We start from the raw sequence: 144,179 nt of genomic DNA, 5'->3' as shown, positions 1-144,179 counted from the left end.
AGGCGAAAGGATTTTAAACTTTAAATTTAAGATTATAAAATGTAAAATTATTCATAAATTTTACATTTAAACAACCTTTATAGACTGTACTTTACTTCAAGTTCTTAAACTAAAAAGATACATTCATACACGGCTATTTGCGATATCTGGTTACCTGGATACCTGGATACATGGATACCTGGATACCTGAATACCTGCATAACTGGATACCTGGATACATGGACACCTGGAGACCTTGAGACCTGAAGACCTGGAGACCTGAATACCTGCATACCATGATACGTTGGTACCTGGTTACTCAGGTTCACAATTATATACCTGAATATCTGGCAACCAAAGGGATTTTACAAAGTTTGTAGATCCCATAAAACTTCCATCCTATAATATCATTTTCTTAAAATCATGTTTCTTGAGTTTTAAAGTTATTCTACAGTATCAATACGAGGAGGGGTGAGTTTTCTCAAATATTCGTAAATATTTATACGACGGGTGTATAAGGGGGGGATTAACCCAAACATATCTAGTATTTACTTGATTAACCCAAACATATATCTAGTATTTACTTAATTATATAAAAAACCCACCTTCCCCCATTTATCAGAGGTTTGGTTTATCACAAATCTTGATTCCTCCCACATCAAGTCAAAGTACAGCTCGAAGGTCATCGTTAACGCGATATCGTTTATTTTTGAAACCTGAAAATACAATATTTTTGAAATCTTCTTTTTTAATCAATCTACTAAGAGCAAAATCTGTATTGTACTATTTTTCGTAATTTTAAGCGATCCTGGCAGTTTAAAAAAAGGGGCATGCTCGATTCACACGACGGTACCTTAAAACATTTTCTTCATTGTTTCAAAAGAAATACGCAAGTCACTTATGCAGAGAAAACTCAAATGAAAATCAACAGTTTACAAAACAGAAAACATGGATATCTAATTCAAGCTTTCGAGGGTTATACCGTTGTGAACTAGAGATCATTTCTAAATAAAGTTTAGTCCCTTTCACATGCTTCTTACAAGTATTGATATTTAAAGATAAAATTAATCCATTTTTATTGGGACCTTCCCTTGTAATCTTGAACTTTAGGAATATTTGTTAAAATCAATAAATAATAAACTAGCTTGGGAACCCAGGTTTGCCTAGAAACTATCTTGTTCTAAAATATAAAGTCAACCCACTCAACTTAGACACTTTAAACCGTGCTAAGAACATTCCCTTGGTTCTAACCATAGATAAATAAATAAACATAGATAGCTTATGTACGCAAAATCACCAAGAATTGTACAGTCCGCGAACTCATACTTCTAAGGGTCAAAGTGTACTTTAAATATAAGCGGGGTGGTTTGGTGTTTTAATGGATTTCATAATAGAGTGTAAAATAACTCCGGGAATCGAACTATTTGAACAACAATATTTCACTGTGCAATATATCATATTGACGAGAACTGAAGAAGGACATGAGAAGAACTAATCTAACATAAATTTCTCTCTACAGAACTCATGTACACCACAAGTACTCAATAACATAAGAACAGCCAATGTTCACAACCGACCTAGGTAATCTATAAAATAGGAATATCTTTAAAACATCTCTGTACACTTATATCTTTCAAGATGTAAAATGTCGTCTTATGCGCAATCTATCTTTATCTATGGTTCTAACGAGTTCCTCGGTCCAAATGTTGTAAGGCAAATCAGACCAGGGGTTCGTTGAACAAACAGAGTTTCCTACTTTATATTATAGATAATATTATAATAAGAAATATTTAATACATAATAGTCATAAAATACATTGAAAAAGCATAATTTAATATACTCACTTGACAGGTAAAACACATTACAAAACAATAATTATTTAAAATTATTAATGGTTGAAATAATAGGTGAAAATCAACCATGTTTACATTCCTCCCAGAAACTACAGTACACATTATTTACATTACTCCCAGAAACTACAGTACACATTATTTACATTCCTCCAGAAACTGCAGCACACATTATATAATATATATCTTATGGTAATTTCCTTTTATTAATATGTCTAGAGCTAAATATTTTAATTGTAGAAGCATATACAGAATTTTTTTTTTTACTTTTCAGGGATGGGCTTATTTCCCGCACCCCCCCCCCCTTGCTAGAATTTCATATCATTGTACAATGTACATTAAGGATGCCCCATTTTTTAAATCGCAATTGATTTTTAAGGCGCATTAAATATCTTAACAATTAAGGTGAAACTAAGTTTTATAAAAAAAATCTCAAAATGTTAGATTTCTCTCGAAAACTGAAACATTAAGGTGAAACTAAGTTTTATAAAAAAAATCTCAAAATGTTAGATTTCTCTCTAAAACTGAAACATTAAGGTGAAACTAAGTTTTATAAAAAAAATCTCAAAATGTTAGATTTCTCTCGAAAACTGAAACATTAAGGTGAAACTAAGTTTTATAAAAAAAATCTGAAAATGTTAGATTTCTCTCGAAAACTGAAACATTAAGTTGGGAAAATAATAACAAAATTGAAAAAACTGCCACTGTAACATATTTAAAGATTAAAATATACCTATGAGAATTCTTTAAAAAATTACTTTTTGAAAACATTAAAATTTACATAATTTACCTCAAAAATGAAGATATCAACAAAGACTTCAAGTGGTCCATCTGGAGTCGGGGGAATAACATCCTAAGAGAAAAAAAAGAAGATTTTTTACCAAGCTAGGATTAGAACACTTTGAACATTTAGATATAGTTTCAGTTTGAATACTTGTGCATAAATAAATCCCTCTAAACCCAGGGAATGTATAATTAACTCTCATATCTACAGGGTTATCCGCAAAGGATGAGACTTTAGAGAAGACTGCACGAACAGTATTCGGTTTTTTTTAACATTCATTTATAGTTCCCTGCAGATGTAAAACTGTTGCTTCCTCAGGCCAAATTAAATTAGTTTTTATTTACAATAGATTGTTAAGTGCAATCTTTTCTGTATTATAAATTATTATTAGGCAAATAAATGAAATTCACCTTAAAAGGGTCTGTCCTAGAGAACGCTTTTTGACCCCACCCCCCTTTTTATATAGGACGGCTAGGACAGGATATGGGGCGGGCCGGGTGCGGCGGTTAGATGTCTTACTTTGCTCATGTGATTCATAACAGATACATGTACAGCAAAAGCCTTGTTGTACATGACAGTGTACTGTAAAATTATGTTTACAGTGTATGGAAAAAACAATAGGGTTGTATTTTACAGAAAATTACTGAAAAAGAATGTGGTACAGTGTACTGAAAAAGGATGCTGTACAGTGTACTGAAAAAGGATTTGGTACAGTTTGTTTTTAATCTTTGTAAAGAAACAATCTCAAGAACTGACGAGGGTCAACCCAGACCGAAATATATTTTCAATAAATGTGGAACTAACATCTACTTTTTTAATCTACAGAGGTTTGGTCCATCACCATCACTGAATTTTAGATTTAGTACAGTGTACTGAAAAAGGATATGGTACAGTGAACTGAAAAAGGATGTGGTACAGTGTACTGAAAAAGGATGTGGTACAGTGTACTGAAAAAGGATGTTGTACAGTGTACTGAAAAAGGATGTTGTACAGTGTATTGAAAAGGATGTTGTACAGTGTACTGAAAAATAATGTTGTACAGTGTACTGAAAATGATGCTATATAGTGTACTGAAAAAGGATGTCGTACAGTTTACTGTAAAAGGATGGTGTACAGTGTACTGAAAAATTGATGTTGCATATTGAATTGTTAAATGATGTTGTATAGTGTGTTGTAAAATGATGTTGTATAGTGTGTTGTAAAATGATGTTGTATACTAGTGTACTGCAAAATTAAAAATGTAGTGTGCACTTCAGATTTAGTATTTTACAGTGTACTTCTAAATTTTTCTAAACCAATGTTGAACAGTGTATGTACATTGTGATCTTACAACAGGTTTTAAACACTTACTTACACAGTTACTAAGCTTAATTTATTTCCCCGTTAACAACTCTGTTAAAAACTCATTATTTCTATTTATTTAATTACAGTAAAACAATTATACAAAGTGTTTCTGTTTGGCTAAACTACAAAAGAATACAATTTGCAGATGTTTTACTGCATTTCAAAATGATTTACAGTGTAATCTTTAAATTAGGAGTAATTTATAAGATTTTAGTTTACTTAAAAAATCCAAATGTCAATTAAAACAAAAATTACAAAAATTGCATTTTTATCTTTACTTAAAAAATCCAACTGTCAAATGAAACAAAAATTTAAAAAATCGCATTATTATCTTTATTAGCTTTCAGGCTTTTGTATTGTCAAACAATCGAAAGGTTTCAAATTGGAAGTATTTTTCAGTTTTGTTCTATCTGTTCTATATGTTCAATCTGTTCTATCTTTTCTGCCTGTTCTATCTGTATTATCTGTTCTATATGTTCTATCTGTTCAATCTGTTCATTCTGTTCTATCTGTTTTGTCTGTTCTATCTTTTCTATCTTTCTATCTGTTTTGTCTGTTCTATCTGTTCTGTCTGTTCTATCTGTATTATCTGTTCTATCAATTCTATCTTTCTATCTGTTTTTTCTGTTCTATCTGTTCTATCTGTTTTGTCTGTTCTATCTGTATTATCTGTTCTATCTGTTCTATCTGTTTTGTCTATTCTATCTGTTTTGTCTGTTCTATCTGTTCTATTCTGTCTGTTTTTCTGTTTTGATCTGTTTATGTATAGATTACCTTATTATATTCTGATGGTATACAGAAAGGATGGTCTCCCATATTGTTGTGATTGCATTTTGGAATATCACATAGTACTGCACCAGGTTAACAAATACATGATAAAATGTTAACTCTAACCTCAAAGGTAAAATACTTTACACATATGTTTTCCTAAATTAGGCGAATTGTTCTTTTTTACATATTTCATATTTTGAAAAAATCCGCAAAATAAACTAAAACCCGATTTTCTGATTGATTATTTGACAGCTACTAGTATTAAACATTCTGACTTTCATAGAACATCATAAAGGTTTAGTTGTGATTTTAAATTAAAAATTAGGTTGTTTTGTGTAGGTTTAGAGATAAAATATAAAATTTGGCCAACTTTGCTTGAAATCATTTTTGGAGACTTATGGTCAATATTTGCTTTTTTATATCCTTCAGTTATCGATGGATTGTCAATGTTTTAAAATTTGTTTAAAGAGTTAAAGGAATTGTTAAGATATATGGTTAAAGTCGGAGCTATATTATTATTATTCTTGACTCTTACAGAACCCCCCCACCCCCCTTGTAATACGTTCTTCAATGTTGTAGCCACAGTGGGGGGGGGGGGGCACTGTGGGCTATCACGGGCCTGTAATAGTGAGTTTACACCATAAACCTCTTATTTAAGTTAAATAAGGCTCGGTCGCTTAAGATTTTTTTTTTCAGAGATGTTGTCGTAGTTATGTTGTAATGTTGCGGTAAAGTTCTAGAATTTCACGGGAAAACTGGTCATTTCCGTGAAAACTCTTTAATTAGGTATTTTACGAATGAATCAAAGACAATTATACAATAAGGCGCGCTTGCGACGCCCCCAAATCTTTGATTAATAATATCTAGGTCATAAAGGTCTGTTTGTATAAAGGAAAAATTTTATAATTTAGTTTGTATCATGGAAAATTCGAAAATCAACTAATCAGAGTGGTGCATGCGGAATCCCAAACAGCCAATCAAAAGCCGGGAAATTTAAAATTTTGCCCGCCATATAATGAGAGAACTCTCATTGGTCGGAATCCGACAGGTTTATCCAAAAATTAAGCGATGTGCATTAAGGGTATCCAATTCTAAAGTTTTCAGCTCAGGATACTTTTCAGATTTGTGATCAATCCCTTGAAAGATAAAGTGCAGTTGCGCTTCTATAAATTAAATTCTTACTCTTGTACAAAATCATAATTTTAGAATTTAATATTTTCTTTAAGAAATTCTATATTTTCTGAAACAAAATTGAAAATTTAAGATTTAAAACAATTTAATTTCTTTTAGAATTATTTTCCAAAGCTTATTGAAATGTTGAATAGTTTTCGATTCAATGGAATGTTTGAGTGGAATATTTTCGATTAAAAGTTTCCACAAATTATTTTAAAATTTATTTAATTAGTTAGCATTTTTCTATGTTTATTCATTACTATAATCCGATTTAATAATTTCAAACTGTTTATCTAAAGAAATGTTTCCAAAATACCATATTGACTTATTAAAACATCCCTTAAAGGGAGTGTTCTGGATAAATGAAAGAGGGGTCATGCTTCATTTAAATGGAATTCAAAATTGATCAGAATCAATCTTTTTTTCCTCTGATTCTTCGGTAATTAGAAAATTGTAAAAATCAAGTTCAGTAGAAATCCATATTTGAATAATTTAAACTGAGTCAGAATTTAATGAATTTGAGCCGCTTCACAAATCCGCCACAACCGGTTTCAATTGAAACTTGAAACATTGAATACAATTTTAAGTGGAACCAACCATATTTGAGCCGCGTCTCAAATTTCAGCCTCGGCTCAAATTCTTAAATTCTTTAAATTCTGCCTCTGGTCTATTAATTTTTGCAGGTAAGAAATTCCCAGTTAAAGTAGCTTAAAAATATAAAAATAGAGTGAAAAAATTTGATTTGATGATCAAATCAGATATAATCTCATAAATATAGATGAGCAGATATACTGACAATCTATAATCAATGAGAAAAGCTGTCATCAAATAAAAATGTTTAACATAAATGTTTTTTTTGAGTAAAAATCTTATATTTTTGATAAAAGAAAAAAGTAAAACATATTGTATTAGATCAGAAGAAAATATTTCTGAATCAAAAGTTGAATTTTCTCTAAAGTTATTGAGTATTCTACTCAACACCTTTACTAGCAAACAATCTTGTTTTCAACTTTTAAAGAAGAGATAAATCTAATTTCAAAATTATATCATTCTCGTTTGTATAAAAAAAAGGGTGGGACCATTTGGCACTTTTTGATAAAATTGATCAGTTTTTTTTGAAAATAAAAAAAAGAATTTTTTTAAGGTTTAAATGAGCAGTTGTGGAAGACGATGCCTGGCCGCGTTAAACTAGTTCCACAAGATTCAACAGAATGAGATAGAACGGATACGGGGCATAGTACTGATAAATCATCTACAGTCTACACGTGTGATATCGATATGGACTCTAGTTCTGAACCCTCTAGTAATAAGTTATAAGAAATATATATACTGGAAGTTATTTATGCGTTTTTATTAGAGTCTGACTCACGTCCTCTATACAGTTGTTATTGTCCCAGGGTTAGTTTATCTTTAAATCTTACCCTTGATTTTGAAAATAAAAACAGGATTCATATGTTCGTGATTTAGTTTTTTTCCCAAGATTTACTAAAAATATTTATCAAAGTTGTTGCCAATTTCAACCATAGCTTTCCTTATGTTCAATCAAAGTTTTTGGGCTTGGCAAAATATTGTTCATAACAAAGGAATTGAGTCTTTGTCACAAACTATGATTTTCTAATCTCTATATATTTGTAATCCAATGCCGTATACCTTAGATATTTCAAACTATGAATTCTGTTAGATGAAAAAATCTAAGTTTGAAATATCAAAGGTTTACACCATCAGGTGGAAAAAATATAGGTATTATGAAAATCAGAGTTTGTTACAAAGACTATATTCCTTTCTAGAAATTTTTTTTAACGAATCCCCTTCCAATTATCCCTAAAAAAATGTGAAATCCTATTCCTTTAAGAAAATTATGACATTTTATTATGTATTTCCTGAATGTAAACTAAGAAGAAAAATAATTATTTGAACCCTGTACATTACAGGTTCAGGTCAGATCTTCTCTATTTCCGGGTTTAGGTCAAAAATGCTCTACTTTCGAATCCAGGTCAGATCTCCCCTCCTTCCGGGTTCAGGTGAGATCTTCTCTACTTCCGGGTTCAGGTCAGATCTTCTCCACTTCCGAATTACGGTCAGATCTTCTCCACATCCGGGTACACGTCAGATCTTCTCCACTTCTGGGTTTAGGTCAGAAATTCTCCACTTCCGGGTTCCGGTCAGATCTGCTCTACTTCCAGGTTCAGGTAAGATCTCTTCTTCTCCTGGATTCAGGTCAGTTCTTCTCTACTTCCGGGTTTAGATCAAATCTCCTCTACTTTCGGGTTCAGATTAGATCCCCTCTACATCCGGTTTCAGGTTAGATCTCCGCTATACTTCGGAGAAGAATCAATCATAGGTCGACTACTCTAGTTTGTCAGACAATGAACTTCTAGGGTTTTCATCTTTTCTGCATTTTCTTGTTTTCAGTTTAGAACTATTAGAACCTCCTGGAGTACTGGGCTCCAACCAGAGGTGCCCTGAACAAAATATATTTTGTTTATTGTTAAATTAAGAAGAAAAAAACAAAATTAAAAGAATAAGAATCATTGAAAGACGAATTGAGTTTTACAACAATCTCTTATTTTTTTAATTCTGATATCTTTGCAATCTGATTTATTTTGATATTTCAAACAATAAATTCTTTCAGATCAAATAGTCCAAGTTTGAAATATCAAAGGTTTACACCATCAGGTTGCTAAGGTATAGGGATTAAAAAATGAGTTTAAGTTGAGAATTATACCATCTTATTTTATGTTATTTAACTAATTTTTGCTATTTAGTTAAGTTGGACCTAGGAGTAAAGATGGGCATTGTTTTTCAAAAGAACGAAATTTTTTCAAACGGAACAAATTTTTCATGAAAATAACGATGGACGAACAAAATGAATCGTTCAGAGAAAGGAAAAAATTATCATTTTTTAAACACAAAAAAAATACTTGAAACAACAATCATTTTTTTTAACGAATGCGAGTGTTTCTAAAGATTTGGGAAAAAATTATCGCTTTATTACTGAACGAACGATTTTTTAACAAACTTTTTAATAAACAGTAGTTTTTTACGATTTTTTCGACCAAAAGATTTGGAAAAAACGATCGGTTATTTTACTGATTGAAAGATTTTATTGAACGAATGATTTTACTGAACGAATTATTCTACTAAGATCACGAACGATTATACTGAACAATCGTTTACTGAGAAAACGAACGAAAAAAACGGAAAATGAACGATAATTTTAAGATCGAACAAAATTTTTCTTTTTTAAACGATTGCGAAATACTAACAAAATGCAGAGTCTTTCACGAACGATAAATTCGAAGGAAAAGAATTTTTCGCTTATAAAATCTAAAGTTCAGTGTTTTTATTATTAATCTTTCTTATTTACTTATATATAAATAAATAAATACCTAATTTTTATCATAAGATTAACTAATTAACTAATCAATTAATTAGTATAAGCTAGAAAGAGCAAATTACATACAATTTATAAATAATATGATATAAAGGATCTACTAGTATCAGAACACTTGCAGTACACATTACCATATATATATATATATATATATATATGTAATTTGAGAATCTGTTTTGTTTTTTGTAGAAAACAGTGATATATTTTTGGTATCCAATATTCATATGTTCAACAATGGTTAATTTAGAAGAAAAAAATAACGCCTTTGTTCGGTAGATGAAAAAAACTAAATTTAGCTAATCTAAATTTCCATAACAAAATCATATTTCTATATTTTTTCCTAGATAATTGAATTGAACTTCTTTCCTATAAAGTAGCATTGAAATGTTCTCGTCTGATTGCATTGTATAGAAATTGTTGATATTTTTTGAGTCAAATTTCCGATATTTAAGAATGAAATATATGTAAATGTATGTGAATATATATTTTATTCAAAACATGGTCAAACACTTTTCGTTTTGCAAGAAGTCAATTTATCATATTCAACAACTCGGGCAATCTTCAGACCAAAGATTCTAGGTTTTAAATATATGTATACATGGCTTTATTAATAACAGAAAATGACGATCAGGGCCTTAACGATGATATCAGGCAATAATACAGGAGATGTACAATATATATATTTTATACCATGACATCCAGCAGGGATATATAGTATATACTTTATACCCCGGCTTCCATCAGGGATATACAATATATACTTTATACCCCGGCTTACATCAGGGATATACAATATATACTTTATACCCCGGCTTACATCAGGGATATACAATATATACTTTATACCCCGGCTTCCATCAGGGATATACAATATATACTTTATACCCCGGCTTACATCAGGGATATACAATATATACTTTATACCCCGGCTTACATCAGGGATATACAATATATACTTTATACCCCGGCTTCCATCAGGGATATACAATATATACTTTATACCCCGGCTTCTATCATTCAAATCTAGAGAAATATAAATATAATTCAACAATACAGATAAAATTGAGTTTCAAGTTTTAAACAAACATAAACTCCTATGTAGAATTAGAAATATTTTTGTATATACTCTAATGGTTGAAAGAGTTTAAACATACATTTTGTATCAAAATAATTTAGTTGAATTTTCCATGAAAATTTTTTGATGACCATGTGACAATAATGACTATGTGGAATTTTAAATATCAATCTCAATGGTTTTAGGATTTAACTTTAACCCCTAATTGGAGATTAAAACCTTCAAATATTCTTTAAATTTGAAACCAATATTAATGGTTTTAGGATTTAACTTTAACCCCTAATCGGAGATTAAAACCTTCAAACCTTCTTTAAATTTGAAACCAATATTAATGGTTTTAGGATTTAACTTTAACCCCTAATTGGAGATTAAAACCTTCAAACCTTCTTTAAATTTGAAACCAATCTCAATGGTTTTAGGATTTAACTTTAACCCCTAATTGAAGATTAAAACCTTCAAACCTTCTTTAAATTTGAAACCAATCTCAATGGTTTTAGGATTTAACTTTAACCCCTAATTGAAGATTAAAACCTTCAAACCTTCTTTAAATTTGAAACCAATCTCAATGGTTNGGGGGGTGGGATAACATCTATTTAAAGTTCCAATTTTAGATAATAAAGCAGGTTATCATTCCATATTTAATTTAGCTTGAATTGCATTGTAAGCATTGTACACTGCATTGTGCACTGCATTGTACACTGCATTGTACACTGCATTGTACACTGCATTGTACACTGCATTGTAAACTGCATTGTACACTGTATTGTACACTGCATTGTACACTGTATTGTACACTGTATTTTTTTTGATTTAGGTGGATAATAATTATTTTCATGAAGGATTGTTGGCTAGGAATATAAAAATATATTTCTATATGTTGGTAAAGGAAGGAACTAACACTGTCGATATATTTATCTGATTGTATTGGGAATGTATATCCCTGGATTCATGAAGGGAAGTTTGTAATGTATATTGTCTACTGTACACTACAGACATAAGTGTATATAGTTCTAATATCTATCAAACATTAGTTCCATTATTTTGTATTATTGGAGTTTATTATTCATTGGCATTATTCCAGCATATATTTCTTACCCTTTTCAACCAATTTTAGTCATTGTAAAATATTTTAAGAAAACACAGAAGTACATTTTTTATCTCAAAAATGATATTCTTTACTGCATCTCACATCCATAACAGATATATATATGGTAGTAAAAAAATAGATAAATGGTTTTAAATGTCTACATCATCAGATTGCAAAGATATTGGGTTAAGAAAAGTAGAGTTTGAGGCAAGTGTTCAGAACCTTTTTGTCATTAATGAATGTTTTTAAAGCAAACTCTAAGGATTAATTTGAATAATTTAGGTTCTTTATGATAATCCACCCCGGGGTAATTAAAGTGTGTATATTTATTTAAAACCTATTTAAAAACCTAATTTTTATTAATCTAAAATTTGATTAATCTTGAATAGTAATTTTGGAAAGCATATCGAAGGTTTATAGATGGTCAGAATCTAAAAAGTTGCCTTACAAAATGTTGAGTTTTCCAAATTCATGAGAAAAAAAAATGTTTTTGTTATTGTTTGATAATATAAGAAGAGAAAATGCCGCAGATAGAGCAACTTAACAATTTAAAGTTAAAATCGAAGATGGGTGCGAGCACCCTGGAAGCCTAATACTACAAAAATTACACATTTTTCGATAAATATAAATTTCCTATTTGAAATGTCGTAGAAAATTACAAGTATATTGTGTTGAAATAGCTACCATACTTCTATAAAGCGTGAACGGTTTAACTCCTATGGCTGAAGTTCATGGTATAAATTTAAATGCTATAAATGTCCAACAATATATTGTTTCATCTTGGGTTAGGGGTTCAAATGTTAGCAATCTGTAAAACTACAAGTTGACTGGTTCAGTTAACCCGGGGTATATATTTGTCTAGAATTGGACATTACTTGTTGATTTACAGTCGGCTAAACCTATAAATTATCTTAGCCCTGTCAAGTCAACGGATAGACAAGAAATAATTTTTACATTTACATTTTTCCTCGGAAAAAGAAAGAAATTAAGTTTTGATAACTTATGTAGCATTTTAGAACCTTTGACTGTTTTTTAATATAAATTTTACTGTTTAACAGTTGTTTTGGTAACTTTTTTGGCAGGTGATAGCCAACTTTGTTTTTACTATGATTAAATATCCACATAGTAATTATAAAATCAATACAAAAGTTTTTTGTTAAATACTTTATTGCCTAATTAGTGTGGTATATAGTTAATAAATCACCCTCTCAAATATTAATTTATACACCTTAAATTAAGTTATAGATTTATTAGCAAAGAGAGAAATAAAAGTATCATTTAAAAGATTTTTTATGAATATAAACGCATTCGATGTTATCTAAATTCTTAAATTTTGAATCGATTACTACTGATTTTATTTCTATTTATAAGGTCTTAAAGGAGAAAATGAATGCATATGGTTGAAAACGCTTAATACTAAGAGAGAAGAGTCCATATAAATTCACTACAAGTTGCATTATATCATGCATACCGTAAAAAACCTTAACAACTTATCTTTTAGACAAAAAAAATCAAGTGGTTAATTTAAATTTTCTGTTCAATTTAAAACTTAAAACCGCAAGAAATCTAGTGAAAAGAAATGGTTTCTTAAAAGAAATGGAAATATGACCCCTCAAGCGATTTCAATACGAATTCTTAATTGATATCTAGACAAGGAATTTAATTGAATATCAAATATATGAAACTCCACTGCACTGGAAGAATATATTTTTTAATCGAATTTAATAAAAGAGACTTTTTCCAAAATTATAGGTAGGAATCTCATGTATCAGTATTTTAACAAACGGAAGTTTTAAAAAATTACCGAAAAATTCCGTAAACCAACGGAAAGAACCGCTAATTTTCAATTCGTTAAGAAACCGAACCCGATTGATAAAAACAAACATTTTTAAAGAACGAACTGATATTTCAAGAACGGACAATATTTTTAATCTTGAACTTTTAGACCTTATGATGATTTGAAGTTTTGATTGTTTCCAAGTTGTAATCGTAAACATTTTTAGATATCAATTTCAGATTTAGCGAATTTTTCTGTTTTTAAAGGACCAGATTTCCAAAACCTTGAAAAAGGAAGTGAGTGTTTACCAAAAAACAAAAATTCTAAAATTTGATCTAATGAATTCAGTGTTTGAAATATCAAAGGTCTATGATATTGGGTTGCAAAGATATAAGGAACCAAAAATTTAAATGTGTGACAAAAACTTGCAGTTTAAATTGTTAAATAACAAAACAAAATTAGAGCCCAATCGGTTCAGCTATCGGTTCAGCTGTTATGCATGAACAAATCAACACCAAATACATAAATATAGATAAGATTTCAAGAAGGTTTCAAGATACACCTTTCTGTAGCTGTTTTCTTATCCCAGACAAGGATGCACTGTTCATTGTTCAAAAGCACATTATCGACACATTTTTGGCTGGAGCTTGTATAATTAGAGATATCTTGTGGTCCGTATACAAATAGACCAGCCAATACCATCAGGACACCATGATATTTACTGTTCTCTTTCTTTTCTTTATCAAAGTTTTTATTATATTCATAATGTCTAATGAAACGTTAAACATGCTAAATGTATACAGTATACACCGTTTAAAATAAACTTATTCCTCGTTGCACCAGTCAGATTAGGGCGTGCACATTATCACCAGTACTTTGCAGGGTAGCGCAAAAGCCTTTCAGCTCCGGATTGAGAAGGCCTGGTGGGAATGTGAATGCTTCAACGAGGAGTAAGTATGTTTAAAACAGTGTATCGTATATTTACTATTGTTCACACTTTCAAAACACCACCAGAAAATTTATAAATGTAATGAACCATATACATATACATATAATATTTTTGCTTTAAATTTCTTTAAAATGCCATACAATTTTGATTTATAATTTTGCTTTGAGCTGTTTATGATAGATACCAACATACATGACATATTTATAGAGCCTGAAACTTAAGTATTGTAATGAAACCCAGTTTAGGAAACCTGGTTTCATGAACGGGGTCAGGAAGTTTTGTAGATAAGAATATTAGTGTTTAGAAATATTATTTCATGTGGTTTCTTCACATTCTACTTTTGTTTTCTGATTTATTAAATTAAAACTAACGCAAATGTATTGACTCCAAAAAGGAATCTCGGGATTTTCGTAGAACGATACTCTCTTTTTCCGACTCTCAGCTTTTAAATTTTTTTAAAACTTGAATTGACTTTTCAATTTCTATGTACCTTTCGAGTTTTTATTAAAATTGGTAATAGATTTAAGTTCAAAGCTTCGATATGTGCCTATAAGGTCTTAAATCTCTAGACTAAATATTATTTATTTAGTAATATGAAAAAAAATCGATATTTAAGAGAAAATTACTTTTTTGTTTTGCACCTTTAATAATAAATTTTAGAATTTTCAATGATTTAGTATTTTCTTATTTTGTCTAACATTGTTTTGAAAATGATTATAAAGTTTTGCGGGGATAGACTGTCGCATGGAGATGGACTGATGCAGGACATCGGGCAAAGAAATTGAGTCTTTGCCACAAACTCAAATTTTCTAATCCCCATAACTTTGCAAAATATTGGCGTAAGCCTTTGGTATTTCAAACTTTGATAATTTAATTTTAGAGAATTCATAGTTTGAAATATCTAAGATCTACGAAATTGGGTCTAAAAAAAATGGAATTTAAAAATCAGAGTTTCTGAATTTTACACTTTAGGGTAGAGTTTCTCGTTATAAATGTATTTATGATTTATTTAAATTAACAGTTTTAATTTTTTTTGAGAAATGACTTTCATTTTAGTAGAATTCAGAGAAAGAAAATATTTTTCAATGCGTTTAATTTAGTTCCTCTACAGCTGACTGAAAATATATGATGAACAGATGAATCAAAAAGTGCAGTAATTATAAGTAGTCAACACGAAGTACTACCTGAACACACTCTGCACCCCTCCATTATCTACATGAAGTACTACCTGAACCTACTCTGTAACCCTATGATTACATGAAGTACTACCTGAGCCTACCCTGTAACCCTATGATCTACATGAAGTACTGCCTGAACCTACACTATAACCCTATGATCTACATGAAGTACTACCTGAACCTACCCTGTAACCCAATGACCTTCATGAGGTACTACCTGAACCTACTCTGCATCCCTCCATGATCTTCATGAAGTACTACCTGAACCTACTCTGTAACTCATATTAAATATTATGATATTTTACATGTATACTTAAAGAGACTTTAAGCGTTATTTCAAGTGACCCTTCATATGGCAAAGATGGCAATGCCTTATTCACAACAGTGCTCTTTAAAGCTTTGTCTGATCAAGTATGATCGAATCTATTTCTACTGCAGGGAAACAAATAAGAAATATCGAAGTATCCTCTACGTTATTAGTAAAGATTTTAGGATCTACCTCTGTAAATCGAGCATTGCCATCTTTGTATTGAGGCTCACTTTAAATTATGCTTACAGTCCCTTTAAATGTTTAATGTAGAATATTCTTTCAAGGGGTCCCACAGTTGCCTGTTTTTTTTACAATGTAAATACTCTGAAGGCTTTTTGCAAGGAACAGGATGACTATACATCCAAAGAGGCTTGCTCATTTTGGGACAACAGTGTTATCAATGCTTTTATTTTAAGCGGTCCAAGAAAACTAAATTATCGAAGATTGGAAGAAGGGTGGATATTTTTTTTTTTTTTCAAAATTCCTTTTTTACAGCCTTCTTATGGTATTCTTTCATTTTTAACTTTAAAAAGGAACATAGAAACTACCTGCAGTCTCCTGCAAGACAAATTAGCATAATTTAAGATCATTACTTACTAAAAGATCAATAATAATTACAGGAAATAAAAAATAATTCTCCCTTTATTAAAATAATATGATATGTATACGTATAATGTTAATGTATAAAGTTCAATCAATAACTTTTTTTATATCGTTATTAGATACATAAATGGATTATTAAGACATTTGCCTACCAAGTATACTGTATGTAACTGTAATTTTATTACGTTTAGCTGTGGGTAAATAGAACTTTTAGCAATAAAGGGGAGGCGAGGGGGGTTAGTTTTTTTATAAGATTACAGGGGGGGTCAAATTATTATAGGGAGGGAAAGGACTTGGAGGGGGAAGCGCAAAAGTACCCCTTCTGAATACGCGCGAATTTTTGGCTGGTATTAATGTAAGACATTTTTCCTTTGAGATATTCAAAATGAATGTTTGCAGAGTTTCTGCTTTACATATTTCTATTAGATTGTATTAAGGTCTAGTTTATATGGTTATATAGAAATAGAAGAAGGATTATGGCTTAAAGGGTAGAAGTAGCCATATGTTGCCTTGTATGAATATTATCAAATAGTTTAAATTTATCCAGCAGAAAGATTATTGTACAATCTAGGATTTCCTGCATATTCAAAATTAAAATCTTTAATAAAATTTTTCCGTTTTGATCAAACTAAAGTCTTGACCAAATTACGTAGATTTTGACGAAATAAAATTTACTTTTAAAGGGTTTGTTAACGTAATTTCAAGTGTAATACTGATTTGATAGAGGTGCATGTATGATTCACAACGGATAAGAATTAGGATTCAAGGGTACCTTTGTGAATCAGTTATGCCACTCTTTATATAAAGGGTCACTTAAAACTATGAGGTCAGTCCCTTTTATTTTAAATCTGTTTAATTGAAGTTTAACAAATAATACAATTTAATTCTTCGCCTCGAGGCAGATTTCCTTTAAAAAAGAAAACCAATAAAACAAATTAAAAACCTTTTGTACCCCACAAAAAACTTCTTAAAAGGAAAAAGAGTTGATGCATATAAAAAAGTCAATATCTAAAATTATCACATTCTATTTATTTTAAATGAAAACTTGTAAACCCTGAAAAAATGATACCTGTAAAGTGTATTGTGTAAAGTGAAGGGATTTACTAGGGAAGAGTGGGGTCTGAACCGGAGTCTGGAGCCACGACCAATGGTTTACATTGACTGAAGAAGGAGGTTTATACTCTGACTACCGAGGTTCAGTGATTACACGATAAACAAGCACTCCAGTATCATCATACAGTAGATAGCTAGGTTGGTGATACATGTACTCCAGTATCATCATACAGTATATAGCTAGGTTGGTGATACATGTACTCCAGTATCATCATACAGTAGATTGCTAGGTTGGTGATACATGTTCTCCAGTAACATCATACAGTATATAGCTAGGTTGGTGATACATGTACTCAAGTACCATAATACGGTGGATAGCTAGGTTGGTGATACATGTTCTTCAGTACCATAATACGGGTGATAGCTAGGTTGGTGATAAATGTTTTCCCGTACCATAATACGGTAGATAGCTAGGTTGGTGATACATGTACTCCAGTACCATAATACGGTAGATAGCAAGGTTGGTGATACATTTACTCCAAAACCATAATACGGTTGATAGCTAGGTTGGTGATACATGTTCTCCAGTACCATCATACAGTAGATTGCTAGGTTGGTGATACATGTTCTCCAGTACCATCATACAGTAGATAGCTAGGTTGGTGATACATGTACTCCAGTATCATCATACAGTAGATAGCTAGGTTGGTGATACATGTACTCCAGTATCATCATACAGTAGATAGCTAGGTTGGTGATACATGTTCTCCAGTATCATCATACAGTAGATAGCTAGGTTGGTGATACATGTTCTTCAGTACCATCATACAGTAGATAGCTAGGTTGGTGATACATGTTCTCCAGTACCATCATACAGTAGATAGCTAGGTTGGTGATACATGTTCTCCAGTACCATCATACAGTAGATAGTTAGGTTGGTGATACATGTTCTCCAGTACCATCATACAGTAACAATATATTTATATAAAACAATTTAGGTCAATCTGATTCAGAGGAAGACAACAAAATCAAACACTTTAAAAAGGATTGTTTACTTAATTGAAAATGCAAATATTACCCCAATTTTTTATCTAAAAAATTAAGACTAATTGACATTCTTGTCCTCATGAATAATAGACCTTTACTATTTGGAAACATAAGTTTAAAAATCAGGTTTGTATATATGTTTATTTGCATTCAATTTTCATAAAGGTGAACATAGTACAATCCGTTTAGCATTATCTGATTTCATGAAGATACAATTCTGGAAATAAAAGAGAAAAATAACAATGTGACCAGAGTCTCATCTTAATAAGATCACGATAGTTTAAACTTAAAGTCTTAAGTAAATGTATTATAAATATTAAATGAAAACTTAAAAGGAAATTAATATTTGTGCGCTAGAGGGAGCTGTACGCTAGAGGTACAGAGCTCTGGTTTAAAAGTGATTTAATAGGTGATATTGAACAATTTATGCATATATTTTTAATACAAAAGTGTTGTGAACATACGGGCTTTGGCCTGGTGTTAAAGAGTTAGTGACTGCCTGTGATTTTAGACCTATTGACCTCTGTTTTAAAAAACATCCCAGCGGGAATAGGGTTAACAAAGGTATATCATTCATGGGTCGGCGATATTTATAAAAAAAGATTAGTTCGTTTTTTTTGAAAAGATTGTTTCGTTTTTAGGTTTTTTAGTCGTTATTGACACCATAACTTAGTTATTTAGAAAAGTAAAATCTGCCCATCCCTAGGTTATACAAAGATAGTACAATTGACCAAAAATTATTTATCAATATCTTCCGGACTATGTTTCTTGTTCAATACATTTGAAGGGGGGGGGGGGCTATTGAGACTGATCCCCCTTCCCCTGGACAGATTCTGGGGAGGGGCCTTTGAGACTGATACCCCTTCCCCTGGAGAGATTCCTGGATACGCCCCTGATTTTAGGATAGGCCATATCATAAAAGTCGGAATTTACATTTTTTTCTGAAAGAATCATATTAGTGCAGATCTTTTTAAAACTAATTCTCTCCGTTTTTTAAACCAGAATTTGGAAGATCTATGAAAATATACAATCTAAGAAATGTCAAATTTATCTAATAAAATTTGTTGGAGCACTCAACTTATCATTCATCAAAATTTGAAGAATTGATCAACTAATGAGTTGAATTTGTCTCCAGTGCAGTGATCCAAAAAATATTTAGATGAAAATGTTGCATTTCTTAGAGTGTATATCTTAATAATCATTGATAATAGAGCCGGGTAAGGAATGATATTTTCTGAGAAAAATTCTAAATTCTTGGATTTTATTCTCAAAACACTACTGCATGCTTTTTTAATACAAGGTTTATAAAGACAAATATTTGATCTTAGTTACGCCTCTAGATTGTATCAGAGAGGGTAGTATTTGAAGGGAAGAAAGAATTAGTCTTCAGGGATAAGGTTTCTCCTCTCAGATTAAAATAGCAGAAAACTGGTTTCATTGATGCTCTAGAAAATAACCTAGAGGAAACTGGTCTAAAGGGTATCCAACTTATTTATCGAATATTATTTTCACTCTGCTCACGGTTTTACCGATTTAAATGACACCATCTTTTAACTATGTCTAACCCCCATGAAACTTCACCTAATCCAACCAATTTTAAGAACGATCCAAATTAAGGTCAGAAAACGCTTAGGTCAGTTTTGACTCTAGGACGGATGAGAAGTCACCGTTTCTTTTATTCCATCAAACCCACAGTCACGGTCCAGTAAACACCCCAGTCTTTCTTTAGGTATTGATAGGAATTTGTAAAGACTTTTTAGAAATAAAAACTACTGTAAAAGATTCTTTTCTAATTAATTTCTTCTTTTGTAAAACCCTGACTTGATTCATTAAAGTTTAGTAGGCAAATAATATTGTGATAAAACTAGAAGAAAACACGTCTTTTGTAATTTTAAGGAACAGCAGAAAATAATGCCTTTATATTTATTCAATCCCATATGTATTCCACACAGTAGTATGGGTAGAGATGGGCTACGTTTTTGTAAAAGAACGATGTTTATTGTGAACGAAACGATCGACGAACGATGAACGAACGACTTGGAGCATTTTGAAAAAACGATCGTTTTCTACTAAAAGAACATCTGTTTGATTTTATAATTATTGCTTTCACGGAATTAGGAATTAATACAATTAACATATTTTATCAAAATATTAAATACATTAACTGAGCATAAACCTTGCGTGATGCAGGCTGAACATTGTACAGTTGCACATCTGAGAATTGTATTTAATATAATTATGATTTTATTGGCTACAAAGGGTGCAAACATAATGAATGAGGGTTAGAGGGATTAATTTGAAGATTTAACAAAAAGTTTATAAATTGAATTTTCTCCCTGCTTTAAATATGAGATAATTTCAAAGTTTTTGAAATTAAGATTACAAGCTATCGTTTCCTATCAAGCATGTCACTGAGGGCTAGAATGATCTGATACTTCACTTAAACGTGTCACTGAGGACCAGAATGATCTGATACTTCGCTCAAGCATGTCACTGATGGCTAGAATGATCTGATACTTCACTCAAGCATGTCACTAAGGGCTAAATTGATCTGATACTTCACTCAAGCATGTCACTGAGGGCTAGATTGATCTGATACTTCACTCAAGTATGTCACTGAGGGCTAGATTGATCTGATACTTCACTCAAACATGTCACTGAGGGCTAGAATGATCTGATACTTCACTCAAGCATGTCACTGAGGGCTAGAATGATCTGATACTTCACTTAAACATGTCACTGAGGGCTAGAATGATCTGATACTTAAAATCAAGCATGTCACTGAGGGCTAGAATGATCTGATACTTCACTCAAGCATGTCACTGAGGGCTAGAATGGTCTGATACTTCACTCAAGCATGTCACTGAGGGCCAGAATGATCTGATACTTTACTCAAACGTGTCACTGAGGGCTAGAATGATCTAATACTTCACTCAAACATGTCACTGATGGCTAGATTGATAAGATACTTCACTCAAACATGTCACTGAGGGCTAGAATGATCTGATACTTTACTAAAACATGTCATTTAAGCTAGAATTATATGATACTTTACCAAAAAATGTCATTAAGGGTTAGAATGATCTGACACTTCACTTAAACATGTCACTAAGACCATAATTATCTGATACTTACTGAATCATGTCACTGAGTGCCATAAAAAATGTAAATACGTTTCATTCATGTTTCTGTAATCCACATACACATTTTCCTTGCGTCGGTATAAAAAAAAAATATAATTTAAATAGCAAAATACCAGCAAGAATGAACATACACCGCAGTTTCACGCTATCCTTACTCATAATATTGTTTAAAGGATGCTTTTGAATAAAACATCATTAGTTGGATGGATCATTTAAAAACTTTTCTCATACCTTCCAGATTTCTAGGATGTAAATCCATCTGTTTTTGTTTTAATCATTGATCAATGCAGTTTTAATTGTTTAGAATCTAATATGTAGGTAATTCAAGATAATTTTTTTGCTGAAGATTTTTGCATATTTAATAATTTTATCATTATATTTGAAAAAAAGAGTAACATATGTTAATTGAATACTCAGGAATTAAAGACCCAGTATTTGTATGATGGATGGTTTGTATGTAGGTGCTTGACAGAAAAAATAATTTCATGCACATTGAAAATTTTTAAATAGAATTATTTTTTTTCATTTTTTGCCAAAAATGTTCCTGTCCCTGGAAAATACTAATTTATCTAATTTATTAACCATAACTATGCTTGTGGTATTCTGGTCAGATATGCTAGTGTAAACTGAGGAGGGAACCGAAATTATTCAAGAGAATTATTATTTCAACACCGATTAATTTCAAAACATCTAATTATTGCTAAACAAAATCTGAAAATAAAGCAATGAATTGCTTTAAAATTCTAATATGTACTCTTCATGTATTCTTCATGGTGGGCCGAAATCCCGGTTTCGTAGTTCTTTCTTTTTAAATTTCCTACCCTGGAGTACTGGAGTACCTTGGTCTCCGCATCATCAATGCAATCCAAGCAGAAATATCTATTAAAGGGTTTGTATCCTCAGTCTGTTGTAAACCATGACATGGATAAAATTAAAGAAAGTGAATTCCTTTGCTCCCAAGTAAATACAGTCAGCTCCGTAATAAAGTGAACGAATGTTACGATTCCAAATATAGCACAGTAGACATACAATTTTCATGAAATTTTCAAGTTTGATAAAGTGATAACCAGAAAACTCTGGAATAGGTATACAACATTAATGCAATACTAAAGCACATTTGATGCTGTTACAAAGAAAATAGTATTACTAGTTATTAAATCACTTATTAAGTGAAATGGGCCTGTTTACACTGCACAATTGTTGTGTCTCATGTTCATTGGACTATTTAAAGTCATAACTTGAATCTAAAAGTCATCTTCCTTTCCAGAGTTTTCTGGTTCTCACAGTAGCATCTCAAAGCAGTTGTTTACCCATGCTTACCCAGTTCACTGAATTTATTTAATTTAATCTTTGGTAGAAAAATCGTAGTTCTAGTCCTCATTCCTTTGGAAACCACTGTAGAATAGCTTTTTCAAAAATTCAACGGAACTAAGTCTTTGCCTCAAACTCTGATTTTCTAATCTCTAACTATTTGCAATCCAATGTCGTAAACCTTTGATATTTCAAACTTTGAATTTCGTTATATCAAATCTACAGGTTGCAAAGATATAGGGATGAAAAAGTTTGAGTTTGTGACAAAGACTCAATTCCTTTGACTGAAGAGTTTAATCGAAAAAATATGGCCTTGGTAAACGTCATTTATTAAGCAAAACGTAAAATGTAAATATATTTATTTCACCGATCTGCTTAATCATTAGATAAATGCTAGTACTGCTGAGTTTGCTGCTGATTGACCTTGTATCAGCTGTGAAGGTCAACACAGAGCAGAATGAGTCAGCTATGACAATCAAAGAATTCAGGTTCAAATTAAGAATTGTTAAACTTTTTCAATATAACTATAAAGCACAAAAATATTTCTAGACAAAACTAATACGAAACATTTGAGATTTTCCACCACTGACTCTATTCTATCTCATTGTATTAAAATACTCTAGGTAAAGGTCTCTACTGATTGTATCTACTATAGGTGTAGGTCTCTACTGGCTGTATATACTCTAGGTATAGGTCTTTACTGACTTTAACTACTCTAGGTATAGGTCTCTACTGACTGTATCTACTATAGGTGTAGGTCTCTACTGGCTGTAACTACTTTAGGTATAGGTTTCTACTGACTGTATCTACTCTGGGTATAGGTCTCTACTGACTGTATCTACTCTAGGTTTAGGAATCTACTGACTGTAACTACTCTAGTTATAGGTTTCTACTGACTGTAACTTCTCTAGGTATAGGTCTCTACTGACTGTATCTACTCTAGGTATAGGAATCTACTGACTGTATCTACTCTAGGTATAGGTTTCTACTGACTGTATCTACTCTAGATATAGGTCTCTACTGACTGTATCTACTCTAGGTATAGGTCTCTACAGACTGTATCTACCCTAGGTTTAGGTCTCTACTGACTGTATCTACTCTAGGTTTAGGTCTCTACTGACTCTATCTACTCTAGGTATGGGTTTCTACTGACTGTAACTATTCTAGGTTTAGGTCTCTACTGACTCTATCTACTCTAGGTATAGGTCTCTACTGACTGTATCTACTCTAGGTATAGGTCTCTACTGACTGTATCTATTCTAGATATAGGTTTCTACTGACTGTACCTACTCTAGGTATAGGTCTCTACTGACTGTATCTACTCTAGGTATAGGTCTCTACTGACTGTATATACTCTAGATATAGGTCTCTACTGACTGTATCTACTCTAGATATAGGTCTCTACTGACTGTATCTACTCTAGGTATAGATCTCTACTGACTGTATCTACTCTAGATATAGGTCTCGACTGACTGTATCTACTCTAGGTATAGGTCTCTACTGACTGGAAAGGATCTGTTGGTTAAATCTTCTGTAGAAAGAGTTCTTGATTCTTCGTGCTTTGGTAAAATTGTGGAATAAAATTAGATAAGTAACCAATGCATCCACCATCCCTTGGTTTTCTTTATATTTATTTGAATATATGTATATCGTGTGTTTCTTTACGAAAAAGTTTTAAGTGAATTAGGCCTTCATTCCCTACATAACATAAGTATATCTACACTTCAAACTTCACAGAGTTAACTCTGTAATGATAAATCAAATTAAAAATTTTCATATTCTCAGGCTAAAAAGAATTTTGTCTTTATTTTTCTGACATGATATGCATAACATTAACATGCAGTAATGTTTAATGTTTATCGTACTCCCAGAACTCTAATATTATATTTGCTTTTTAAACTCTATTCAGGCTGATTTCTGGTTTTCCCAAAATAGTCGGGGGGGGGGGGGGCCCAGGGAACCTAATTGTGATATAAATCTATGACATTAGACACATTTTTGGAAAGCCCTTGGGCTCAACTTTAATAATCTATTATTGCTTAACTTAACTTAAATATTTGCAAAATTAAAAAAAAATTGTTTTCAAAGAATACTGAAAATATGCAAATCTGTGCAAAAATCCATGCAAAATTTCCTCCCAAAAATTGTGCAATCTGCTATCTAATGTACAGAGAACTCTGAAATAGGAAGACGACTTTTAGAACCAAGTTATACCTTTAAAAAGCAAAATTAGCATGATTTAAAACAATTTTACAGTTAAAACAGGCCCATTTCACTAAATTAATACAGTCTTTCCATTCCATTGTTTTCTGGTTATCAGTGTACACTGTGTACTTAAGGAAAATAATATTATATATGGAAATTAATATTATATATGATATACACTGTATACTAGAAAACAATAATATATAGATGCTTTCTTTAGTAAATGATATACACTGTGTACTAGAGAACAATAATATAATAGATGCTTTCTTTTCTGTTTATTCAGCTCAAGATTGTCAGGTAAAATTTATTATCATATTGCTTACTTACATCTACTGTACAGTCTACCTGTGATTATATATCTACTGTATAGTCTACCTGTGGTGATATATCTACTGAATAGTCTACCTGTGATTATATAACTACTGTCTACTCTACCTGTGATAACATAGCTAATGTATGGTCGACCTGTGATTATATATCTACTGTCTAGTCTACCTGTGATTATATATCAACTGTCTACTCTACCTGTGATTATATATCTACTGTCTAGTCTACCTGTGATTATTATATCTACTTCTAGTCTACCTCTGATTATATATCTACTGTATAGTCTACCTGTGATTATATAACTACTGTCTACTCTACCTGTGCTAACATAGCTGATGTATGGTCGACCTGTGATTATATATCTACTGTCTAGTCTACCTGTGATGGTATATCTACTGTCTAGTCTACCTGTGATTATATATCTACTGTCTACTCTACCTCTGATTATATATCCACTGTATAGTCTACCTGTGATTATATATCTACTGTCTAGTCTATCTGTGATGATATATCTACTGTCTAGTCTACCTGTGATTATATATTTACTGTCTACTCTACCTGTGATTATATATCTACTGTCTACTCTACCTCTGATTATATATCCACTGTATAGTCTACCTGTGATTATATATCTACTGTCTAGTCTACCTGTGATTATATATCTACTGTCTAGTCTACCTGTGATTATATATCTACTGTCTAGTCTACCTGTGATTATATATCTACTGTATAGTCTACCTGTGATTATATATCTACTGTCTAGTCTACCTGTGATTATATATCTACTGTCTACTCTACCTGTGATTATATATCTACTGTCTAGTCTACCTATGATTATATATCTAATTTCTAGTCTACCTTTGATTATATAAATACTGTATAGTCTACCTGTGATTATATATCTACTGTATAGTCAACCTGTGATTATATATCTACTGTCTAGTCTATCTGTGATTATATATTTACTGCATAGTCTACCTGTGATTATATATTTACTGTCTAGTCTACCTGTGATTGTATATCTACTGTCTGACTATCTGTGATTATATATCTACTGTCTAGTCTACCACTGATTATATATCTACTCTCTAGTCTACCTCTGATTCAATATCTACTGTAAGGTCTACCTGTGATTATATATTTACTGTCTAGTCTACCTGTGACTATATATCTACTGTCTAGTCTACCTGTGACTATATATCTACTGTCTAGTCTATCTGTGATTATATATCTACTGTATAGTCTACCTGTGATTATATATCTACTGTATAGTCTACCTCTGATTATATTTCTACTGTCTACTCTACCTGTGATTATATATCTACTGTCTAGTCTACCTGTGATTATATATCTACTGTATAGTCTACCTGTAATGATATATCTACTCTCTAATCTACCTGTGATCATATATTTACTGTCTAGTCTACCTGTGATTATATATCTACAGTCTAGTCTACCTGTGATTATATATCTACTGTATAGTCTACCTGTGATTATATATCTACTGTCTAGTCTACCTCTGATTATATATCTACTGTCTAGTCTACCTCTGATTATACATCTACTCTCTGGTCTACCTCTGATTATATATTTACAGTCTAGTCTACCTGTGATTATATATCTACTGTATAGTCTACCTGTGATTATATATCTACTGTCGAGTTTACCTGTGATTATATATCTACTGTCTACTCTACCTGTGATTATATATCTACTGTCTAGTCTACCTCTGATTATATATCTACTGTCTACTTTACCTCTGATTATATATTTACTGTCTAGTCTACATGTGATTATATATATACTCTGTAGTCTACCTGTGATTATATATCTACTGTATAGTCTACCTGCGATCATATATCTACTCTCTAGACTAACTGTGATTATATATCTACTGTCTAGTCTACCTGTGATTATATATCTACTGTATAGTCTACTTGTGATGATAAATCTACTCTCTAGTCTACCTGTGATCATATATTTACTGTCTAGTCTACCCGTGATTATATACCTACTGTCTAGTCTACCTGTGATTATATATCTACTGTATAGCCTACCTGTGATTATATATCTACTGTCTAGTCTACCTGTGATTATATATCTACTGTATAGTCTACCTGTACTGATATATCTACTGTCTAGTCTACCTGTGATGATATATCTACTGTCTAGTGTACCTGTGATTATATATCTACTGTATAGTCTACCTGTGATTATAAATCTACTGTCTAGTCTACCTTTGATTATATATCTACTGTCTACTCTACCTCTGATTATATATATCTACTGTATAGTCTACCTGTGATGATATATTTACAGTCTAGTATACCTGTGATTATTTATTTACTGTATAGTCTACCTGTGATTATATATCAACTGTATAGTCTAACTGTGATTATATATCTACTGTCTAGTCTACCTGTGATTATATATCTACTGTATAGTCTACCTGTGATGATATATTTACTGTCTACTCTACCTGTGATTATATATCTACTGTCTACTCTACCTGTGATTATATATCTACTGTCTAGTCTATCTGTGATTATATATTTACGGTCTACTCTACCTGTGATTATATATCTACTGTCTAGTCTACCTATGATTATATATCTACTGTCTAGTCTACCTGTGATTATATATCTACTGTCTAGTCTACCTGTGATTATATATCTACTGTCTAGTCTACATGTGATGATATATCTATTGTCTAGTCTTCCTTTGATTATATATCTACTGTCGTCTACTCTACCTGTGATTATATATCTTTTGTCTACTCTACATGTGATGATATATCTATTGTCTAGTCTACCTTTGATTATATATCTACTGTCGTCTACTCTACCTGTGATTATATATCTATTGCCTAGTCTACCTGTGATTATATATTTACAGTCTTGCCTACCTGTGATTATATATCTACTGTATAGTCTACCTTTGATTATATATCTACTGTCTAGTCTACCTCTGAGTATATATCTACTCTCTAGTCTACCTCTGATTATATATCTACTGTATAGTCTACCTGTGATTATATATCTACTGTCTACTCTGCCTGTGATTATATATTTACTGTCTTGTCTACATGTGATTATAAATCTACTCTGTAGTCTACCTGTGATTATATATCTACTGTTTACTCTACCTGTGATTATATATCTACTGTCTAGTCTACCTCTGATTATATATCTACTGTCTACTTTACCTGTGATTATATCTACTGTCTAGTCTACCTGTGATTATAAATCTACTGTATGGTCTACCTGTTATTATATATCTACTGTCTAGTCTACCTGTGATTATATATCTACTGTCTAGTCTACCTGTGATTATATATCTACTGTATAGTCTACTTGTGATTATATATCTACTGTCTATTATACCTCTGATTATATATCTACTGTCTACTCTACCTGTGATTATTTATCTACTGTCTAGTCTACCTTTGATTATATGTCTACTGTCTAGTCTACCTGTGATTATATATCTACTGTCTACTATACCTGTGATTATATATCTACTGTCTAGTCTACCTGTGATTATATATCTGTCTACTGTCTAGTCTACCTGTGATTATATATCTACTGTCTAGTCTACCTGTGATTATATATCTACTGTCTAGTCTACTTGTGATTATATATCTACTTTATAGTCTACCTGTGCCTATAGTGGGTTGACCTGCGCAGCGTTTACGTGGTTTGGAAAGGATCATCCAATATTTCCAAACTCATGTTTTATATTCTCCTCCTGCTCTACTGTTAGGTTAGTTTATAATGTATTATATCAACCAATTAACGAGGTAAATAGATATATCAATGAACTTAACAGAGCAACTAACAAAGAGAACAAACTCAGTTTTGCATCTAGGGAAACATGTTCCAGAGGGAACAAAAGAAGATGAAAATCTACATAATATTATGCATAATTTTTCTGTAGGAAACATAAAAATTAAAAATGTCTTCTTCTAACTGATAATTGGAGATCCATTACTCTTCAAAGCACTGATACATTAAAAACCAACTATAAACACACAAGCAGTTCCCACTTCTACTGTCGTCTCCCCTAGTTCTGGAATGAAGGTTTTCACAAGTATAATTACTGATGCGGAGTATTTTGAAACCCTAGAACCTGAGAAATCTTTGCAATCCTGCTCCTCCTGCAACGATCATGAACTGTGAATACTGTATCCTCTGTTTTACATGCGTGCAATAACCAAAATCTGATACACCAGCTTGCTTGCCATCTTCAGCTTACATTGCTGATCAATGCATTTTATTTCATTATGCTAAACATTAATGATAAATCGTTTCTATAATGAAATATTGTTTAAATTCTGAGTTGTGTTTCTCATTCTAAATCTTGGGGGAATTTGTTCTTTTTTAAATTGGGTGAATAATTCCTTTATTTTTTTCTACTGTAGAAGATCTGAGAAAGCAACTTCCGGTCCCTCTTCCTGTTCCTGTGGCGCAGCATATGCTTGTCAAGGAGTCAAAGGAAACTTTGTTAAACTTCAGGTTGTCTTATTTAGTTTCAAATCAATTTTTCAAATATTAACTCCTCATTAAAACAAGAATATATATAATTCCTGTTACAAAGGTTTAAAAAGGCTGGTTTAAATGAGGCATACAACTTTTTTAATTAAAATCAACTTAAAATTCGTCGGTACTCGACAGTTCCTTTAAATCAATTTTGTATAATCCCTGCAAAATCGACAAGCTCCGATTGAATGTTTGAAATGGTACTTTTATATATATATATATATATATATATATATATATATATATATATGTTTTTAGTTGAATATTAGAGAGGAAAAAACCTGTCATTCATTATGCAGTGAAAACTCAAGGTTAGTTAATAATATCAAAACTGTTGGAAAAGAAATCTTTAAGAAACAAATAAATAGAAATAAAAACCATTTTGATTTTAGAACACAATTTTGTATTCGAAAACTATATTATCAATATTTTAATTCTTTAAAGGAATTGAGTTTTTGCCACAAACTCTGATATTCTAAATTCAATATCGTTGCAACCCAATGCCTTTAATATATTAAACTTTGAATTTTGTTAGATCAAATAATGTAAGTTTGAAATATCAAAGGTTTACATCATAAAGTTGCAAAGATATAGATTTTACAAAACTGAATGTGTGGCAAAGACTCAAATCCTTTGAACAGAGATACATGAACTTGTTCCAAATGGTCAACTTCGCATATCTGCATGAAATTTAAATGTGTACAAGACGCAAAAAATAAGTATGATGGGTAAGGGGACTGGTTCTATACTGGTCTAATTTGTCCAGACTCCGGTTAAAAATACTAAATAGAAGAAGGTATTTAATAACGGGAAGGTATTTTATTTACTTTCAGAAATTTCCCAATAGTTTTCACGAGAAAAAAAGGAATGTCAAAAACTTTAAATTTTCTCCAGTTTATTCAGAACACATGAGAATGCATCCCCACTTTAATCATGTTTAATCTCTTTAAATTCTACTCCCCCCCCAATGCATATTTATATCTCCAGACCCCCGTCCCCAGTCTTATTAGGGTTAAATATTAAATTTTTGCTTTAAACCTAATCTTTTTAAAGTTTGATTGAGAGTTTAATCAATTGATATGTTTGAATTGATATGTTTGAATTCTCAGAAAATGAATAAGAAACTGTTTGAGAAAGGGGAAATAATCTAAATTAAAAATTCATAAATATACAAAAAAGAATCAAATGCATAAAATAAACATACAATTTTATGGAATGGTATTTTAGTTTTGATGTCAAGAGAGCTCTAGATCTTTAAAAAAAAAAAAATCAAATTTAAGGCACTTTAGTGGATTTTATAAGGAGATATCAATGACCAAAAAACACAATATTTTCTTATTTTGCGAATACTACTTTTTTCCATGTAATAAAGAAATTGAAAATTATGAAATTAATTGATAATTAATTCTTGAGCTAATCTAATCACTGGACTTATTGATATTTGATATTTTAAAGTTTGACTTTTTAATTATTTTGGATACATAATTTGGATACATAATTTGGATAGATAATTTGGATACATAATTTGGATACATAATTTGGATACATAATTTGGATACATAATTTGACAAAAGGACACAACATCAGGTTGCAGAGATATTGTTTAAGAAGTTAAAGTTTGAGAAGACCTTGCATTTATATTTTAACGGAAGGTTGATTGATACTAATCTACAAATATTCATATGTATTGCAGATGTAAGTTTTATACTTGGTTTGGTTTGGATAATGCTGTATTCACGAACTACTGTTTCCTCTTCTCATCATGCGACCAGGTTCAACACAATTTAAAATAAACTTTTAAACCAAAGTTTTACTTCCAAAAGATAAACATTATGTTAGCTTTTAAAAGTTGTGTGGGTGGGGGAGAGAGGGGGAGTGTCACAATAAAAGATTCACAAGGAGTTTGATTTATTAAGAAAATATGTCAAATAAACTGAAGACTCGCCTCAAACTGCAATTTTCTAGCCCTTTATCATTGCAATCTAATGTTGTAAATCTTTAATATTTTAAACTTTGTTACTACATCTTGCACAGTCATAGTTTCATTAAAAGGTTTTACACAATCAGGTTGCAAAAATATAAGACGGAAGGTTTGATGGCTCCTCTACTCCACAAACACAAATTTGCAAAAAATGAATTTATTTTAAACCTACAAAATACAGTTTTAGTAAAAATAAAATATTGGTAAAATTGTTTTTAATGATTAATTGGGTTCGATTGGATTGGATAGGATTTGGAATGGATTGGATTGGATTAGGTTGGATTGTATTAGGTTGGATTGGATTGGTTTGCATATGATTTGGATTGGATTGCATTGGATAGGATTGGATTGGATAGGATTGGATAGAATTGGATTGGATTGGATTGGATTGAATTAGATTGGATTGGATGAGGTTGGGTTGTATTTGGTTGGATTGGATTGGATTGGGTTGGATTTGATTTGATTTGATTTGATTTTGGTTTGATTGGATTGGGTTTGATTGGATTGGATTGGATTGGATTGGGTTGGATTGGATTGGGTTTGATTGGATTGGGTTGGATTGGATTGGATTGGGTTGGATTTGATTTGATTTGATTTGAATGATTTGATTTTGATTGGATTGGATTGGGTTTGATTGGATTGGATAGGATTGGATAGGATTGGATTGGATTGGATTGGATTTGATTGGATGAGGTTGGGTTGTATTTGTTTGGATTGGATTGGATTGGGTTGGATAGGATTGGATTGGATAGGATTGGATAGGATTGGATTGGATTGGATTGGATTGGATTAGATTGGATTGGATGAGGTTGGTTTGTATTTGGTTGGATTGGATTGGATTGGGTTGGATTTGATTTGATTTGATTTGATTTTGGTTTGATTGGATTGGGTTTGATTGGATTGGATTGGATTGGATTGGGTTGGATTGGATTGGGTTTGATTGGATTGGGTTGGATTGGATTGGATTGGGTTGGATTTGATTTGATTTGATTTGAATGATTTGATTTTGATTGGATTGGATTGGGTTTGATTGGATTGGATTGGATTGGGTTGGATTTGATTTGATTTGATTTGATTGATTTGATTTTGATTGGATTGGATTGGGTTGGATTGGATTGGGTTTGATTGGATTGGATTGGATTGGGTTGGGTTGGATTGAATTGGGTTGGGTTGGATTGGATTGGATTGGATTTTGATTTAAATCCTGGGATTAAAACATGAGTTGAGTAATAAATCTATAAGGAATTTGAAGAAAATTGATATTGCTTGTGAAATTAGGAAATGTAAAATTCTGAATGTATTGAAGACCCTGTCACCGGAATTCGAGGTGTGGTTGATAGATCTGGTTTGGTTGATAGATCTGGTTTGGTTGATAGATCTGGTTTGGATGATAGATCTGGTTTGGTTAAAGGATCTGGTTTGGTTGAAGGATCTGGTTTGGTTGAGGGATCTGGTTTGGTTGATGGATCTGGTTTGGTTAAAGGGTCTGGTTTTGTTGAAGGATCTGGTTTGGTTGATGGATCTGGTTTGGTTGATGGATCTGGTTTGGTTGATGGATCTGGTTTGGTCAAAGGGTCTGGTTTGGTTGAAGGATCTAGTTTGGTTGAAGGATCTGGTTTGTTTGATGGATTTGGTTTGGTTGATGGATCTGGTTTGGTTGATGGTTCTGGTTTGGTTAAAGGGTTCTGGTTTGGTTAAAGGGTCTGGTTTGGTTGAAGGATCTGGTTTAGTTGAAGGATCTGGTTTAGTTGATGGATCTGGTTTTGTTGAAGGATATGGTTTGGTTAAAGGGGTCTGGTTTGGTTGAAATCGTTCAAAATCGTACTTTTGAGTGGATACGTTTTAGAATTGTTTTTTTTTTAATTATTAAATGACGACGACAAAAAAATGTAAACAAAATTCTAACTAACTAATTAGTTGTTCAGGAACAGGTTGAGAAAATAGAAATTAATCTTATCATCGAAGATAAGTAATCTTGTTCAATTAATAGTTTCTATTTTCTCAATATTCTAGTTTCTCATTATTCACAAAGGTTTTCTGCAGATTTTCTGGAATTAATATCTAAAAGACGACATTTGAAGAATTTGTAGAAATCTGCGATCAAATTCATAGAAAATAAGAAATTCAATATAATAAAGAAAACGAAGTAATTGATTCTTGCATTGATTTATTGGCCTTTTGAGAAATGTGTTCCTAACCATCTAATTAGTTTACTGTATAATTTTTACTTTATTTTTCGTCATCGTTATTTAATAATTACAAAAAACGATTCTGAAAACGTACCCAGCCAAATTCGTGATTTTAGACATCGACTATGCACTCAAACTCATTAATCATACCTCGTGGAAAAGTTTTATACGTCTCACATCAATCCTAAATGATTTATTATTATTAGTCATAAACTCTATTTTTTCATCCCTTTCTCTTTAATATTTGTTAACTTTAATGTCATAGTAATTTGTTTGTACATTCAGGCTGCAAAGAAAAAAAGAATTAGAAAATTTGAGTTTGAGGCGAGAGTAACCAATTCCTTTCTATATATATTATAATTTTGATTTCTAGAAATCTTGCAGCTGCAAATCTTGCTTTAGGTAAATATTAGAATGAATATAAATAAAAACAAGTAATAATAATTTGCATTCTCTTCTTCGTCAAATTAGGTTTTTTAATTTTAAGATTTTTATGAAGAGGAGAAAAAATGTAATTAGTAATTGTCTTCAAGATTGAGATTTTAAAGGAACTTATTTCCTAAAATCATTTTCTATAATTATAAATTTATAATATCTTGAAGTTATAATTCTTAAATATTATTTATCAATATTTCTACAGTGGACCCTCTTCATGCTTTCAATACACACTTACACCTGATATATCAAGCATTCCTTTATCCTCATCATTCTCATCATCATCATCATCATCATCGTCATCTTCATCTTCATTCCTTAGTTCCTCCCTCTCTACATTATCTACAGGTAAGATACTAGGGACACCAGGGATACCGAGGATACCAGAGATACCAGGGATACCAGGGATACAAGGATTAATATGGATACCAAGGATACCAGGGATACCAGGGATACCAGAGATACCAGGGATACCAGGGATATCAGGGATACCAGGGATACCAGGGATACCAGGGATACCAGGGATACCAGAGATACCAGGGATACAAGGGATACCAGAGATACCAGAGATACCAGGGATACCAGGGATACCAGGGATACGAGGGATACCATTGGGCTGTAACTAAGTATATTACAGGACTAGAGACTGGTAAAATCCCTGTACCTGGGTCAGGTTCTGAGAGTTTTCTCTCTCTTCTCCCACCTCCTGGATCTCCTCCGACCCTTGGTTCAGGAGCAGGGTCAGGACAGTACAATCCTACCGCAGGATTATTGAGTACTCAAGGTAAAGCTAAGATCCACCTTAATTGAATATTTAAAAATAATTTTATATATTATATTCCCCAATATTCGTTTATAAGAAACCCTTGAGAAAATTATTATTAATCTTTTCATCGAAGGTTTAAGTGGCATATTGTATTGTAACAAAGATTATCTCGCTAGACTACAATGTTTTTTTGTATGCAGGAGGAACTTCTAATTCAGGGGGAACTTCTAATTCAGGAGGCACTTCGAATTCAGGAGGCAATTCGAATTCAGGAGGACCTTCGAATTTAGGAGGCCCTTTTAGCTCTGGAAACTCAGGAGATAATTTGAATTCTGTTGGTTCAGTTCCTCTAGGAAAAGATCAAAATTCTTTTAACAAAAATAAATTTTTTCAGAACCAAAAATATTGATTAAATATTTAAAGTTTTCCTAAATTGATCTTGATCTTGTGTCTATAGATGGAAGTAAACTGGAAAAGTATGGAAACACTGTTATTAATTATATGCCTGCGCTGAAGTGGCTACTGGTTCTCATCAAGAACAACAAGAGTTTAAACGACGTAAAATAATTAAAAATTACAAATTTGCAAATTCAAGGAACTTTCAAAGCTTTGTTTGGAAAGAAAAGTGTATTACTGTTGTAGGAAGAACTGTAAACAAAAGTGCGAGGTGTTTTTTTTTTTAGTACTTTATCCAGAAACTGCAAGTCTGCAGTACACAGTTTTTTGTAAACAAAGAAATAAAATTGAAATAAAGATTGTAATAATGGAAATGAAAAAAACGTATGCAAAATATTTAAACCATGATAAAGTGCATAATATGCAAATTTTATATCATTAAGTTCGCCCTGTGTGTACTAAACCTAAATAGTTACAAATCCGTTTAATTTTCAAATTATGTAAATTGTTATTAATCAAAGTTGGTTGAATAAGCCTCAACTTCAATAATGCTCCGTCGGACCGAGGACATTTGAATAAAATGATCAACGAGTGCCATTTACATACAGGGTTACCCACAAAAGATGAGACTTTAATGAGACTATATAATCAAATAAGCTTGCAAAGACAGAAACTGGAGGCTACCAGAAAGAAAATAAAACTCATGATCTGTGGGTCACCCTGTATTATAGATATATGTGATGTTCGTTTAAAATGAAAAGTTACCAACAAAGGGTTCAACCTAAACAACAAATGAATGCTTAAAAGCAATTTTGCTCAGAGGCCAAAACTTTTGGTATTTGAATCTCCGGCTAATTCGAGCATTCCAGGCTAAGCCGGAGATCTTTATGTTGACGGGTAAACCTGAACCGCAGAAATTACTGCTGAGGTGAAATTCTGTCAATGGTAGATTTGGGACAATGAAGACTTTAAATCCGGTATATTTCTGTACACTAGATATTGAGTTTAGTCGTTGAATCCCTGGGCTGAGCAGGAAATCCAACTCAAAAGTTCTCAGCTCATCGGTCTGTTATTTATGGGGTTTGTTTACTTAACATATGTAATATTATTCTGATTTATTATCTTCTATTTTCGTTCCTAGTTTTTTATATGGAAAAGTTTGAGGAAGACGATATTTGTCAGAATCATATTTTCCATTTTCCTCCTAAATGTAAGAATACTAGCGAAATGTCGATGATAAAATCTTAAATTACATCAGTATATAACCCTCACTCAATATCTAAAAATAGAATTTTCTGGTCAAGCGCTAAACATTTACCTAACAAGCTTTAATTTTATATTTATTAAAGATAAATTTTATGTACAATGTATGTCGACAGTGGACATGTTAGTAGAGTCCCAATACAAATGTTGACTACATGGTCACCCACAAAGAATGAGACTTGAGAAACGACTGTTCACAATTCTTTTAGTCTTTTTTCTGAGATGCAGCTGGTCCCTTGCAGGTGCATAACGTTTTCATTTTTTTGAAAAACGATCGTTTTTTTCGTTTTCCTATCGTTTTTTGTTTCTTTTTCCGATCGTTTTAAAAACTATCATTTTTTTAAAAAGTTTTTAAAACGATTGTTTTTAAAATGATCGAAAAACGAAACAAAAAATGATAGGAAAACGAAAAAAAAACGATCGTTTAAAGATTTTTTTTTCAAAAATGATTAAGAATCCTACATATAGGTGCATATTTTTGCCGGAGAATTATATATACTTTTTATAAAATTAACTTGGTGTAAAAGTCCAAATTCATCCTTCCAATCATCATATTTCAAGAGTTTTAGGTATTCATTACAGTCTTATTCTTTTTGGGTAACCCTGTAGTTTTTATCTAAGAAGTTTAACAGTATGAAATGTTTCAAGGCCTGAGACAAAAATTGTTGAATGATTGGGATGTGATAGTTGAATTAGGGTTGGCTGGTTCAATTATTTCCAAAGTATAGTTTAATCTCATTTTATTTTAGAAAGCTTGTCAGATTCACCAAGCTTTCAATATGGTTCAAATCGAATCTTATTTTACAAATGTCCAGTTCTGTATTTATAAAAAACATGGATTAGATTGTTCATCCACACCATTCTGCACAACAATCAAAACATAATCACGATCTAAAAAAACAAATATGAAAAAATAAATGGACACAAATGATCACTTAAATTCAAAGCTAAACTAAAAAATATAATGCCATTAGAGCTATAGTATAAAGCAAAATGTATTTTATAATTTGTTTTAAACGAATATAATCGAACTTTTCTTATAAAGAAAATCTTTTTTCTTCTGGTAAATTACGTCGACTCGGCTTAAAAAAATGAAAAAAATGATTAAGAATTTAAAGACTATTTCAAAAGTAGGCACTGTGTTATTTTGATTATTACACCCAGTACCTGGTGCAACCAATATTTCATTCTTCTCAGACCTGAAATAAAGGATAAATTTTAAAATAAAGAAAAATACCAGTGGTCTCTGCAGACACAATTACTCAACGCAATTACTTTAAAAACATTCTAAATTACATTGAACGCCAACCATTTAATTAGATGTTTTATATACTGTCATCGTTTTAACGTTTATCTTTCAACTGCTGACAAATAATCAAAACAGAAATATAGTGAAATGTCCAGCAATTGTGTTTCAAATATTCATATCTGCTTACAGCGATCATATGAGATGAAGTTTTTCTAACTTTGTTGCCAATATTTTAATCTCATTACAAAAGCACGAAGCAAAAATTATTCAGTTAAAAAAATGAAATCTTTTTTAGGAAATTTTTTCATTGAAACCGTGGTGATATTTAATACGTTTTACCTTAATCGGATAAAAGTCAATTCATTGTTGGGATCCATATTCTTTATCATATTTTTAGCCTGGAATAAAAATATAAACGTTTATAAAATTTCCTTAAACTTGCTTTTAGTTATTAAAACTTTGATAAAAATCAACGTGATTGAAATAACTTTCAACAACAAAGGGGGGATTAGCGTTAAGCCCTGATGTAACAAAAAGATTTTGAAGTCCCTAATTTTTTGCTTATTGCTAAAATTTTTAGTTTAATCTTATTCTTTATCAAATTTGAATACGAACAATTTTGACAAAAATTAACAGTCGATATTTAAATTTTTTAAGCTTTGAATGTGTTGCTTATGTTCATATTTTCGAAATAAAATTAAATGTAAATTAATAAGTTTCAAAAAATTAAGCATCACAAATATTACTATAAAGGAATCGAATCTTTGTAACAAACTCTGATTTTCTAATACCTTTATTTTTTCCACCTGATGTTGTAAACCTTTGATATTTCAAACTTAGATTTCTTCATCAATTCATAGTTTGAAATATCTAAGGGCTACGGCATTGGATTACAAAGATATTGAGATTAAAAAAATCATAGTTTGTGACAAAGACTCAATTCCTTTCCAACCTGTAATGTTAAAGATGTAAGGAGAGCAGTATATTGAACTGTTAAATCATTGTCAAGTGTACTTTTTACAGGAACTCCTAAACAGCTGGTGGCTTAAAACTTGTTGAAAATTATTAAAAAGTTGTATTGTTTCATTTAATTAATAGCAAGAAGAAGTTAAACTACGTAAACATAGTTGAACCAGGTTTCTTGTGCGCCGGTTCAAGTTTAGGAGAAGTAGTTCAGCTCAGTCAACGTAGTTCAACTACGTCTAGAAGTTCATAAAAGCTGGTTCCTTGGTAAATCATTGAGATTATTCCTTAGAAGTCATTTGTTGTAGTTTTTTTATCTTACTTACCATCCATATTTACAACCATTAGTCCTTGGACACCCTGTTATTCGTTCAAAAATATAAATCCCCCCCTCCCCATTTTTTGTGGTAAATCACGAAATCTGGATTTCGTAGCATGCCACAGATGTGAGTTCAGTGAAATTTAATTTTAAATTCTGGGACAGGTAAACATTAGAAAATAAAAAGTGAAAAATTCATGTCAATAAAGACAATCTACAGGGAAAAGAAATAAAAGCTGTTTTAATATGTGTTCCGTCTACACTGCATACATTGTTACAAAGTTAAAATGAAAAAGTCTAAGTTTATGTTTTTCAGTTTTTAAGAAAAAATATGAACATTGCTGAACGATTCCTCATGTTGTCCGATCCTTTTTAAAGTTTCTTCTAGCTCACGACTCTAAAAACAGGTTGGAGGTGGTAAAAAAATGAAAAAATTTAAATTAAAAATTTTTTACTTTGTTCTTGTCTCGTGGAGCCATTTTTGTCTAAAATATAGTTAAAATTTAAGGTTTAAAATATTAACAATTTTTACACAGGTGCACAAAAAAAGAATTAAATCTCGTCTAAAAGGCTTTTTAAATAAATAGTTGGATGTTAACTTCAGAATTTTATTCATTTTAAAGTGTTTTGTAATATTTTAGTAAAAGTTGTAATTTGTGCTTTAAAGCTGAAAAAACACTGTAAAAGAAATTTGTTAAAGTTCTCATTTGACAGTTGCAATGCATCGTTTTTATTTATTGACTGAAAAATATATATATCTGAGAAAATATTTATTAAAAATTTTCAGAAGATTTGATAAGTATTGATGGATTTGAAGGTTTTGATGATACACTTCAGTAGAAAACCCGAGTTTTATTTTTTGGCAAATCTGAATTATATCAACTTTGACGTCCTGCTTAAATAATAATGAGATTCCGAGGACTGGGCAAGTTAAGAGTTTATGAATTACTGTAAAGTTTTGTAAAAACAAATTATGCAGATATTTTTCCAGCAAAATACACCAATATTTTAGTTTTAATAAAAGCTAGAAATTAAAGGGAAATCTCGCCTTTAACATTGAACAAACTATAATTTAGCTTTTTGTTATCTCGAGAGAAAAAGAGAAAAAGAAAAATATGAAAATGTTGCTACTTAACATCATGAGTAGAAATAATACTGTTTGGTTTATTTTAACATAAAGCTCTTCTTCTATGTACTTTCCGAACAGGAACTTCCATAGAATAATGTGTACTGTAGTTTCTGGGAGGAATGTAAATAATGTGTACTGTAGTTTCTGGGAGGAATGTAAATAATGTGTACTGCAGTTTCTGGGAGGAATGTAAATAATGTGTACTGTAGTTTCCGGGAGGATTGTAAATAATGTGTACTGCAGTTTCTGGGAGGAATTTAAATAATGTGTACTGCAGTTTCCGGGAGGAATGTAAATAATGTGTACTGCAGTTTCTGGGAGGAATGTAAAGAAATCACTGCAGAACGCTTTATTTTACTTTTTTATTTGTTTTATTCTTTAGACCTTATGTACCACTACCAGTACTATCGCAATTTCATGGAATTACGATCAATTTAAAAATATTTCTGTATGCCTGAGAATAATTGACTTTTCCCAACTTTTATACAGATATTTTCAGTAAACCTGCTGGTATTAATTATTTTTAGTTATGTTGAATTACTTTTTTTGATCACACAAATCCGAAGAGAATAGAATATATATTAGAGGGGAATTTACTAGAAAAAAGTATAAAACGGCCATTTTGTTGTACTGTTTCCATACTGCAGGTGAACTTCACATATTTGTGCTATATAACCTTTTGGGCCCTGGAACATCATTTTATAGAAATTTTAAAATTGATATTAAAAGAAAACCAAATTATGAAATAAGCTGGTTTCATAATTGACCAATGATCATTTCACATAGACTGTATGCCTTTCACTTAAAAAACGATTATTTTCCGTTATAACTATAAATCAAATGATGTTTTTTATTCGCCTAATTCATTTTATAAAGTTTATTAAACAGCTAAAAAAAACGAAATTGAAATAGATAGTCTAGAGAACATACTGTATTAATGTACTCTACTGCATATAATTTTTGAACATTTACATGATTTGTACACTTTGAACTCCCTTTCAGGCTGAAAGGGACTGAAAAAATTCATACCGAGAGATTCTCTAAATTCCCCTCTAATATATATTCTATTCTCTTTGCACAAATCACATCACTTCAAACTTCTCGGATTTTGGTATATCCCCACTGCTAGATACATGAATAGTACAAAATGAGATTAAAGCTTGGACTGAAATAAATTTTTCCCTGTCAATTATTAATTTCCCATGTTTTAACCTTTCTTCTTTCAAAACGGAAACATCACAAAAGATAATTAAGTTATTGAAGTTTCAAAAATTCTCAAAACAAGAAACACCCTGTATAAATAAGATTAAATTGTATTGGTCAGACATGTTGAAGATCTAAAAAACTATGTGCATTTTGCAAAAAAAGTATACATATTTGCAAGTATGTGTATTGTGTAATGAACATCATTAAAAATCTTTGAAAATCTAGTTGCGAGGAATTACAAATACTCATCATATTTCTCTTTATTTATTCAACGTTTTAAATCATTCATAATTGTCAGTAATAAGGTTCATCATTGTAATATTATTCTACAAAACATTTAACAATTTTAACAAACAATAAAATCTTCTTGTTTCAACGGTTCACTTCAGTTCTTTACACCTTTCCAGACCTGCCAAACCTAAACCAGTCTTAGGTCTTAGTAAACATGGAGGTTAGGTTGGTATTAAAATGATTTAATTATACTGATAAAACTATGAAAGAGGAAGACGAATTGTGGAGTGTAAACAGACCCATTCTACTAAATTATTTCATTAAAAATTAATTAAAAATTAATAAAAAATTTAATAAGTGTGCAGTAGAACTATTTGATTTGTAATAGCATCAAATAAAGTTAAGTATTGATATAATGTCGTCTTTCAATTCCATTGTTTTCTGGTTATCACTTTATTATTTGGTAATGGAAGTAAAAGTAAAAGTAAATTCAACCTAAAGTCTAACCGTGTCAACCTTAATGCACCGGCTACTCCTTTTGAGTACCTGCTTTATTTACCCAATGTCTGGGCGATACTTTACAAACTAGGACCGGAAAGGTTGACCCGGCTCGGAAATTAAAATGTACTACGGCTGCCCGTGAGGCCTTAAAAGGACTGTTAAGGTAAAATAAAAGGGGTAATAGGCTGAATCCTAAAAATGTTATGAGTTCTATTCGAAGTCCCTGTCTCGAGAAATTGATATAAAACTGTGTCAAAGTTAAAAAAAACTCATATATACGCCATCGGTGAAAATTCTGGGCATGTAATGATGTGATACAGACCGAGCCACGTGACCAGATACTGCACTGCCATTGGCGGAAATTTTGGTCACGTGATACAGACGTAACAACTATAATATCAGTTATATCTATTACAAATGAATAAGTATTATATTAAAGTATAATAGGAGCTTACCTAATAATATTAGTCACCTCTGGTTTGGCCTAATTTTCAGATTTGTTCCGAAATTGTATAAATTCGATAGATAGAACTAATATTGGTCGCAATCAACTCATAAAATATTTAGGCTTTAGCCTAAACCCCCCTTTTAAATTACCTTAACAGTCCTCTTAAACCCGTAACTGAAAATCGTGATTACTCCCTTTAGATTTTATTTTGCACTAAACTGGGTGAACAATGATTGAACACTAATGTAAGGAAATAATATTTATAAACTGGTGAAAACTTTTACATTTTCCTAAATTAAAATATTAAGTTTTGTTAAAAGCATGCAACTTTAATGTCGGAATTGACGGAAAAGGTGAAAGTCTTCTTAATGGATTAATAAAATGGGTTTAGGAGGGGGGAGTGGTAGTTACAGGGAGAAATGTATAAAAATACTAAACAAAAAATATAAAAGGATTGTGTGAAGAAAATTAATTAAACACTTTAAAAAGAATTCTTTTAATTTCTAATTTATATTCTATAACTTCTTGACTATGTATAACTATGACTTTAACCCTAGACATTTTCACGAAAAAAATCCCTCAACGTTTATTCAAATTACAATTTTTTTCTTCATTTTTGTTGAAATATTTGCAAAAAAAAATAAAGTTTTTTAGAATTTAATTCCTTGTTTGTAAAGATTGAAAGCTGAAAGGTATAATTAACAATTGTTTAACTTTTTCTAACAATTCGACATTTGTTGTTCTTTTATTGGATTAAATGGGATGGTCGTAAATACAGTGATAACCAGAAAACTCAGGAAGAAGACTTTAAATCAATACTTAAGTGAATTTGATATTGTTCAAAGCAAATAGTTTTACTAAATGACAAATAAAATGAAATGGTTCTTTTTCTACTACACAATTGCTGTATCACGTGCATATTGTACTATTTAAAGTCAAAAATTGAGTCTAAAAGTTGTCTCCTATTACAGCGTTTTCTGGTTATCACTGGAAGTCCGTGTAAGCAAGAATGTTACCTGAGAAAAACATGGCTGGGCTCTCCTTTCCTCTTCACATTACCAGCATACAGTCCTGGAGTCTCATGAGAAGCTAAACAGAAAAATTTTCTGAAAACATAATCTTTAAAAAACATCATGCTGAGTTTGATATTTGTACTGTAAGACATATGACCACAACTGACCGAAAATAACCACAAATGACCTGTCTCCTTGTTATAAAGAACCTGATTATTTGAGTGAATGAACTGAATAAAACTTTTAACTTGAAAAGCATATTTCTTAAAATAAAATTCCTCTCCTAAGTTGAGTAAAAAGTATTAGAACTAAAGAGAGGAGAACATTGATGATTTATATGGAAATCTGGTGCAAGAGAATTCAAATATCAAACAAAGAATTACTATTTAATCAGCGTTGTTTGTTTACAAAAAAGCTAGTTTTAGGACTGTCCTGATTTGTCACTGCAGTAAAATTGATAACAACTAGCATAGGAGTTCCCGGGGAATAGATAAATAATCGCGCCAAATTTTTTTTTCTACCGCAAATTCCGCCTGTTGGTGCCTGAAATAAGAACATTTTTGCGGAAATTCCGCGTTTTGTGCGCTATTGTGCATCGACTGCGCTTGCCTACGCAAAATTCATTTTTGTGTAAAACTGCGGAATTCCGCAGAAAGGTTTCCGGAAAATACCTCCATCTCCTTAGTGCTAATGCCCCTATTACCTGTATCCCTTATTCCACGGTTATTTGTAGGAAACTGTTCATGTTCATGAAGAGCTTTCATTATCATATCCAGGGCCTCACAGATCCGCTGTAATCTAAATAAACATTACACGTACGCTGTACAGAGTACACAACATAAAACGGCTATACATGTACACTATTCACCACGTACAACGGGTATACATGTACACTTTTCACCACATACAACTGGTATACATGTGAACTGTATAGTGTACATAACTAACATATCCTGTCAAAGGATGCCCCATAGCTTCTGCTTCTTGAAATAAATAAGTTGTAAGTAAGACTCTTAAATATTAAACTTAATCTTCGCCCCCTTCCCATTATTCAATATTTCTCTTTTCAATTGAAAGGTTTTTGAACTTTTAAGAGGTTCGATAAAATCTGGAATGTCTTAAAAATTCTTTTGCATGGCATCTTCTCTCAGGATAAACTGTTTGCTTTAAATGTGGAATTAGAACGTCTTAAACTTTTCTAAAAGTTTAAAGAACAATTAAAAGTAAAAAAACGAAGCATTTATTTCCAGTTAACTGCCAGATGACCCTGTCAATCTTTTTACCTTTCTGGTAGGTTGGATCTGATTGCGCAGGTCTCTTTAATTTTCCAACTACTGTAAACAATATTTATTCAGAAACCACAGATAGGGATTAAAGGTGTTAAAGGGAATATTTTATTTTAATCAATGAAATCTGGTTTCGGATCCTCTCCTGTTGTCTATTTGGGCTACAGAAAAAATTTAACAATCAAGCGATCAAATTTTATTAAAATTTAAACAATCAAGCGATCAAATTTTATTAAAAATTAATCGATCAAGCGATCAAATTTTATTAAAAATTAAACAACCAAGCGATCAAATTTTATTAAAAATTAAACAATCAAGCTATCAAATTTTATTAAAAATTAATCGATCAAGCGATCAAATTTTATTAAAAAATAAACAATCAAGCGATCAAATTTTATTAAAAATTTAACAATCAAGCGATCAAATTTTATTAAAAATTAAACAATCAAGGGATCAAATTTTATTAAAAATTAAACAATCAAGGGATCAAATTTTAATAAAAATTAAACAATCAAGCGATCAAATTTTATTAAAAATTTAACAATCAAACGATCAAATTTTATTAAAAATTAAACGATCAAGCGATAAAATTTTGTTAAATTTGTCGCAATGCCTTGGGCTTTGATTTTACCGCTCTATCTCACTTATGCTTTACTGTAGCACTTTCCATTTACATTTTAGTACTATAAAGCACTTGTTGTTAACTTTAGTTTATAAGAAATAATTAGAAAAATTATCATAGACTTTTTGCTGGAGACCTTAACACCCTGAAATCACAGTGCATTAGATTGGTAAAAACTACATTTAATAAGATAAAAATAATATATTTCTAAAAATTATTGATTAACATTTGTAGTGCTTGTAAAACAAGGGTAAAAGTTTTGAGAAGTTTTACATGATGGAAATATTTGAATACTTGAGGAAATATTGCCTTGATGGTGAAGCTAGGGTTAGAAGGAGAAATCCAGAATATAGAATTATATATCGGACCAACATCATCTCTGAAACCAGGGTATAGAATTATTTGATAAAGAGGCATGGTTGAACCATCATAGACGTGGTTCAGCCACTTCTCTCCAGCTGAATCGGAACCCAAGTAGAGTGTTTGAACTATGTATGCGCGGTTCAGCTTCTTATCGCTGTTCATTTAATCCAGGTTTTTTTTGTTTTCTCGTGTTGAAGACTATGTAGGATATCTTGATTTTCTAAATCAAACAAATTCCTAAGCATGTACTGTACATACATTGTCCAGAGTAATCGCATTTTTTTATAAGCGTTCATACAATATTTTTTATATCTAATTGCAACCCAATGTGTTAGACCTTTGATATTTCATAAAATGAGTTCTGTTAGGTCAATTAATCTAAGTTTAAAATATTATAGGTTTACACCATCAGATTGCAAAGATATATGGATATGGACTCTTTAGTTTATATTGAACACTTGTGTGTATGAATGGAAAGTACTACACGACACTCTTATGTACTCCATAGTCTATATGCAATACTTGTATGAATGAATGTTATAAACTACACAACCCTCTCCATAGTCTATATCGAATACTTGTATGTATGGTAAGTACTACACAACACCCATACGTACTCCATAGTCTAAATGGAATACTTGTTATAAACTACACAACCCTCCCCTGTACTCTATAGTCTGTATGGAATACTTATATGCATGAATGGTAAGTACTACACAACCCTCTCCTGTACTCTATAGTCTATATGGAAGACTTGTATGTATGAATGGTAGGTACTACACGACACTCTTACGTACTCCATGGTCTATATGGAATACTTGTATGCATGAATGTTATAAACTACAAAGCAATATATACACTCTGTAAAGAAGATATATGCGCGCTGTATAAACTAAGCTCTCTTCTCTCTAAACATTAATTAATTTAGATTAAAAACATTTTATACTCTGTAAACATTGACAACGACAGGGGAAACAAAGGGATTGAGGGTAATGTTTAGTTCCGAGTTTTTATTTGTAAAATCAATTCGGCAAATAAAAATAATATGTTTATGATTGAGATCTAAATCAAACGAACTGGTTGAATTGGTTTAGATCAATTATTCAAATTTTTAAATGTTAAGGTTCGAATTATCAGGTTGCCAAGATTGGAAACTTAGAGTTTGATTCGAGTAAATTTTTCCTTTTAAATGGAAACTTGTCCGTCTATAAAATAGAATAAACAGTAAGAAAGACTAAGAGGTCTAGCGGGTGCAAATTTAATTGCAAAAATCCTTTGTTTTTCCAACAGAGACGGAAGTAATTGACTTTTTTAGTTTCTAAATTAAGAAAATCTATGTGATAAGATTATAATATAATAAGATTTTTTATGATTGAATTGTACCTGAACGTAAAACTAAAATAAAACCCTAAAATTACGGTTTCCATTCGCAATAATAGCGCACAGTTTAGTCTGATGCTGTATTACTTATCTGCACAATTTTATCTGGTTGAATTCTACAAAACAAATCGTAATGTTTTTTCTTCAGTTTCTCTGATGTTGCTGTAGAAGAATAATACGCATTATTGCGCTAAATATTACTGCAAAAATTGTGAATTTTCTCAAAGGCTAGTTTTGAAAATTTATGTTCAAATTATTTTTTAACGGTAAGTTAAACGGAATTTGGTGAAATATTCCTAACATTGAATAACAAATTTTGCGCATGGAAACTTTGCCAATTAAATGTGTCGAATTCTATCGTGTTTGACTGTAGTTTGTATGAGTTTACAGTTTTAATCAATTTTAATTTCATCTTGACATGGAGAAAAATCTTATTATGCAAATTCACGTCCTTTTTGAACTATTTTGTAGGTTGTGGATATTATTAATCTTGAACGCTAGATCTCAATATCCAATGTGGGCATGAACCCACAAGGTTTTACCTCAGATCAACATCTAATCTGAACTTTTTTTAGAGTTAAAATTTGATGACTAGAGGGAACGGCCAATGATTATCAGATTTGATGTTTCGTAAAAAAGTAAGTAAAAGTGTTTTTGCGCTCGAGCATTGAAGTTTGTTTGTCATTTGTTTTTATCCTTCGCGTCGTGGAGTGACATAGATAACAGACGAGGGTCAAGTTTTTAATCCTTCACCTTCATCTTGGAAATCGTGCACGAATAGTTGCTCCTTTGTGTTACAAGCGGAGAAATAAACAACATTTAAACTTGGAATTGAGTTTTTGCCACAAACTCAGATTTTCCTATCCCTATAACTTAGCAACCTGTTTTCCTAGACCTTTGATATTTCAAACTATTAATTCTGGTAGATCAAATAGTCTAAGTTTGAAATATCAAAGGTTTACACCATCAGGTTGCAAAGATATTGGGGTTAGAAAATATCAGTTTGTTGCAAAAACTCAATTCCTTTAAATAGTTTAACGGCAAAGAAAATTATATGTTTTTTATGAAATTACACCTCCCCCCCCTTCTTGCTGGCCTGGGGGGGGGGGGGAATCTTGCTTTTTCCTGCACTCTGCTGAAGTTATTTTTAACCATATATGTATAGGGTTGAAAGATTTATTCACACACAAAGATATAAATACATATATAAATGGTGAAGTTAAAATTTGTTTAGATATTTTAAATATATAGTTTTACAAAAGAAAAAAGAAAAAATGCAAAATTATTCACAAATAGGAAACATTGTTCAATACTCATTACATAACATTTCAGTTATTCATCGAATCCTTCAACATATAAATTGTTAAATGAGAATTAAGACTCCATGGTGAATCAAATTGTTAAATGAGAATTAAGACTCCATGGTGAATCAAATTGATCTAACAAAATTTGTTTCTCACAAAAAAAATTTCACGGCTTTGGAATTAGATTCAATTTTTTTTTTGTAAAGTATTCACATACACAATTCACACAATATTTAGTGATCAAATTCACAAGAAAAAATATATTTGTTTTTGTGGAAACCAACGAACTCTTTTTAATTCTATTATATTCACTCTGGTGGATATATAGATAGATAGATAGATAAATTGATTGATCGAAATATAGATTGTGAGATAGATATATACAAGTTCAAGATGATATTTAAAAGCTAGGGTAAGTAAAGAAACTACACCAGTATAAGAAAGTCCTTGGTTTGAAAGTGACAATCTGAAATTACAGTATACGGTTTTACAATCAGAAACACAATACAAGATGCTTCAATCTATTTTTCTATTTATGGTAATTAGCTTCTTTATTTTTGTTCAATTTATACCATCGAACTTTTAACATTTTGTTTTGGACTCAATACTATTATCACTATTGATACTTGAACTCAATACTAAATTCATTCATATTCATCCTTTACTCTATTTCATTTTCACGAACACTCTTAGGATTTTTTAAACAAAGTATTAACACAATCATTGTTTTATGTGACTCAAAGAAGATATAAAAGTTCTTTAAAATAACTTAGGTACTGTACTTATTTGTACACTGTGCAGGGATTGGACATTTTTCAAAGGTCAAAGGGAGTGTCCCTGAAAAATTAAAGGGGTATAAGCTTCCGTCGAAAAGTATTCGATGGCGCATGCAACTAATCTTAATTCTATCTGTTGCGTCTATAAGGAGAAAATAGTTAAAAACGACTCATGCCGAAGAACATAGAGTCCATACAAATTTAGAAAGTTTTAGACTTGGATCATAAAAAAATCAATTTAAATCTAAACAAATCATTCAGATATTACAACCAATAGTCATCGATAATTTTTCGGCGCATTTGGATATAGTTTAAATTCTTAATATTTTTGATTTTTTTAAGTTAATATTTCGCTTACAACTTGTTTTCACGACTGGCGATGGTTTTTCAAACATTATGATAAATATTACTATCTAATTATATGCAGGTTTGGATATGTTTACAAAATCTTTGTTGTGGAGCACCAACATTAGACGCAATTCCAAGGGAGGTGCTTGACTTCATTCCAGCAGGTCAGTTCTAATCAGTTGTAGCCAGTTCTAACCAGTTGTAGCCATTTCTAACCAGTTGTAGCCAGTTCTAACAAGTTGTAGCCAGTTCTAACCGGTTGTAGCCAGTTCTAACCAGTTGTAGCCAGTTCTAACCAGTTGTAGCCAGTTCTAACCAGTTGTAGCCAGTTCTACCCAGTTGTAGCTGAAGTTCTAACCAGTTGTTGCCAGTTCGAACCAGCTGTAGCCAGTTCTAACCAGTTGTAGTCAGTTCTAACTAAATGCAGTTATCTCTAGCCAGTTCTGCCATTTCTTACCAATTATATTCATTACCAACCAGTTTTAATGAGTTTTTAACCTGTCTCGGTCAGTGCTAACCATTTTTAGTCAGTTCTTACCATTTTCAGTGAGTTTTAATTAGTTTTGCCCATCTAATTTTCTTGTTATGTTAAACGTATTATATGTTTCTTATGATATTAAAGGTAGCGAGCACCATTCTGAGTTCAATGACCCCATCGGAGAACTATTCAATATGCAGGTCATTTTATATTTTTGAAATTTCTTTCCATAAACAGGATTATTAAACACTCAGTGTCCGAATTTAATGAATTTAAGCCGAGTCTTAAATCCGCCAAAAACCGGTTTCAATTAAGCGCCGGCTTAAATCTTGAAACATTGAATACAATTTTAAGTGAAACCAACCATATTTGAGCGGCGCTCAAATTCTTTAAATTCGGTTTCAGATAGAAGAAAAATATGTAATAAAAAATCGAAGATATGAGAACCATTTCATACAAAACAAAGATTGAAAGGAAAACCTTTGTCCGAAAATTTGAGCCGCGGCTTAAATCTGCCAAAAACCGCTTTCAATTGAGCGCCGGCCTAAATCTTGAAAAATGCAAGACAATCTTAAATGGAATCTATTATTTTAGATTTAAGCCGCGGCTCAAATTCTGTAAATTCGGCCTCTGAAAACATAAAACATGCAGTAACAGATTTGAAAACAAAAATGAAAAAAAAAACATATAGGTTTAAACTTAACTGCATAAGTAAAAGGAGAATCAAAAGGAAAAAAAGGAGATTTGATCAGTCAGAATTGTAAGAACAATAGCTGGTTCAAATACTCAGTTAGAAGGAGAACCAGAGGTACAAATATTCAGTTAGAAGTAGAACCAAAAGTTCAAATTCTCAGTTAGAAATAGAAACATATAGGTTCAAAAAATAGAAGGAGAAAAAAAGGTTCAAATGAGTTAAGGGGAGGACCATAGGTTCAAATACTCAGTTAGAAGGAGACACATGGTTCAAATAATCAGTTAGTGGGAGGACCATAGGTTCAAATACTCAGTTAGAAGGAGAAACATAGGTTCAAATACTCAATTAGGGGGAGGACCTTAGGTTCGAATACTCAGTTAGAAGGAGAAATATAGGTTCAAATACTCAGTTAGAAGGAGAAACATAGGTTCAAATACTCAGTTAGAATGATTAACATAGGTTCAAACACTCAGTTAGAAGGAGAAGCATGAGGTTCAAATACTCAGTTGGAAGGAGTTAAATAGGTTCAAAAACTCAATAAGAAGGAGAACCATAGGTTCTAATACTCAGTTAGAAGGAGAACCATAGGTTTAAATACTCAGTTAGAAGGAGAACCATAGGTTCTAATACTCAGTTAGAATGAGTGACATAGGTTTAGATACTCAGTTAGAAGGAGAACCATAGGTTTAAATATTCAGTTAGAAGGAGAAACATATAAATCAGCTATTAACGCTTAGCACCTTTGATCCCTTGAAAAAGAACCAGAACCCCAATTCTTCTATTTCAGTTTATATATATTTCTAGGCTGCGATGCTGTATAGATGTTGCTGGCAAAACCGGTTCAAAACAACAAGTTGAAATAAAAGATGAAGTTTAAATAAAGTATCAGTTAGATTCTTTTTACCATAGATTAATTAAAATAACAGATAGGACACTAGATGTCGTCTTTTTAAGATTTGGAGAAAACTAGTTCACAATAACCTTGAGGCAGCAACCCAGAGGAGTATCGCGCAGTCGGCGTAGAATTACAAGACATAGAGAGAGCCTGTTCTACGCCGATTGCGCGAAAATTCTCTGGGCTACTTTCTCAGGGTTATTATGAACGAGTTCAATCCAAATCTTGAAAAGACGACTGATAGTGCCCTGTCTGTTGTTTTAATTAATCTATGCTTTTTATTAGTTTGTCCATTCAAAACGTTCTTATATTCAATATTTTTGCCTTAGATAGACCTTAGATATTTCAAGCGATGAATTTTTTTCGATTAAATAATCTCAGTATCAAAAATCAATATCAGATTTAAAGATGTAAGGAACAGAAATTTTAAGTTTGTGACAAAGACTCAATTCCTGAATTATGTGGTCCAAGTCTTATATTATGTATGTCTGATCTTCCACTAAATAAATGCCCAACTAAAATGTTATTTTTATTATCTGCAATGCTCTCTTATAAAACATCAACCTTACAAAACTAAACCCTTACATAGCTAAATATTGATTATGATTTAGAATTGTATCATTTTTGTGAGTATAGATAAATATATGCTTATAAACTAAAATCTTTAGAATCCTTTCCAATTATTTCAAGCTGGGATGTCGGTCAAAGAGGTCGCTGTGGTCATCGTTGGGTTAGGCGGTCATCATAGGTTGAGGTGGTCATCTTCCGTTGAGGTGTTTATCTTGAGTCATCTAGGCTGTCAATACAACTTCTTGAAGAACTCGTTGGTGCTCAGCTGTTATAAAACCGCATTCTTTTAGATGAAGAAGGGAAAAGAAACTGCTTCTCTGGTTTTCAATTCCTACTAAAATATGATTTCAGAACTAATTTCCTGTTTAATTAAATCAAAGAATACCAAAGATTGTTTCAACTAAAGACTGACTGAGCTTTAAGACATTTTGAGAATTTGGAAATTAGAGAGTTTAATTATAGATTGATTTTAGTATGAGAATACTATTTCTTTACAGTAACTCGCGCAGATCAATTAGACAGTCAAACGCAATCGGTGGTAAAGAGATTTAGAAGAAATTGAACCTAAACTGAAACTGAAAAATGTTTTATTGTTAGACCTGTCTGTTCGCTGATGGAGGTAAAAATTGTGTTTTGTATTTCTGTTTCAAAATCTTCTTCAGAACTGGCAGACATACTGCAGTCAATTCTAATATCATGTTAATATGTATTTTATATCCAAAATTATAATTTTCATAGTTTTTACCTAAACAATTTAACATTTTTTTCGGGGGCTTATGTTTACAATGTATGAATTTGGGATTTAAGAATTTAACATTTGTTGGAAGCGGTTTTTTTCGACAAAATTAATAACTTGAAAAATAGATCTCACCCGTCCATATTTGTGTTGTTAAAGGCTGGTGATACAATTAAACAAATACACCCAACCAAGGCGTCTGTCCTATTCTCATAATTCTGAACATAAAGGTCAGAATATAACAAAAAACGTGCCATGTACTTTAAAATATAACGTGTGTCCTAATTAATAAGATATTATTTTTGATCAATGATACAAAATATTAAAGTAAAGGTTGAAAGTGCTTGTATAATTTTTACTATTATATTTATTTTTGGGCTTCTCTTACTTCAACACTGCTACACTTTTTCAATATTTTTGAATAACCTGCATATCTATTACAGTAGGGCGTTGAGGGGTCTTCGCAGCTGCTAAAAGTAATTTCATTTCCCTAAATAATTATATTTCATTTAATGAAGTTGAAAAATTGTAAAAAGTATACCTTTGAATAAAGTTGAACTGGACACTATTATTATTCTGTTTAGTCCATAGATAAGGTTGAATAATCTGTAAACTTTGACGTAGCTTCTCAATTTGATTATGCTTTAGAACCTGGTCCTCATCTGAAATATTATTATATGAACCAATGATATCCTCGACAAGCCACAGCCAACTAATCAGAAGTAGAAGAACAAATTTAAGCAATGCATTACTGTTACGACTTTCCAACCTCGTTCTCATTGAAAATATATAAGATTTCAATCTTGTGTTCAATTTAGTTTAGTTTGACGTGAAACAATCAATCAATTCTCATCATTACCTTAATCCCCTTATTGATGTGCAGATGTAGATAAAGGGGTACCGACAAAGGATGAGACTGTAAAGACGACTTAAAAATCTTTAAAATATGACGATCCCAAGGTTAGAATATGTCGTCTGCCCTTAATATAGCCTTACAAAATGATTTTGCAAAGAAAAGAAAAAAGTTTATAATTGCAGGAAATCATATATAAAAGAAACAAGATCGTTTAAATTCCGTACAGTCATCTCTGAAGTCTCATCCTTTGTGGTAACCCTGTAGTTAAAAGTTTTATCTGAAAGCGGAGAACTATGTTCAAATCCTTAAAATATTTACCTTGTCTAATACACCTTAGTCTTGTAAAGAGTAGAATATATGCTTCCTCCATAGCAACTGTAGAGGATTCGGTAGAAACTGCTGAATCTATAGATAATTCACTTCTCCTTCTTCTACCAAACACAAGAGCACACAGGAGGGCACACACTTCTGGTTCAAGGCTAGAATATTCAGGACAGCATACAGATTCAGTTGTTGTTACAGTTGTTGTTACTGTAGTTGCAGTTGTTTCAGTTGAAACAGTGGTGGAAGGTGTCCTTCCACAAGTTTCATCAAGCTCAGTAATTTGTCCAGTATAAGTGCTGTACTCAGCAATGAATGCTTGTGATAGAGTTCCAGCTGCCTCAAGTTGAGTGTTAAGACTGCTAATCCTAGCAGAAACCTCATCAATAACAAGCTCGTTGCAATCAGTTGCTGGGAAGCAACAAGGAAAAATAGCATTGTATGCATCTATTAATGCAACTAAGGTTTCCTGTTCAGTAGTGGTCATATTCTGGTAATTGCCGGGAAGAGAAAGGGATCTCTTTGAGCGCTTACCAAGTAAAAGGGCATTAACCAAGGATATTAATGTGTCAACAGTTGTACTAAGTGACTGAACTTGGTTCCAGAGTTTGCAAAGTTCGATCTCATCAACCCAACCATTATACGGGCATAAAATAACAGAAGTTTCCAAAATTGGAGGAGTTGTAGTTAAAGTAGTGGTAGTAGAAGTAGTTGTAGTGGTGGTAGTAGTAGTAGTAGTAGTAGTAGTAGTAGTAGTAGTAGTAGTAGTAGTAGAAGTATTAGTAGTAGTAGTAGTAGTAGTAGTAGTAGTAGTAGTAGTAGTAGTAGTAGTAGTAGTAGTAGTAGTAGTAGAAGAAGTAGTACTAGTAGTAGTAGTTGTAGTAGTACTAGTAGTACTAATAGTATTAGAAGTAGTAGTTGTAGTAGTAGTAATAGTAGTAGTAGTAGTAGTATTACTACTACTAGTGGTAGTAGTAGAAGTAGTAGTAGTAGTAGTAGTAGTAGAAGCAGTAGTAGTAGTAGAAGTAGTTGTAGAAGTAGTTGTAGTGCTAGAAGTAGTAGGAGTTGAAATAGGAGTAGAAGTAGTAGTAGTAATAGGAGTAGAATTTACTGTTGCTGCTGTTGTTGTTGTTGTTGTAGTAAATGTTGTTGTTGTAGAAGCTGTTGGTACAGAAGGAGCAGTTGATCCACCTGTAGAAGATGCTGATGAAGAAGCACCAGTTGATCCATCAGTAGAAGCTGCTGGTGAAGAAGCAGCAGTTGATCCATCTGTAGAAGTTGCTAATGGAGAAGGTGCAGTTGATCCGCCTGTAGAACCTGCTGATGAAGAGGAATCAGTTGCTCCAACAGTTGAAACAGCTGGTAAGGATGCATCAGTTGTTTCACCATTAGAAACTGATGAAGAAGAGGCATCCGTTGATCCAGCTGTAGAAGCTGCTAGTGAAGAAGCAGCAGTTGAGCCAGCTGTAGAAGCTCTTGGTGTAGAAGCATTAGTTGACCCAGTTGTAGAGGCAGCAACAGAAGTATTAGTTGATCCACTTGTAGAAGTAGCAGCAGAAGAAGCATCAGTTGATCCATCAGTAGAAGCTGCTGCAGAAAAAGCAGTAGTTGATGCATCTGTCGAAGCTGCTGGAATAGAAGCAGCAGTTGATCCTTCTGTAGAAGCTGATGATGAAGAAGAATTCATAGATCCATCTGTAGAAGCTGCAAGTGATGAAGCAGAAGTAGATCCATCTGTAGAAGCTGCTGGTGAAAAAGCAGCAGTTGATCCATCTTTAGAAGCTGTTGGTGCAGAAGCATCAGTTGATCCAGCTGTAGAAGCTGCTGCTGAAGAAGCTAAAGTTGATCCATCCGTAGAAGCTGCTGGTAAAGAACCAGAAGTTGATGCATCTGTAGAAGCTGCAGTTGAAGAAAAATTGGATGTTAAAGAAGCATCTGTTGGTCCAGCTGCAGGAGCTGATGTTAAAGAAGCATCAGTTGGTCGAGCTGTAGAAACTGCTGGTGAAGAATCATCCGTTGATCCAGCTGCAGAAGGGGATGTTAAGGAAGCATCAGTTGATCCATCTAAAGAAGCTGATGTTAAAGAAGTATCAGTTGATCCAGCTGTAGAAGCAATTGGTTCATGTGTAGAAGCTCCTGATGATAAAACAGTAGTTGATCCATCTGTAGAAGCTGCTGGGGAAGACGCATCAGTTGATCCAGCTATTGAAGCTACTGATGAAGAAACAGAAGTTGATCCATCTTTTGAACCTGCAGTTGAAGATACATCAGTTGATCCCTCTGTAGAAGCTGCTGGTGAAGAAGAAACAGTTGAACCATCTGTAGAAGCTGCTAATGATGAAGCAGCAGTAGATTGATCTGTAGATGCTGATGATAAGGAAGCAGCAGTTGATTCACCTGTGGAAGGTGCAGGTGAAGGAGTAATATTTGATCCGACTGAAGAAGTTGCAGGTGAAGAAGCATCAGTTGATCCCTCTGTAGTAGCTTCTGATGATGAAGCAGCAGTTGATCCATCAATAGAAGCTGCTGATGATGAAACAGCAGTTGATCCAGCTGAAGAAGCAGTAGTTGATCCATCTGTAGAAGCTCCTAATGATGAAGAGGCAGTTGATCCATCTGTAGAAGCTGCTGTTAAAGAAGTATTAGTTGATCCTTCTGTAGAAGCTGCTGCTGAAGAAGCATCAGATGATCCATCTGTAGAAGCTGCTGGTGAAGAAGCATCAGTTGATCCATCTGTAGAAGCTGCTGGGGAAGAAGCATTAGATGATCCACCAGTAGATGCTGTGGGTAAAGAAGCATCAGTTGATTCATCTGTAGAAACTGCTGGTGACAAGGCAACAGTTGAACCATCTGTAGAAGCTCCTGTTGACGAAATGACAGTTGATCCATCTGTAGAAGTTGCTGATGAAGAAGCATCAGTTGATCCTCCTGAAGAAACTGTGGGTGAAGAAGCAACAGTTGATCCACCTGTAGAAGCTGTGAGTGAAGAAGCATCAGTTGATCCAACTGTAGAAGCTGCAGGTGAAGAAGTATCAGTTGATCCAACTGTAGGTGCAGCAGGTGAAGAAGCAAAAGTTGATCCACCTGTAGAAGCTGTTGGTGAAGAAGCATCAGTTGATCCACCAGTAGAAGCTGCTGATGAAGAAGCAGAAGTTGATTCATTTGTAAAAGCTACTGCAGAAGAAGCATCAGTTGACCCATCTGTAGAAGCAGCTGCAAAAGTTGTTGGTGAAGAAGGAGCAGTTGATGCACCTGTAGAAACTGCGGATGAAGAGGGATTAGTTGCTCCAACTGTTGAAACAGACGATGATGATGCATCAGTTCTTTCACCTGTAGATGCTGCTGTAGAAGAAGCATCAATTGATCCAGCAGTAGAGGCTACTGGTGGAGAAGCAACTGTTGAGCCAGCAATGGAAGGTGATGTTGAAGAAGCATCATTGAAAACATTTGTGGAAGCTGCTGGTGAAAAACCATCAGTTTGTCCACTTGTAGAAGCTGCTGGTGAAGGAGTATCAGTAGATCCAATTGCAGTTCCACCAATTGGAATTAACCCAGCTACTGTACTTCCACCCATGGTTGGAGGAATAGTTGATAAAGCTGTAGAAGCTTCTGATGAAGATGCAGAAGCTGATCCATCTGTTGAAGCTACTGATGAAGAAGCATCAGTTGATCCATCTGTAGAAGCTGCTGATGAAGAAAAATCAGTTGATACATTTGTAGAAGCTAATGTTGAAGAAGCATCAGCCGATCCACCTGTAGAAGCTGTTGTTAAAGTAGCATCAGTTGATCCATCTGTAGAAGCTACTGGTGAAGGAGCATCAGTTGATCCATCTGTAGAAGCTGCTGGTGAAGGAGCATCAGTTGATCCATCTGTAGAAGATGCTGTTGAAGAAGCATCAGTTGATGCATTTGGAGAAGCTGCTGGGGAAGAAGCATCAGTTAATCCATTTGTAGAAGCTCCTGGTGAAAAAGCATCAGTTGATCCATTAGTAAAAGCTGCTGATGAAGAAGCATCAATTGATCTGTCTGTAGAAGCTGCTGATGAAGAAGCATCAGTTGATCCATCTGTAGAAGCTGCTGGTGAAGTAGCATCAGTTGATTCATCTGTAGAAGCTACTGGTGAAAAAGAATCAGTGGATTCACTTGAAGAAGAATCAGTTTTTCCATCTGTAGAAGATGCTGATGAAGAAGCATCAGTTGATCCATCTGTAGAAGCTGCGGATGAAGACGCATCGGTTAATCCATCTGTAGAAGCTGCTGGTGAAGATCCATCAGTTAATCCATCTGTAGAAGCTGCTGATGAAAAAGCATCAGTTGATCCAGCTGTAGAAGCAGATGGTGAAGATCCATCAGTTGATCCATCTGTGGAAGAGGCTGGTGAAGAAGCATCAGTGGATACTTCATTTGAAGCTGCTGATGAAGAAGCATCAGTTGATTCATTTGTAGAAAATGCTGATGAAGAACCATCAGGTGATCCATCTGATGTAGCTGTTGATGGAATAGCATCAGTTGATGCATCTGCTGAAGCTGCTGGTGAAGAATCATCAGTTGATCCATCTGTAGAAGTTGCTGATGAAGAAGTATAAGTTGATTCATCTGTATAAACTGCTGAGGAAAAAGCATCAGTTGATCCAGCAGTTGAAGCTGCTAATGAAGAAGCATCAGTTGGTCCATCAGTAGAAGCTGCTGATATAGAAACATCAGTTGATCTATCAGTAGGAGAAGCAGCATTTGATCCACCTGTAGAAGTTGCTGATGAAGAAGAAGCAGTTGATCCGCCTGTAGAAGCTGCTGATGAAGAGGAATCAGTTGCTCCAACTGTTGAAACAGCTGGTGAGGATGCATCAGTTGTTTCACCATTAGAAACTGATGAAGAAGAGGCATCCGTTGATCCAGCTGTAGAAGCTGCTAGTGAAGAAGCAGCAGTTGAGCCAGCTGTAGAAGCTCTTGGTGTAGAAGCATTAGTTGACCCAGTTGTAGAGGCAGCAACAGAAGTATTAGTTGATCCACTTGTAGAAGTAGCAGCAGAAGAAGCATCAGTTGATACAGCTGTAGAAGCTGCTAGTGAAGACGCAGCAGTTGAGCCAGCTGTAGAAGCTCCTGGTGAAGAAGCATTAGTTGACCCAGTTGTAGAGGCAGCAACAGACATATTAGTTGATCCACTTGTAAAAGCAGCAGCAGAAGAAGCATCAGTTGGTCCATCTGTAGAAGCTGATGTTGAAGAAGCATCAGTTTGGCCATCTGTAAAAGCTGTTGATGAAGAAGCATCAGTTAGTCCATCTGTAGAAGCTACTGTCGAAGAAACATTGGTTGGTCCACCTGTAGAAGCTGCTGGTGTAGAAGCATCAGTAGATATGCCTGTAAAAGCTAGTGATGAAGAAAAATCATTTGGTCCATCTGCAGTAGTTGATCCATCTGTAGAAGCTCCTAATGATGAAGAGGCAGTTGATCCATCTGTAGAAGCTGCTGGTAAAGAAATATTAGTTGATCCTTCTGTAGAAGCTGCTGCTGAAGAAGCATCAGTTAATCCCTCTGTAGAAGCTGCTGATGAAGAAGTGTCAGTTGATCCATCATTAGAAGCTGCTGATGAAGAAGCATCATTTGATACACCTGTAGAAGCTGCTGAAGAAGAAAAATTAGTTGGTCTATTTGTAGAAGCTGCTGATGAAGAAGCATCAGTTGATCTCTCTGTAGAAGCTTCTGATGAAGAAACATTAGTTGCTCCATCTGTAGAAGCTGATAGTGAAGAAGCATCAGTTGATCCATCTGTAAAAGCTGCTGATGAAGAAGCATCAGTTGATCTGTCTGTAGAAGCTGCTGGTGAAGAAGCATCAGATGATCCATCTGTAGAAGCTGCTGCTGAAGAAGCATCAGTTAATCCATCTGGAGAAGGTGCTGATGAAGAAGCACCAGTTGATCCATCTGTAGAATTTGCTGGTGAAGAAGCATCAGTCGATCCATCAGTAAAAGCTGCTGATGAAGAAGCATCAGTTGATCCATCTGTAGAAGCTGCTGGTGAAGGAGAATCAGTTGATTCATCTGTAGAAGCTACTGTTGAAAAAGTATCAGTGGATTTACTTGAAGAAGCATCAGTTGATCCATCTGAAGAAGCTGCGGATGAAGAAGCATCGGTTAATCCATCTGTAGAAGCTGCTAGTGAAGATCCATCAGTTAATCCATCTGTAGAAGCTGATGATGAAAAAGCATCAGTTGATCCATCAGTGGAAGAGGCTGGTGAAGAAGCATCAGTGGATACTTCATCAGAAGCTGCTGATGAAGAAGCATCAGTTGATCCATTTGTTGAAGATGCTGATGAAGAACCATTAGGTGATTCATCTGAAGTAGCTGTTGATGAAATAGCATTAGTTGATGCATCTGTAGAAGATGCTGGTGAAGAAGCATCAGTTGATCCATCTGTAGAAGCTGCTGATAAAGAAGTATCAGTTGATTCATCTGTAGAAACTGCTGATGAAGAAACATCAGTAGAAGAAGCAGCAGTTGATCCACCTGAAGAAGTTGCTGATGAAGAAGGAGCAGTTGATCCCTCTGTAGAAGCTGCTGATGAAGAAGCATCAGTTGTTCCATCAGTAGAAGCTGCTGATGAAGATGTATCAGATGATCCATCTGTAGAAGCTGCTGCTGAAGAAGCATCAGTTGATCCATCTGGAGAAGGTGCTGATGAAGAAGCACCAGTTGATCCATCTGTAGAATTTGCTGGTGAAGAAGCATTAGTTGATCCATCAGTAAAAGCTGCTGATGAAGAAGCATCATTTGATACACCTGTAGAAGCTGCTGAAGAAGAAGAATCAGTTGGTCTATTTGTAGAAGCTGCTGATGAAAAAGCATCAGTTGATCTCTCTGTAGAAGCTTCTGATGAAGAAGCATCAGTTCCTCCATCTGTAGAAGCTGGTGTTGAGGAAGCATCAGTTGGTCCATCTGTAAAAGTTGATGTTGAAGAACCATCAGTTGATCCCGCTGTAGAAGCTGCTGATGAAGAAGCATCAGTTGTTCCATCAGTAGAAGCTGCTGATGAAGAAGCGTCAGCTGATACACCTGTAGAAGATGCTGAAAAAGAAGAATCAGTTGTTCCATCTGTAGAAGCTGATGATGAAGAAACATCAGTTGATCCCTCTGTAGAAGCTGCTGATGAAGAAGCATCAGTTGCTCCATCTGTAGAAGCTGGTGTTGAGGAAGCATCAGTTGGTCCATCTGTAAAAGTTGATTTTGAAGAACCATCAGTTGATCCCTCTGTAGAAGCTGCTGATGAAGAAGCATCAGTTGATCCATCAGAAGAAGCTGCTGATGAAGAAGCGTCAGCTGATACACCTGTAGAAGATGCTGAAAAAGAAGAATCAGTTGTTCCATCTCTAGAAGCTGCTGATGAAGAAGCATCAGTTGCTCCATCTGTAGAAGCTGATGTTGAGGAAGCATCAGTTTGTCCATCTGTAGAAGTTGATGTTGAAGCAGCATTAGTTAGTCCATCTGTAGAAGCTACTGATGAAGAAACATCAGTTGGTCCATCTGTAGAAGATTTTGGTGAAGAAACATTAGTTGATCCAGCTATCAAAGTAGCTGTTGAAGAATCAGCAGTTGATTGACCTGTAGAATCCAATGTTGAAGAAGCATCAGTTGCTCCATCTGTAGAAGCTGTTGGTGAAGAAACTGCTGTTGACCCCTCTGTAGAAGTTGCTAATGAAGAAGCATCAGTTAATCCATCTGTAGAAACTGTTGATGAAGAAGCATCAGCAGATACACCTGTAGAAACTGTTGATGAAAAAGAATCAATTGGTCCATCTGTAGAAGCTGCTGATGAAGAAGCATCAGTTGATCCGCCTGAAAAAGCTGCTGATGAAGAAAAATCAGTTGATCCACTTGTAGAAGCTGCTGATGAAAAAGTATCAGTTGATCCATCTGAAGAAACTTTTGGTGAAGATGCATTTGTTGATCCATCAGAAGAAGCTGATGATGAAGAAGAAATAGTTGATCCATTTTTAGAGTCTGTTGGTGCAGAAGCAGTAGTTGATTCATCTGTAAAAGGTCTTAATGAAGAAGCATGAGTTGAGCCAGCTGTAGAAGCTGATGGTGAAGATTCATCAGTTGATCCATCTGTGGAAGCAGTTGGAAAAGAAGCATCAGTGGATCCTTCCATAGAAGCTGCTGATGAAGAAGCATCAGATGATCCATCTGTAGAAGCTGTTGGTGAAGAAGCATCACTTGATCCATCTGAAGAAGCTGATGGTGAAGAAGACTCAGTTGATTCATCTGTAAAAGCTGCTGGTGAGGAAGCATCAGTTGATCCATCATTAGAAGCTGCTGATGAAAAAGCATCAGTTGATACATTAGTTGAAGCTGCTGATGAAGAAGTATCAGTTGATCCATCAGTAAAAGCTGCTGATGAAGAAGCATCATTTGATCCATCTGATGAAGCTGATGCTGATGAAGCATCAATTGAGCCATCTGTAGATGCTGCTGGTGAAGAAGCATCCGTTGATCCATCTGTAGAAGCTGCTGGTAAAGAAGCATCAGTTGATCCATTTGTATAAGCTGATGGTGAAGTAGCATCAGTTGACCCAACTTTGGAAGTTGTTGTTGAAGAAGCTACTGTTGAGAAAGCAATACTTGATTCACCTGTAGAAGTTTCTGATGAAGATAAATTTGTAACTGCAGTTGCAGTTGTTGTACCATTAGGATTGTTTGTTGTTACATTATCAGCTGTTGTTAATTCCTGTGTAGGTGTCTAAAATTCAAAGAATCTTTATCTTGAAAATTAATTAAGAACCAAAATAATAAGAGTAAAATAATGGACTAGTTTCAGTAAATATTTAAAAGCTGTAAAAGATTATTTTCTTAATATCTTTTCTTATAAAATTGTATTATTACTTACTGGTGAAATAGGCGTTACAATTCCACAAGATAATCTGGTAGATAAGCTAAGCAGTTCACACCACAAGCTACAAATCAAGGTGCCATTTGTTAATCCAAGATATGGGCATTCAGTTTCATTAAAGGTTCCAGCGTAAAACCCATCTGGGGGTGCTGATGTAGTGATTCCACTTGATGCAGTTGATGATGAAAACGATGATGACAATAATGATGATGATGATGTTGTGATACTGCTGTACAACTTGGCGGCTTCAATACTATTGTATAATTTGCAGAGTAGAACAGATTCTACAAAAGCTTCATAGGGGCATAATGGTTCGTTTGTTGAAGGACTTGTAGAAGCATCTGATGAAGTAGAGGAGATCTCCATCGAAGAGGATGAAAATACAGTGGCAGAGGAAGAGGCAGAAGTACTTGTTTCAGAACATATGATGCCATATTTTAGCATCTGGTTTTCACACCATAAACTGCAGTAGTCAGTCATATAAGGGTAACCATCATATACACATGAAACAATATTGCTTCCATCAGTGCTAAGTCCAAATAAAGGAGTCATTTCAGTTGGTGCCAGTGTACCAGTTGATGTTGTATTTATCCCAAATAGTAAAAACTTTAAGTTGACATTCTCTGTCCAGAGTAAGCATATTTCTGTGTTATGTGGACTGGTATAGCTTTCATAAGGACACAAAGGACCACCAATGCAGAGGACATCAAAGCTCAAATCTTGAAGAGAGCACCACATCTGACATGCTAGGTCTCCATCTGTTAAGTTTATATGAGGACATGTGCTGTAAGGGACTTGAATATTTGATTCTGCTGTTGAGGATGTTCCAGTACTTGAAGCTTCTGTGGAGGTAGGGATAGCATCAAGAGCAGCTTTGAGTTCAGTCCAGAGAGGACAGAGCACATCCTTGTTGGTATATGAATCAAATGGGCAAGGGCCAGATGTTGTCTCTGAGGAGGCTGTAGAAGAAATTGGTATCGTTGAGGAAATATCTTGACAATTATTCCCTGAGAATTCTTCAACTTGGCACCACAGTTGGCACAGGAGGTTAGCACTGGTGGGATTATCTAGGTATGGGCATGTCACCTCCTGAATACCTAGAGTTGTTTGATTAGCTTCAGACTGAAGAGTCACCAGCTGGTAATACAGGCTACAGATGGTGGTAGATTCAGGATCTAGTAGGTAAGGACAAACAGATGGGTCAGTTGAGCATTCAGGTTCACTTATGCAAGCTGGTAAGTACATTCCATTTAATGAAATATCTACAGTAGGATCTGTGTATCTCAGATATCTCATTATAATACCCAGCTCCAAACACTGACAACTATATAGTTGTCCATTGTAACACTTATTATCTATCCTCCAAGCTGTTCCATCCTCAGGTTCAATTTCAGTCACAGTCCCTTTCCAAGCCTGAACAGCAAATATTATAATATTCAAGTCAAATTAAAAACTGAATTTCTTTATATTTATGCGATCACAAGTTCTAAGACTATCCTTGGAATATGATAAAACAACATATTTTCAGAAAAATGAATAAACCATCAATTTTATACCAATAAAGTAAAATATCGAACATATGTTGGCGATTTTATTTTATTTTTCTATATATTTATTTCAAATGAGAAGACAGAAAAATCAGAATTCATTTTTTGTGGGAACTGATAATGCCGCGTATTTAAGAGACAGCGATTTTTGCCACTCAATGAATTACAGTGTAAGTTTTAGGAAATGTAATACTGTAAAGGCATAGAAATCCGCAAAAATCAGCGAAAATTGGATCAATTCACTTTTTAATCTGGACACTTTGATATCTGCAAAGAATATGGACACCCTTTTTTAAATGGACCTGTTGAAGGGTTTGATCAAAACCCCAAAACCAACAAAATTCTTCACTCTTTGAGAAATTTATAATTTTGAAAAAAGGAGAGCTGCAAATATGGATAAAGAAGAAAAAAGTTCAAAAAAGAAATTCTATCCAAAACCACCGCAGTCAGTTTCAGACAAATCTCAAATTTGTTGTATTTTTCAATTTTGGATGAATAAGAATTATATGTTTTGCACAGCATGCAGCATACTTTGTTACATTTACTAAAAATAATTACAAAATAAAAACCTTGAATTATCTATCGTTTTGTTTTACCTCTAGTACAGTTAACGGCGAGGAGAACTGTAGTTGAAGGGACCAGGAGGAAACAGTTTCATTTATTGGAATCTGTATGTACTCCTTCTTCCCTGTACTCCATTCATTTCCAGGTCTAAAATATCAGCATGTACTGTACATGAAGTGGAGTTGTACCCTTACAGACGAAAACTAGAAACTAGGTAAAAGACTTTTATAATCCTGTCCAACAAAATGATCATCAAACCAAAACTTGTTTATATAGAAAGTTTAGATTTCAAGGCAAAGCTGGGTTCCACCCTTTTCCCCCTTCCTATTTTACTGTATAACAGTTTCTTGTAAAATATAATACAATATAAATATCATTAGAACATGAAAAAGAAATTACATGAAGGGTTGTTTGTTGATTTTTGTTAACTGTTTGTTAGTTCCTGATATTTTACAGAATAATGTTTATCTATGGAATTGTTTATCTATTGAATTTCCTTTTTTACAGTTACTGCAGCTTCCTTGATAGCTTTTTTTAAAGGAATTGAGTCTTTGTAACAAAATCAAATATTTAAACCACAATATCTTTAGAACCCGTTGTTGTAAACCTTTGATATTTCTAACTCTGATTATTTGATTTAACAGAATTCATAGTTTGAATTATCTAAGGTCTTCAACATTTGGTTCCAAAGATATTGTGATTAGAAAATCAGGGTTTGTTGCAGAGGCTCAATTCCTTTATTTATTTACCTGATCCAAACACAGGTTTGTCCAATTACAGTGTTTACACCAACTAAAAAATAAGCTTGCTTGAATTTTTCTTCCTAGTTCCTTTTCAACTATATTTACTCAGAATAACCGTTGACTTTTCAAAAGTAAACAGAATTCTGATATAAAGTACAGCATTTGATTTCAGATTGGGAAAGGTTTGAAAACCTTTGCTGTTTTATCTATTTTTTTTTTCTCAATGCATGATATGCCTCACAACAATACATATGTGACATGTCAAGCCAGTCCGATGGTAGATTTTAAGGTTTATAACCATTCAAAACTTGATTTATGTTGATTTCGAAGAAGATTTACCTGCTACTATGATCAGAATAAGGATCCAGGGTGGCCAACGTTCACTCATAGTTCAGATTTATATTTTCAATTCTGTCTAGTTAGTTATCTAATCAAATTAATGTTGTCATAAATATTTTACATTCGTTGGAACTGTAAAGGAAAGATGAAAGGGGTATAGGTTACAATTAGGTTTCTCTGGGATATCTTCGTTTTTAGATTGGTTGCATATTTGCTGATTATGATCTGTTTAAATTTACCATTTCTATACTAAATTGTGTATGTACATATGAATTTTCGTATTAATTTGACACAGTTTTATATAAATTTCTCGAGACAGGAACGTCAGATATAAATTTCATGGATCGCGAATCGCGATCAAGAGCTAAAATGAATTGCTTTCAGCCTATACCCCCTATCATATTTCCTTTACAGTCCCTTTAAGAGAAGTTTATTCGACCTAAGGCCAAGGGTACTGTAGTATAGAGTTACTAGAAACTCAAGGCGCTTCGCGCCCTTCTTTCTAGCCTTAGAGGGCGCTTCGCGCCCATCTTCTGAATTAGTTGTGAACATGTTCTCTTTGTGTGCATCGTAAAACAAAACAAAAATAATTCGTGGATTTTCACAAAAAATTTCGCGGATTTTCAAAATTTTTAAAAATTTAATGACGATCGAATTTTGATGGAGACAAATATTTGAAATTTTGATTTTTCATAAACCTTCCCTGGGGTCCCTAGATGTCCCACAAAAAATTTGGGCCCGATCGGTTCAGCCGTTTGGACGTTTATTGGATACAAACAGACAGACAGACAGACAGACAAGCCAAATTTATATATAGAGTTAAGACGTAACTTCAAGATACCCTCCATTTATATAAATATGTCCGATTCACTTCAATATACCCTCCATTTATAGAGAGGGATATGTCCGATTCACTTCAAGAAACCCTCCATTAATATAGAAGGATATGTCCTATTCACTTCAAGATACCCTCCATTTATATAGAGGGATATGTCCTATTCACTTCAAGATACCCTCCATTTATATAGAGGGATATGTCCGATTCACTACAAGATACACCATCCATTAATATAGAGGGATATGTCCTATTCACTACGGTACCCTTAAAAGTTTTCTCTGGTCGAGAACGAATGAGATATATATGTTTTTCTCTTTACAAATGATTAGTTTCGCTTATTATTATCAGATTTAACACTATTAAAGCTTAAAACAAAACGTTATTATCTATCTTTCACAGTATGCATTATTGATCAATTAAAGTTTAAAGGGTATTGTTATGTATCGGACGTGGCCTTCTCAGAAAGGAGACTGTATTAAAATAACGACAAAACCTGATAAAATCAGATAGATATTCTTTTTTTTAATAAAATTTATAGGTCTTTGCGACAAACTCAAATTTTTTAGTTTATATACCTTTGCAATGTAATTGTGTAAACCTTTGATATAAACTGAGGTTTATAACATTGTGCTGTTAAAATATAGGGATTAGAAAATCAGAGTTTGTGGCAAAGATCTGATTCCTTTTCGTAAATCCCAAAGATGCAATAGTATGATTAGCTGAAGGGCCCGGCGTTGCCCGTAAAAATTAAAAAAAATATAATAAAAATTACAATTTAAAAAAAGAAATTTGATTTTTGAAAATAACAAAATTTAGAATTTTTTAGTCTATTTTACCCCCAGGGTACCCTCAAAAAATATTAGCCCATTCGGTCCAGCCGTTTGGCCGGGCATAGGGAACATATATACGAATGTCTTGTATTATTATATAGATAGCGTTGGTATAGAAATTTATTTTTCACTCAATTAAGATACGTACAATGTACATGCATTGCAATAAAAGAAAATAATTAAGATTGAAATATCAATGATAAATTAAAAATAATTGTGAAAAGTGCAAAGATTTTAAAACATTTTTAAATTACAAATTTTGTCTTCTTATCTTTCCCATATTACCAGAGACAGAAAAAACTATTTGTTAATATTTGATTAAAGATTCCTGTTCAATTTGCATATCCAGTTAATTATCTGTGTAGGTGTAGGTGAGCAGGTCCTCCTAAACACAAGTATCTAATGTAAGCACATGATGAACACAAGTATACAGTGTTAGCACATGCTGAACACAAGTATCTAGTGTTTTGCACATGCTAAACACAAGTATCCAGTGTTAGCACATGCTGTACACAAGTATCCAGTGTTAGCACATGCTGAACACAAGTATATAGTGTTAGCACATGCTGAACACAAGTATAGTGTTAGCACATGCTGAACACAAGTATATAGTGTTAGCACATACTGAACACAAGTATATAGTATTAGCACATGCTGAACACAGGTATCTAGTGTTTGCACAGGCTGAACACAAGTATCCAGTGTTAGCACATGCTGTACACAAGTATCCAGTGTTAGCACATGCTGAACACAAGTATCTAGTGTTAGCACATGCTGAACACAAGTATATAGTGTGAGCATATGCTGAACACAAGTATCTAGTGTTAGCACATGCTGAACACAAGTATATAGTGTTAGCACATGCTGAACACAAGTATATAGTGTTAGCACATGCTGAACACAAGTATATAGTATATAGTGTTAGCACATGCTGAACACAAGTATATAGTGTTAGCACATGCTAAACACAAGTATATAGTGTTAGCACATGCTGAACACAAGTATTTAGTGTTAGCACATGCTTTACACAAGTATAAAGTGTTTGCACATGCTGAACACAAGTATCCAGTGTTAGCACATGCTGTACACAAGTATCCAGTGTTAGCACATGCTGAACACAAGAATCTAGTGTTAACACATGCTGAAGACAAGTAACTATTGTTTGCACATGCTGGACTCAAGTATCCAATGTTAGCACATTCTGAGTAAAAGTATCTAGCGTTAGCACATGCTGAACACAAGTATCCAGTGTTAGCACATGCTGAACACTGCAAGTATCCAGTGTTAGCACATGGTTAACACAAGTATCTAGTGTTAGCACATGCTGTACACAAGTATCCAGTGTTAGCACATGCTGAACACAAGTATCTAGTGTTAGCACATGCTGAGCACAAGTAACTAGTGTTTGCACATGCTGAACACAAGTAACTAGTGTTTGCACATGCTGAACACAAGTATCCAATGTTAGCACATTCTGAGTAAAAGTATCTAGCGTTAGCACATGCTGAACACAAGTATGGAATGTTAGCACATGCTGAACACAAGTATCCAGTGTTAGCACATGCTGAACACTGCAAGTATCCAGTGTTAGCACATGGTGAAGACAAGTATCTAGTGTTAGCACATGCTTTACACAAGTATCTAATGTTAGCACATGCTGAACACAAGTATCCAGTGTTAGCATTTGGTGAAAACAAGTATCTATAGTGTTAGTATATACTGAATACAAGTATCTAGTGTTAATACATGCTAAACATAAGTATCTAGTGAAAGCACATGCTAAATTCAAGTATCTAGTGTTAGCACATGCTAAACACAAGTATCTAGTGAAAGCACATGCTGAACACAAGCATATTTATTGTTAGCATATTATAAACTCAAGGGAGTGTTCGCGAAAAATGAAAGGGGGTATAGGCTTGAGGCGAAAAATAAGCGCTCTTGATCACTACTAATCTTACTTCTATCTATTGCGTCTATCAAGAGAAAATTGTTAAAAACGACTCATGCTGAAGAACGTAGCGTCCATACAAATTTAGAAATTTGCAACATTCAACTAGGATCGTAAACTAATCAATTTAATTCCAAACAAATCATTCAGATATTACAACAAATAGTCATCGATTATTTTTCGACGCATTATTATATAGTTAATATTTCATAATATTTTTGATTTTGTTTTTTAAATAATATTTCGCTGGCGCTGGATTTTCGAACATTCTTGGAAATGTCGTCTTCATTATCAACAATCCTCGTAACATCTAAATAAATGTTTTCAAAAGTAACTATCAGATCATAAACAATAAAAAAAATATTATGAAATATCAACTTTATACGAATGCGTCGAAAAATAATCGATGATTATTTGTTGTAATATCTGAATGATTTGTTTGGAATTAAATTGATATTTTAGGATCCGAGTTGAATACTGCAAGTTTCTGAATTTGTATGAGTCGTTTTCAACTATTTTCCCTTATAGACGCAACAGATGTAAGATTAGAAGTGATCAAAAACGCTTATTTTTCGCCGCAAGCCTAAACCCCCTTTCATTTTTCGCTAACACTCCCTTTAACACAAGTTACCAGCATTTACAAATGCTCAACACAAATATCTACACATTCTTAACACAAGTTACTAGTGTTTACAAATACTAAACACAAATATCTACACATTCTTAACACAAGTTACTTGTGTTTTCAAATACTCAACACACATATCTACACATTCTTAACACGAGTTACTAGTGTTTACAAATACTCAACACACATATCTACACATTCTTAACACAAGTAACTAGTGTTTACAAATACTCAACACACATATCTACACATTCTTAACTCAAGTTACTAGTGTTTACAAATACTCGACACACATATCTACACATTCCTAACACAAGTTACTAGTGTTTACAAATACTAACCACAAATATCTGCGCATGCTAAACACAGTATATAGACTACGCAGAGTTAAATTAAACTGAACACAAGTATCTAGTGTTCAATGTGTTCACTGTTCCATATATACCTGTTCCTTCTGTTCTGCCGGGTAAGATTAAATGGCCGCCGATATATAAAGTGGAAATACTGAATGGGGTGAAATACAAAAACTATAATTTACGAGGAGAACAATTAGAAATTATGTTTTTCTTTTAATAGTTTTCTTTTATTCAATCCACACATCTGTACTCTAACAAAAGCGCTTTAATACTTTTTAAATTTTACAGCACTTCAACAATATTTAAAATATTTCTGAATTAATGAATGATTGGCTTTAAACCGTAATATTCATTTTAGAATATTTAATCCTTTGAAATTCGGCATTATTATACAATGTTTCATGAGATAGAATAATGAATAAATCGTACAGTGGCGCAACTAGGGGGGGGGGAGAACCGAGTTTCACCCCCCTCATCAAATTTTGCCCCCCTCCCGCCTCCCCCTTCACTTGACTACAGCATGATCATGATTGTGGAACATCAAATTTTGTCAATGAAGAAAAAATACCAAAATTTTTCTTTGTTGCTTTAAGCATAATTTACAAATAAGTTTTATGAAATATTTAGAAAAAACATGTTCTTTATAGAGCGGAAATATGCAAATTTTGAATACTAAAAATGAACAAATTTTTCTGCTACGATCTTTGCCATTAACGCATATTTTTTTTGAGACATCTTATTTCTAAAAGCATCCAGTTTGAATTCGTGTGAAAGAGGTGACATCAGATTTTTACTCTCGACTTCTAAAATAATTTTAACACGATCAAATTATCTTTTTCCATATTATTTTCTGAGTTCGTGTCTCTTTTGTCCATTTGACGGTCCAAATTCTTTTTTTAATAATCTTTTTGTTTGTTTATTTTCTTGTGATTTTTAACATTTTTTATTATCGATTTTGATGGTTATTATATTGTTAGAACGGACGAGGGTCAACCCAAACCGAAATATATTTTCAATAAATGTGGAACTAACGTCTACTTTTTTGCTCTTCAGAGGTTTGGATTATCAGCATCAGAATTTTAAAAATAATTCACTGTGGTCAGTTGTTAAGTTTAATACCGTTTATTTGAGTGATATGATAACACTGGTTTACAGGTTGACATATATCCAGTAAACAATTAAATTAAACATGAACAAAAATTTACAGATAATAAATGCGCGGTCTTAACAGTTCACACGTATGTAAATACATATATGTAAAATGTCAAAAATATAATTTTGTCCTTGAAAATTGAATGTTTGATTTACGCTACAACAACTTTCATTTTTCACGAACACTCCCTTTTAACGGGTGTAAAATAGATGATGCTTCATATATTTCATTTAAATTATAATTTGAAATAGAAAATAAAAATTGAATATTTGTATACATTATAAAAATATAATTTTGAAAATGAATGAAAAAGAAATGTTTAGGTCTGCTTTAATTTTAAAGATTTGATGACAAAAAATTGAACATAATTTAACCGTATATATTTGTATTATGATGATTCTATTTTGTACTTGCGTGGACGGAATAAGATAAAACTTTACGAAAGTATTAGTAGAAAAAAGAAAATACAATACTGACGATAACAATACAATAATATAAACGACATAAAATATGCATAGATATTACTATTAATACAATATAATCATAATTTTACATAACGCTCGTTCCTTGGAATTACAGGCCATAATATCGCTGTATTTCCCCACTATTAATCATATGAATAACAGATTATAAGGTTATGCTAGTAACGGCCTGCACACTTGTCACATCGGCCAACTCAAAAAGCGGATAGCCGGGGTTGGAATGGAAGAAATTGACCCGGAGAGTCACAAATTATTTAAGTTTTGATAACCTAATTCAAGAATTTTCTATCTTAAACGTTTATGAATTTAATTCTTATTTTGAAAGCCAAATAAGAAAGGTTTAAGTTGAACAGGTTACAGCTATATCAGTACAGTAATGTTCTTCAAATGTAACAATAATAAAATTGAATAAAATGTAGATTCTGAGTGGCAAAATAAATGTATTTACTTTTAAAAAATGTTTTAAAATAGACATTTGCAAATATTTAAATACTTTAAAAAGATAAAATTAAAGTGATCGGTTGCAAAAACTAAATTTTTGTTTAATTCTAATGCATTCATGTAAATCCTTCTCTGGTCCATGATATAACTGGGAACTGGGATTTTTTGCGTTATTTTACACAATCTTATAACTGGTCTAGGGTACAACTACACAGGCATGTTAAATGACAATATTTATCATTGGAAAATAATTTGACCAATAGTTAGTTCTTCTCAATAAACATTATACCGAGGCTAAATGTATACAAATTCCAAACAGATAAATCAGGAATTGAGTGCATAACTTTCTTTCCGTAGCTAAAATGATGATTTTACTCTCAATCAAATGAATTCAAAATGTGAATTAAACCTTAATCTCAATTTGCACATAACTATTGACGCTAGTTATTTAAACATGCTTGTGTTAAACTTTTATTCACACTATTTCATTTAGAATTATAATTCTTAATGTTTATGACTCCTGTAGTATAATATCCTCAAATAAAAGATATTTACCCCTGGATTATATTGTTTTGATCTTCACTGCAGTACACATGTCATAAAAAATACATTTGGAGGTTCCTGGTTTATTATTTTTCTTGATTTTATCTTTGTAGTAAGTGCTGTGCAGTGTAGAAATTAGAAGTGAGATTGTCGTTTAGGAATATCTTGCTGAGCATATGATCCTTCCTAAATATAATATTAGTTGATTAATCAGATCTACAGTGATACTTCCTAACTATAATATTCATTGATTAATCAGATCTATATTGATCATTTCTAAATCAGGGGATATTACTTCCAACACTTGACCCATTTCTACAAAGTTATCTTTTTCAAAAGAATATACTATATATCTTTAAATCCAAGACGAGAAGAACAAAATTACACCATATATTTATAAAAAAAAAGGCTAAAACTTTATATAAGAACAATAAATGTCAATTTTAAACTAATAAGGTGTGAGAATTAGTTTTAATGATCTTGATTTCCTTTTCGAACAAATCCCTATTTTATAAACAATTACCGGATTTCAGCTCATGTCGCGTTTTCGGCACTTATCCTGGTTTTGAGACAATTAACGGATTTCATATCAATGTCAATTTTTAAGCATTTACGCACTTATGTAACAAAACAAGATTTTTTGATAAGGTAAAATACAAACAAAATAGAAAATAAAAACAGACTGTTCTTTTTTAATTTAAACAGCATTACAGCATTGATAATTCAAAATATTAATATCATTTGTTCTTGAATATAGATTTAACTATAAATGCGAGAAAGTGTTGGTTTAAAATGCTTGAAAATAAATCATCGATATTCTCTAATTTAACATATAAAATGTTGAAACTTAGATTCTAGAAATAATTCAGAAGATAATTTTTGTTTTCAGTGATTTACTTTGTAAGTTATAAAAGTGAGTTTTGATTTGAATTGCGGATTACACTCAAAAACAGAAAAGTGGGTTTTGTCTCGAAAACGCGACGATGTTTCAAATTCAGGATATGTTTGAAAATGGAAAACCTGAAAACGGTCAAGAGATATACTATAAAACTATACTATAAATTGGGAATTGTTGTCCTCGTCATGTTCAATAAAATGTTGGTTTTAGTTTTTATTATCGACTTCTACTCTGGATATGGGTCGGGATCTTAAAAACCCAGTCTTTCAATTTGTGTTAGTTTCAGTTTGTGTTAGTTTTGGAAGTAATATCCTCTGTAACTATAATATTCGTTGATTAATCCGATCTACAATGATCCGTCCTAAAAATAATATTCGTTGATAAATCAGTTTTACAATGCTCCTTCCTAAATATAATATTCGTTGACAAATCAGTTCTACGATACCCCTTCCTAAATATAATATTCGTTGATAAATCAGATCTACAATGATCCTTCCTAAACATAATGTTCGTTGATAAATCAGTTATAGGATGCTTCTTCCTAAATATAATATTCGTTGATAAATCAGTTCTATTTTGCTCCTTTCTAAATATAATATTCGTTGATTCATCAGATCAACGATGATCCTTTCTAAATATAATATAATCATTATAAATAAAATATTCGTTGATAAATCAGTTCAACAATGCTTCTTCTTAAATATAATATTCGTTGATTAATCATTTCTACGAGGCTCCTTCCTAAATATAATATTCGTTGATTAATCAATTCTACGAGGCTCCTTCCTAAATATAATATTCGTTGATAAATCAGTTCTACGATGCTCCTTCCTAAATATAATATTCGTTGATTTATCAGTTCTACGAGGCTCCTTCCTAAATATAATATTCGTTGACAAATCAGTTCTACGATGCTCCTTCCTAAATATAATAATCGTTGATTAATCAGTTCTAAGATGCTCCTTCCTAAATATAATAATCGTTGATTAATCAGTTCTAAGATGCTCCTTCCTAAATATAATAATCGTTGATTAATCAGTTCTAAGATGCTCCTTTTTGATGATCGTGTTTCAAGCCCAATTTTTAAAAGATTGTTTGTTTCAAAATTGAAAACATATTTTTTTGGAACTGGGAATCCGAAATTTGTTGGTTTCGGTTCCCATTTGAATAAACTAGCTAGCATTTCAAACTTTGAAATAACAGTGAACAATAAAAAAAAAACTAAAATAAAATCAACTTACCCTACTATAGTTTGATGGAAGATTATTGATTGGAGGACCTGTAAATAAATAAATTGAGTTTAGGGTAGTGGGGTATACATTACATTAACCCCCCTCCCCCCCCCCACCTTTAGAAAAGTTGTTCTTATCAATCGAAATAAAAACTGTGGAGTAGAAAACCGATCTTTAGGTAATCTGTTAAATATTTAATGTTCTGAAATATCGAAAGGTTTTACCAGTGGCCCAAAAATCAATTCAACATATATTACGTGTATAGGACCTGTATTCAAAGCACAATTGCTATGTTTTATTTTCATTGAACTATGTGAAATCACAACTTGAGTATAATCTAAGTCTTCATATTCCACATTTTTTAGGATTCCTTCTTAAAAACAGACGAAACAGTAATAATAAATAATGAATTTATTCATTATACATGTATACATATTTATTATAGAACCCCATTTTCCTATAGTTCAAAGTAAAATACAAACCAGTGCTTAACCCTGTATATGGAACCCCTCCTGCTGGGATGGAACCACGAACCCCTGGACTCGTAGGACGTGAACCATACATACTGTTAGCTCGAGAACTCATTGTCACCATCTTAACAGAAATAAATTTTTAATATGGGTCCTGGACTTAATAGAAATATTAAAAAATAGACTACTAAATTCTCATTTAAAAAAAATATATTACCATGAGTTATAAACCGAATTGCTATTCATGTAACACTAATTAGATATGTTTTAATATGCTTTGATATTTGTTGCGTACATGTCAGAAAATTACTTTAAACTCTAGTTATTCTAATAAATGTATAAACTATTTTGCATAAGATAAAATCACACCCTGATCTCTAATAGTTCTCCTTAAATCTATTTAATTGAAATGTTTGATCATCATTATTAAAATTAGGTGGAAAAAATAATCAAAACAGCCAAGAGCTATTTTCCACCTGATTGTTTAATACTTGTACTGTTAATATAATCATCAATTTGTAATTGTAAACTCGTTCTGTACACAGATACATGTATTTTAGCAATAAGCTTTATCTTATCTTATCTCCACAGTTTAATGGAAATTACTATTGCAAAATTCCAACATCAATAAGTAAACGTTTTCCATAAAGAGTGCATTCAGGATTAAAAACGTTATATTAGTACAATGCAAACCTCTGCCTCTCATAATACCCGTTTACTTAAACTAAGTTTTCTTAAAAGTGAAAACAAAGACGATCCAAAAAATGATTTCCTTCCCCCATATCATGGAGTTACTTGGTACTTTTTAAATATTCATGGAACATTCGTTTTTAATATTCTTTCTTAGCATTTTATTTGTCACCTTTATCTTGGCCAAGTTTTCTAGCTTCGAGACTCCTGTCAGCTCGATGTAGAGAGAGTAGATGACAAGCACAGCGAGTACATCAAGGATATTGATGAAAAACCAGGTGATGAACATGAAGATGTGGTATCCAAAGATGATATCATTGACGATACTAAAAATACATTGGAACATTCTATGCCATCACTAACAGATTATTTATATCCCTAGACTACTAGGATTTCCCTTTATTCTTTATTTACAAATATCGACAAATCCATCTTTTTAATTTCTTTTATCTTTAAATCTTTTAGTATTTTATTATTTTACCTAGCTGTCTTATATCTACCAAAAGAAAGTAGAGCTAAGAAGTGGATATGATTTCATTGTCAACATACGTGACGGGCTATAAGAGTTGCAGAAATATAGTTTTATTGTAAACAAAATTTAAACAAAGATTATAAACAAGGAAGGGACGAACCTGAGCAATTACTGTTTACAAATCGTATTTGTTCAACACTGTAGCTAGTTTAAAGCTGTCCTAATACGTCACAAACCATACCATATCCCCCTCTCCTTAGTACATTTACTCCTTGAGCATACCTGTGGTAAACCCAGGCTACAATTTTCCAGGGGGTGAAGGCCCCCATGGTGTAAAGCCAACCCTTGAATCCGGTTTCTTTTTCCAGCCTATATAACAAATAATATAATTTTTAGACATATACATTTTGTCTATATTAAAAGAGTTGCGTTTAGGGTTTCCGGCGAAAAGGAAAAATTGGTTCGCGAAAATGTTGCATCGAAAAATGCGAAAAAAATAATACCAAAATTTCGCAAAAAAGAGAATACGAAAATTTTGCAAAAAGTTAATGCAAAAATTTCGCGAACAAAATAGGAGTTAGGCAAAAAACGAAAATTTTGCGAAATACACATAATTTATAAAAACAAATGCGAAATTTAGCGAAAATTTTGCGCAAATTCATCAAAAAAGACTAAATTTTGAAAATACAAGATTCATTTTCAAAGAGGGATTTATCCGCGAGCGGCGAGTTCAATTGATGTATTAACACAAAATATAAATAAAGATTTAAGAAAGACTAGGAGACATCAAACATTTCGCCAAAATATGTTCGCGAAATTTTTTTTGCGAAATTTCGCTTCGTTCATTTCGCGAAACGTTTCGTTCGCTGGAAACACTAGATGCGTTGCACAAATCATACAATGCTAAATCAACCCCACACACCTCCAACTGGCAATATTTATAGCAATTTAGCAGCGCTTAGGATCCGCAACATTTTGGCTTCCTGGATGCGGATCCTGATAAGCAAAAATTTGTGGATCCAAGACTCAAGAGGCAAAATAGCAACCCAAATATGTAAAGAAAACTGTTTGCTCTCAAAACCAAATCTGAAACGTTGAAAAAAGAGAGAGTATTAAAAATGTCCTCATCTCTAAATAAATTTCCTCATCTCTGAATAAATTTCCTCATCTCTTAATAGTCATGAACTTTTAGCAAAATAAGCGAAACAAATTTAAAATTAATATGAAAATTCTTCTTTTGTAAAAAATCAGTAAATTCTAAAGAAATGTTTATGACCTGGATCCGGGTCAAAATGAAATGGATCCTAAGCACTGACATATTCATATTGATTTTTTAAAAATTTAAACTGTGTTTAATCGTTGCTAGATGATGAACCTGAGTGCGTCGAGGAGTATACAGCTGTTGATGAAGATGAGGATGGAGAAGACGAGAGAGAACAAGCTCGACATCATCAGAATATTCCGAACTATTAATAATTAAAAATAAAAGTAAAGTTTACAGTTCTAAAAATAGCATGGGTATTGAGTCTCCATTTCCCTACATCCCTGCCATGATTCAGGTATATATGTTTTAGAAAAATCACCCCTCCCATTTTGAAAATCATGATTTTCAGGCCACCATCCCACAATGAAAAATAGTTGAAGACTTTTACAGCATAACACGCCTTTTAAAAAACTAAATGATTTTGTAACGAAAATTATTTCATTAAATATGATTAAGAATATGAAAAAGAAAAATCTTACCGTGATGGTTTCCAACGTAGACAAATTCGAAGCTGAATATATAATATCCGGTGTGATTACTCCCTGGACTAGCTTCAACTAAACAAGGAATGTATTAACAGAAATACCAAATTTAATATGTCTTGTTTTCTTTTATAATGTTAAAAAGTATGAAAATTTGTCACCAAAATACCAGTTTTAGTATTTGTAAAGCGATTTATTTTACACAAGCAATTAAACACTTTTATAATGGTCTTTTATCTTTTACTTTTGCATAATTGAAATACATTTAAAGCTAGCATAGGTTCACCAATTTACAAAAGAAGCCATTGAGTTCAAGTTATATCAAAAGGATTAGATAGATAAAAAAAATACAGATGCGTTCAAACAAAAACATTGAAGATTTTTTTATAAGAAAAACTTATTCTTAAGAAAATATTTTGTATTTTCACTAAAGTAAATTTAAGAATTATAATTACCTAGGCAGTAGATATCAAAAATAGACCACATCGCAGTCCAGAATGCCAGGAACTAAGCAATAAAATTGAGCTATTAAATTATTTTGGGAAATGGAGTTTAATATTGTACTTTTTTCCGCGACCAAGTAACAAGGGTGTTTTTTCATGTTAAGCTTTAATTTACCGTAAAACTTCAACTTTTTGATTTTTAGAAATAAATATATAACACCACCAAATTTACTTTTTCATTACTTACCAGTGTATAAAATGTAGCATGCCAAGCTCCTGAAGTAAGATCTGTGTAGAAAGCACTCTGTATTATAGGTTTTTCCCACCATTGTAGCTTCTGGGACTTCAAGGTTTTCCCTCTATAATACAATTAAATACAATATACGACATTAAAAAAGAACAATGTTGGTTTTACCATAGATGGTTTATTTATTCATCTGTTATTTTCACCCATTAACTATGGTATTTTCGTATTTATTTTTCTTGGGTTATGAATTTTGATGTTTTCCTCTAAGTGTGCGTGGGGAGCGTATATTTACCTATGTTGTCCTCTAAGTGTGCGTGTGGAGCGTACATTTACCTATGTTGTCCTCCAAGTGTGCGTGGGGAGCATATATTTACCTATGTTGTCCTCCAAGTGTGCGTGGGGAGCGTATATTTATCTATGTTGTCCTCCAAGTGTGCGTGGGGAGCGTATATTTACCTATGTTGTCCTCCAAGTGTGCGTGTGGAGCGTATATTTACCTATTTTGTCCTCCAAATGTGCGTGTGGAGCGTATATTTACCTATGTTGTCCTCCAAGTGTGCGTGTGGAGCGTATATTTACCTATGTTGTCCTCCAAGTGTGCGTGGGGAGCGTATATTTACCTAAGTTGTCCTCCAAGTGTGCGTGTGGAGCGTATATTTACCTATGTTGTCCTCCAAGTGTGCGTGTGGAGCGTGTGGTTGATGCATGTGAATAAACTGAAAGCCTGGATCCATTGCTTACTACACTTGGGGACTTCCTCCCTAGTGTAGACATTGCTGATGAGTTAAGAAGATCTCCTTATTCTGAATATATTGTAATGTTATGAGTCATATAAGTCATATACGGCTATATCGCATTTTTATTTTACAAAGGATCTGGTTGTAGCGCTTTAACGATTAAGTGTAATTTAATTCAAAGGAATTTTAGGATTCAAAGAAATTCGAGGCCTAAAATAGACTTCAAAGTTCAAACAACCCGGGGCGTATACAGGAATTTGTCCAGGGGGGGGCTTATTGTTTATCTTTACAGTGTGGGGGGCTCAGCACCCATTAGGGCCTGAAAACTTCTTAAAATCCATATATTTAACTGGCCCAGGCCCAGGAGGGAACTGAGCCCCCATAGACCTCCCCTGAAAACCCCTCAGCTCTGCAAACAAGTGATTATAAACTGATCGAATAACATTTAATTATAATAGATTCATTTTGAAACAGTCAACCTATAAAATCCAAACCTACGTGAAATAACAACCATCTTTTAGTAAAGGCGCCGATGTAATTTTCTAATAATTTTTTAACCCCCCCCCCCCCCTCCTATCAATTTTGTACATAGATCTCGTTTGTTAAACATGGATATAATTTTGGTCATGTGGCCGCAGCGCTCGGCCCCTAGCCTGTCTGGTCGCATCGCTCAGTCCAGAAATTGTCTTTACCTAACCTAACCCTAAAATAATAAAAAAATAAATAATAATAATTTTGCTGAAAAATAATTGGTCATGCACGAAATTGATAGGAGAGGGGAGGCCCTAGGGGGATCCAAAAATCGTATACTAGGACGGACCCGGCGCCGATTATTGATTTACCTTTTTCCTTTATTTTGGTTTTTAGATTTAAGCATTAAGCAACTTCACCTTGTAGAACCGGTTCTTCAACCAACGGCCAGAACCAGGTAAACGTAAAATTCGCAAATGCGAAAAAAAAATTCTGAAAAAAAAATTTAAATAAAATGAATTTCTTTTTTCTGATAAACATACCAGAAATGCAAAGAGGAGAAAAAGTTACCTAATTTTGAAACTTACACTTAGAACCATGTATCTACCTGTATTTCATGAAATCAATTGATCCCATTGGTTATTACAATAAGGAAGGAACACCGCCCCAAAAACAAAATATAACAAAATTGAAAAATATTTTAAAACATCTTTGTTGTAAACGGGAAAAGAAATGTGTTAATTTAAATAGACAATTTTTTTGGTGTTTATAACTAATTGGTCATTCATAATTTTATTAAATTCTACAATCTCATGCTCTCTTCTTTCTATTGTAATCATTCTATAATTTTCAATTTTGATTACTTCTCTAGGTGTAAATTTTGTTTAGAAAAAGAAGATTCTTTTGTAGGGCGAACATTTTCTAAATATTTGGTTATTTCAGATTATCCAGGGCCCAAAGTGTACGCAAAGCTTGTTCTGAAGAATGCCGCAATTAATTCTCTATATTCTCGCCGCCGATCGTTCTCAAAATTCAACGCCGAAAATATCTGTTATCATCTCCGCATGCAATTCAGCGAAATAGTTATGTAAATATTAATTGTTGACACCCAAAACAATATTTCCATTATATGAATTATAGTCTTATAAAGCGCTATAAGATAATTCAATGTTTAGAACGTATCAAAGAATTTTCAACTGACCTAGCGGAGATTTGGGGTCTGTCCTAGTATACGATTTTAGGAATATACCGAGATTTGATAGATTAGAATTTATATGCTAGTCTTCCCTTCAGTTTTAGTTTTAACCAATCATGTTAATATTTAGATATTTAGATGATTGACACAAGTAAGAGCTTTCTTAACATTCGGTTCCTCAACATTAAATACAGTAAAGTTTTTATCAGTGGGTTTAGTCTTTTTAGATTTTTGGGCCTCTCCCCCTATCGGGTCTGTCCTAGTATTCGATTTTTGGACCCCCCCCCCTGCCCCCCTCCTATCAATTTTTCAACAATTTTCAATTAAATTAGTATTTATCCAGAGTTAGATTAGGTTAATACACTTTCTGGGCCGAACGCTGCTGCTAGGACATGCTAGGGGGCCGAGCGCTGCGTCGACATGGTCAATGATACCCATATTTTACGTACAAGATTAGTATATTTAGGGTTAGGTTAAGACACTTTCTGGGCCGAGCGTTGCGGCTAGGACATGTTAGGGGGCCGAGCGCCGCGGCTAGGACGTGCTCGGGGGCCTGGCGCTGCGGCCACATGGTAAATTATATCCATGTCTTACATATAAGATCCATGTACAAAATTGATAAAAGGTGGGGGGGTCCAAAATTCGTATATTAGGATTAACCCACCATCAATTTTGTACATGATCTAGATTTTGACTATTAGAAACAAAGATAATATTTATATTTTACTATTTTAGGGTCAGGGTAGGACTGGCCCTTGCGCTGCGACTAGGACAGGAACCTCGATTTCAAAATAATTCTTTAAAATTAAGATTTAGTATGAATTAATTTAGGGCTAGGTTAGGTTAATGCAGTTTCCGGGACGAGGACTGTGGCTACGACAGTCTAGGGGGCCTAGAACATGCTACGGGGCCTTGCGCTGCAGCCACATGGATCCAAATATGCAAATTAATTCTTTCAGAAAACATTCTTGTCTAAGATGGCGAGCAAGGAGATGGCTGCCATGTTGGACGAGTTGATGGGGAGGAACAGGAACGCCAATCCTAATGATAAGGTTGGTTCTATGTATCCACTCCCGGCCTCCTCATGTGATCATCTTACTCAAAAATTTTATTTGTTCCAACTTTAAAGACATTCTTAATTAATCTTTAAATTTGAATTCCCGTAAAATCCCCCGCTCATATTTAAAAACCAGAAATTACGAATGATTTTTACTATTTCGCTATATCAGGGAAAATAGATGTTTTTATGTTTTCATGAGAAAAGAATTTTTTTTCTGAGAAAAATAGTTGTTTTCATGAGAAAAATAGATGTTTTCATGAGAAAAATAGTTGTTTTTATAAGAAAAATAGTTGTTTTTATGAGAAAAATAGTTGTTTTCATGAGAAAAATAGATGTTTTCATTGCCTAGAAAATTATTTTTCCCTTCAGATGTTAGGTATGTTTGCTGGTATTTAATATTGGATTTTATTCGCTGAACTTCGGGGAATAAAAGAATGCTTGATAATAAATTGTCTAAAAAGGATGCTTGCCTTTTGATGTCCAAATTTTTCCAGTTTCCCCCTAAGAATCACTTATCATTTTCCCTTTGGGTAATTTTTATGAAAATTCCCCCTCAGGCAGCGAAGTGTTGTAGATAAATAATAATTTAATATTTAGATTCAAGAAATCACCTGGGAGGACCCCAGCAACTGTAAATATTTTCTCGTGGATTTCTGTCCCCATGAACTCTTCACAAACACCAAGGTAAACCGTTGGAAAATTAGCTAACACTTATTTTATTTCTGATTTATTGTATACTTTTTCTGATGCAAAAAATGCGCAAGTCACTTTTGTAGAGAAACTTCATCAAAAATAATTGGTTACTATTAAACAAACACGTGGATTTCTAGTTCATACTTGACCAGACGAAGGTTTAAAGGTTATATTTGTGAATTTGTTACTAATACTATTGAACAAAAACATTAATGTCTAGTTCATACTTGACCAGACGAAGGTTTACAGGTTACCTTTGTGAATTTGTTACTATTAAACAAAAACATTAATTTCTAGTTCATACTTGTCCAGACGAAGGTTTAAAGGTTACTTTTGTGAATTTGTTACTACTAAACAAAAACATTAATTTCTAGTTCATACTTGACCAGACGAAGGTTTAAAGGTTACCTTTGTGAATTTGTTACTATTAAACAAAAACATTAATTTCTAGTTCATACTTGACCAGACGAAGGTTTAAAGGTAACCTTTGTGAATCGGACTTGATGAATGCAAGCTCACTATAAGATTACAATTACATTCCTTTTCAGTCAACTGTTATATCAAGTGAGTCCATTCAAAGACTTGCATGCCCATTCCACATCGTAACTTTTATCTAATCTAAGAGCAAAATGTCTATTCTACAGGGTGATTTTTATAAATCGATTTGTGTCGAATTGGATAAGAAATCCGTAATATTGAAATTCCCCCAATTTCTTACAAGTACTGTCTGACATTTGATAATTTCCGAAGCAACAATGGCTACACCCCGAAAAAAAGATTACATGTCTCCCTTAAACTGGTCAACCAGTATGTCATGTACTAACGAGTTAATAAATGTTTAAATTATCATTCTGTTCTTGTTTTGCTGTTATAAACAAATAAAAATAATCGACTTTTGAAAATCACCCTGAGCTGAAAACTTTAGAATAGGATATCCTTAATCCCGATCGGTCAATTAATCTGGAGATTAATAACAAGAGGAGAACAAGCATTATTTTATCTCGAGATTAAGAAAAAGAGTGGATCAAGCCTTAATCCCGTTGTCCACCATTCAAAAGTTCCCAGCTCTGAGCTGAAAACTTTAGGATAGTGGATATCGAGATTAATGCTTGATCCTCTCTTTTTCTTAATATCGAGACTAACCTAATCTTGTCCTTGTATCCTGAAAAGTGTATAAAATTTAACCAATAAGAGTCGCGTAGATGAAGCCGATAAATTAAAAATTTTGCGCGCCATTTAAGATTAATATACAGAAACGGGAGGGCTCTCTGATTTTAAAATACCGGTTTTTGATTTTTCTCTACTATTTTCAAGAAAGAGCGGTTTAAGAAGAAAATCAAAAGTGTGTCCATTGGATACTCATATTAAGTGATCGGGATTAAGGATATCTCATTCTAAAGTTTTCAGCTCAGTATTCTTTAAGATAATTCTATTATTTCCTTTCTTGCTATAACTGCATTGAGTTGCTCTTGTGGAAAACCATTATTAACAACATCAGTTTTCACTCAGTTTGTAGGATATCTCTATAATTTTAGCTCAAACTGAAACGAGAAAATCTAAAACTTCTAACTTTGTGTATTGTAGATTTTTAACCAGTGCTTAGGATCCATTTAATTTTGATGCGGATCCTGCGGATCCGGATCCGGATCCTGGATCTGCACTGGTATAAAATGGATCCGGATCCGGAACCAGATCATTTCTTCAAGATTTATTGAATTTTTTAACAAAAAATAATTTTGTCTTATTTTTCGCTAATTTTTATCCTTAAACTTGATGAACCATTAGGTTTGAGGAAATTTTTATAATCTCTCTTTTTTCTAAAGTTCAGATTTGGGTTTTCGGAGTTATAAAAGTTTTTTGCAGTTTTTGGTTGATATTTTACCCCTCGGATCCGGATCCGTGGATCCGCATAGTTTTGCGGATTCAGATCCAGGAAGCCAAAATCTTGCGCATGCAACGGATCCGGATCCGGATCCTAAGCACTGTAATCTTAACAATCTTAAAAAATAATTATTTTAATACTGATAATTCTAGGCTGATCTCGGTCCCTGTCCTAATGTTCATGACGATGAAATGAGAAAACAGTTCGCGGAGGCTAAGGAGTCCAGCCGGAAGTTGTCCGCGGAGGACGAATTCTTGAGGTTTGACACGAAGAGTGGAGGATTACAAAGAGATTATCACAACCTCTAGAGGGGTACTACTGAGTACAAACAGGCAAGCGTAAATGTGTTCGCGGAGTGCTTCAGTCCTAAAATGTACTTAGTAGTATCCCACTTGAGTGATGCTCTCGGTGTATTCCACCTTGAAATTGGAGCTTATAATAAAAGAAGTTAATTCTGGTTTTTGATAATGTAGTTAATATCGACGCCATTCTTGTCCTCACTCTTTCCTGAATATGAATAAATTAAATAAATAAATCGTGTCGGTCTCTAGAGTATTTATTTTTATTAATCTTCATATGACCTTGGTCAGGATTATGCTTCAAGCTTTTTCCTACGTGGCTCTCCGAAACCTAATATTTTTTTTGTGAAATCTAGTTACACGCGTGGAATAAAAGTTACGAAAATAAGATAGATAGCTTTAGGAATTAGATTGAAATGCGCCATTCACCTGGACCAATGACGTAGTAGATATATCATTGTCTCATTTGTGAAATCTGTTTCGTTGTTCAGCAAGTGTAGAAATCCTATAGCATGAGTTTGATCTTAATATGAATTTAGTTCATTAAACATAATAAACTATCTAAGACAGTTTTTGAGCTTACTAGAGGGGCATTAATAAAAAATAAGACTTGTTAGATCATGATAGATTCTCTTATTATGCAGATATCAATTTAAATGCCTAAAACACTGATTTGACTGTAAAAAATCTTCAGGCATCTTTAATTCTGGGTAAAATAATGATTTTTTTAAAAAGAACTTAGGTTGAAAATAAAATAAAATATTAATTGATAAATTCATTTGACTCAGGTTTTGCCAGAAGATGCTGAATGATGTTGGTTTAAAGATTAAGAGAAGTAAAGAACGTTTAATTCTCACACAAATGGAGCAGGTGGATAAGATTTTACATTTTTCGGATAAGATTTTACATTTTTCGTTCTTTAAATCTTTATGAAGGATTTTTCCTCGAAATGTTTTATTATCACATTATCTATACAACAAAGCTCTTTGCTCATATATTTATATTTATATGTCAGCTATAGCTTGCCAAGCGGCTAGAACAAATTTGTGAAATTTTTTTAGGGAACCTATGGGTACCCTGGGGGTAACAAGGCATTATTCGATTATTTTTAGGGAACCTATGGGTACCCTGGGGGTAACAAGGCATTATTCGATTATTTTTAGGGAACCTATGGGTACCCTGGGGGTAACAAGGCATTATTCGATTATTTTTTTATTTCACGGGCAACGACAGACACTTAAGCTACTTATGACAGATAAACTTTCATTTTTTTGTACTAAAAAATACCAATAAATTGATGAAACTTTTTTATTTTAAAAACCATATGTATTTTGACTTTTTAAAGAAAATATTCACAATCATATCGGGACTAAAAGGTCTATGACCGCTATGAATTCAGTCCTATTGACGAGGAATTTTAAGGTTATATGTTTTGTTTTATGATAATTTCCCCTCCCTTTTAAAAATAATTCTCCCTCCTATTTAATTAAACCCTAAAAAAAGTGTCCAAACTTTGAACTGCCTTCCTCTGATTCTAATTTGAATTACCGATTCAAATCCTTACTTAATCTTTAACTTTGAATAGGTTTTTCAAAATTGAACCGGCAGCTGGTAATTCAGCAACGTAGCTCAGGTTCATTAAATTCGCTCCCTGTAATATAAATCTGTGTATTGTTCAGGCTGCAGCAGCAGGAGTATCTCCAGCTGAGCAGGAGGAGCTTGAGGAGAAGATAAATGTTCTCACCGACAAGATAAATGTACTCGTCGACCAGGCAGAGAAAGCTGGGTGTGAGGTAGCTTCAGTTTATAATAAGTTGGCTACTTTTCATGCAGTAATTTTAAGAATTGACATGTGTTGCATATTTGTTTGTAACAAATAAGTCATGTTGATAAAAAGTTTTTTGTTAAGTTTTTTTCCGTTGGGTTTGGCTTTATATTCTTTGTACAAACCTTTTCCTTAAACCTTGCCGTGTTAATAAGATTATTTTTGAATTGATTGATAATTGTAATTCCTAATCCGATGTTTTGATTACTATTGATAATTTTTTCTGGGTTTAAGTTTCAAATCTGCGTTTGAATTAATATGTTCATTGAGACGATAATCAGATTAATACAAGTTTATTTTTGATTACTTTTTTCAGGGGGACGTGGATGAAGCACAGAATCTTCTTAAGGTAAATTAATCCATAGTACAGTAATTGCCAAATTGGTTAAAAGCAGGGTTAGAAAAATTTGCTGTGTTCAATGTTCATTTAATATCTTTAGCTTTCTGGTTGTTCGTGGCGGATAGAATCTCAATATGCTCACTTAAATACAACACTTAAAGGGGAATGAAAGCGTTATTTCAAGTGACCCTCGCATTTAAAGATGGAAATGCCTGAATTACAACGACGGTACTCTTGAAACTTAATCTAATCAAAACTGAGGAAGATAATGTCGTTTTTCAAAGCTGCCGTTGTAATTTCGACATTTCCATCTTTGCATGCAGGGTCGGTTGAAATTACGCATAAACCTTTGTGTCTGTCGTTGTAATTTTAAGTGGCCTATCAATTTAAAAATAAGAGCATGTCCGATTTCTTTATCTGATCAATTATATAGAAGATATGGTCGTTTTTTGACTAAAGTATTTTACTCTGATAATTTTCCCAGTGTTTCTTAGCAGCAAGACATGGTCAAGTCATTTTTGGAGAGGAACCACAACAAACGCAGTAAATAGTACAAAAAAATAGGATATCTAATTCATACTTGTTCAGACAAAGCTTTCAGGGTTCCTCTGTTAATCGGACCTTTCACTTTATAAATGTAAAGTCAGTTAAAACTACTCCTACTCTTATAGTCCCTTTAATTCTTTAACAGATCCTACACTTACAGTCCCTTTAATTCTTTAACAGATCCTACTCTTACAGTCCCTTTTATCATTTCACATAGACTCTATGCCTTCCACTTTACAAACGATGATTTTCCGTTATAATTATAAATCAAATGGTGTTTTTATTCACCTAATTCATTATAAAGTTTATTTAACAGCTTTAAAAATTTCGAAATTGAAAAGAATAGTCTAAGGGAACATACTGTATTAATGTACTCTACTGCATATAATTTGTGAACATTTACATGATTTGTACACTTTGAACTCCCTTTCAGGCTGAAAGGGACTGACAAAATTCATACGAGAGATTCTTTTAATTCCTCTCTATATATTCTATTCTCTATGGCTCTGCCACTTGCTCTGGTCTAAATGGGATCTAAAGGTTCAAATCTGGTCTAGACTCTTTTAGGATACGGTGTGTAAGCCCTAAAAGTATGGATACTTAACTAAGGCGTTACACAGTACAGTACACACATCCACTTGTTTGAGTTGCGTATGAGAGGGAACAATACTGACGAGACTAAATGTTTTGGAACATTAGTCAGATTTTCGAAGTTTATGTGTATTGTGTAAAGATCAGCCTATCTGACAGTTTCACTCTAAAACTTATTTGATGTAACCACTAACTAGGGAATCGTATTTAAACAGAGTCCAAAACTAAAGAACGAAAAGTTTTGACTTAAGTTTTAAGTTCATGGTTAAATGCCACTTCTGACTTAATTTAAACCTGAACTTTAACCGTGAGGTTAAATATTTAACCCTGTGGTTAAATATTTAACTCGCCGAAATTGACGAGTTAAAATTTAAACACAGGTTTAAATTATCTTGAAATCCTGCATTTTCCCTATTTGTCTATTATTCAATCATCATTCAGCTGCAGCTGAGAAAGCGGCATTCAACTTAACGATATATTTAAAAATAAAAACCTTGTTAAAGAAATTTCACGTTTTAGATAAATTACTTTCTGGATGTAAACCCAAAAAACGGTTGTATGTTTTGTTTTCAGTTACGTAAGAACAGCTGATTAGCGATGGTTATGTAATATTCTCCGTAAATCCTTTTCTCTGATTGGTTCAGATTTTCCCGGGAAATTCAAATTTAAAATTGAGAAAGTTTAATATTTAAATAGCTATTCATTATTTTACAGAACTTTTAACCTCGAACTTAGAATTCGCGCATTCTTTAGTTTTAGACTCTCAGCTGAAAACTTTAGAATGGATAAACTTTAATCCTGACTTCTTGATCCGAATATCCACTGCGGAAACTTTTCATTTTATAGTCCTTAATCCACTCTTTTTCTCTCTCCTTGGATAACAGTTAATTGTTTTCTCCAATGAGAATATTTCTGTTCTCTCATTGGTTGCCCGCGCTTTTCTCTGATTGGCTGCTACAGTTTCTCAGATGATTAAATATTAATTTGAATTTTGTCGTTTTTCATACACTTTTAAGATAATCTTGCAAGATTATGTTAATCTGGAGATTAGGAAAAAGAGTGGATTAAGCCTTAATCCCGATATCCACCATTCAAAAGTTCCCAGCTCTGGTCTTGTATTGTTATGAAAATTTAACTGATCATGTTCAGACAAGTATGGACCACAGAAGGCAATGGAGGTTTGTGAAATCTGCGGTGCATTCCTGGTCATCGGAGATCCAAACGTTAAACTAGGAAAATAATCAAAAAATAATTACTCCTTCAAATATTAAGTGATAATTAATAATTTTAGTGAAACTAGCTAAATTGCTCTCCGTTGCCCGTGGAATTTAAAAAAAACTGATTTTGAAATTTAAAAAAAGGCTTTCTTCGCCTTTTGTTACCCTATGCTTCCTGGATGTTAAAAAGAAAGAAGAGAAATCGTGTTATTTTTTTATTATCTCTGCAAACCTAAGATTGTATTATTAATATTTTTTGAAATTTTGTAAGATCTCACCACCGCTAACAAGATAAAGAAATGGCAAGGTATGTAAATTTAAAAATAGTCAGGGTTTTTATCAACGATTAATTTTAAAGATTTTTAATAATAAACTTAAAAAATAATCTTTCTTTTAGATGACCATTTGATGGGGAAGATGCACGTTGGATACGCTAGACTTAAGGAAATAATCTCAATATTTGACATAATCTCAATATTTGACATATTATTAAAAAGTTTCGCACTTTATCCCCACACAATATTTTAACTGATTTGTGATTAGCACTAAATCATTCCTTGTTTTTTAGAGTTTAACAAAAAGGGGGTTTCTTCAATTCTGAGAGTTTGATACAGAGGGTTTTTATACAAGGCTTTCTGGTGTTGAGAGTTTAACACAAAGAGTTTTTATACGAGGCTTGATTTTGAGAGTTAACACAACGGAGTTTTCTACATGACTTGTTTTTTATAGTTTAATACAAAGGGGTTTTCTACAAGGCTTGTATTTAAAGTTCAACACGAAGGGTTTTCTACATGGCTTGTATTTAGAGTTCAACACGAAGGGTTTTGTACAAGGCTTGTATTTAGAGTTTAAAACGAAGGGTTTTTCTACAAGGCTTGTATTTAAAGTTCAACACGAAGGGTTTTCTTTAAGGCTTGTATTTAGAGTTTAACATGAAGGGTTTTCTACAAGGCTTGGGTTTAAAGGGTTCACAGTTAAAAAAGTAAAATTTTATGCATGGGCTTGTGTTTTAGATTTATCACAGAGTCTTTTTACTAGGACTTGTTTAAACGTTTAAGGGTTTAACACAAAGGGTCTTTTCTACTAGAACCTAGGAGCTCCTAGGGGGGGGGGGGCAAAATTTAAACTGTAAATTCAAAACATTTGGTTCCTTGGATATCATGCATAAGAATATGATACTCAAATGATACAGTCCAATTACCTTGCATGTACTATACTTTATCTCTCCTTCAAACAAAATTAGCAGAAAAAAGCATTGTTTCTAAAACGGTTGAATCAAATGGGCTGACTTTTAATGAGGAAACTCGTGGATACCCTTGGGGATGACATAAGCTAAATAAATTCTAAGTTTTTTTGTTTTAATTCGATTTTTATAATTCCTCGGGCAACGCCTGGCACTTTAGCTAGTTAGATTACAAAACTGCGGTGCCGGGTGCAATGAATAAAGTAAACTAAATCCAAATTAATAAATCAAAAAATTGTCTTTTTCTACCTCCAAACTCAAACTCTAGGGTGGGAGCGTTTTACAGGTCTAGGGGGGACATTGTCCTCCCCCCTGCTGTATACGCCCTTGAACTGAAAACGCTTTTCTACGTAGAGAATATCTGGAATAGATTCAAAAATCCTTTATGATTTTCATTTTTTACTTCTTTGTATTGCAGTTTCAAATTCTAGGATTTATTCTAGATCTTCAGAACTTCCCGTTTAGAACGCATTCTCCGCAATATAATATTTGAACAAATTCTCGTATTTTTATATTTTATGTTTTTCTTTCATGTCCTTCATCTCTATTCATGCTTTTTAGTTATCTAAACTGAGTGTCATTGTTAATCTGATGCGCAATAAAAATAATAAGACTGTCGTGTTCGTGTAGGTGGGGTGGGGGGGGGGCTATAATTTTTTTTGTCGTGCGTTCCAAAAACAGGAACGATCTGCAATTGAACTTTAAACTTGCTTGTCGACGCTCGACAGTCGAAAAAATGTCTACTTACATTTTTCCTTGAATCTGGTCATGATTTAGAACAGGGTTTTAAAAAAACATCTCGGTGGGTTTTATTGGGTTTTTTGGGGGACTTTTTGAGTTTTTTAATAGTTAAACCTACTAAAATTCATACTAATTCATCATAATAAGCAGTGTTTCGGATCCATATCATTTTGATTTGGATCCGGATCCGGATCCGCGGATCCGCATCCGTGTTCATGGATCCGGATCCGGCTCTTGATCCGGATCCGGATCCGGGGTAACGATTCTGTGAATCGGATTTTCCCTATTAAATGTTATGCAAGGTTATAATTTATAAACTATATTTATTATTTTAAAAATGTCGTCATTAATTTACTATTATATAAATGTAAACATTAAATTATTAAAGATAATTTTGAAAAATTTTCGTCATGTAAAATGTAAATAATACATTTACGAACCATTTTGATTTATTTATTCCATGGTTTTGGTTAATTTTTGACGCTACCCGGATCCATATCGGATCCGCATCCTGATACGGATCCGACCGGATCCGGATCCGGATCCGAAACACTGATAATAAGACTATTTAGTATTTACGCAATAGAAGCACTAGAGAGTTATGAAAAATAATAATAATGTTGTGATAAAGGGCTATAATCATATATAAATACCCCTCAAATACAATAATATCACCTCCCTTTAGTTCTTTGAATTTCAGACTACTTCTATTTTCTCACTTGGATACATATTTCTGGTTGGGGGTGGGTCTACTCAGATTAATCGGTCTTATATGCTCAAGAAGGAAGACTACTGTTAAATACCGAAAAACTTTAGATCAGTCACACATAGGAATGATAATGGGATTTTATATCTTTATTCTATCGCAACATATTTTGAAAACTCACGAGAAAAGAATAAATGTGTCTGGTTTTAGTGCTCTAAAATTCCTAAAAATCAATTCAGTTGTTAGTAGACCTTAATTTTTGAAGAGTTTATCATTTTAAGAGTGGGTGGTTTTGTTTTTGGCTAGGTTTTTTTTGGACTGGGTTTTTTTCATGGGAACCCTGATTGAGAAAATTTTGATTAGGCTAGTGTGGATACTTTAATGGAGGAGAGAAGGAAGAGAAGAGAGGAGATGGATAAAGAGAGGGTAAGTATATAAAAGATGGAATGAAATAGTTAAAATAGATGGAGAAGGTAGTTGAAGAAAAAGTCTAGGTTTTATAATGTTTACAAGGGGTTTTACTTTTCAAAAATTACCCCATGGGGGGAATGATATCTCGGTGAATTTATTAATTTTCGCTTAAAAATCATTTATTTTCCCCAATTTCCCCTAAGATCAAGTTTACTTACCTAACTTCTGGCGGGAAATCTAAAAATGGGGGGGGGTATGATTTTTCTGAAAAATATACATTATGCCCCTGAATAAAGACTAGAAGATAGAAAAAAAAGCTGAGAAATAACTACATAGGAATATACTTTAATCTTGAGTAAAAGATAAATCGGATGTAAATTAATATTTTTAATTAAAAATTGCGAAATACAAGAAGGGGGAGCTGGAGGAAAGCAGGAATAAGTATGAAAGGTGGATGTGGAACCACATTAAGAAGGATAGGAATTAGTGTATAATATTGAAGAAAATATAAGGATGAGATAAGGTATCAATCGACGTATAATATAAGAAGAACCACATTAAGAAGGATAGGAATTAGTGTATAATATTGAAGAAAATATAAGGATGAGATAAGGTATCAATCGACGTATAATATAAGTCACAACTAGAATATCCTATTGCAGAATAAAAAGTGATTTCGGTAAGACAGGAGGATACTTTTAGTAACACAGGATAATAAGTTAGATTAGATAAGATTGATGAATAATTCTAATTGATAATTATATTCCAGGAGGAGCAAATGGAGGAGCGGCGGAAAAAACGAGAGAAATCTAAATCTGAGGCTAAGGAAGGCGATGGAGATAAAAAGCGAAGCCGGAGCAGGGATCGTAAACGATCTAAAGAAAGAAAGCGATCCCGATCTAAGAGCAGGGATCGACGCAGATCTCGTAGTCGTGATCGACGTCGCCGATCACGGTCTCGTGATCGTAAACGACGGAGCAGGAGTCGTAGTAGAGATCATAGAAGATCGAGAGATAGAAGATACTGATCTCACGAATTTTTGTGTTTATCCGAGTTTCTGCGGTTCAAGAAATCCTATCACCGTCCTCAAAACAACATTATTTTAATTTTGGTCTTCGTCAAAACTGTGAATTCGTGAAGGATAAAAAGTCCATGTTACTTCAAATTGGTTTTGCCCCATTGTTATCTAAGTTCTTTTAAACTGCTTTTTATTTTAGCTCATAACTTCTGCATTCAAAGCAAACCTCTTCTTTATCCAATACAAACCAAATATTCATTTGAATTCCAACTTTTGATGATCTATCTATTCTTTATCCAATACAAACCAAATATTCATTTGAATTCCAACTTTTGATGATCTATCTCTTCTTTATCCAGTACAAACCAAATATTCCTTTGAATTCCAACTTTGATGATCTATCTCTTCCTTATCCTACACAAACCAAATATTCATTTGAATTCTAACTTTTGATGATCTATCTCTTCTTTATCCAGTACAAACCAAATATTCATTTGAATTCCAACTTTGATGATCTATAAATAATTTTGTGTTCTTGTTGACTCGGAAAACTGAACGGATATTCAATAAACCCCTGAAACAATGATTTTATCGTATTTGTATGCAAGACATCAAATGGCGCCATTTTTTAGGTGGTTGTTGAAACCCAATATTTATAAATCTGTAACATTATGTTAGGACCGAGGAAGGGATATCGTCATATTGGCGGTAAATTTAATCCACAACCTCACGTGCAAACTTGTATCTTTTTTTCGAACTGCGAAATATACTGTGTTAGTAATAATATATTATACATTTCGCTAAGGATTAGAGTGACCAAGGGAGGGTCACCATGAGCTGAAAACTTTAGAATTGGATACATTCAATTCCGGTCGCTTAATTTAAATATCCACTGTGGACACTTGATTTCTGCGAGATCCGCTCTTTTATCTCTTTTTGGGTATCACTACTTTATTCCGACCAATGCAAGTTCTTTCATTGATTGCGTACCAAAATTACAAAATTTCTCGGCTTTTGATTGGCTGTTCAGGGATGGGAGGGAAGGCGCCCCATACCCGTTTTACCTCCGACCCGCAAATGACTTTACAAACTGGTATTTGCGGCATGCGCTTACCCATCAAGACTCCGACCCACATCTGTTTTCTCTTCTGGATAGAAGTCTGTAACTTCAAATACTAAATAAAGACGAATGCAGTATTAATTAAGATTTAAAGACGTCACGGCATATTTCTTTTAATAAACTTTATAATCATATTTTTATTTGGTGAACGTAGAAGATATCTTGGCTGAGGAAAGCAATAGTTATTAAAATCCACAGTAAAAACTGAGTTTTTTATAATTTACTCTTCATCTATTATTTTTAATTTTTAGGGTTTGTCAATAATCTTATCAAAAGTGTTGAAACCAATAGAAAAAATAATTTTTCAAAAAATGTCAGTTTGGTGTGCAATTCAATTTAAATTATAGCTATATATAAACCCACGCCCATTTTTGTTTGAGTTTCCAAACTTGATTTGAGAAGCAGCATTTTAAATTATTGCTGGTTTCGTCTACAATTAGCATACAGAAGTACAGACTTTTTGCCGGAAGGGAAAGCGGGTGTGGGTCGGAGTCAATACGGGTAAGTGCATGCCGCAAATACCATTTTGTGACGTAATTTGTGGGTCGGAGGTAAAACGGGTGTGGGTCGCCATCCCCCCCTCCCCATCATTCGGGTTCCTTTAAACGCCTCTCTGATTGGTACAGTTTCATGACATACAAATTGAAGATTAATACAAATATTTAATTTTTAATTTAAACCTAGAAATGTATCATCCAAACCGTGGAGTATATAACTAGAGCTATTCGTTTTATCAGCCAAACATTGGAGTTTATTCCCGGAACCATAAAGTTTTTTCATTCAAACCATGTAGTATGTCTTTTAACCCTTGGAATGAATCATCTAAATCCAGGCCTTTTTTATTTAAACCTTTGAGATTTTTATCATTTAAATCATCAAGTTTTTCAATCAAACTATCGAGTTTTTCGATCAAACTATCGAGTTTTTCAATCAAACTATCGAGTTTTTCAATCAAACTATCGAGTTTTCAATCAAACTATCGAGTTTTTCGATCAAACCGTGGAGTTTCTTATTCAAACAACGGTTCATTGAACCAGGAAGATTTTTTCTCGAACAATCCAAACATTCCTTGAAGCTTTGCACCTGATCCTTGGAGTTTATCATCTGAACAGAGGCATTTATAATTTAAACTGTGAGATTTTTATCTGAACAATAGAGACTTTCATTTAAGCCATGGAATTTTTCATTTCTGCCATGGTGTTTTTCATGTAAACCATGGAATTTTTATTTAAGCCATGGTGTTTTATCGTTTAAATCATGAAGTTCGTCTATCAAACCATCGAGTTCTTCAATTAAACAATCCACTTTTCCAATCGAACCATACAGTTTTTCAATCAAAACATTCAGTTCGTCTATCAAACCATTGAGTTTTCCAATCAAACCATACAGTTTTTCAATCAAATTATTGTGTTTTTCAAGCAAACCTTTCAGTTTTTCATCTAAATGGAGTTCAATCAAGACATCGAGTTTAAAATCAAACCATAGAGTTTTCCAATCAAACCATTAGGTTTTTCATTTAATCCTTGGAATTTATCACAAAAACCACGGATTTATCATCTAAATCATGGAGTTTTTAGACAACCCTGTGAATTTATCACCAAAACCACGTATATATCATCTGGAGTTTTAAACTCAAACCTTGGAATTTATCACAAAACCACTCATTTGTCATCTGAACAATGTTGTTCTTCATTCAAACCTTGAAATTTAATCACAAAAACCACGGATATATCATCTGAACCATGGAGTTGTTCATCCAAACCTGGGAATTTATCACCAAAATCATGGAATTACGATCTAAATCATAAAGTTGTTCCTCCAAATCTTGAAATTTATCCGAAAACCACGGATTTACGATCTAAGCCATAAAGTTGTTCATCCAAATCTTGGAATATCAAACAAACCAAGGAATTATCATCTAAACTATGGAGTTGTTCATCCAATCCGCGGATTTATCACCCAGACCAAGAAGTCAATCATTCAAACTTGGGAATTATCACAAAAACCACGGATTTGTTATCTAAACCATGGATTTCTTCATCAAAACTTTGGTATTTATTACCAAAACCACGGATTAATCATATAAACCATGGAGTTGTTCATCCAAAGTTCGGAATTTATCACCAAAACCACGAATTTATCATATAAACCATGGAGTTGTTCATCCAAAGTTCGGAATTTATCACCAAAACCATGGAGTTTTTCACTCAAACCTGTGAATTTATCACTAAAACCACGAATATATCATCTAAACCATGGAGTTTTTCATTCAAATTTTCGAATTTATCACAAAAACCACGGATTTATCACCTAAACCAAGGAGTTTATCAGTCAAACTTGTGAATTTATCACAAAAACCACGGATTTGTCAACTTAGCCAAGGAGTCGTCATTCAAACTTGGAAATTATTACCAAAACCTAGGAGTTTGTCATTTAAATATACTAAATTGTGAACTCAGGTTTACCCCCTTTTTAGCGTAATTTCATCTCTGAGAGCAAACTTCATGCCTGGACCTCACTGTGTCCTGCAAATGCGAAAGCAACTTTAACGGAAAATCTAGGATTGTGAATTATTTATTCGTAAAAATGAAGCCGTTGGACAAAGTACACAAAATATTAATATTTGATTGAACTGTGGCTAGTCCTTTTAGGTCATAAATAAACCCAGGAAATGATTTATTAAAAAACATTTTCAAGTAAATTAGGGAAAAGGCCTCCTTAAATTTAATTTTTCAAGTAGCAACTATAACAAAAGTGTAGTAGTGATAAAGGAATAAATTATAATATAATATGTAACCAAGCACTTAAAGTGAATTTAATATCATTTAAAGTTTGCTGAGTGTTTAAACATAATTTAATATTTAAAATTCAAAGCACTATGGTTTAAAGCTTTCTTTTATATTTCTCTAGTTTCGTATTCTATATTTATTCAGTTCACAGTTTCTGCACGATGGTTCAATACTTTTGTATTATTTATGATTCGCAGCTTGCACACTTTTACAAGAAGTTTGTCAGACACTACAGTAGGACCAATTTAACCTTGGAAGAGGAAGACGACTGTTGGACCCGAGTTAGTATTTTGAATAGTCCAATAAAATAATAAAATTTTAAATATAAAACGTAGCAATTGTGCAGTGTATAATATTTTAAGACTCAATTCACTTAATAATGTGATTTTCAAGGTACTATTTGCTAAATAATAATATCAAATACCTATATAGTCCCAGGCCCGTAGCCAGGATTTGACCAAGGGGGTGCAATATTTTTTGGGGGGTTTTTAATGATTTTTTAAACAATGTTTGTTTTGGTTTTACAGTGGTATAAGGTTGGTTTTATTACATTGTCAATGCACACTATAAAGGCTAACCTTTTTAACAAGTGTATTTGAGCTTTTAAGGGAGTACTGCATAACTAACAGAGTCAAATAATCATTTATTGCTTTGACTTTGCAATATGAAAATGATATGATCTTATTTCTTATTCATTTAAAAAAAGCTTTTCAAGGGTCAAGGGGGTGCTATGGAAACGCCTCACCACGGAAATGCCTCAAAAAAACAGACTCATAAAACATAGCACACCGGTCAAGGGGGGGGGGGCTAAAAGTCTGAAAGTGTACAGGAGATTACCATTTCATTTCCATGGGACTCTATGCATATAATTAATAAATCATACTGTTTTAATTAGACTTAAACAACTATTAAATGGCTATGAGTAAATTTTGATGTTGTGTTATATTTAATCAACAGAGTGTACTGATCAACTGTTAGTTAGCCTGCGATAGGTCACAGGAGAGACATGACTTAGGGGATGAGTTCAGAGAGTACACAAAAACTCCGTCACACTTTTAATGAGTGCACAAATAGATTATAATTTGGTTTGGAAATCAATTCTTACTCGGGCTATATAATTTATAACTAGATTTTAGAAACTTATGAAAACAATTTCTTTTTTATGGGACTAGAGGGGGGGGGGTGCAAATTCGTCCTTGCACCCCTCTTTCAGAAGAAAGGGGGGTGCACCTGCACCCTTGCACCCCCCCCTGGCTACGGGCCTGGGCCCGACCAATCAACCTATTTACCTGTTATCGTTAAATTAGTACCATATCAATTGTTGTTTCATACGGACGGAATCAGCCTGGGTAGGCTGTGAATATAGTCAGGATTGACGTAAGAATTAGAGTTTGAGACAAGTAGTTAAGAAGTCCTAGATTGTTAGATTTTCTGGTGGCAGCGGTGGGATAACCTATAAACCGGATCTAGATGCCCGAGACTCCGAAAGTATTCCGGAAAAAGAGTAAAGTGAAAACCTGGTACAACGGATTAGCCAGAGAAACATTGGCTGGAGATTATTTATCGGAGAGGGTGCCAAATGGGAGTAGAGTTCCAGCAGGAAGTGTCGCTACAGGAAATACAGTGGCAGAGTTTCATGGGTACCCGACTTTGCCAAGTGATGACTCCGAATCGGAAGTAAAGATGGAAGGGCAACAGTCTCAACAGCCGGATAATATGGCGGTAGTGATGGGACAGCTGAAACAGCTATTGACGAAACAGGCGGAAACAGATAGAACGCTGGCGAATATACAGAAAAAGGATACGGACCAGTCTTTTGCCAAAACATGGGAGGAATCTGTAGGACCCGAGACTCGGAAGACCCCATTGGTAGGGTCATAGCGAAACTTGAGAAGCCTAAGCAAGAGGATTCACAAAGGCACTATTTAGGGTTGTTGAAGGCGGAAGTGGCTGCTGGTAGAGCTACTTTGGCAACATATGCAGATTTGAGTAAATCAGAGGCAGCCTAAAAGAGGAAACTGAGAGAATTTAGTCAACTTGCGCCCCCTGCGATAGTAACCCGAACAAGGTGTTTGAGTGGTGCAGCAAACTGGAGAAGCACTTATCTAAGTATGAGTGGGAGATGATCCCCAATGATGTTATCAAGCGGATGCTGCTGGACTGCGTGGAAGGAGAAGCTCAATCTGAGATAGTATTGTTGCAACCTGATGGATTGGCTTACAACAGTTACGAGATTGGGGAATTTTTTCAAGAGTTATTAAAGAAGTTCACCCACGAAAAGGATGAAGAGGGTAGGAAGATGGATTACATGTCCAGGAAACAGTCCCGTAATGAGGATGCCAGGAAATATTACACGGATCGTCTTTATAACAATGACAACACAAAATCCTCATAAGCCAACTGATTATAGGCGGATGATGAAGTGACAACGAAGTTGGTGAAAAGGGTGAAGGATTTTCTCCACTGACAATCGGAGTAAATCCTTTCCCCTTCACTTTCATCAATAAGCCGTTACGTCATATGATGATTTAGAGTTTCAATTATTAAAGACGACATTTACTGTACATTGGAGCGTTTTAAAAGTAAGCAACCTTAAAAACAACCTTGGTAAATATAGAAGAAGACATACTCTTTATTATGTTAATCAAGACAAAACAATTCATCAATTATCCAATAAACATGATTTGTACACTGCAGATATCATACTGCAGTATAATGCATATCATTGAACCACTTCATTCATTCCTTTCAAATTAATATACAAGACGTCATTTTCAAAGTAAAAAGTTCTAATTTTTTAGGAAAACATTCAAGATATAGAAAAAAATTAAGTACAAAAACTTTATAGCATGTCGTGCCAAAATAATAGTGTTTAAGGTAATTTTATGAAAAGTTTGTGTACTTGTATTATTTCAATGGCTATTTCTAGAACAAATAAGCTTTGAAAAAAAGCAGAAGTCAAAACATAAAGTTCAATTGAAAAAAATATTTTGGAAATAACCTAAATTTTTTGGAAAAATCCGGGAACGAATCAAAACTTTACAGCACACATGCTTTAATGTTCAGCTAATTTGACATTATAGCACGATGATTCTTTAAAGCACGTTCATTATGAAATTTACGATGAAGTGAGTAAGAATGATAAAGTACACAATAGTTTCATAAAAGTAATTAAATGGATATGGTTTATTGGTTCACCATGCTAAAAATGTTTAAGATCACCAGTAATTAAATAGATATGGTCTATTGGTTCACCATGCTAAAAATGTTTACGATCACCAGTAATTAAATAGATATGGTTTATTGGTTCACCATGCTAAAAGTGTTTAGGATCACCAGTAATTAAATGGATATGGTTTATTGGTTCACCATGCTAAGGATGTTTACGATCACCAGTAATTAAATAGATATGGTTTATTGGTTCACCATGCTAAGGATGCTTACGATCACCAGTAATTAAATAGATATGGTTTATTGGTTCACCATGCTAAAATGTTTAAGATCACCAGTAATTAAATAGATATGGTTTATTGGTTCACCATGCTAAGGATGCTTACGATCACCAGTAATTAAATAGATATGGTTTATTGGTTCACCATGCTAAAAGTGTTTAGGATCACCAGTAATTAAATGGATATGGTTTATTGGTTCACCATGCTAAAAATGTTTAGGATCACCAGTAATTAAATGGATATGGTTTATTGGTTCACCATGCTAAAAATGTTTAAGATCACCAGTAATTAAATGGATATGGTTTATTGGTACACCATGCTAAAAATGTGTTTCACCCTAAAAACCTTGAGTTCAGGTTGGAAACATATATTACAATATTTTTGTAAATGGTAAAACATCCAGAATAAATTCTAGATAAACTCATAAATTTCAGGATATAAATACGTATTCTATCTTGTTGGAGTTCAACTCATAAATATAGGGATATGAAGACTCAGAATTGTCATTTTAATCGACAAATATATTCATAACATAAACTTTACACAGTGTACCATGTACCCGGAGTAAATATATAAACCCTCCTAGTAGTATTGTATACACGGAGTAAATAAACCCTCCCTGTAGTATCCTGCACCAGGAGTAAATAAACCCTCATATAGTAGTATCTAACACCCGGAGTAAGTAAACTAACCCTTCCTTAGTATTCTAGACATGAAGTAAGTAAACCAACCCTCCCTATAGTGTCCTATATTCGGAGTAAATAAACCAACCTTATCTGTAATATCTTACACCCGGAGTAAGTAAATAAACCCTCCCTGTAGTATCCTACACCCGGGGTAAGTAAACCAACCCTCACTGTGGTATCCTACTCCTGGAGTAAGTAAACCAACCCTCCCTGTAGTATCCTATATCCGGAGTAAATAAACCAACCTTATCTGTAATATCTTACACCCGGAGTAAGTAAACCAACTCTCCCTGTAGTATCTTATATCCGGAGTAAGTAAACCAACCCTCCCTGTAGTATCCTACACCACCCCTCGCTGTAGAATGGAGTAAGTAAACCATCCCTCTCTGTAGTATCCTACATTCAGAGTAATTAAACCAACCATCCTTGTAGTATCCTACACCCGGAGTTAGTAAACCAACCCTCCCTGTAGTATCCTACGTATGGAGTAAGTAAACCCTCCCTGTAGTATCCTACACCAGGAGTAAGTAAACCAACCCTCTCTGATGGGTTTCTAAGCTTCCAAGTTGTGTTGTGAACCCGAGGCTAAATGTACCGGGCCTGTTACCTAATATAATAGTAAATACTTTTCTACTCTATACTTCAGTAGTCTAATAGATGTACTAACAACAGTACGAAAGAGACAGTTCACGGAATATACTTTGATAATAGGTTGCCAAATTTATTTTATTTTATTCAGAAAAAGTGAATCAAATTAAATATTCAAAATTGAATATGCTCATTTGATGAATCAATTCTTTTACTATATAATTTAATCTGTAGATTTTATTAAGAAATGCGAAACTGACAAAATACCAAGAAACACGATAAGTCTAAGTGTAGTAAATTCCGTACTTTTTAAACTTTGTCCAGAACTGTATCAATCCAGGTACAACTCTTCAGCTATAAAAGTCAACAGGGATCAATGCCAAACCAATTGGCGCGGCATGATCTTATCGGCTCTGAATGTCAATACGGACACAAGCGTAGCTATCAAACAAGCTCTTAATCAATCAATCCCAAATCTCTAGGCACAATCTCAACTCGTATGTTTCAACGAAGATCAAAATTACTCCTAATATCGTAATCAAAGCAGAGTCTCAACCAACAGATGTATTTATAAATATATATGTTACATGTTAAGTTCTTATACGTATTTACAATATTACGCAGATATATATCATCGTAGTTAAGCTAGTCACAATACGTAGCTGCTACAGTTTTGCATATTTGAGTATTAGAACAGTTAGATTTACAAACAATGTAAAATGCAATTTATCTATGTTCAAACTGTATTTATTACATAAGGGGTACAATTGTAAACAATCCAAAAATATTTTTCCCCATTCATTTAAAGATTATAAAAGGGAGAGTAGGGGGGGGGGGGGGGTCGGGTTAAATTTTGGGAGATTAATTTCCGTCCGAACCATGTATTTTGTTTACTCTGAGAAAATAAATACGGAAATTATTTTTTATTGAATTTGTCCCAATTATTGTTTTCAAGTTATAGCTGCACAGTAAACAGATGTTACTCAACATTTTACAATTATTTCATATTAATGCTTTAATATTTTATATTTTATCAACTACAGCATGGAGTACCCGGGGTTTACTAGGTTCATAATATCATTCTTGGTTAAGTTAATACAACGCTTGGTATTAAATTATACAGATGCGCCCGGCGTTGCCGCTGAAATTAAAAAAAAAATATATTTTTAGCCCCGGTACATGGATTTCTAAAAAAAGTTAAAACAATATTTTCAATATTAAGTAATAATTGATGCAATCCGACCTTTTAAGGTTGATTTGTAAATATTAGATGAGGGTTGACATTAGAATCATAAATGTCGAAGATTTGGAACAATGAGATTTTAGTACGTATATTCGGAATAAAAAGAAAATGAAAAAATATTACTGAAAATGTTTAAAATCAAGTCCGTCTCTCAAATTTAAATTGATATAACCTCCTCATCAGGAATAAAGCTCTCCGCTCATATATATATATTAGCATATATTCAATTTATTATTCAATAAAAAAAAACAGATAAACATCCTCATACACAATGTTTCATGGACCAATTGTCATGGACCAATCTTCAGTGAGGTCTGTTCTCGACTGCAGAATATTCCAGTATTTTTTCAGGAAAGAGTTTGCGGATTAGTGTTATTTGAATTTAAAAAAACTACCAATTCATCAGAATATAAACGTTTTTTCCATTATACAAAGCTTGCAGGATCTAGTCTCCTTCTTATGTGTTTTGTCAATGCTCTAATACTCCAGGTAATTGTAAAAGGTGTATACTGCTCCTTCAGCTTCCAGATATATGTGGAGAGAGATGTACTATATTTATATGTTACCTATAGCTGGCCAAACTGCTGGAGCGAGTGGGCTGACCAGCTAGTTGTTCATAAAAACAAACAAAAATAAGTTCTGAGGCCGAATTTAAAGAATTTGAGCCGCGGCTTAAATTTAAGACGTGGCTCAAATATGGTTGGTTTCACTTAAATGTGTATTCAATGCTTCAAGATTTAAGCCGTCGCTCAATTGAAACCGGTTTTGGGCGAATTTGAGACTCGGCTCAAATTCATTAAATTCGGACTCTTTTAACTTGTAGTTTTAACGATTTTTTCCTCTCTAAAATCTGGACTAGATAAGATTAACCAGGTTAAAAATATCGTAAATTTTACAAACAAAATTCCCTCTTTCCCTCATGTATCCTTATCTTAAACTACCCTTTATCAACACACTCTATAAACCTCACATTTAGATAACACAACCCTTTACAATGAGAAGGTTACAGGGTGTTTCATTGATTTTATAAAATGGGGTTACAGGGCGGTATAAAGAGGCTTTAAAATGAGAAGGTTACAGCCACAGGGGTGTTTCATTGATTTTATAAAACTAGCCTTAGAGGGCACTTCGCGCCCATCTTCTAAATTAATTGTGAACATGTTCTCTTTGTGTACATTGTAAAACAAAACAAAAATAATTCGCGGATTTTCACAAAAAATTTCGTGCATTTTCAAAATTTTCAAAAATTTAATGAAGATTGAATTTTGATGGAGACAAATATTTGAAATTTTGATCATTCATAAACCTTCCCTGGGGTCCCTAGATGTCCCACAAAAAATTTGGGCCCGATCGGTTTCAGCCGTTTTGACGTTTATTGGATACAAACAAACAAACAGACAGACAGACAGACAAGCCAAATTTATATATAGATGTAGTTACAGGATGTTATGAAGAGGCATTAAAATAAGAAGGTTACAGGATGTTTCATTGATTTTATAAAATGGAGTTACAGGATGTTATAATTATAAAGATTCTTTAAATGACGTTTCAGTTTGATCTAAAGAGGCTCTAAAATGGCGTTACTTACAGGGTGGTACAAAGAAACTTTAAAATGGGGTTACAGGGTGGTATAAAGAGACTTTAAAATGGGGTTACAGGGGGTTTTAAGGAGCTCTAAAATGGGGGTCCAAGGAGTTTGAAAAAGGCTCTAAATTAGGGGTTAATTGGTGTTTTTAAAACACATTAAGAAGGTTGTACATGATATTTTACATTATCTCTGCATCGGCGGTTTTTTTAAGCACTCAGCATAAAGCTCTGAAATCTGAATACCATAAAATGGTTTATGTCGCCTTTACGACATTCATGTACCCCCATTGCCCCTTCCCTTCCCCCCCCCCCTCCTTCCCAGATTTTCTAATCATGAAAAATTTCAGATCTTGGAAAAATGGAGGAAAGCCCGAAACGAATAAGAAAGCTACAACTATTTATATGATATGATGGGAGGGAAAAAATCAAAGGAAATCAAAAACGTAATTTTTATTTATCATTCATCATCAAATCAAATATTTTAAACTTTCTATTATTATTATCATGATTATTTTTAATTTTAAAATAAATAAACAACATATTATGTTCAAAGAAATTGAGACTTTGTGGTGATTTTCTTATCCTTATATCTTTGCAACCTAATATTCTACACCATAGATATTTCAAACTTTGAATTCTGTAAAATCAAACAATGTAATTTTGAAATATCAAAGGTTTACATCATCGGATTGCAAAGATATAGGGATTAGAAAATTTGAGTTTGTAGCAAAGACCCAATTCCTTCTTCTTCCGATTAAAAAGCTTTCTAAAAACCTGAGCTAAGCCTAATCTTAAACTTAAACTTCTGAAGCCAACATATAACAAATAACAGCCTTTTTCTTGTCTGTCTTTCCTGTACAAATCTTTGAGCCTCATTCTAGTAAAGCCACGAAAAGAATTTTTTTAAACAACCTTTTATAGATGCAATTCTTAAAATCAGCAAATATATCAATTCAATTTTAAAAATTAATTCATTTCTGAACTTTAAAGTTGAACTTGGCTTTAATAATTAATTTTAATTATAAATTTCTTAGAATTTATAAATACAACAGGGTGACTCTTTGGAAAACATAGGTTAATAACAATGCAGATATAACACTAGATGTCGTCTTTTATAGATTTAGGGGCTTCGTTCACAACAATTCTGAGGCAGAAGCTGCTGCTGTGTTGAATGACAAGACAGAGAGAGAGCATGTGCGTAACTCCTTTGGGCTTTTGCCTCAGGGTTATTGTGATCGAAAGAAATCAAAGAAACTCTGTACAGTGTGTAAAGTATATTTATGTACATTTTAGAAACTCTGTACAGTGTTAATGTATATTTATGTACATTTTAGAAACTCTGTACAGTGTAAATGTATATTCATGTACATTTTAGAAACTCTGTACAGGGTAAATGTATAGTCATGTACAATTTAGAAACTCTGTACAGTGTAAATGTATATTCATGTACATTTTAGAAACTCTGTACAGTGTAAATGTATATTCATGTACATTTTAGAAACTCTGTACGGTGTAAATGTATATTTATGTACATTTTAGAAACTCTGTACAGTTTAAATGTATATTCATGTACAATTTTGAAACTCTGTACAGTGTAAATGTATATTCATGTACATTTTAGAAACTCTGTACAGTGTAAATGTATATTTATGTACATTTTAGAAACTCTGTACAGTGTAAATGTATATTCATGTACATTTTATAAACTCTGTACAGTGAAAATGAATATTTATGTACATTTTAGAAACTCTGTACAGTGTAAATGTATATTCATGTACATTTTAGAAACTCTGTACAGTGAAAATGAATATTTATGTACATTTTAAACTTTAAACGGAATTATCAGAACAATTTTATTACAATGTTGATTATAGTTAGAACCAGAAAACTGTGAACTGTATAACACGTCTTTGTTCTCAACTTGTAATTTCCCATTGCTTAAACTGAAAATTTTTAACAATAGCTTAAAAATTCAAAATACATGGCAAAATTTTATAATTAAAAGAAAATTTTAATGTTTTTGGTTTAAATAGGAAAGAATAGAACCTGTTCTTGGACTTGCGGAGGAAAATAAACTTTCTGTTATTCCTATCTTCAGAACCAGCCTTAGGGTAGGTTCATTTTATTTAACAAAACTTTAAGTAATTTTGCTATTGTCAATAACAGCTCTTTGTGCAAACGCTCCGTATTTGACGCGCTCCGTTCCACTTAATTCCCTATGTCGCGTCGATTTAATGTCAATCGTCGGACACAGACCACAGCCCTCTCTTTTTAAAATCATTTTGAAATTATTTCTCCCATATATATCAGATATTTGACTTTATTCCTTGAATTCAAAGTCTCCGGTGTTTGTCTCAGGTTTTGTGTCTCCGGAATTCGTCTCTCCGAAGTTTGTCTCTCTTGAGTTTGTTTCTCCGGAGCTTGTTTCTCCACTGTTTGTGTCTCCGGAGCTTGTCTCTCCACTGTTTGTGTCTCCGGAGCTTGTCTCTCCAGAGCTTGTCTCACTATGGCGTTTGTGTCTCTGGAGTTTGTTTCTCCGGAGTTTGTCTCTCCGGAGTTTGTTCCTTCAGTGTTTGTCTCTCCGGAGTTTGTCTCTCCAGTGTTTGTGTCTCCAGAGGTTGTCTCTCCAGTGTTTGTCTCTCCGGAGTTTGTCTCTCCGGAGCTTGTTTCTCCAGTGTTTGTTTCTCTGGAGTTTGTTTCTCCGGTGTTTGTCTCTCCGGAGCTTGTTTCTCCGGTGTTTGTCTCTTGATGGTGTTTGTGTCTCTGGAGTGTGTTTCTCCGGGGTTTGTCTCTCCAGATTTTGTTTTGTCGCCCAACCAATCAAGTTAATGCAGATATGCAGTGCACTTACAACCAATTATGTTGCTGAAAAGTTGAAGATTATTATTATAATAATATATATTTTACCTGGAGTGGTTGCATGACACAAGAGCAGCATGCATTTTTGAAATAATTATAAATACACATACAGATAACAACTTAACCAAACAGACAGATATATTGAACTTAAATTATGTCTACCTATCTAACTATCTATCTTTCTTTCTTTTTATGTATCTGGTATAATACATCTATCTTTAACATTATTTCTACTGGTTTTCTCTTCCCTAAATGAAAGTAGCTTGGGGGTAATTGCCTATATTATGGTTGAGTAAAAATGCAGTTCTTTCCAACTTTCCATATAAGTCAAGAACCCAGGATATACAACTAATATTATTGATTGCGATGCACTTGCAAATATTAAACCAAATTCAAACATAACAAATATTTTTTATTCTGATTGCAACCCTCCTTTTTTTAATCTTGTAAATGAACAAAAGTCTTATAATGTCTGTTTTCATATTTCAACGTTGCTTATTGCATTGTTATGCTTGATCAAGCGTTTCAGCATTATGTTGCACTTGATAAAATGGTGCTGTAATCAGTGGCCCTATGACAATTGTGGCGCTGTAACCAGTCGCGCTATACAATTGTTACGCTTTAACCAGTGGCCCTATGACAGTTGTTACGCTGTAACTGCAGTGGGGCTATGACACTTGTAGTGCCGTAATCAGTGGCGCTAAGACAATTGTAGCGCTTTAATCAGTGGCGCTAAGACAATTTTGGCGCTGTAATCAGTGGCGCTATAACAATTGTGTGCTGTAACTAGTGGGACTATGACAATTGTAGCACTGTAACCAGTGGCGCTATGACAATTGTAGCGCTGTAATCAGTGGCGCTAAGACAATTTTGGCGCTGTAATAAGTGGCGCTCATGACAATTGTAGCGCTGTATCCAGTGTCAAGTGTCACACTGAATTAAGTGACTCTAAATTAAGTAACATTCAATCAGTGCCACATCATATCCAAATTAGTAACTAACAGCAGTTTTTGGAGAATGATTATGTAAAAGTATGTATTTAGAAGTAATTTAATGTAAATTCTTTTTTTAATCCCAGATTAGAATAGTCATGACGGCATTGCATTGTGGTTATATGCATAGGGCGTCCCTTAAATTCTGATTGATTTATTGATTGACCTATTCAAAATCTTTTTTACAATCATATTATTTTATATTAATCTATATTTTGTGTTTGAAATAAATCTGAGATTGATTCAGAAAGTTTCTTGGATATTTTGCATTTGTTATTGTTGTTTTCTAAAAGACTGTGGACCCGAACCTGGCTGGTACAGGAACCGGAAATGGAAACCCGAGTACAAGAACACGTGGGTCCAAAGAGAACAACAATGTGAATTAAATATTAGCTCCATGCAGAAAATCTATAACTTTTAACAAAATTTGAAATTTTGGATATTTTAAAATTATAGTATGATGGTAAAGAATTTCAATATTTACAATTTTAGGATTTTCACAGATATCATCATTTAAATGTATTTTATGATTCCTAAACACTAAACCAGTTTATTGTTTTTCAGGATTCCTTACCACTAAACCGGTTTTTTAGGATTCCTAATCACTAAACCAGTTTATTGTTTATTTAGGATTACTATACACTAAACCGGTTTGTTTAAGATTCCTATACACTAAACCGGTTTATTAGGATTCCTATTCACTAAACCGGTTTATTTAGGATTCCTACACTCTAAACTGGTTTATTTTGGGTTCTTAAACATTAAACTGGTTTATTTAGGATTCCTACAAACTAAACTGGTTTATTTAGGATTTCTATACACTAAACCGGTTTATTTAGAATTTCTACACACTAAACCGAGTTATTTAGGATTTCTACACACTAAACCGAGTTATTTAGGATTCCTATACACTTAACCGGTTCACTACTCTGAAATTAAAAAAGAGCCGGATGTACTCAGTTGAAAGCAATATACTGGACTCTAGAGGATTCTATTTTCTCCGAAAATCAGGTCCAGATTCTAAATTATAAATATTTTCAATATTTTCAATATAGACAATATTTCCTTTTTGCAACAGTGGGGCTTAAGAGTCTTTATTATACTCACAAAACCCCTGTTTAGGGTTACCTAATATATACAGTGAGAACCAGAAAACTGTGGAATAGGAAGAAGACTTTTAAACAATATTGAAGTTAATTTTAATGTTGTTGTGAAGTTAATTTTAATGTTGTTGTGAAGTTAATTTTAATGTTGTTGTGAAGTTAATTTTAATTTTGTTACAAATAGGGATGGATAGTTTTAATTTTTTTTTGAAACAACAAAGAAAAAGCGTAAAACGAAACTGTCATTTTTGAAAAGATCATTTTTCAAAATAAAAAAATGAACAAGTCGTGTTTTAGTTTTAGTTCATCGTTTCGTTGACAAACGTATGTAGGAATTTTTTTGACGATCGTTAACGATCTTTAACGACGACGTTTAATTAAAGATCGTTAACAACAACCCTTCGTTAATGATCGTTGACGACCTTTTAAAGACAAATACATGTTTTGGTCGGAAAACATTCAGATTATTTCTCTCGATAAAAAGAAATTGTCTTAATTAATTGTCTTAAAACTCAGATTCGTTAGCGAATTCTTTTTAAATGATCGTTTTTTAAAAAAAATATCGTCTTATAAAAAAACGATCGTTTTCGAATTTAAAAAGTTCCAAACGAGTGGTTGGTTTGTTGTGAGTCATCTTTTTTTTCTAGAAACAGTAACAACGTTTTGAGCGTAAAACGAAACGAAAATAAAAAAACGATCGCTTTTTTGGATTGTTTTAAAAAACGATTAAAAACTACAAAGCAAATAGTTTTAATTGTAACTTAAATAAATTATTAAGTAAAACGGGTCTGTTTAAACTGCACAATAGGGGAGTCTCATGTTTATTGGACTATTTTGAGACATAATTTGAGTTTAAAATTCGTCTTCTAATTACAGAGTTTTATGGTTATTACTGTAGAACGAACAGAGCTACCTTTTTAAAGAAATATGTTCTTAAATTCCGTTTTAAAATGAATTAGATATTTATCATTTAATTAACAAGAATGACTGTTACATTTCAATGAAGGGAAAAATAATTAATTTCCAAATAATTTTGAGAAGAATGGTCTAGCCAAACCAATTTAAAGAAAAAATAATAAATCTGAAAGAAGTGCTGCTATTAAACAAATTTGAATCGTTCCTATTATACAGAGTGTCCCAATAAGCAAGATTTTATCTTGAATATTATTCAACGACTGTTAGATGGACTGTAAGTGTAATTTCAAGTTTTCAAGTAACCCTCCATGCAAATATGGCAATGTCCGATTCCCAACGGTACCCTGGAAACCTTAATCTGATTAAAAATGTGGAAGATATCGTCGTTTTTCTGATTCAAAAGGTGTTTATTTCTTCTTCTGCATGAGCTTCTCCGCTGTTCTTATAAACAAGGACTTGCGCAAAGGTACTTTCGCAGAGAACCCGCAAATGAAAATAAACATTTTAATGAAGCAAACACATTGATCATTGATATCTAATTCATACTTGATCAGACTAAGCTTTCAAGGGTACCGTTTATTGACATCCTTGCATGGGTGGTCACTCGAAATTACGCTTACAGTCCCTTTAAATCGTTTTGTTTAAACTCAAAATGATGTCTTTGGTCACTTTAGAGTTTCTGCAGAAAATAGAAAGACGACTTTAGACTCAAGTTTAAATTTGTAATAGTCCATGAAAACAGTAATTATGCAGTGTATGCAGACCTAATTTACTTAATTTTCGTTTTAACAATATCAAATACATAATTGTGTTTGATAATGATATACTAATTATCAAAGTCAGAATAACACCGATCAACTTCTTCACTCTACGGCAGTTTTCAATATTTGCAACCTGTCCCTTTCATAATTTTGTGTTTAGGAAGCTTCCTGACCAACTCCCTGGAGTTCAGAGACGATGCGGGGAACGTAGTCGCCTCCTTGGAAAAGAAAACATCCTGCTCAATTTCAATAGCTTGGGTAATAAAATTATAGCTTCGATAATACAGTGGGGCCCTTTACTAGCTTGGGTAATTTTTACATAAAATTATAGCTAGGATAATACAGTGGGGCCCTTTACTAGCTTGGGTAATTTTTGCATAAAATTATAGCTTAGATAATATAGTGGGGCCCTTTACTAGCTTGGGTAATTTTTACTTAAAATTATAGCTTCGATAATACAGTGGGGCCCTTTACTAGCTTGGGTAATTTTTGCATAAAATTATAGCTTAGATAATACAGTGGGGCCCTTTACTAGCTTGGGTAATATTTACATAAAATTATAGCTTCGATAATACAGTGGGGCCCTTTACTAGCTTGGGTAATTTTTCAATTTGCAGCTTTGGTAATACAGTGTGGCCCTATAAAACTGTGTATTGGATCAAGAATGCTTCATTTAAGTTATAATTATAAATATTCGGATGCACATAAAGTACAGTGCAGTGTACACAGATCCATTTTACTTGCTAAGACGATTTTCAAGCTACAGTTAAACCTATTGGCATTTTAACAACATCAAAGCAGATTGCTTACATGTCCATTTCCACAGTATTATGGGTATTACTGTAAAAAGCTGTAGCTTGGGAAAAAGCTAGATATCTCTAGCTTAAGTAATAGATAGCTATAGCTCCGGGCACGTTATAAATAGCTTAAAACTTAGGTATTAGATAGTTGTAGCTTTGGTAATTTATAGATCTAGCTAACATTTGGGTAGTAGATAGCTACGAGTATATCTTGGGTAATTGTATAGACATATATTGTTTTGGTATAAATTCTATAAATTTAGATGGGGTAAATTTGGAGGCCTTCATCGACGAATAGATTTTTTTGACTTTACATTTTTCAAATCGCAGTAGTAAAATATTCCACATTATTTTGAGGGCCACTGTATAGTACTGGGTCGAATTCTATTTAGATTTCCCTCTGTATTCAATATATTTTAAATGTTCAAATCCAACAAATGGATTATTTTAAACTTGTCATTTAAATATCAACCAAGTTGAAAACCAAATTTAGAGAAAAAAGACAAAACAATTTGCTTAGCTTTACTATTAACCTTTAAAAAAGGTACAATTCCCGTTATTTATATAAAACCAAAAATAGAATACAATATTGTCAAAATAGCCGATTGTTTGCGTACATTTTTGGATTTTATTTTCATTCATTTCGAAAATTGAAATATCATGTCTGATATAAGATGTGTATACCCACAAAAGATGAGACTGCATGGTTCACTGCAACTTTAATATTATCTCTTTCTTTGTAAATAGTTAAAAAACATTGTACAATGTACAAAACCAAATTCAAACTTCATATCTACAGAGTTTCAGGTCGTCATAAAATCTCATCCTTTGTGGATAAATAATATCCATTCTCTGTACCGTTGTACTAGATCATTGTACTTCCACCGCTCACTGTACTGTTGTACTAAATCATTGTACTTCCCCTGCTCACTGTACCGTTGCACTCGATCATTGTACTTCCTCCGCTCACTGTACTGTTGTACCAGATCATTGTACTTCCCCTGCTCACTGTACCGTTGTACTAGATCATTGTACTTCCCCCGCTCACTGTACTCTTGCACTAGATAATTGTACTTCCCCCGCTCACTGTACTGTTGTACTAGATAATTGTACTTCCTCCGTTCACTGTATCGTTGTACTAGATCATTGTACTTCCCCCGTTCACTGTACTGTTGTACTAGATCATTGTACTTCCCCCGCTCACTGTACTGTTGTACTGGATCATTGTACTTCCCCCGCTCACTGTACCGTTGTACTAGATCATTGTACTTACCCCGCTCACTGTACCGTTGTACTAGATAATTGTACTTACCCCGCTCACTGTACTGTTGTACTAGATCATTGTACTTCCCCCGCTCACTGTACTCTTGCAGTAGATAATTGTACTTCCCCCGCTCACTGTACTGTTGTACAAGATCATTGTACTTCCCCCGCTCACTGTACTCTTGCACTAGATAATTGTACTTCCCCCGCTCACTGTACCGTTGTACTAGATCATTGCACTTCCTTCACTCACTGTACTGTTGTACTAGATCATTGTACTTCCCCCGCTCACTGTACTGTTGTACTAGATCATTGTACTTCCCCCGCTCACTGTACTGTTGTACTAGATCAATGTACTTCTCCCGTTCACTGTACTGTTGTACTAGATAATGCTTGGTTCCTCTCCTGGTCCTGTAGTTGCTACGTTGTACCACAAGTACATGGGTAGAAGAAGTAAAGTACATGTGTACATCAGCAATCCACCTCTACATTGTCAATTCATTGATAATTCAGACAGGAATGTAAACAAACCAAACCAATCCAAACCAAACCAAACCAAATCAAACCAAACCAAACCAAACCAAGCCAAGCCAAACCAAACTAAACTAAAACAAACCAAACAAAACAAAAACAACACAAAACAAAACAGACCAAACCAAACCAACCCAAAATAAACAAACCAAGCCAATTACAATTTTCAATCTTACAATCTAAAGTCTTACAATCAAAAGTACAGTTCCCGGAAAATGAGCAAAATGTTATCCAAAAAAATTATTTGAGTTTTGTTTGATGATGAAGTACCACGGTATACTGTGCATTATTTTCCAAGGATAATTATTCATTTAAAAGTTTTGTCTATATTCTGCATAGACTAAAGTTTGATAAAATATATTTGAATATCGCATGTTTAGCTGGTATAAACAATTGTACCGCAGTAGGAAACCTGTTATAAACAGGATATAAACAAACCAGCTGGAACAAAATCAAATCTAACAATTTCATTATGTAAACTTCAGGTTCAGGAGTCCAGACCAAGGAGTATGGAATAGAAGGGAGATACAACTGACGCGGCCCGCCCTACCATATGACTATACATGCTTTGCAGACGGTACTCCATTTTTTAAAGAAATATTCAGAATAGGTTATTGTATACGCGTTATTGTAAATCAGACAAATATTTCTTATTCAAATGAAGTACCTTCTGAAAAGCATTTCAATCCTATGGTAGGACGGGCCGTGTCAACATATGTTTAATATCTCCAATAAACTGAGTACAATATGTTTAATACCTCCAATGTACTGAGTACCGTATGTTTAATATCTCAAATATACTGAGTACAATATCTTTAATATCTCCAATGTACTGAGTACAATATGTTTAATATCTCCAATATACTGAGTACCATATGTTTAATATCTCAAATATACTGAGTACAATATGTTTAATATCTCCAATGTACTGAGAACAATTTGTTTAATATCTCCAATGTACTGAGTACAATATGTTTAATATCTCCAATATACTGAGTACAATTTGTGTAATATCTCCAATATACTGAGTACAATTTTTTTAATATCTCCAATATACTGAGTACAATTTGTTTAAAATCTCCAATGTACTGAGTACAACATGTTTAATATCTCTAATTATACTGAGCACAATTGGTTTAATATTTCCAATGTACTGAGTACAATATGTTTAATATCTCCAATGTACTGAGTACAATATGTTTAATATCTCCAATGTACTGAGTACAATATGTTTAATATTCTAAACATGAACAACAATCTTCTATAGTTAGAGTTTAGACCAGACAATATAATTCCCGGATCTAAACTTGCGATTTTTCAAATATATAATTTATATATAATTGGTTTATATAACTGCAACTTTTAAAAGAACTATTAGAATTTATCAGAATTATTTATTAACATTAAAAAATTTTCTTCGCACATTCATATCAAAATCAATATTTGAAAAGGAAGGTTGCTCAAGTCTATCATCAGAAGGAAGGAAGAGGGCTTTACCCCAGTCTAAGCTATTAATGTTAGAAACCAATTCAACCGTATCTAAATATGTAAATTCTAGTATACACTGCAAATATTCAAAAACTGGATTGGCCTTCCTCCGACCCTAATTCTCGTCTTTTGTCGAAATGTTTTCTTAGCAGAACTTTATTTCTTGTAATTACTTACAATCATGTTAAGTAATTATCTTAAGTTAGGTATTCTGAGGCCGAATTTAAAGAATTTGAGCCGCAGTTTAAATTTAAGCCGCGGCTCAAATTTTGGTGGTTCCACTTAATTATGAATTGAATTTTTCAAGATTTAAGCCGGCGCTCAATTGAAACCGGTTTTGGGGGATTTGAGACGCAGCTTAAATTCATTAAATTGGCCGACCCCAACTTTTAAAACCCGATCTGAGATCGGAACTTTTTTGAGCAGAGTATTGTTAATCTTGAACGTATGGAGGACGTAGAGTCGGTCTCTAATAACGCGAGGAATCTTTCTTCAGTATATATTTAGTTTATAAGATAACAACCAAGTCTATATATATCGGTCGAAATCACATTGATAGATCTTGAGAGAATGCAGCGTAGTATTCTCCAGCTCTCTTCTTTGTTCCTGGCTTTGCTGTAAGGAGGCCGCTGGGTCTCGTCTTCCACAAACGCTTGATTTCGATATTCAATGTGGTCGTTTTCGAGGAAAATTCTTAATCTCTTAATTTAAAGTTATCCCTGAATGAGATGAGAATTGTTTGATCCCGAGATTTACAAAAGTTCTGAATTTACAATTTCTAAGTACATATGAACACTTTCGTGTCAGAAATTTCTAAACTCTGCGGAATTTCGCATTTTAATGGTAAGCGATATATCTACGCAACAGTCCAGTTTTTGTAAAGCAAATCTTACAAGCTAATTAAGACTGGGCAAAGTTTCGTTAACGAAACAGAGGTTTTCGAAAATTCACGGAAGAGTCCGTTAACGAACGGCAAAACCCGTCAATTTTTGAATCGTTCACGAAACGGATTAGCTGTTTAAAAATTTTGCGGTTCAAAACATTAACTAAAATTACATGAATTAAAAAAAGTTTAAATTTTTTTGCGTTTTGATGTTTTTAAATGTCGTCTTCTGCGTTTATAAGCCGTTAAAGATTTTTTTCGCCGTTAACGCCGTTAATACTGTATTATACCGTTAACAGCTGTGCCGTTAATGATTAAGGATTGTTAAAAATTTTCCGCTAACACTGTTAATAAAATTGAGATCGTTAACTAACGGTTATTTAAAAAACGGAAAATGCCTTAACGGAACGAACGTTTCGTTCTTACCTTTAAAAGTAACGGCTAACTGAAATTTTTATTTTTTAATGGTTAGAACTAACGGCTAGAAAAAGTTAGACCGTGCCCAGCCCTACTTCTAACTAACAAAGTTTACAAATAACCTCAATACACAATAGTATTGTAATTATTTCTAAAACCATTCAACCTACCAACCAACAGCAAACAAGGAAAAACTACAGAAAATACAATTTTTAATAGAATTACTGCAATACAAAAATAAATCCATTTCAGATTGTTCATATTAATATGTTTTAAGTTATTAATATAACAAAAATTTTGATGCTGTATGGCTTACATTTATTATCATAAAAGTGAAACACTCTTAAATGGACCATCGACCTTATTTTAACTGACCCTCTATTTACAGATTCTTCCCATACACCTTTATCTAAAATTGTTTTTCATTGTGAAAAATTAATCATTTTAAATTGCGGAATCTCTTGATATGTGATTTGCGGATTCATGCGTCAAAAACCAAAATTACCTCTTTTCAGAAAAATATTTTTGTTATTCTTATTTTGTTGTGAACCGTTCATGTAACTCTTTAAATGGGAGAAAGAACACTTTGAATTAAAGTAAGACTTGATTTCCTTTTTAAAAGCCAGGCGTTAATTCGCAAATAAAATTTGTTATGGTTTGGTTTGGATTGTTTACATTGAGAACTACAGGAATCCTGATCTTTTGATAGCAGGGGATATTTCCAGCAATACATATTCATTCTTATTAGGTAAATATTCATTATATTAATTCTTATTAGGTAAATATTCATTATATTCATTCTTATTTGGTAAATATTCATTCATTCCAGGGGTCAATATAATTCCCTTTTCAATCCCATTTGGGATTGACAAATTTGAAAGAAATGGGGGAAAATTCTTTAATTCTTTATAAATTGGGGGCAATGGGGCAAATGTGTGAGTGGAATTTGAAAAAAAATTTTAACTGGGGGCATTTTTTTTTTAAATTGGGGGCATTTTTTTTAAAATTGGGGGCAATGGGGCAAATGTGTGAGTGGAATTTGAAAAAAAAATTTTAACTGGGGGCATTTTTTTTAAAAATTGGGGGCATTTTATTTAAAAATTGGGGGCAATGGGGCAAATGTGTTAGTGGAATTTGAAAAAAAAATTTTAACTGGGGGCATTTTTTTTTAAAATTGGGGGCATTTTTTTTCAAAATTGGGGGCAAAAAATTATTTTGGGATCGAGAAAATCAGCTTTTTTGGGAATTATATTGACCCCTGATTCATTCTTATAAGGTAAATATTCATTATATTCATTATTTTCATTATATTCATTATATTCATTATAGTCGCTATATTCATTATATTCTTTATATTCATTATATTTATTATAGTCATTGCATTTTTTATATTCATTATTTTCATGATGTTCAGCAATACATTATAACTCTTTATAGTTATATTCATAATTTATTATTAAATCCGATGTAGTTTTAAATAATACACATTTATTCTTTTATTCTTTACAAACTTTGTAAAATTAGTCACTTTGCCAAAAGATAAGAATAACATGTAATACTGAAACAATAAAAAACTAAAAAGTAACCTAGAAGTTTACATAAAATCTATTTTGTAATTTCCAATTAATTCATAACTTAAAAATGAAGAAAAAATAATAAGTTATAAAAATCCTCCAGAGAATCTTTTTTTAAATTTCTTATTAATTTCAAGGAAGGACTAATGAATGACTATTGAAATTATTTTAATTTTTTTACCATGCTTTACATCGACTTCCAAACCTTTGTTGCTATTGTCAAGTAGTGATGTTGGTAAACTGTGTTCAAGCCAATAATCAATTATTGTATTTTCAAGTCTAACACTGTATTTAAGTATGACGCGAAGAAAGAGTATATTTTAGGTTTTAATTAAAATATCCAATAAGTAAGCTGTTAGTTCAAGGTTGCTTAAAGGGACTGTTCAGAGTAATATTATGTGACCGTCGATGCAAAAATGGAAATGTCCGATTCACATCGTTAACATTTAGCCCTTAGCTTGAAAATGTGTTTTATCTGATAAGTATATATCCGATAATGTATGTTTTCCTGCAGCAGAAATGCGTAAGTCAGTTTTGTTGTGAAACTACAATTGAAAATAATCAGTTTTTAAAAGTTTAAACATTTATATCTAATTTATAATTGATTATACAAAGCTTTTAAGGGTATCGTTGTTAATCGATCATTACCTTTACTTGCAGTTGCAGAGTCACTTAATATTACGTACAGTCCCTTAATATTGCGTACAGTCCCTTAATATTACGTACAGTCCCTTAATATTACGTACAGTCCCTTAATATTACGTACAGTCCCTTAAATTAAATTGCTCTGACACGGGTAGATATGATCAAATATATATGGCTGTCAATGCATTATATTTTTGTCAGTTAAGCAGTACTAGAGTAACTAAAGGGTCACCCACAAAGGATGAGACTTTAGAGCCGATTGGACGGAAATTAAACAGTCTGTTTCCTTACACTCATGATTCCTTGCAACTTTAAACAATTGTTACTTTCTTCGCTAAATCATATAAAAAGCTATTAAGACTATATTCAAGACAGAAGTCTTAACTTAACCTTGAGATCGTTATTTTTAAAAGGTTAAAGTCGTCTTTGCAGTCTCATCCTTTTTAGTTAACCCTGTAGGACCAAAAAGATGACAGGACGGTATTCTATTAATATTAAAACCAGTACTAGAATATCTATGACCAAATATGTGGCAGGACGGTACTCTATTAATATTCAAACCAGTACTATAATAACTATGACCAAATATGTGGCAGGACGGTACTCTATTAATGTTCAAACCAGTACTATAATAACTATGACCAAATATGTGGCAGGACGGTACTCTATTAATGTTCAAACCAGTACTATAATAACTATGACCAAATATGTGGCAGGACGGTACTCTATTAATATTCAAACCAGTACTATAATAACTAGGACCAAATATGTGGCAGGACGGTACTCTATTAATGTTCAAACCAGTACGACGAATCACTAGGACCAAATATGTGGCAGGACGGTACTCTATTAATATTCAAACCAGTACTATAATAACTATGACCAAATATGTGGCAGGACGGTACACCTTTAATATTTAAACCAGTACTAGAATAACTAGGACCAAATATGTGGCAGGACGGTACTCTATTAATGTTCAAACCAGTACTATAATAACTAGTACTCTATTAATGTTCAAACCAGTACTATAATAACTAGGACCAAATAGATGGCAGGACGGTACTCTATTAATGTTCAAACCAGTACTATAATAACTAGGACCAAATATGTGGCAGGACGGTACACCTTTAATATTTAAACCAGTACGACGAATCACTAGGACCAAATATGTGGCAGGACGGTACGTTATTAATATTCAAACCATGCAGTAATAGAATAACTAGGACCAAATATATGGCAGGACGTACATTATTAATATTCAAACCTGTACTAGAATAACTAAATCAGTAAAAGAATATCTATAGACATATATATATCCATATCCATATTGTATATATGCAATATATGCATATCAATATGTAAACATATGTAAATTTTATATATATAAATATATACATATATAAATAAAGGAAAAAATGTCTTCAACACAATTTTAATTTTATATTATATTGTATATTTTTACCTTGTCAATAAATATTTAATTGGATGTACGTTAAGGAGGGAAAAGGAAGGTTGCTCAAGTCTATCATCAGAAGGAAGGAAGAGGGCCACAGGTAATTTATGGAAGAAACTAACCATGTACCACCGATCCAGGACCAAAGACCAACCCCAAAGTAAAAAAACGAAGGATTAAGGATTAAAAGACCAAGGACCATAGTAAATAAAGCAAGGACAAAAAACCAGGAATCAAGTTTCAATGACAAACGTATGAAAAGGTGTTTGAACAAGATCGTTTATATGTAAATCTTCTTGCCTTGTCAGGAAGATTATAAAGAATTAGTTTAAAAAAATCAATAAAAGTTTTATTTCAGGTTTTCCTGGCTCCTGAACTTAACATGTACACACTGGAAATAGGTTTGCATTGTTTACTTAAAGGCATTGTTCACTTAAAGGCATTGTTTACTTAAAGGCATTGTTCACTTAAAGGCATTGTTCACTTAATTTGAAAATAAACATAAAACCAGAATTTTTGTTATTTCTAAGAAAAAATTCTCATCTTAAAAATTTTAAGTAACAGATCTTGGTTTCTAACTGACCTAATTTTACGAAATATGTTTATTCTAATGTCGGGGTCTTGAAGCTTTTATTTCCTGATCTTTCTGTATGGTATTTGTAATTTCCAAAATTAAACAAAATCGAAATAATTTTAAGCAAAGTTTTTTTTACCCTGAATATTTCCAGGTCCTAATGTTGATATTTTATATTTCCAGGTCCTAATGTTGATATTTTCTATTTCATGTTGATATTTTCTATTTCGAGGTCCTAATGTTGATATTTTCTATTTCCAGGTCCTAATGTTGATATTTTATATTTCCAGGTCCTAATGTTGATATTTTATATTTCCAGGTCCTTATGTTGATATTTTATATTTCCAGGTCCTAATGTTGATATTTTATATTTCCAGGTCCTAATGATGATATTTTCTATTTCGAGGTCCTTATGTTGATATTTTATATTTCCAGGTCCTAATGTTGATATTTTATATTTCCAGGTCCTAATGATGATATTTTCTATTTCCAGGTCCTTATGTTGATATTGCATTTATTGCCATCTGTGCTTCAGCTGTTGATCTTTTACAGCTTAGATCATCAGTCTCAATTTTAGGAAAGAAAACAATAACAATAACAATAACAACAACAATAACAATAACAATAATAGTAACAATAGCGATAACAATAACAATAACAATAACAATAATAATTACAATAACAAAAAACAAAAACAATAACAATAACAGTAACAAAAACAATAACACCAGGAATAGCAATAACAATAATAACAAGACCAATAACAATAGTGATAACAATAATATAATAAATAGCAATAACTATAACTTTAACAATATTGTAACTGCAGCAATAACAATACATTAACAAAATTAATATCAATCATAATAACAATAACAAACACCGATAAAATAACTTTATAAAAACAATATAAGTAAGAATAGCAACGGTTAAACCTACAAGAAAACAAAAAAACAATATTTGATAACAAAATTAAAATCACACAATAACAAAAATCAAAGGAATTCAGTCTTTGCCACAAACTCAAATTTTCTAATCTTTCCAATTTGATGATGTAAATCTTGAATTCAAACCTAGATTATTAAATCATTTTAAATTCATAGATTCAAGGTCCACGACATTGGGTTGTAAAGATATAAGATAAGAAAATTAGAGTTTCTGACAAAGACAAGACTCCTTTCAACAACAAAAAAATAAAATTTTTGTTGTTTTTTGTGAAGATAATTGTCTTTACTGCTTATCTGCACTCGAACCTGACAATAGTGATGATGACGAAGACAATGATGATGATGATGATGATGATGATGATGATGATTTGGAGGAGACAGATGCAAAAGAAGATGATCTTGAGGAGGTTGAGGAGGTGGAGGAGGAGGGTGAAAATGATGTAATGATCAACTGTAGAAATGTTCAACTGTGATAAGATATATTTCCTGAAACCTCTAAAAGTTCAATTTATAAATTTCTAACCCAGGCAATCTAAAACTGATATCATAAAGGCTTAGAAATAACAAATAAGAATAATGAAAGAGAAATATTTTTAATTCCTAATTTTTTTATTAGAAAAGTTTACGAAACCTGCAAGTTTTGAAAATCCCGGTTGATAGAAACTTTTTTAACTGACTCTCTCTCATTCATTATAATAGACAAATCCATTTATTGTTTACACTATACGTATGAACTAGATTGTAAGTAGTATCATGTCAGTATAATTGCGAAAATTTAACTTTTTTATAAAAATAACAATAGTCCAAAAAATAATTTTGTCATGCTTGAAAAAAAAATGAAAAAGAAAATGGAGTTTGTTAATATAAAAAATCAGTTGTCATTCATATTGTGTCGCACTCTTAGCACAAGACAAATACGTTGTAAATACAAAAAAGGACAAATTCGTTGTTTAAAATCCGGCCCCCCCCCCCTAAAGAAAACAATCGTACAAAAATAGCTTAATCTTGTATAATATATATATACACAGTTTTCCTACCTGCTTAATCAATCAAGGTTTATATAACTGCAACTTTTAAAAGAACTATTAGAATTTATCAGAATTATTTATTAACATTAAAAAATTTTCTTCGCACATTCATATCAAAATCAATATTTGAATTTGAATCATTAAAAATTATCTTAACATTAACATCTGCAGTCAACTTCATTGTCGTTTGGACTGACTCATCGACACTAACAAAATTTAAAAACAAAAATTAATTTTTTTGTGCAATTTTGAATTTGCAGGTAGATCATTAGGTTTTGCTTTTTTACCTATAAAGGAATTGAGTCTTTGTCCCAAACTCTGATTTTGTGATTTCTAATTATTAACTTTGCAACCCAATGTTCTAGACCACAGATATTTCAATCTATGAATTCTCTGAGATCAATTAAGCCAAGTTTGAAATATCAAAGTTTTACACCATCAGGTTGCAAAGATGTAGGGATTAGAAAATTTGAGTTTGTGAAAAATACTCAATTCCTTTAAACAAAAATTTTTAAAATTGTTATACCTCAAAGCAAAAAAGTTCGTAGTAGTAATTTATGAACGATGATACACACAATACGCGTTGCCTTTAAGCTTAATATGTAATATTATTGTAAAGCAATAAATTCATTCAAAATCTATTTTTAATTTCTTAAATGTTTATTTTCCTTCCATAGAGTTTTTGTTTAATTAATCAATGTTTTTTATGTTGCATTCCGCTAAACAGAATGGTTATGTTGCATTCCACTAAGCAGAATGGTTATGTTGCATTCCGCTAAACAGAATGATTATGTTGCATTCCGCTAAACAGAATGGTTATGTTGCATTCCACTGAACAGAATGATTATGTTGCGTTCCACTAAACAGAATGATTATGTTGCATTCCACGAAACAGAATGATTATGTTGCGTTCCACGAAACAGAATGATTATGTTGCGTTCCACTAAAAAGAATGATTATGTTGCATTCCACTAAACAGAATGATTATGTTGCATTCCACGAAATAGAATGATTATGTTGCATTCCACTAAACAGAATGGTTATATTGCATTCCACTAAATAGAATGATTATGTTGCATTCCACGAAACAGAATGATTATGTTGCATTCCACTAAGCAGAATGGTTATATTGCATTCCGCTAAATAGAATGATTATGTTGTATTCCACTAAACAGCATGATTATGTTGCATTCCATTAAACAGAATGATTATGTTGCATTCCACTAAACAGAATGATTATGTTGCATTCCACGAAACAGAATGATTATGTTGCATTCCACTAAACATAATGGTTATGTTGCATTCCACTAAACAGAATGATTATGTTGTTTGACCTAATGTACGGTGGTAGGTGGAAATATCAATATAATGAAGACGACTTATTTTTTTATGTTTTCATTGTTAACAAGCTTTATTCGAATTACAAGTTTACATGTAATTAATTGGTATAATCGCCTTCCATCGTGTCTACTCCACACTACCCAGCTATAAAAGTTAAATAGCTTGGTAAAAAATAATAATCAAAGAAAAATTTTGAGTTTTTTACTAAAACTACAGGCACTCCCTTGAAAACTAATTTTCTTTAAATATCCCTCTAATACTCAGTTACTTAAATTCAAGGCCATTGCTATTTACACTAATTTAATTTAAATTGTGCCGATTATATTGTTCTCAAGGCTTCAATACGCTTTAAAAACTTCTTTGTATTTTCATACTGCTTTGTTTTAATTGTTCTGATCTTCATTTTTAATCTCTATTCAAGAAAGGAAAGCGTAGAATATTTAAGTGTGCAATGTCGTCCTAAGGGGGGAGGGAGGGGAAAGGTGGACAGCCCCTGAAAAATGGGGGGGGGGCGTCCCCCTCCCAGGAAAAACTAGAGAGAGGGGCACCTAAGTATGTTTTTTCTTAGTTTTCCTCAGATATCTCCATAATTTGATGATTTTTGGTAAAGTGCACGCCATATATAGAGAAGGCTCTATAAATTTGACATAGAACAATTTTTATTTTGTGACTGTTGAGTAAAAAAGCATTTTTTAATTTTTTTTTTTTTACATTTACTAATAATCTCTAGTGTATAAGTGAGATAAATGTCGTCAGTTTGGCTACTTAAACTATATGATCCCCACAGGATACTATATACTATACACAGGATACTATATGATCCCCACAGGATACTTGGACTCAAATACTATATGATCCCCACAGGATACTTGGACTGAAATTTGCAATTTTCCCTGCAAATATCTGAACAAAGACAGTAAAAAACGGGAAGCAGAGCCCTTTTTTCAGTTTTCGGTTTTCGAGTACCCTTTTTAAAGGTCTTATCACAAAAGGTCGAAAACATTTTTACATTTTACTCCAAAACCCTGGGATCAATTTCAGAATCTTGAGAGCGCTACAAACGCCTGGGAGCAATTCTAAACCCCTGAGAGTCGCCACCCCTCCCTCCTTCAGTTTGGTAACTTGACAACTTAGTAACAAAATATCAATCTTTAAAAACTACACTTTATTGCACAATGCACATGCATTTTTTACAATGTACATCTTAAAATAATAGTGGAAGTATTGGAAGGTTTGGGTTTTTATTTTACTTTTATGATTTGTTACTAGAAATCAAAACGGCATTTTAGAGTAGGGATTTCATAATAAAGTCCGGTCTTTAATAATAATATTATCTCATAATTTAATCTTAGTTTTTCTCATGAAAGGGAGTGACTGACTATGTAAGGTAGTTGAACTGAGTATGCAGTGTTGTGGAAAACTTCTCTCGGATTCATTTGAGACATATTACACTTTTTAAAGATCTGTAAATCTTGAGTTTGAGCGCAAATTCGACGTTAAAAATTCCTACTTTAGGGGTGGATACGTTTTCAGAATTATTTTTTTTTTCAATTACTAAATAACGACGACGAAAAATAAAGTAAAAATCATACAGTAATCTAATTAGATGGTTGGGAACATATTTCTCAAAAGAACTTTGTCAATAAATCAATACTATAATCAATTATTTTGTTTTCATCATTATATTGAAATTCTTATTTTCTTGGAATTTATTCGCAGATTTCTTCAAATTCTTCAAATGTCGTCTTTTCAATAAAAATTCTAGAAAATCTGCAGAAAATCTTTGTGAATAATGAGAACTAGAAAAATGAGAAAATAGAAACTAATAATTGAACAAGATTACTTATTTTCGATGATAAGATTAATTTATTTTTTCTCAACCGGCTCCGAAACAACTAATTAGTTTACTGTGGAGTTTTGTTTACTTTTGTTGTCGTCGTTATTCAATAATTAAAAAAAAACTACCTTATATAGCCGGTCAATCCCTTTAAAAATGAGAAATGCAGCCAATAAAAGGATGTGCTGAAGCGGGTTCGGAATCTCAAGTGACCCTCCGTCCACAGATGACAATGCCTGATAAAAAACGGCACTTTGTCTGATCAAGTACATTCCTTGCACTATAGTTTCAATAGAAGTAAATATTTCCATTTAGTGTATATAGCGCAGATATTAGGATTTATCTCTAATTGGATAATGAGATAGATAGAAAGATAGATGTTACCGCAATGCAATTTCTATTAGTTCAGAATAGACACCAAACACATGACTGAACCCTGATTGGATCAGGCGCTAATGGACTCGGCAAACAAAAATGGTCTTGAATTAGAATTTTCAGAAAAACAACGTTATCTTCCACATTATTCATCAAATTAAGATTTCAAGGGTACGGTTGGGAATCAGGCAAGCCTTAAGAGTCCCTTAAAGTTCCTTAAGAGTCCCTTTTTTTGTGGACGCATGAAAGTGGACGCATGTTATAAGGATCGATGCACGAATGAGGGCTCGCGAACGGGATTCACACGGATTAGTAATATATACATTCACCCTTATGTCCCTCTCTATTGAAATATTTAGATAGTTATATTTTTTCATTTATTTTACTGCTTTATTACTGATAAGTGAAAACATTTTTCAACTTTTTTATCTCGAAAATATCTTTCAGAAATTTTAAAGAATAAACTTTAATCAATACAATAATCATAAAAATTTGACACAATAAACAAGATTAATCGTTGTATAATTATATTATTTAATATCTTAATTCTGCTTTGCCCGATACTTTACTGAAAAATTCTTGAAAAAAAGGATTTTTTTGTGGTTTACATTTCCCCTGTCTGATTCAACACAATATATCCTTCAAACCTGTGATCGAGAAAATATTACAGAAATTGTCAGAATTCGTCTCATTTTAAGATGGAAAACAGAACCATTATTTCCATTTTAAGATGGAAAACAGAACCATTACTTCCATTTTAAGATGGAAAACAGAACCATTACTTTCATTTTAAGATGGAAAACATTTTAAGATGGAAAACAGAACCATTACTTCCATTTTAAGATGGAAAACAGAACCATTACTCCCATTTTAAGATGGAAAACAGAACCATTACTTCCATTTTTTTACTCGGATAGAGATGTATGTTCTGCAGGATACAATTGTGAATTAAACTTATTAATATTATAATCTTTTTTATCGATCAATGTTTAACAAATTAATCACTTAAATTCACGTATTTACAAATCTGATAAAAGATTTTTGACAATATCTTTAAAGATATCCGGCTTGGATCGAAGAGCTTCAGAGATAATGTTGCAAACATTATCAATCAGATTATTTAAACTTGTATTTTCACTTTCTAGAAATACAAATATAACCTGTCCTATTTGTGCAGTCAGGTTCCCGGCTAGATCAAACGATTGATCAACAAGTTTACCAACGAGTTGAAAACAGTTCTCGACAATTTGATTGGACAGATCGAATGCACGGTCGATCTGGTGCCGGAAATTGTTATTGTAGAGTTGTCTTTCAGGGCCCGGGGCTGCCATTAATTAATATTATCATCATTATCATTATTGTTTTTTTTGACCGAAAGAAGAGGGCGGGGGTAGGGGGGGGGAGGTGGTAACAATACAACCCCCCCTTCCCCCCACTTTATTCCTGACCTGAATGAGAATATGTTGACAACTGAATGTTTTTGATTAAGAAAAAATGTTCACAATTATTTCTTATCTTTTTGATAAAACTCTTTAAATGTTTTATGATGTACTCACATTTGTTATTCATATTTTTGCATTTCCTGATAACGTACTCTCTCATACGTCTCTTAAAAACCGATCATTGTTTTTTTTACATCAAAATTATCAATATAGTTTTATCATAGAAATCAGATAATTGATGCCAGATCTAAAAATCTTACCCTGTTCGTGTTTTTACCCCCCCTGAGTTACAGAATACTGAAAATTTAAGAAAGAAATTGAAAGGTTCCCTTCACATTTTGAATCCCTGGAAAAATCTATTGAATAATGATAAAATGTTACTGTCAAAGAACATTGTTTTAATCATTATTTTAAAACTGATTTTAAGGAGCCAGAAGATTCCCCCCCCTCTTCCTTGTTGTGCTTCAAATTTTTCCAGGGGGGATTGCCACCTTTTCTTTAACCCGGTTTAAGGCGCCTTCGCCCTTTATTTAACCCTAAAGGGCATGGGACTATGAATATTTGTATAGCATTTAAATCTCTCAATTATCAATAAAAAGATATTTGAGTCTCTAATTGTGTTTAGAGTGAGATTTATAGAGGACAATTAGTTAATTTTATTAGTTTGTACAGGTCGCCTGGAAATCATCCAACACTGTCTGCAAATGGCCAACTAATAGCTGAATATTGGAAAAACATATAAATAAAAAAATATCTACTTTGTGTAATAAGGTTGGTTACTCTCAATACGCTCCAATATATGGAAAATGTTGTCTCCGAAGAAAGATGAAAACCTCATATGACGTTCTCGCCTCTATGATCAGTGACGTCATATGAGCTGTTTTTATCGACATTTGCCGTACATTGAAGCGCATCGATAGTAACCTGCAACATTATTTCTATGCCATGCAGACTCGGGAGGTTTGGACTTTGGAGGCAACACAATACGAAGAGGGAGTAACTGCAAGACGACATTTTCTAACCTTTCCATTTTTCTTAGAAATTACAACAATATGCTGGATTATGTAATATGTTACAGGGTGTCCCACGAAACATGACAGTTGCTGAATATTTCAAAATGTCAATTCTTACATAATTTGTTAAGTTGTTTGTTTGATATCAAAGAAAATAACTATAAACATTATATGGCAGTTTTATTATGGTAATATCGATCCCAGATTAAGATTTATTGGAGTAAAATATTTTTCTACCGAACTAAACTGCAAAAAGTCCTTAATTTAATCCAGTATTTGGAAGACGACATTCTAAAATATGTTTCGTGGGACACTTTTATGTTTATAGAAAAGGATGTTTCTAGGAGCCTTCCTTCAAAATTTTATTTGAATTTTAAGTCGCTAACATCGGATAGTTATATTGGTTTGCATTTATTTTTCAAAAATAAAAAATACAGAAGATAAAATCATTATTTATGTCATATTAATAAGTAATTTAAGTGGTCGGCTTTGCTATCCGCTCTGAAATTAACGAAAAATATCAATTTTTCATTGTAATTGTTGTTAAATCTTTTTTTGTTGATCAAATTTGGCTAAAAATGATCAAACGTGATCAGATATCGAAAGAAGAAGAATTTCTTGAGGGGGGGAGGATCAAGTCGCCCTCCCCCTGTTATTTGCGCCATTGTTAAAAGGCAAAGATTGAAATATATCTTAAATTATCTAAAATGAAGACGACATTTGAGATATTATGTTTCTCAATTATTTCAACATCTCACACACTCAATACATAATTGTTGAACCAAAGAAAGGAGTTGATCCCGAAATACACAATGGGAAGCTTTAAAACAGCAATTTACCAGGGATTGAACCAGAGGGGTATTTGTTCCCCAAACTAATGATCCCGATTAACTGAGGCTCCCGATCATTCACACATTCAAACAATCACCCGAAATCGATAATAATGATAATCTCTTTATTTCCTGAAAAAATACATTTAATTAACAAGGTTACATACAGTACTAAAATGACGTTTTTGACTTCTGAAATAAAATGGCAATTGATTTTAAACGTAAATCACTATTTTTATAAGTATTATTTTTGATATAAACTTTTGAAACTGTATTACTGCACGTGAGGTTGTTTATACTATCTGAGAGGGTAAGGTTTGGTTTGGACTCGGCTCTGGGAGAAAATCTTAGTCAAAGACGACTTTACAACGGAGAACTCATTGTTTAGGGTTAACAATAATACTTACGATTGGCAAGTGCTTTATTATTGCTTTCATAATCTAAAATTGTAGGTAAGTTATTGTCACGTATAGAATACACCCCCCCCCCTCCCGCCTATTGTCGTTCACCTTTTAGATACAGGGTGTCCCAATAAACATGGGAATTCAGTGACGACTTTCATATCGTCTTTGATCCATGCGTCATTTTTTCATGAACAAAATTATTGCAGTTGTTCAGCTTAAACATCTAACATCAAAAACGTTTGGTATTGAGATTTTCAAAATGTGGTCTACCATTTTTGTATTTTCAAAATTGACGGAGATATTGCGAAATTTGTAAAAAAATTTCAATTTATTTAATAAATCATAATTGTCTTAATATCTAATACTTCGTCAATTTTAAAATACAAGAAAGTTAGACCACTTTATAAAAAACTCCTCAGACGTACAGCCTCGTTTTTTTACTTTATTTGCCATGGATATCAGAAATCAAAGACGACTTTCAAGTTATCTCTCAATACCCACGTTTATTGGGACACCCTGTATTTCAAATTATTAGTGCTGTAAAATGAAATAACCTAAGTCTAAAATATCAAAGATATTGGGATTAGTAAATAACTTAACTTGCATGAAACAGTAACTTAAAAAAAATAACGGGAAATACCGCTAAATAACGACCGGAGCGTTCCCTTTTACCTAAATAACGAACAGCTCGATAAAAGTCTTAACTTGCCCCGCTCTACTCTACAGTACACACTTTAATGCGAATATCTATTATATTTTTGAGAATATGTTTAGTCAAATAATTATAACCATGGGTTTCTCCCAAGGTTGTATAAGGTTGGTTACTCTCGAGTCTCCATGCGCTCAAATGTACGGAAAATGTCGTCTCCTAAGAAAAATAGATAAAACGTAATATGACATCAAGTCGAGAGTGACGTCTAATATTAGGTTTTATCTATCTATCTCAGGAGACGACATTTTCCATACATTGTAGCGCATGAAGAGTAACTAACCTTATTATGCAACCTTGGTTTCTCATGTGTAAGGTTTGTATCCCAAGGATTTAAAGTAACGTCAATTTTAAAGGTATTGCTCACAAATTAGAAAATACTCCAATTTTTGGAATTAGGAAATCAAAGCCGTCACACTGCTCCAAAACTATCAATGAGGTTGTTATTGATCGATACTATTAATCTTTTTATCTATCTATCTATCTATCTATCTATCTATCTATCTATCTATCTATCTATCTATTGACAAAATTAAAAGTCTCTGGAAACCCAGCTATGATGATTATTTTGAGAGAATGAAGGAGATTATCAATGATTATATCTTGAAGCAGTAATATTATTGGTTTTTTAAACTTTGAAATGTAATGTTCTCAAAATAAGCAATGAAATCTTTTCTGTATACACTTATGTAAACTCTATACTTGCTGAATTGTGCCCCGGCGTTACCAGTGGAATTTTTTAATTTTTGAAGAAAAAAATTTCGAAATAAAAAGATAAATTTCGATTTAAAAAAGAAATTTACGATTAAAAAAAATTGGATTTTTAAAGCCTATTGTGTAGAGTGTAGAGTGTAGAGTGTAGAGTGTGGAGTGTAGAGTGTAGAGTGTAGTGTGTAGTGTGTAAAGTGTAGAGTGTAGAGTACGTTTCAGAGATTAGAATTCAAAGTTTACAGTACTTTTCGGAGATTAGAATTCAAAGTTTACAGTATAAAAAATGGAGTTTATAGAGTTTAGAGTGTAGATTGAGTAATGCAGAGTGTTAACTGTAGAGTGTATGTAGATTGTTCACTATTATAGAGAGTAAAGTAAACAATATCTTAAGTTTCAGCTGCTCAAAAACCTATTATTGTGTCTGAGACTTCCCTCTTGACTATTTTTGTGAGTCAAAAAAGTGTCAAAAAGTCTTGACACACAACTTGGCTGAAGCACTTTTTAGCCAGGCTATCTTCTATCTACCTATATTTATATCTATCTATATCTATACATATCTATCTATCTACTGCAGTATTCTGTATATAGTACCCTTGTGTCAAATGAATTTTAAAGCAGGTGTTTTACTAAACATGAAACATCCCATAGTGGACACTCTACACTGCCGCAGTATTCTTTTATTCTCATTCTCACCCCACAGTTTCATATAAATCTATCCTTGTTTTTATACTGTGGGACGTGGTTACCACTAAGCATAAAGTTTCTATTTAGAAGAAGAAAATCAAATTTCTAATATGTAACCAAGTAATTTTGAATTTCTCATACTTGGGCCTAAAATCAAACCTAGAGGAGCTCCAGGATCACAAAATCATACCAGTAATGTTGCATAAAATACACAGTGTGACAATATTATATCAATCCATCCTTGTTTATTCATAGTGGGTCCCACTATACATTAAGTTGCCATTGTTTTGATCACATTGTCGTTCTTATCGTCAAAATAAAGTAAATTAAACGTAGATTAAATGAAGATTTAACGTAGATTAAACGTAGATTTAATGTAGATTTAACGTAGATTAAGCGTAAATCAAATATAGATTAAACGTAGATTTATTGTAGATTAAACGTAGATTAAACGTAGATTAAACGTAAATCAAATGTAGATTAAACGTAGATTAAACGTAGATTCGTAAATCAAATGTAGATTAAACGTAGATTAAACGTAGATTAAACGTAAATCAAATGAAGATTAAACGTAGATTTAACGTAGATTTAACGTAGATTAAACGTAAATCAAATGTAGATTAAACGTAGATTAAACGTAGATTAAACGTAAATCGAATGTAGATTAATTGTAGATTAAACGTATATTTAACGTAAATTAAACGTAAATCAAGCTTAGATTAAACGTAGATTAAATGTAGATGATTCAATCATAACTCCTCTATTTATAGATCTATCGAGAAGAACAACATGTTTTGAATATCTAATATTGTATACAGGAAATATTTTCTGTTAGAAGATTTGTGCGTTAAATGAAAACTAGAGACGCTACGAGGCCACTAAGTTGTAGCAGTAAGTGATTGATTAATTGATTGTTTTGATCACGATTTCTCGTTCACATCCTTTAACATTAAATACAACACACATTCATCCTTATTTTTGTACTGTGTATGTGTTTCTATTGTTTGACCACATTCTCGTTCTTACCCTTCAATACTTAATTAGAATTATATACTTATACAGTCTACAGATTTTAGAAATCTTGATTTTCAAACAAGTAGAAGATGTAGAGCCGGGTCACATTTTTAAAAACAGGGACAAATGGTAAAAATTCAAAAATAATAAGAAACATACAAAATGGTAAAATACATTTCATTCTGAAAACAATTTTCGTCTTCGAAACGTTAATAAAAATCGCAAATTGTAAGAGATAATGTAAAACATTGCACCTCTGCCAGAGATAAGAGAGTTACAGAGATCGATTAATACCTATAATAAGCAATATTTTACACAGCATTTTCTATTGTGTTACAAGTACTTAACCAATCAGGAGACATCTGTATTCAGGGATATTTAAGGATCCTTTGAATAGGAAATGCAAAATCTTAAAAAATAGAAAATATTCATAAACGTTATGTTTTATGTTTAAACTTGGAGTATTTCGTTGAAAGTTGTAAAACTTAACCCCTGAATGCAATAACTAGCCGTAAGATGTCAGTCAAAAACATTACATGGAACCGTAGCATGACATGCCAGGACACCATAGGCCTACTCAGCCTATCCAGGTAGAGTGCAAAAGCAGTCTGTGTAGTCTGTGGCCTGTAACTTGTTGTATTCTGTGTACATTATGTTCAATCAGTTTGATCAAAGGGAATCAGAGACAGGGTTAGTGTTTTACTTGGAATACAAAAAGAAAAGAAATTTAAAAAAAAAATCTTTTATTTTCTAGTATCAAAGGATCTGATTCCGAATGAATAAAATACTAAAGGTTCTAACTGATAGTTATTATTTACAGATTATGTACAGATTATATGATCTTACAGATAGCATAGCCTGAAACACAACATATAGTTGCAAAATATATTGGGATTATAATATCAGAGTTTGTGTCAAGGCAAGGTTCTATATCCTCCTAAACCCGAGTTTTAATTTTTATTACAACTAAGGAATTAAGTTTTTGTCCCATATTCTAATTTTCTTATCCCTATATCTTTGCAAACACAATGTCGGAGACCTTAGATATTTCAAACTATGAATCATTTTAGATCAAATAATAATAGTTTAAAATATCAAAGGTTTACTCCATCAGGTTGCAAAGATATAGTGATTGTAAAATCAGAATCTGTGGCAAAAACTCAGTTCCTTTGTTTGCACCGCATATTTTGTAGCCTCTTATTTACACTTTTCAATTCAAAATGCATCCACCGACAAAAAAACTATAAAAAAGAGAGAAAAAGAGAAACATTTATGATTAGTTAAATTGTGAATGACGGTCAGTTAAATCAGTGTGAAAATTCATTCTCGTTCATCTCTGGTAGTCTATACAGCTCTATACCACTTGGGCTCCTCCGTAAACAAATTCTGTAAAAAGATTTTATTGGATACAGTAGTTGTCATTTATATCAATACAATGAAGTAGACTTTTGATTTCATAAACATGAATTACCCTCTCTCTTTCTTTAAAAAGCTTGTTAGTAATTAACTTTTAATAGAAAAGTCGTCTTCAGTGTATTGATATAAACGCCGACTGCTGTATCACGATAAGTTTTTTGTGAGTCACTAAGATTTTTCTAATATTAATGAAAAATGTCACAGTTCTCTAATCCTAGTTATTACAAAATGTTTGTTTTACAAGAATTTTGATGTGGTTTTAATATATTAAATGTAACTCAAAACTAAACTAACTAAATGTGATATCATGTTGTAAACTTTAATATAATTTAGAGCATACTTTTCAAAATTCAAATATATAAAGATATTAACAACCCTGGTCTTTGTGATGCTTTTTAAAAAAGCAAAATTATATTGCGAATGTTTAAAAAACAAATCAGAAAATAATGCTGAGCCCAAAATATAAACTTTACAGGTAAAAGGCTCCAAATTTTAGAATAAAATAGTTTAGATTTTCTAGCTCTCAATTCCAGTTTTATTTATGTAGAAAGTAAACCAAATCCCTCAGGTTTATCCCATATTTTATATTTAAAAAGAAAATAAATGTAAAAGTAAATTTTTTATCCAAAATTGTGTTTCTTGTATTGAAAAGAAATTGACACTCTTCTAACAGATAAATATTGAATGAAGATGTGTGCAGGGAGAAACTGGACTTGTTACTTCGTTTTCGTTCTAAAATATCAATCAGAAATTTTAAATCATTTAAGAGAAAAGGGTCCGCTATACAATTTATGTAGTTATTATTAATTTATTTTTTTTATACCCTCAACCTTATGTAAAGATCTCCAGTCTACAGCTAGTCTTCGAATCATAGTAAAAGCATTGATAGGGTTGGATACATAATCTTCTCCGCTCTCTTCTCCATACTCAATATCCTATATATAGATATTATATCCTTAGATAGGGTTGGATACATAATCTTCTCCGCTCTCTTCTCCATACTCAATATCCCTATATATAGATGTTATATCCTTAGATAGGGTTGGATACATAATCTTCACCGCTAACTTCTCCATACTCAATATCCTATTCATAGATATTATATCCTTAGATAGGGTTGGATACATAATATTCACCGCTTTCTTCTCCATACTCAATATCCTATACATAGATATTATATCCTTAGATAGGGTTGGATACATAATCTTCACCGCTCTCTTCTCCATACTCAATATCCTATACATAGATATTATATCCTTAGATAGGGTTGGATACATAATTTTCTCCACTCTCTTTTCCATACTTAATATCCTATACATAGATATTATATCTTTAGATAGAGTTGGATACATAATCCTCTCCGATCTCTTCTCCATACTCAATATCCTATACATAGATATTATATCCTTAGATAGGGTTGGATACATAATCTTCTTCTATCTATCTATCTATCTATCTATATATCTATCTATCTATCTATCTATCTATCTAAGCACCTAATCAAGGTGTACCTGAAAATGTGTGTTTATGAAGGTTTCTAGGGTATTTTTCTTTTCTTCTAGATCCTTGAGTAAACGAACTTTCTGGTCTTCAGGGTTCTCATTCTCAACAGGTTTAAGTATATTTAGGTTCTTTGAGTTCTCCACTTTGTCCATAATTGCCAGGTTCTCAAACTTCTCCTGGTTCTCTGATTTTGCCTGGTTTTCCGATTTCTCCTGATCCTCCCGTTTCTCCTGGTTCTCCTTTTTCTCCTGGTTCTCCTTTTTCTCCTGGTTCTCCCTTTTCTCCAGGTTTTCCCTTTTTTCCTGGTTATCCCTTTTTTCCTGGTTCTCCCTTTTCTCCTGGTTCTCCCGTTTCTCCGGGTTCTCCGATTTTTCCTGGTTTTCTGAGTTTTCTAGCTTCTCACAAGTAGCCGAACCTTCTTGGTCCGTAAGTTTTTCTAGGTTCTTCTGGTTCTCCTGGTTCTCCTGGTTCTCCTGGTTTTCCTGTTCTATTTCACTACAACCTCTGCTCTCATCTATTACAAGAAGAAAAATAGAAAAAAAACAAGTACTTTTTCTCAAACCCGGAATTCAGTCTGGAGTTGGATTAAATAAATCATAAAAGTTTTAGGACGTGCAATACATCATTAAAGTTGATGGTAATATATGTACTATGTTGAGACTAAATATCCAGAGTTCATATAAATGTGTAAACTTCAATAAGACGAAACTATCCAATTCATATCTGATCTGAATGTAGCTAGGAGGTTAATCGTTGTGTTACGACTATGAGCCTACATTACCTACCTAGCCTTTTATGTTTGCAGACTACCGGGTGCCAAACAAACATTCAATCATTTGTTCTTTAATGCGATGAACATATTCAAAGGAATTTAGTGAAAATATTTAAATCGTCTTCGATTCTAAAAAAAATAAGTACAACGTTTATTTATAAATATAACTTTAAGACAGCCTTTGAATGCTAAAGTTCTGAATTTGATACTTTAAATGAAGGAAATGTGAAAAGCACCATTAGACCGAATTTAATGAATTGGAGGCAGGTCGTTGAACTACCTTCCGTCGATTCAAATACTTAACTGCAGTTGTGTAGTGTAGAATTATCTTATACAGGACATGGGCAAATTCTGAATCAATGATTCAAGATAAGTGGTTAAACCGTCTCAGACCTGAGCTGAAAACTTTAGAATGAGATATGTTTCCAATTGACACACTTTAGATTTTCTTCTTAAACCGTTCTTTCTTGGTTAAAGTAGAAAAAAAAATCAAAAACCGGTTTTTTAAAATTAAAGAGTCTCTCCCGTTTCTGTATATATTAAATGGCGCGCAAAATTTTAAATTTATCGGCTTCATATACGCGACTCTGATTGGTTGAATTTTATACACTTTTCAAGATACTTAAGTACAAGATTTGGTTAGTCTCGATAATAGGAAAAAGAGAGAATCAAGCATTAATGTCGTTATCTAACATTCTAAAGTTTTTAGCTCTGGTTAAAATCTCTGTTCAATTAATGTATAATGCTAAAATTGTGTGTACACTTCTTCTATTAAACAAATATAAAATACATTGAACGCTTACCCTGGCAGGTTTCTCTTGAATAAGAGCTTGACACAAGAATAAGTTGAACTGTAACCAATATATTTATCCAGATCCTCTTCATGCTGGTTGCTTCTTAACTAATACTCAGGGTAGGTCGTAGAACTGGAGATAGATAGATAGTCTACCTGTACCATGAATATACAGGATACTATTGGTACACTTCAGTAATTTCAACTCTAGGAGACTAAGGAGAAGTGTTACAAGTTTACAACATCATGCACAAACAATGTAGTTCGGAGGTATATTTAGAGTAAACACAAGTAAACTCTGTAATGTACTGCAAGTAAACTCTGTAATGTACTGCAAAATGTTATCCACCATATTTTAAAAGCCATATTTTCTAGGAAAAAATTCCTCTCAGGGTGTACGATTTATAAAATACGTTAATTACGACATTCAGTACTCCTTTATATTCACGAGCCATGGTTAAATTTAGCCATAGACATTAAGAGCCTATAAATACGGAAAACTGGTATGTGTAGTTGAGATAAAAATCGGATAAGTTTTAAGCATATAAATACGGAAAAATGGTATGTGTACTGTGTAATTGAGATAAAATCGGATAAGTTTTAAGCATATAAATACGGAAAACTAGTATGTGTACTGTGTAGTTGAGATATAAATCGGTTAAGATATAAGTTTATAAATACGGAAAAATGGTATGTGGAGTTTAAATATAAATTGGAAAAGATTAAAGCATATAAATGCGGAAAACTGGTATGTGTAGTTGAGATTTAAATCGAATAAGAGTTAAGTCTATAAATACGGAAAACTGGTATGTGTACTGTGTAGTTCAGATATAAATCGGTTAAGATATAAGTTTATAAATACGGAAAAATGGTATGTGTAGTTATGTAGTTGATATTTAAATTGGTTAAGATTTAAGTTTATAAATACGGAAAACTGGTATGTGTACTGTGTAGTTAAGATATAAATCGGTTAAGATATAAGTTTATAAATACGGAAAAATGGTATGTGTAGTTATGTATGTGATATATAAATCTGAAAAGAAAAGTTTCTCCTTTAATTTCCATATTTAATATACGGAACAAAAATGTACTTTACGGAACCAAATTGATCCGAAGTTCAATTATTAAAAAAAGAAACCTTAACTGAAGCTGTTAAGAATGACCATTAATAACGTTTGGAAATTACAGATGGAACCCTTTCTTAAGAAATTTACAAATAAATCTACCCCCTGGCTGCTGAAAAGGTGTGAAATGCTGAAAAAGGTTCACTGGCCGATTATTCAATATGAAATTCATCCGGAATTGGAAACCCTAAAATTAAATCATTAAAAAAAGAAATAAGATTAAATAATGAGAGAAATCCTGTTTTACTTGAAATTGTAACAAATGCGTAAAAAAAAGATTTCATCAGGAATTCATAGTTTACTCCTGATGAGATTGAAAAAATAAGATTTATTTATTTGTTTGTTATATCATTGGCTCCAGAAAAGTTTCTGAAAATTTTTTTGAAAAATTCCATAAAATTATATGGAAAATTTATTAACCATGTACGTATTCAGGATAATTTAGATTCGATATTCTATATGCTTGAACAGATTAGGTTCGTCTAAAAATTTGTCCAAAGGATTTAAGTTTTTTTTTCCAAAAACTCAACTTTTCTAATCACTATATTTTTTCAACCTAATGGTGTAAATCTTTGACATTTTAAACTTAGATTATTTGATCTAACAGAATTCATAGTTTGAAAAATCTAAGGTCTACATCATTGGGTTGCCAAGATAATGGGATTAGACAATCAGAATTTGTGGCAAAGAGTTAATTCCTTTATAGTGATGGCACGCACCGACGGAAACAGTTTTTAAATATTTTTTATCTTAGTGTCTGAAATTAAAAATTCAGAATGCAGTTTCTCATATTTTTTCCGTTTGGAATTCAGTGGAAAAAATAAAAAGATGTTTGTTGACGAAACCAAGTTTATTTTAACCATTTTAATGTCTAAAGTTTCAGTCTCTGTGAAATCTTGTTTTCTAAATGTAATAAAAAGTCTGCACTATAAATATGAATATTCTTTTATTTCCGACATAAACTTTCTTCAAAACTTTTTGGTGTAAAAAGCACATTAAAAGGAGTGGTGTAGAAAAAAGACAGAATAGGATAAATCATTAAAAAGTACGCGATTGATTTTAAATAAATACAGTTTTTCATAAAATCTTCGTTTAAATTAAATATTTTTTTTTAAAAGAGAAAAATATACACATATGTATTACATCTAGTCTCCAGGTAGAAATACTCCCCCCTCCCCCCTCCCATCATCCACTTTTTCTCCCTCCATCCCCCTCCTTCCCTGGAGACCTTGAAGTATTCCTTGCTGTATACAGATATTGATTGATTGTAATGTTACCTGGATTGGGCCCAGTTCTTCTATATACCTAGAGTTTCTCTAGTCTCTCCTAACCTTCTAGTTCTTCCTATATTCCTAGAGTTTCTCTAATCTCTCCTAACCTTCTACAGTTCTTCTCTATACCTAGAGTTCTCTAGTCTCTCCTAACCTTCTACAGTTCTTCCTATATACCTAGAGTTTCTCTAGTCTCTCCTAACCTTCTACAGTTCTTCTATATACCTAGAGTTTCTCTAGTCTCTCCTAACCTTCTACAGTTCTTCTATATTCCTAGAGTTTCTCTAGTCTCTCCTAACCTTCTACAGTTCTTCTAAATACCTAGAGTTTCTCTAGTCTCTCCTAACCTTCTACAGTTCTTCTATATTCCTAGAGTTTCTCTAGTCTCTCCTCACCTTCTACAGTTCTTATTTATACTTTTTCTAGTCCTTCTACAGTTCTTCTATATACCTAGAGTTTCTCTAGCCACTCCTATCCTTTTACAGTTCTTTTATATACCTAGAGTTCTCTAGTCCCTCCTAACCTTCTATAGTTTTCTTTATACCTAGAGCTCTCTAGTCCCTAATAACATTCTATGGTTCTTCTATAAACCTAGAGTTTCTAATAGACCCTTCAAATCTTCTACATTTCTTCTGTAGAGCTCCTCATAAACCCTTCAAATCTTCTACACTTCTCTTCTACATACCTAGAGTACTCTAGTCCATACTATAACCTTTTTCAGTTCTTCCTTATCTCTAGAGTTCTCTAGTCCCTTCTAACCTACCATAGTTATTTTATAAATTAATACATTTCAGTTTTTCTCTGTTCAAACCTTCTCTACATATAAGGTGACACGCTGCACAGTACATTATATTGGACTCGTTTTCTCATTGCGAGATTTAGGGGTGGGGTTAAATTTGACCAATAAGTAGTAAAATATCGAAAGAACATAAACTGTACACTGTAAAACAGGGTGCTTTGAGATAGTTATCAAATACCGTTCAAATATTAAAAGAATTTCTGCAATTTATTTATCATAAATCATTTATCAACCATCTATCTATCTATCTAAATATATATACTTTGCTTGTCTTTTTGTCTGTTTGTTTACTTGTATCCAATAAACTTCAAAACGGCTGAACCGATCGGGCCTAAATTTAGTGTGGGATCTCATATGACCCTAGGGAAGGTTAATGCATGATCAAAATTTCAATTTTTTTTTTATAAAATCCGCAATCTTTTTGGTTTGTTTTTGTTTTACAATGTATATAAATAGAACATGTTCAATTTAAATAGAAAATAGAATTAATAATAATAAAACTTAGAAGATAAAAATTGCAAAAATTGAAAGTTTCTACATCAGACCTCCCCCTCCCGGCCCCCTTCCCTCTCTCCCCTACTCAAACTTTCCAAACATAAATCGCTTCCTTTCAGAATTTTCAAATAAATTTCGAAAATTTTCATCATTATGTAATTTATCAAATGATTTGAGGTCTGATATGTAAACTTTGTGACGGATTTCAGATTAATTAGAAACCCTCATATCACTGGAACAGATTGAAAATTGAATGTTTGGGAAAATGAAAAGTAAATGGGATAATATAAAATGCAACAAATTTTATTGTTTTTTTATGTAAAGTAGTTCTTATTTCTTAAAATCAACTAAGAGCAAATATATTTGCGAATATATTTGCGAAAATGTATTTGCGAATATATTTGCGAAAATGTATTTGCGAATATATTTGCGAAAATGTATTTGCGAATATATTTGCGAAAATCTAATACCCTTTTTTTGCAAACACTTTCTTTCATGATTAAATATTGATGGAGAAAATGGGGAAAATTATTCTATATTTTCCCTAGCTTGCAAAATTTATACTTCAAGGGTCCTAGGAGGAAAAATACGCGTTAGAATCTCGAACTTTTCTTTTTTTCTTTTTTTTTTCTTTTCTTTCTTTCTTTGTTTCTTTTCTTTCTTTTCTTTCTTCTTTCTTTTCTTTCTTTCTTTCTTGTCTTTCCTTCTTTTTTTTTTCTTTTCTTTCTTTTCTTTCTTTTCTTTCTTTTCTTTCTTTTCTTTCTTTTCTTTCTTTTCTTCCTTTTCTTTCTTTTCTTTCTTTTCTTTCTTTTCTTTCTTTTCTTTCTTTTCTTTCTTTTCTTTCTTCTTTCTTTTCT

At 32.7% G+C, this 144,179-nt stretch overlaps 10 protein-coding genes and 1 long non-coding RNA gene across 22 annotated transcripts in view; 5 read left to right on the top strand and 6 right to left on the bottom strand.

The window, feature by feature from the left end:
* LOC111697855 (glycine receptor subunit beta) overlaps nt 1-17,435 on the bottom strand; it is a 44,732-nt gene extending 27,297 nt beyond the window's left edge. For both annotated transcript variants that reach the window (XM_023467993.1, XM_023468001.1), the window contains exons 1-6: nt 17,344-17,435; nt 7,782-8,363; nt 4,732-4,808; nt 2,620-2,682; nt 585-695; nt 319-378 (exon numbers count right to left, since the gene is read on the bottom strand). In XM_023467993.1, coding sequence (XP_023323761.1) covers nt 319-378; nt 585-695; nt 2,620-2,682; nt 4,732-4,808; nt 7,782-7,827 — 357 coding nt within the window. In that variant the 5' untranslated portion in view covers nt 7,828-8,363; nt 17,344-17,435. The remainder of the gene's footprint in view (nt 1-318; nt 379-584; nt 696-2,619; nt 2,683-4,731; nt 4,809-7,781; nt 8,364-17,343) is intronic.
* Nucleotides 17,436-23,098: 5,663 nt separating this feature from the next.
* LOC111697728 (uncharacterized protein DDB_G0271670) lies at nt 23,099-37,224 on the top strand. 3 transcript variants are annotated; one of them, XM_023467845.1, is made up of 12 exons: nt 23,099-23,316; nt 24,316-24,392; nt 25,254-25,333; nt 29,016-29,125; nt 29,784-29,877; nt 30,160-30,212; nt 31,595-31,673; nt 34,445-34,473; nt 34,712-34,854; nt 35,144-35,290; nt 35,509-35,625; nt 35,730-37,224. In XM_023467845.1, exons 1-12 carry the CDS (start codon nt 23,219-23,221, stop codon nt 35,837-35,839), a joined length of 1,137 nt encoding a protein of 378 aa, XP_023323613.1. In that variant the 5' UTR covers nt 23,099-23,218; the 3' UTR covers nt 35,840-37,224. The 3 variants fall into 3 exon arrangements, with proteins under 3 accessions (XP_023323613.1, XP_023323604.1, XP_023323596.1); XM_023467836.1 differs by having other exon boundaries at nt 35,491-35,625; XM_023467828.1 differs by having other exon boundaries at nt 23,100-23,316; nt 35,473-35,625.
* A 135-nt stretch (nt 37,225-37,359) lies between these two features.
* On the bottom strand, nt 37,360-39,946 carry LOC111697773 (dynein light chain roadblock-type 2). Its single transcript, XM_023467896.1, has 7 exons — nt 39,918-39,946; nt 39,815-39,859; nt 39,470-39,503; nt 39,133-39,209; nt 38,520-38,578; nt 38,099-38,130; nt 37,360-37,822 (listed from the first exon to the last, which is right to left on the bottom strand). The coding sequence occupies exons 1-7, from the start codon at nt 39,939-39,941 to the stop codon at nt 37,755-37,757; spliced, it is 339 nt and encodes a 112-aa protein (XP_023323664.1). The 5' UTR covers nt 39,942-39,946; the 3' UTR covers nt 37,360-37,754.
* Nucleotides 39,947-42,042: 2,096 nt separating this feature from the next.
* Nucleotides 42,043-46,302, bottom strand: LOC111697764 (uncharacterized). The gene is made up of 5 exons (XM_023467885.1): nt 46,208-46,302; nt 45,274-45,324; nt 44,694-44,788; nt 43,994-44,066; nt 42,043-42,215 (listed from the first exon to the last, which is right to left on the bottom strand). The coding sequence occupies exons 1-5, from the start codon at nt 46,273-46,275 to the stop codon at nt 42,191-42,193; spliced, it is 312 nt and encodes a 103-aa protein (XP_023323653.1). The 5' UTR covers nt 46,276-46,302; the 3' UTR covers nt 42,043-42,190.
* A 3,094-nt stretch (nt 46,303-49,396) lies between these two features.
* Nucleotides 49,397-52,554, top strand: LOC111697811 (uncharacterized). The gene is made up of 4 exons (XR_002764386.1): nt 49,397-49,483; nt 50,149-50,233; nt 50,692-50,747; nt 52,046-52,554. It is a non-coding gene; the product is annotated as an uncharacterized LOC111697811 (long non-coding RNA).
* A 98-nt stretch (nt 52,555-52,652) lies between these two features.
* LOC111697791 (serine-rich adhesin for platelets) lies at nt 52,653-71,373 on the bottom strand. 3 transcript variants are annotated; one of them, XM_023467920.1, is made up of 12 exons: nt 71,285-71,373; nt 68,696-68,752; nt 66,700-66,775; nt 66,367-66,409; nt 65,650-65,764; nt 63,504-64,919; nt 54,617-63,356; nt 53,984-54,104; nt 53,869-53,932; nt 53,578-53,660; nt 53,306-53,394; nt 52,653-53,040 (listed from the first exon to the last, which is right to left on the bottom strand). In XM_023467920.1, the coding sequence occupies exons 3-12, from the start codon at nt 66,746-66,748 to the stop codon at nt 52,928-52,930; spliced, it is 10,833 nt and encodes a 3,610-aa protein (XP_023323688.1). In that variant the 5' UTR covers nt 66,749-66,775; nt 68,696-68,752; nt 71,285-71,373; the 3' UTR covers nt 52,653-52,927. The 3 variants fall into 3 exon arrangements, with proteins under 3 accessions (XP_023323688.1, XP_023323703.1, XP_023323696.1); XM_023467935.1 differs by having other exon boundaries at nt 52,653-53,037; XM_023467928.1 differs by having other exon boundaries at nt 66,700-66,771.
* A 2,672-nt stretch (nt 71,374-74,045) lies between these two features.
* Nucleotides 74,046-81,817, bottom strand: LOC111697753 (uncharacterized). 2 transcript variants are annotated; one of them, XM_023467870.1, is made up of 11 exons: nt 81,744-81,817; nt 80,778-80,919; nt 80,117-80,228; nt 79,882-79,933; nt 79,424-79,501; nt 79,056-79,146; nt 77,963-78,049; nt 77,381-77,534; nt 76,531-76,642; nt 76,058-76,095; nt 74,046-74,104 (listed from the first exon to the last, which is right to left on the bottom strand). In XM_023467870.1, the coding sequence occupies exons 2-11, from the start codon at nt 80,888-80,890 to the stop codon at nt 74,054-74,056; spliced, it is 888 nt and encodes a 295-aa protein (XP_023323638.1). In that variant the 5' UTR covers nt 80,891-80,919; nt 81,744-81,817; the 3' UTR covers nt 74,046-74,053. The 2 variants fall into 2 exon arrangements, with proteins under 2 accessions (XP_023323638.1, XP_023323631.1); XM_023467863.1 differs by having other exon boundaries at nt 81,696-81,797.
* Nucleotides 81,818-83,461: 1,644 nt separating this feature from the next.
* Nucleotides 83,462-95,877, top strand: LOC111697847 (luc7-like protein 3). The gene is made up of 11 exons (XM_023467983.1): nt 83,462-83,571; nt 84,177-84,263; nt 86,307-86,413; nt 87,242-87,323; nt 88,133-88,246; nt 88,595-88,627; nt 90,901-90,988; nt 91,244-91,279; nt 91,370-91,416; nt 94,026-94,088; nt 94,843-95,877. Exons 1-11 carry the CDS (start codon nt 83,497-83,499, stop codon nt 95,098-95,100), a joined length of 990 nt encoding a protein of 329 aa, XP_023323751.1. The 5' UTR covers nt 83,462-83,496; the 3' UTR covers nt 95,101-95,877.
* Nucleotides 95,878-106,907: 11,030 nt separating this feature from the next.
* LOC111697614 (uncharacterized) lies at nt 106,908-125,155 on the top strand. 2 transcript variants are annotated; one of them, XM_023467684.1, is made up of 10 exons: nt 106,908-106,987; nt 108,590-108,667; nt 111,307-111,418; nt 113,347-113,444; nt 115,636-115,766; nt 119,258-119,316; nt 122,285-122,340; nt 122,599-122,641; nt 123,308-123,391; nt 124,035-125,155. In XM_023467684.1, the coding sequence occupies exons 1-10, from the start codon at nt 106,964-106,966 to the stop codon at nt 124,232-124,234; spliced, it is 885 nt and encodes a 294-aa protein (XP_023323452.1). In that variant the 5' UTR covers nt 106,908-106,963; the 3' UTR covers nt 124,235-125,155. The 2 variants fall into 2 exon arrangements, with proteins under 2 accessions (XP_023323452.1, XP_023323443.1); XM_023467675.1 differs by having other exon boundaries at nt 106,908-106,999.
* Nucleotides 125,156-136,259: 11,104 nt separating this feature from the next.
* LOC111697696 (nucleolar protein 58) lies at nt 136,260-139,745 on the bottom strand. 5 transcript variants are annotated; one of them, XM_023467803.1, is made up of 5 exons: nt 139,644-139,731; nt 138,854-139,191; nt 138,077-138,582; nt 137,396-137,500; nt 136,260-136,535 (listed from the first exon to the last, which is right to left on the bottom strand). In XM_023467803.1, the coding sequence occupies exons 2-5, from the start codon at nt 138,894-138,896 to the stop codon at nt 136,494-136,496; spliced, it is 696 nt and encodes a 231-aa protein (XP_023323571.1). In that variant the 5' UTR covers nt 138,897-139,191; nt 139,644-139,731; the 3' UTR covers nt 136,260-136,493. The 5 variants fall into 5 exon arrangements, with proteins under 5 accessions (XP_023323571.1, XP_023323564.1, XP_023323558.1 ...); XM_023467796.1 differs by lacking the exon at nt 138,854-139,191 and having other exon boundaries at nt 137,389-137,500; nt 139,644-139,745; XM_023467790.1 differs by lacking the exon at nt 138,854-139,191 and having other exon boundaries at nt 139,644-139,745.
* A 109-nt stretch (nt 139,746-139,854) lies between these two features.
* Nucleotides 139,855-144,179, top strand: part of LOC111697839 (uncharacterized) — a 26,824-nt gene continuing 22,499 nt past the window's right edge. Inside the window, exon 1 of the mRNA XM_023467971.1 lies at nt 139,855-139,903. Coding sequence (XP_023323739.1) covers nt 139,880-139,903 — 24 coding nt within the window. The 5' untranslated portion in view covers nt 139,855-139,879. The remainder of the gene's footprint in view (nt 139,904-144,179) is intronic.

Source organism: Eurytemora carolleeae, unplaced genomic scaffold (assembly GCF_000591075.1).
Source record: "Eurytemora carolleeae unplaced genomic scaffold, Eaff_2.0 scaffold89, whole genome shotgun sequence".
NCBI lineage: Eukaryota > Metazoa > Arthropoda > Copepoda > Calanoida > Temoridae > Eurytemora > Eurytemora carolleeae.
Note: the sequence above shows the minus strand (reverse complement) of the source record. Positions and strands in the feature narration are given on the sequence as shown.

Coding starts and splice junctions, on each gene's coding strand:
- LOC111697728 (XM_023467828.1), top strand. CDS start 23,219: ATGCTAGTACTGCTGAGTTTGCTGCTGATTGACCTTGTATCAGCTGTG. Junction 34,474..34,711: donor AGCTGCAAATCTTGCTTTAG/GTAAATATTAGA, acceptor ATATTTCTACAG/TGGACCCTCTTCATGCTTTC. Junction 34,855..35,143: donor CCTCTCTACATTATCTACAG/GTAAGATACTAG, acceptor AGTATATTACAG/GACTAGAGACTGGTAAAATC.
- LOC111697764 (XM_023467885.1), bottom strand. CDS start 46,275: ATGATGTTGGTCCGATATATAATTCTATATTCTGGATTTCTCCTTCTA. Junction 45,325..46,207: donor ACCCTAGCTTCACCATCAAG/GCAATATTTCCT, acceptor TATTGTTTACAG/TAGTTGGAAAATTAAAGAGA. Junction 44,067..44,693: donor CCGTGGAATAAGGGATACAG/GTAATAGGGGCA, acceptor TTTTCTGTTTAG/CTTCTCATGAGACTCCAGGA.
- LOC111697791 (XM_023467920.1), bottom strand. CDS start 66,748: ATGAGTGAACGTTGGCCACCCTGGATCCTTATTCTGATCATAGTAGCA. Junction 53,395..53,577: donor AACAACACAAATATGGACGG/GTGAGATCTATT, acceptor ACATGATATTAG/AATTGACTGCAGTATGTCTG. Junction 53,041..53,305: donor CTCCATCAGCGAACAGACAG/GTCTAACAATAA, acceptor ATCATATTTTAG/TAGGAATTGAAAACCAGAGA.
- LOC111697614 (XM_023467675.1), top strand. CDS start 106,964: ATGATGGGAGGGAAAAAATCAAAGGAAATCAAAAAC. Junction 111,419..113,346: donor CTATTTTCTCCGAAAATCAG/GTCCAGATTCTA, acceptor TTTTGTGTTTAG/GAAGCTTCCTGACCAACTCC. Junction 123,392..124,034: donor ATCATCAGTCTCAATTTTAG/GAAAGAAAACAA, acceptor TTTTTTGTGAAG/ATAATTGTCTTTACTGCTTA.
- LOC111697696 (XM_023467790.1), bottom strand. CDS start 139,725: ATGAAGAGGATCTGGATAAATATATTGGTTACAGTTCAACTTATTCTT. Junction 137,501..138,076: donor TCATAAACACACATTTTCAG/GTACACCTTGAT, acceptor ATCTATATATAG/GATATTGAGTATGGAGAAGA. Junction 136,536..137,395: donor ACTGGAGATCTTTACATAAG/GTTGAGGGTATA, acceptor ATCTTTTTACAG/AATTTGTTTACGGAGGAGCC.
- LOC111697773 (XM_023467896.1), bottom strand. CDS start 39,941: ATGGCTCCACGAGACAAGAACAAA. Junction 39,210..39,469: donor AATGGTTGTAAATATGGATG/GTAAGTAAGATA, acceptor CCAGCTGTTTAG/GAGTTCCTGTAAAAAGTACA. Junction 38,579..39,132: donor TTACATCTTTAACATTACAG/GTTGGAAAGGAA, acceptor TTTTTATTCCAG/GCTAAAAATATGATAAAGAA.
- LOC111697753 (XM_023467870.1), bottom strand. CDS start 80,890: ATGTCTACACTAGGGAGGAAGTCCCCAAGTGTAGTAAGCAATGGATCC. Junction 79,502..79,881: donor TTTTGATATCTACTGCCTAG/GTAATTATAATT, acceptor TTCCTTGTTTAG/TTGAAGCTAGTCCAGGGAGT. Junction 77,535..77,962: donor GTAGCCTGGGTTTACCACAG/GTATGCTCAAGG, acceptor ATGTATTTTTAG/TATCGTCAATGATATCATCT.
- LOC111697847 (XM_023467983.1), top strand. CDS start 83,497: ATGGCGAGCAAGGAGATGGCTGCCATGTTGGACGAGTTGATGGGGAGG. Junction 83,572..84,176: donor ACGCCAATCCTAATGATAAG/GTTGGTTCTATG, acceptor TTTAATATTTAG/ATTCAAGAAATCACCTGGGA. Junction 86,414..87,241: donor GCGGAGGACGAATTCTTGAG/GTTTGACACGAA, acceptor CATTTGACTCAG/GTTTTGCCAGAAGATGCTGA.